This window comes from Triplophysa dalaica, chromosome 1 (assembly GCF_015846415.1).
Source record: "Triplophysa dalaica isolate WHDGS20190420 chromosome 1, ASM1584641v1, whole genome shotgun sequence".
Classification (NCBI taxonomy): domain Eukaryota; kingdom Metazoa; phylum Chordata; class Actinopteri; order Cypriniformes; family Nemacheilidae; genus Triplophysa; species Triplophysa dalaica.
In genome coordinates, this window is record NC_079542.1 from 19,074,474 (window position 1) to 19,185,816 (window position 111,343).

At 38.5% G+C, this 111,343-nt stretch overlaps 2 protein-coding genes across 2 annotated transcripts; both read right to left on the bottom strand.

Moving 5' to 3' along the window:
* Positions 1-46,218: 46,218 nt before the first annotated feature.
* paqr5b (progestin and adipoQ receptor family member Vb) lies at positions 46,219-54,484 on the bottom strand. The gene is given in 8 exon segments (XM_056749606.1): positions 46,219-46,940; positions 46,943-46,957; positions 47,242-47,386; positions 47,668-47,764; positions 48,055-48,181; positions 48,498-48,703; positions 51,354-51,481; positions 54,234-54,484. Coding segments are annotated over 8 exon segments (1,098 nt in total). The 5' UTR covers positions 54,372-54,484; the 3' UTR covers positions 46,219-46,698.
* Positions 54,485-58,818: 4,334 nt separating this feature from the next.
* Positions 58,819-99,076, bottom strand: glceb (glucuronic acid epimerase b). Its single transcript, XM_056754192.1, has 5 exons — positions 98,948-99,076; positions 79,841-79,955; positions 70,363-70,862; positions 65,400-65,639; positions 58,819-62,594 (listed from the first exon to the last, which is right to left on the bottom strand). Exons 3-5 carry the CDS (start codon positions 70,850-70,852, stop codon positions 61,570-61,572), a joined length of 1,755 nt encoding a protein of 584 aa, XP_056610170.1. The 5' UTR covers positions 70,853-70,862; positions 79,841-79,955; positions 98,948-99,076; the 3' UTR covers positions 58,819-61,569.
* Between the last annotated feature and the right edge of the window lie 12,267 nt (positions 99,077-111,343).

The following is a 111,343-nucleotide window of genomic DNA, read 5'->3' on the forward strand; positions in this document are numbered from 1 at the left end:
CAAACAAAAGAAACCATATTCTTCTATCTTCATTTGTTCGTTTTTTATCATTCCTTAGATGTGGGTAGGTTTCTTTAAAAATTCATCATTTTGGTTAAACAGCTGAGATAATAAACGTTTTTTGTCAAAGATTCCACCCAGATTCCACTCAGAACAATCATTAAAAACCACTAAAACATAAACGTTCTAGGTTCTGGGATTCTGTACTTTTTCCCAAAGGTGTGTAATAACGCCACCTGCTGTAAAACAGTACTAACACTGATTGCCGTGAAAACTCGTCTTTGGCTGTGGAACTGTTTTTTTTAATGACGAGATAACTCGTCAATGGCGTTGAAAGAGTTAAAGACAGTGTGTGAGAGTGTACATGTTTCTATACATTGTGGGGACCAACGATTCACACTGATTATTAAACAAATTAAATAAATCCTTATAAAAAGATCTAAAATTGCTCAACACTTTCTCTTATCCCAGCATATCGCCACTTTCTTTGCCCACGGCCCGCCCAAGAGGCAATATGACTGACATGCAAAGCAACGTTTGGTTTTGTGTCATGTCATGTTTGGAGGTGTGGCATAATGTCCCCACAGTAACAGACCAGTGTACATTTACATACGTGTCAAAAGTTAACAGAAACAACAATGATTATAAGTATATGCCGTGAATTAGCATACTTTTAAAAATTAAGCATTTAGTCGACCGTGATGAATTCTTATAGCAACCGATGTAAACTCGACAGCTTACTCCTTAGATCATACAGCCTCGTTTTGTTTCCATGCGGACCTGGAAAATCAGACGTTTAGCCAACGGTCTGTGGGCATGACGTCCAAGGCCGAGATTAGGTTTAAGGTGATGGTTAGTCGATATAATATGCAGTTTGTATCATATAAGTCATTGTGTCTCTGGCAAGTTCCTACAGTGTGCGCTTGTGTTTAGCACTTGCCCATCTGACATGTGATTGGAGTGCAGAAGCAGCAGTTTTCTGACACTGGGTGTTGGAGATTATGTTGGAGACGCCAGGCATTCTGGGTCGCATTGAAGGATAATGGAAGAAGAACGAAACAGAGGCTAGAGAGGGTGATTGGTGGAAAAGGTAATTGTTGGACAAATGGATGAACATATGTGATATTTGCTCAGTTGTGGTATTTGTTTATGTCTCTCAGATCTCCTATCTCTGTGTTTTTATCTCTCTCAGTCCCTGACAGTAGAGGACCAGAAGCAGCTGAGGCTGGTGACATCTTTCAGCATGGAGATAGTGTATCCTCTCTGTCTGCCTCTTCCCTATAACCTCTCTCTCTCTCTCTCTCTCTATCTTGGGATATACATTCCCTCTCTCTCTTACCCACAAAAAAGTTGGTTGTCGTGATAACTGTAAACCTATCCCACATACAGTACGTTACATTTTTAGGGTTTCGGAGTTTCCTTAGAATACCATTTTCTTTCTATGGGCTGTCATTTCAGGGTTTACCACGGCCCCGAAATGAAGGCAAAATCAGACCCACTAACACACACACACACACACACACAGAGAGACACAGATTGACTTGAACATCATAGCTATTAATAAACATGCCAACATCTCGACGTCATAGAAAAAACAACCAATTGTAGTGTAGTGCTATTGAAGATACAGTAATAACTTAGAAGTGACACTACATACTTGCTGAACTAACAATCAGGACACATATTCCTGGTTGCCATGAGTATTTTGAAGTGCTAACCAAATGAGGGTTCTAGGTGTAGAAATGACGGTTCAGGGTTAGGACATCACTCCGCAACCCAACCCTCTAATTTAGCCTAAGTGTATTTTGAGAGAGCTGACACCCAATACCCTGACTGGACGACGCTGGCCTCAGGAGACTCCGGTCAGGTGTCACGCTGAATTAAAGCAATGTCAACACAATCATTCTAACAGCCTTTTATTTCAGCAGCTCCAACACCACAGGCTCAACACACACACAGAAATTCTCTAATGTGTTTACGGGATAATGTGTTCTGTAATACTGTGGAGGGATGTGACACAAGAGAGCACTCGCACCAAATGCAGAAGCGGCGATGACCTCCACACTCTCTCTCACAGCGAAACACATGCAGTAGCCAACCCTCACATCCTCTAGAGTCCAGCGGCACAGGCAGGACACATCAATGGGTGGCTCTCTGCTAATCGTCTGGTTGTTAAAGTGACGCTATTCCTTGAAACAAAAGAGCTCTGGGAGCTGCGGTTGTGTTTTAATTAGTGCACAGCACAAGCAGTCAGGCAGGTGAAACTGAGAACCGCTCTCGTTTTCTCCTCTTCTCACTGTTTGTTCATTTAACTGCCGGCAGCGTTTTTTTCTTTATCTATCTTACCGTCTTTACTTTCCTCTCTCGCACCGTGTTCCCTGAAAGCACTTTGCAGCTTGTTAGTGTGCAGGAGGTTAGTGCGGTGCCCTCAGGACTACAGCAGCAAGGTGACATCTATCAATTTAATGCGTTGGCATGCTATAAATACACCTGTCAACCCTCCCTCCCTCCCTCCAATCCACCCTCCACTGCTCTCATTCTCCCTCTCGCACATACATAGAACAGACTGTGTGAGCAAAGGGAAAAACAGCTGAGTTTGGAAGGAGGGGGTGTGTGTGAGAGAGAGAGTTTTATATCTCCAGTTCATGCTGTCACATCCAGAAAGATCTTAATTACACCGCTACAGCTGTCTGGAAAGAAATACACACTGCCAGAATTTGCTGCCCCCCGCTATGACACAGTACTATTGGAGGAAAAAGCACAGACACACACACATATGCAAGAAAGTACAACATCAAACACTTCCTACAAAATGTGTGTGAATTTCTTCAATGCATGTGTTGGATCTTACAACATCTTTTTTTATAAAAAAATATGAGTTGCTTCAATACCATCTATTTGAATCACACATTAACCGCAATGTCACTCTGTGGTTAATGTCTCTGCACTGGCATGTCGTGCTCTTTAAAAGCTCTCTATAACCATACCGAGGCCTGTTAGCATGTAGTAAATGGTTATTGGAAACCTGCAGTGCCTGATCTCACTGCAAGGTGCGAGCAGCACATTTGACCCACCTCTCTTTAATGTTTCCTGGGAGAGAAGGACATTCTGACATGCTGAGACTGCCGAGCAGTGACGTCAGCTGACATTCAGATGACATGCAAAGGTATTAGCAGATGTGTCTTTGTCACAGTGGCTGGTATGGTAATAGCTTAGCAGCTGATTGGGTTGCAGGGCTAATGTTACGGCCACCCAAGCACCTGTCCATTTAATGAAAGGAGGAGAGAGGCTGAATGAGGTGCTTTTGGCTTCAATCTGAGGTTCTTATTGATTCATGTATTTCACTCATTGAAATCTCTGAGAGTGCCAGATTAGGTAAAGATGAGCTAAACTATTCTTATAAATATAAATTAATTACTTTGAGGATTTACAGGGCTTGAAATGGGGGAAATTCCACTTCAAAATGTAATGGATTTGCATTTTCAACCATGAAATTATGGCTTCCAAACACAATGCACATTCAATATAAATTGTTGCATCTATGACTTAAAATACCCCAAAATTCCCAAACAAGAGTCCCCACAGTGAGCCATTTCCAGCACTAATTATTTATATTAGATGCACCAATACAAAATTTCTACACCAATACCGTTAGCCGATCTATCTGCCAATGTCGATACCAATTCTGATACAAATTCTCTATAAAATATTTGATTTTGTTATTAATTCATATAATGACCATTAATATTGAACATCAAACTTGTGATGTTTCTTAATATTTACTGTACACAAAGCACAAATTCAATGTATTTTCCTGTCCTCTTTTGATTGAAAGGATGTATCTGCACTGATCATCGACTGTTTTTAAACAGCAGTTCTTAAACTAGCTTTAATCAACCAATACTGGTTACTGGCCGATATATCACTGCATTTCTAATTTATATACCTTTCTTATTTTTTATACAGTGGTGCGATTAGGTGCAAAGGCTGCGGTTTTAGAGTTGTCATTATTAAATATTTGGTAACACTTTATAATAACTGCACGCTATGAATGATTAGTTAAGCATCAGTACATAGTTAATTAATCATTTATGAAGCATTGGCCCCACATTAATAGACATTAGTAAGCAGTTTATAAATACAGCTATAAATGCTTTGTTCTTGATTTATAAGCATGTATATAATATGCTTAATAATCAAATTTTCATACTTTATTAAGGATGAATTCATCATTTCTAAACTAAGGATTACATTACTTACAAACCAGTTAGTTAGGAGTTGTCAGTGGTTCATGAGATCATTTAGAAAGTGTAAGTAAATGATCAATAAACTCTTTGAATGCACATTTATACATCTTATTATTCTGACATATAGTAACAGTTACTTAATTTGTTAATAAATGCTTTTTTAACACACATTCCTGCTGTAATTCATGATTAATTAAGGTACTTATAAAACATTTACTAGTTGTTAGAGAACTATTTTTTGTGAGCTCATCTAAAGTGAGGACTATGATGCCTTGTAAAGCGTTTACAAATGAGAGTTGCATATCACTTCACGGTTATATTTTTTCTGGAGGTGTGCAGGAATAAAAAAAAATTCAGAAGTTTATTTTTCATCTTATATCAATTCATTTAATGTTAATTTATATGTTCGGTTGTACAATTTTAATTTTGCAGAGGTTTATTTTTTATTTTATATTAAATCGTTTTATATTCATTAATATGTACAGTTGTACAGATTAATTTCTTTTGCATCTTGAAATAAATATTTCTATGTTCTGAATCCCTCTATGTTGTGTTTTTCCTATTTCTGTTTGGAAGATAACTGAGCCTTTAACTCTCATTTGTAGATGCTTTACAAGGCATACATAGTCCTCACTTTAGATGAGCTCACAAAAATAGTTAACTGACAACTAGTAAATGTTTTATAAGTACCTTAATTAATCATGAATTACAGCAGGAATGTGTGTTAAAAAAGCATTTATTAACAAATTAAGTAACTGTTACTATATGTCAGAATAATAAGATGTATAAATGTGCATTCAAAGAGTTTATTAAATATTTACTTACACTTTCTAAATGATCTCATGAACCACTGACAACTCCTAACTAACTGGTTTGTAAGTAATGTAATCCTTAGTTTAGAAATGATGAATTCATCCTTAATAAAGTATGAACATTTGATTATTAAGCATATTATATACATGCTTATAAATCAAGAACAAAGCATTTATAGCTGTATTTATAAACTGCTTACTAATGTCTATTAATGTGGGGCCAATGCTTCATAAATGATTAATTAACTATGTACTGATGCTTAACTAATGATTGATAGCGTGCAGTTATTATAAAGTGTTACCAAATATTTTTTGTTTTAAGACAGTCCTTCTCACTGAACATAAGCAGAATAATGTTTGGAGTCAAGCATGAACATGAAGCAAAAATGTTTACACAGGAACATAGTGTGCATCACATTATAACCATATACTGTATAGTATGTTCAGATAGGCTGATCTTACTATTAATGTGTTTTTTCTTTTAATACTGTATGGTCTCATGTCAATGGACAATTGTGTTTATGTGCACATAAGCGTTTGTCTGAACAGCTTGTTTAAAAATGTTCATTATTCCATGTGATATTATCAACTTGGGAGTGACCAAGTTCAAAGCAAACTCAAGCCAACCCTGATACCAAACAAGCAGCTTTCTACCACAGCTATCTTTTAATGATATGTGCGGTATTGTTTACCATTATCGAAGCTCAATTAGGATAATTACAAACCTGTTTTTCCTTAGGTAGTCAATCATAAAATGTCATTCAAGTGTAGTTGTTCTCAAGGCTTCAAAGCAAAATACCCAGCATGAATTATGTCTACAGATATGTAGTTTGTACGAAATTCCGCAGTGCGTAAGTAAAGCTTTATTCCTGTTTTTTTGAGAAAGAAAGGCAGAACATCTGTTAAGAACCACACACAAAACATGTTTTTTATATTTTGTGTGGGAATGTAGTTTTCAGCTGTACTGTAGCAGTCTATAAATATTTGAGTTTGTAATATTATTCTGTGATTTCTAACTGGAGTAGGATGTTCAACATTCATGTCCCTGAGGCTCACTCTGGCTGTGTCCGAAATAGCCCCTATACCAATACAGTGCACTATTTGAGGGGACTTCCGTTTTTAGTGGTGTCCGAATTCAAAGTGGACATTATTTAGTGCACTCATTAAATCCCACGATGCATCATAAAAACAAGTGTTCAACCAATGGACACTCGCGACTAGCTGCTAGCCAACTATCGTGATGCTCACGCTAAATGAATTTCTGCCTCTCGGCAGAAGATGGCGCCCGCAGCATTTCCAGTGCAACGAGTGTCCGAATTTAATCACTTGTTTTCACCTGCTCCTTAAAGTGGACTATATTAGTGAACTCATGTAGGGAATAATGGGTATAGTGGGCGATTTCGGACACAGCCTCTGTCTTTCATAGGTGATTACCAAAATGCGACTGGTAAGCAGACCCTCAATCAGACCCACGATGCACTGCTCTGGTGTAATTAGAGCACCGCCGGCAGATTAAGCACATTGATTCTTCTTAATCACCCACTAATGATCCAGAGATAATTAATATATTGACCTACTGTTGTGGAGAGGCAGTGGATTTGTATGTGCAAGCCTAATAACAATTATTATAATAAATACGATATTACGTGTCAGTTTTAATCTGCAGAAGAAAGCTATTTTATCTCTTGCAATTGGTTGGCCGTATGCATAACAATTCAGTTAAAATGAGAGAGAGAAAGAAAGTTGACATGAGAATGTTGAAATGTGGTAAGGCGCTGGGGTTTTGGGAATCGTGCCAGGAGCTGTCAGAGAAAAAACACACAGCAGGATGAAATAATCCCATGCCTTGACATCAGAAATGAGGAAAACTCTATAGTTATGTTTCCCAGTCTGTGTCCCAGTGTGTTTTGTGGTTCGGTTTTAGATAATGGAACCAAAGCTTGCTTGGTGTGGGCATTTTCGAAACCTCAGGGAGCCTGAAATACTCTAAACACTGTGGTTACAGTACAAGACACATCTCTGGGGCTGATGATTACGCTTCACTTGTTCACTTGTTTGGTATTGTAAAGCAAATGCTTCGTAAATAGCTGTGTCATAAATCGCTATTTAGCATGCCATGACGAGCAGTCCAAACAGAGAGACTGTGGACAGACTCTTATATTCAAATATGCTAAACATCTCAGCAGAAATTTATGAGAGAAACAACATGTTGCTACATACATTCTTAAAATTAAATTATTGTGAATACACTAATACTAATAAGAATAAAAACAACTGATATTATTATGTTATAACTTAATAAATCATTTTTATTTATATTTTTTTATGTACAATATAGCTCTTATATAGCAGTATGCTCAAACATAAATCCATGGGTTCAGGTGGAATGATAAATATAGTACACTCATGGCTTAAGTGATAAAAATGTCCTCAGCTCAGTTTCGCCTCATCTGAACACTCCAGTAGGATTTAATGGTGAGTTTCTGTATTTATGTCAAAAGACTTTCCCCTATCCCAGCGCAAAGACAACTGAAAAAAGCCATTCGTAGGTTGACTTGCCAAAGAGTGTAAACATTGTTGTGTTTTCAAAACATTGCTGTGTTTGTTTTTGCCAGTTCAACGTGTCAACAATGGCTCAACAAATGGCAAGTTTGGGGAGTGACTACATTTGTAGCCAAACAATGAAAGAATGGGGCCGACTTTATAATAAAAAGGTTGGTTCCTTAACTGACCGCCATTTTTTAATATGTGTCATGTTTTTATCTCTTCTCTTAATCTCTACAATTCTGTAAATACTTTATCTTGCTTAAATTCAAATCACTTTTTTGCGCTTTCTGTACTATAAATCTTTAACATGATAACTACTTTGGTTCATGTTTGTCATTATGTGACAGTAATACTACTCTGATCTTATTACCTATAGGTATCAATGGTACTGCCAAGTCCAGCCATTTGCAAATCTTGGCACACTTTAAAGCCAGCTGGGTCACCATATTTAGCACAACATCCACTGACATGACCACACTTGGTTGTAAAAGGTACAAATATCCTTTAAAAATAAATAATAAACCAAAATACCACAACACCAATTACTTTTTTCACGCACATAATTGTATTGTTGTGATGCAATCTTAAAATTTGTGAATGTAAGAGTACACAATTATTGAACATCGTTCTTAAACTAGAAGGAAGTGCAGTATGTTAGCATTTGGTTACGAAATGTGGAAGGTTACTGCTCGCTGAGTTTGTTAATAAGCTGAAGGTGTCTGGCTTGCTGCCACTCTGCTTGTGGTGGGACAGATTGGGCAACGCCACAGTGAGGTATGATTGCAAAGGAGACCAAGCGTCACTTAGCAGATGGGCCAACTGCGTGAACTGGGTGTGTGCGTGTTACGGTCTTAGGTACACACAGTCATATTTATACTTTTTCAAAAAACATTAGTCAATTTTTATATATTAAGCTCATTCTTTATAATGTGCTAAAATGTGCAGTTTAATGCTATTAATGAAAGCGCACCGCAGTAGGAATTACCCCGTGTAAATGCTGACATCTCTGTGGTCAACAGTGAATCAAGCAGCTCTAAGTTCGACAGATGCACCACTGGGCTTCAATGATGCTTTTGTGATTGCCACCTACTCAGCCAGTATGCCCTGTGCACAGTATGCAGTAGACAGAAGTAATCGTATATACCCCGACTACTAGCTAGTGCACTACAAATAGACACTTAGTGCTGAGAGCATGAAAAGACTGTGAGAAAACCTAGACAGCTGACGCTCTAGGATGTGAAAGTGAACTTCTGCGAATATACAGTAGCCGACCCCTCAACACCCACTCAAACATTTTTTGCCCTCTCGCCTTGGTCTGGTTATCCTGCTTCGATTTTTTGTTGTTGATCAAACTGTTCTGAATATGTGCTGTTAGAAAGAGAAAAAATATGAATATGAAATAAGAGATTAGGAGAATATATAATGAGTGGAAATGACAGGTAGAATAGAAAACTTGACAAGAAGACTTCGAGTGATTTTCTGCCTTCATTTTCATTTAATGCATCAAGGTGTGTACTTGTAGTGTGTGTGCACTTCATTGTGTGAGGCATGCGTTATGTGCGATCTAGGTATAATATGTATGTCAATTATACATGCCTGACACAACACAGAAACCACAAAAAGATTGTGGCGCAATGAACAGAATTACAAACAAATAATAAAACGTTTAAAACATTTGGCAGGGAGGTGTCAAACATAAGGGTGTAGTTGTACATAAAAAGGAAGGTGTGTTAAATATGAACAATCATTTCTGGGTTTATTCTTTTAATGCTATTGACTATCTGGAATGTGACAAACATTTCGCTTGTTCCAAGTAGCCTGTCCAGTAATGTGAGATTTGTAAGATCACAACAACAACAGACAGTGATTCAGCTTTTCATGTTATTGTCTTATTAAAACACCTTCAGACACTGGCTCACCTGAATTCCTCTCTGTAAGCACAAATAACCACATGGTAAGAACTCTGATTCATATAATCTAATCATCAATTACTTTTATTATATTCTTTGTCTTATATCTGGTCATAAACTAGCTGTCTTTCCTGGTTTCATAGACTCTACACTTGTAGGCGCACACACAGCCTAAACACAGATTTTGACCCCTGCCGTCTTTAATACTGCCTTTTGAATGGCAGGTAATGAAAAGTGTTGGCTGGCTAATCCGTGACGGAAGGCAGTTTCATGCTAGTTTAGCAGTGATGAGGGACTGTGTCTTTACTTGCTTCCCAGTGTTGTTGACAGCATGTCTCTTGCTTGATCTGATGAAGGAGAGAGGGAAGCGTCCCTGATTACACGCCGAGCCCAGTAACGTATGCCGGTAAAACTGATAAGCCATGTCAGTGGCCTGGTGTGTCATCAGCGAGCATTGTTACCATGGATGACAAGCAGACCGTGGAAATCATTTGTAGACAAGACAAGCCCCGGCACTGATAGAGAAATGTGAATCGGAGTTAGCTTTGTCTTTATTTTGTCCTTATCTTTCACCACCGACGTGTATTAAAAAACTTGTTTAAGTTGAATGTACTCCTTTACTCTTCATGGACTAAGTTATAATGTTTATGAAAGCAAAGCAGTGTCTTGTATTCAACACCAGTTGGAAGTAATAATTGTGGATGCTGTTTTTATATTTATTTAAAAGTGCCAAAATCAGTTAATAAAACTGATCAATCAGGATTGTGGAGTTGGAAGGGAGGATACAAAAACTGTATTTCAAAAGGTGGTGCGACCAAATAAAACTCAACAAAAATAACTGAAGGGTGTGCCCACACCCACAAGCACCACAGACATCGAGAAGAACATGCCCATTTTAAATAGAATATGCTCAATATGTTAAAATGACAGATTCTAAAACTATTACAAACAAGCTGACCCGATTTTCTTTTTTTTGGACCATTTTCTAGTAAAATGGTCAAAATATTATCTCATTTGTTATAATCAATAAATTAAGAAACATTTGTTTCTCTTTTCTTGTTGCACATATAGTTATTATTAATGAGTTTTTATACTCCTAGATTTAATAAAGTTGACCAAAAATCTATGGAAACATGGTCCACTGTGAAAATAGTAAATACTAACCATTGCAAATGATCAAAAAATGTATTGCATGCATTAACATAAAATTCAATAACACTACAAAAATATGAAAACAAACCACAAATAATACTGTAGTTACAATCTAGTTAATTGTATTTAATATTTTCATTTTTTAAATGTAAACAGTCGCTACAACCAGTGATTAAAACTTTTTATGTTTGTGCTTTTGGTAATGGACCTTTACATTAAGCTTTTTATTTGCATTTTAGGCTCATGTTGAGCACATATGTCCTTTCTGCGAATGTAATAGTTGTCAGTGTAATTGCTTTTGCTCAGATACATTTTTTTATTTGTTTATATCGCTGCATACATTCACCAACGTATGTGTGGGAATCACTAGATCAGTGGTGGGAATTCTGTGTTGTGACGACGGAACTTAATGGTAAAGTAAAAAAAATTGTGCGAAACAATCCAGCTTCCTGGCCTGACCCTGGCATATAACACATACAAAAAGTTTTACTGTAATTTATCATGAGATTAAGTAACTTGAACCAAAAAACTTTGACTCTAGTCTTTTGATATTTGATAATCACTTGATGACGCTTTTTAATGTTTCGTCATACATTCTTCATCGCTAAGCGGCGCACGACCAAGAATTTACTAATTGGTGTAGCTTACAACCCCCTCTGCTGGTGTAAATAATCACTACATGGGTGCTATGGTACTTCCGGAGGATATGTTTGTTGATCTGCTTTCTTCAGTGTATTCTCTGGTTGTTTTGGGCATGCTGTTAAAACAGAGACATTTCCGGGGACAGCTCCAGTGAAAGAGCACCAAAAACCGTGACTGTCCCTGGAAAATGGGGACGTCTGTTCACCTTAATCAAACTATGAATATTTTGTTACATCATTGATTGACTCTCTTGGAAAAACATGACAACTCTAATGCTGCATCCCAATTCGCCTAGTTACACTATGCACTAAAAGTGTTTTTGTAATAGAAAAGTATATATACATTTTAGTGAGTAGAACAACATACACATACTGGGACATACTAACAGAAAGCGGAAGTGGTTGTTGTTGCCTAGACAACATTGTAACAATGAGTTGTCACACAGATCAAAATACAGCTCTTCTTTCCATTATGGTATTTATTTCTTTTGTATGTAATGTTTACTGTATACTTACATTTGTTCTTGTTTATTGTTTTATACTGTTATATGAGGTCTATGTATTACGTCCGCATGGTTTTTACATCCAAAAACATCAAAATCAATAAGTAATAGGCTATTTTCTACCCAGGTTTTAAGGCCAGCTCTGCAAACGCTAGGTTTTAATGGGCGTCCTGCATTGAAGACACTTGGAAGTAAATGCCCACTGCTTTGATTGGATAGCAGTTTGCATAGTTTGAGCCTTCTGTGAATTTGGTTCAAGATGTAACGTTAGGTTACACATTAGCACCATTCACAGTTTTCAGGGCATCAGTATTATCTGGAGACCTCCTGTGATTTATAAATGACCTCCCCACATCAGTATTTCCATGTGACGCATTCACACGGGATGATTTTACTCAAATTTACTGACTGATTTCCCGGATGTAATCGCAGACAACCTCTGCAAGTATTACAAATGACTAGAGGTCCCCAGGTAATACTAATCTTGTGCGAATAGTGCTCAGGGCACATCAGGTGATCTCTAACAAAGCAATAGTTACGCATTGTACAAAAATGTTCTACTCACATAAGATTACTGCAACATTCCTATTGGATCCAATATTGAAGGCACAGCACTGCTTTTTAATTTTTAAACTCTCCACAAATCCAGTGTTGATCAAGAAGGAACCCTCAGAAAAATGAAACAAACAAATGCTCCATGTTTTTCCCACATGAGCTGGAACGTCTTTAAAAATAAACTTTAACCCTGCATTCTTAATATCGGAATCCGAAGGAAGGTTATGCAGCGACTGTATTCTTCCACAATCAGGGATGGGATAATATTTAGCTACTGTATATTGTTTATTGCTTGCTTGCTCGCTCTATCTGGTTTTGCGCCACTGGTTCTGTCATGTGCAAACCAGGGGGCGTGGCTAGAGAAGTAGTCGTTGATATTTTTCTGTGGAGGCGGTGTTCAACCTATCAATGTCATCATAGAAAGGTGCATTTGAGAACCTGGTGTTCGCTAGGCCTGGTGTCAATAACAGATGCAATCTCAGTAACAAGGGCATTTTCAGTTCTGACACTTAAATGATGATCGTGTGAAATACGATTCCCTATTATGTAACAAAAGCTCGGGTTAAAATTGTGATTTTAATTTATGTCTCATGACATGAGTCATGAGACATAAAGTCATGATATGCAGTGGAGCGTCACTAAACTCCTCCTATTCACGGTGATTTATGGGTAATATTAGCAGTTAGAGTGTGCATCGTTCTGCACTTCGAATTTCTATCAGACGCAGTAGACCATCCGGGAATGTTTGGAGTACTCTTTTCAACATACTATGATATGGTTATGATATGATATGCTTCAGGATGCCATAGAGGAACCTTTTTTGTCAATATGTTTCCATAAAGACCTTACCTTAACATCCAATAAACCTTTCTGTTTCACATAAGGTTATTTATGATTATCTGAAAAGTTCTTCAGATTATAAAAAAGTAAGAAAGAGATTGTTCTTTACAGAACCTTTCACTGAATGGTTCTTTGTGGAACCAAAAATGGTTCTTCTATGGCATCCCTGTAAATAATCTTTAAGGCACCTTTATTTTTAAGAGTGTAATATCACATGGTATTAAGTGAACCCATGAAATCAGAAACGTACTTCTTTGTTATGAATGGCTCTTATACTGCTGTGTTATAAAGTGAATTGAACATTTACAATGTTCTAAAATAATTCACAAACAATAATAGCACATGTGGGTCTTATTTAAACTATGTGGGTTTAGGCATTTTAATTTTAAAATCTCCTCCTGGGCTTTCTCAGTATATTTTAATCTTTTTGTTGAAGCTCATCACTGTTATTATTTCCTCTCTGGAAAGTTTGAGGTATCCTGTGTATCATACATGTTTTTCGGATTGCATTAAAGAACTAACCCATGTGTCTTGAAGGAATCTAGCTGTGCAGCCCTTCCAACAGAATCTGTTATTGTGATGGAGCCTAAACTCAAAAGACTGAGCACATAAGCAATTCAAACATAGCAAAGGTGTCTGGTGGTGAAAGACTGCAGGATAAGAGTGCTTACATCATTTTTTTCTTTGGGTTTCACTGCTCTGTACAGCTCTGATGTAAAATGACTGACAAACAGTGTTTTATCTCGCTTTTCATTCATTGACATAACATTATCCACGTAGACATAATCCAGTCTGCCTTAGAACTATTTCAGATTAAAAGACCACAGAAAAGGTATGCGATCACAGCAAAAGCTTGTGACAATAACACAAGACTGACAATACAGACAATACAGAGCAACATTTAAAGTTCAGGGCCAGAAAGTGATAGTTACTTGGCAGTTCAAACCCCAGAGGACTAAGCCATGAGCTGTCACCATGTGCCATTGAGAACTCCACTCAACCCATTTTACCGTAGGGGGTGATGGGTGTTCTAAGTGTGGTTATAAGTCACTTTAGATAAAAGCATCTGTTAAATGACCACTGCTATCTAAGTAAGGTTGGAATGTGCTTGGAATGAAATATTTATAAGTAAGGTATAGTTCGTGTTATAATTTATTCCTGTGTGTGTGAGAAAGTGAGAGAGATGAGTCTGCATATGTGTTCGCCCACTACTCCAATTACAGTAGTTTGGCAGCTTACTGTAAGCACTAGAAGCCGAGCTGTCAGGGTGAATTTGTTGCTGTCTCCTGTACAGGCTCTCCAATCAGCAAGTGTCAGCACTGCCTGCTCGGTTATTAATGAGAAACACACACACACAAACCAGTGTACTACAGGCAACCTCATACTCACATGCTCACTCAAGCACATTCACACTTTTACCACAGAGACATGCTGTACAAAACTTAAATGCATCTTTACTGGCACACAGCTGCAGCGCTGAAGGAAAGTTCATAAACTTTTGGTTCAGAAAGTTCTCAAATGTTAGCTCCCTTACAGAAGTAAATTATTTACATCTCTGTGTTTAAGATGTGGTGATGATAAATGACTGAACGATTATGATTCAAACATACCTAAAACATTCCATGAGATCAAGAAACATTTCTGTATTGCATATTGGCCAGAGGCATAAAAAAAATCTTCATAAAAGCTTTTCCCTTGAGTGAAAATGAAATGCTTTGATAAAAGCTGTAAAAGTTATTGTTCTACAATTGATGGTAGTGTTATTCATTTTACAATGCGCACCCTTTTTAATGGCGTTTTGTAATTGACAACCAAAAAAATTCTTATGCGCTTGCAAATTTTTGTCTCCATTTCTGCTGAAATTCATTATGCTTTCTCAGCGGTCGACCATTTCTGTCCTAACTCAAGTGCTTGCAACATCAATGCAGGTGCATTATCTTAGCATGGGTAAAAAACGCAGAGGAAAAGACAACAATCATGCTGTGGAATGTTGAGGTTGGTGCGGGCAGCCCACATACTCTTTGTCAATAGGCCTAAATGAGAACGACAGTCAACAGACATTTCTTCTCTTTTGCAACATCGGTACTTCTCAGATCAAAACAGATAAGATCTGCACAACACCACGACGTCTCATTATCACCAAATGTTGCAACATACAATGCTATACAATAACACTTCTCTTAATTCATACCACGAAAACAGCAAAGTCTGCAATCCTCCACCTATGTTTTTCAAGAAATCTGCACTTTCGAAAGGGATGAATTCTAGTTCAACGCAATTCTCAGAACATGACTCACTTCCTGCTGAGTGTGTCCTGTGATGCGGTGTTGTTTGTTTGTTGTGTCAGACATATGGCTGCCCCCATATCCCCTCTCCTGCCCAGATCGCTTGGTGATTGGCTCTCAGATAATGCTGTAGTGTTTTAGCAGCCGTGTCCAACCCACACAAGAGACGCTCTAATTTAGTCACAGTAATCAAAACACTATGAAGGGAAGGAAAGAGTTGGAGATAGTTATCTTTTCTTTCCAGATAAAGGCCAGAATGCTTGCAAAGTGTCACACCCGCATGTACACATTCTTGACAAGGTTCACTTCAAATCAACACTCCTGTCCGTCATAGAGATGCATTCTAGCAATGCTTTAATGCGTGCTTGTACGTGATGATTTCTGAGAAAAACATCCACACTTCTAGAGAGACATAATATTGACTTCTGTGGTTTTGATGTAAAAATAAGTGTAATAACTACTACTACACAGTGAAATTAAATAAAACATTTAAAACATACCAATTAATTATTCAAATATAACCAAATTATAAGTTTCTATAAAAGAGGATGTCCTTAGAGATACCTCAGATTTGCTCGTTTTTAGATAGAGATATGCACGAATCACACACATGCTGTGAACCACAACTTTCCATGCACACCGTGACTTAGTGTTATTTAGCTACTGAACAAATAAACAAGCATTAAATCCCACCATGTGGGTGCATTTCATTCCGCACTTGGCTTCCTCTCTGTCATCTTTGAGATTCGGTCCTCAAAACCTTGAGCACCTGCTCCTGCTGCCCTACTGCTGTTTGTTTTCGCAGCAGCTGCAGAGCTGCTAAATAGCTGAAAGAGCATTTGAACCTCTTGCCGGTTGAGGGGAAGTCGGTTGAAAACACAAAGGTCATTCTGGGGTCGAGAGAGAGGACAGGTGTGGGATGAGGCAGTAGTCACACATGAAAAAGATCTAATACCGACACAGAACACACTAGACAAACAAATTATCCAAAGAGAGCAACGGGAAGAGGAACAAACTGGAACAAACTGGAACAAAGAGAACCGATGACAATCTCGATTTAATACTTCATCAAAAATAAAACCTTCTTTACACACCATTTACACATCATGGGGTTCGTAAAAGGCAACACGCTGTTCTTTTATGTGTGCATTTTGCTATTTTTTCTGCCTCTAGCTAAGTTCATAGGAACAGATATGTAGGCCACCTTTCACGTTATGTCATTTAAGAGGTGTTGGAACGACATTTCGCAACTCAGTAATTCTACTGATACTGATTTGTGTGACACCCATCTAACTTGGCTGAAACAAGAAACTGTCACACTTATCCTGTGAAACCATCCACCACTTGAGGTTGTCAGCTCAGTCCTGTTGACAGATGCACACACATACGAGAGCTTCTAGCATATGAAGATGTTCTAACATCTTCTCACGAACACCCATGACCCCAATCGCATCATTGTCTCGGATTAACTGTAAAACTTGAGATAAACCTACAAAAGTATAAACACTCACATGTTGGAACGGAATGTTGTGTGTGAGTTGGGGGGACTACTTGGCTATATAAAAATATAAAAATAATTGCAAACAATTTGATAAATGTTATGCTATGTACATTACTAATTACATTATTGATCACTTATAATTATAGTTGGCATTAAAGGTCCATTGTATGAAATTTGGTGGCACCTAGTAGTCAGGTTGCAAATTGCAACCAACGTCTCACTCAACCCCCCCACCCGTCCTTTCTGAAGTGCAAGGGGACCTACGGTGTTTGTAGATAGAAATAGCTAATTCTAAGCTAATAAAAACATAACGCTTCAAAAGATAAGATATGGTTTGTCCTCATTTACATTCAAGTGTGTGTCTTTTCAACAGAAAAAGATGTGCCAATCACACACCCCCATTCAAAGAACCGACACCTCGCCTGTGAAACCACACAAACATTATTCATGTTTCATCACTGCTGTTGTCACTCACCTGACCTCACATCTTTTTGATCTTTTTCCTTTTGTGCAACATTACGTAAACGACATGATGAGAGTTGCGCTTTAATTTTTACAAAGCATGCTTACCTGCCTAAGGCACTTTTTTCGACACACACACCTCCATCACTCACACACAGTTATGAAGCCATAATAAGGTCAATATATATTCATAATAGCATTACCAGATGCACTAGATTGTTGTGGAATACATAGCTACTGTGGTTCCCGCAGGTTGTGAGGGAGCTTTGATTGACAGTTTGGCGTAGGGAGGGGTAGGGTCCAATAGGCCGGCAGTCTCATCACTAATGCATGGTCTGGCCAACAGTATGGTTTAACAAAACACACACTCTCTCTCTCTCACCTTATGTGTGGTGTTGGGCTGCCAGTGCACTACTTTGCACGCTACTTTCATTGCATGTCAGTGTTGCATAATTAATGGTCATGTATTTCTTTTGCTCTCTCGGTGGCCAATTTATATTTTGTGTTCTGTATGTCCTAAAAGCATTGAAGGGTGTTATCTGAAGTGCTGTTATACTGTATGTCATTTCACGGTAAAGCCATTGTTTCTGTCATTAGATTAGAGCCTATGTGGTGTAAATCGAGTCCAATAAGGTTATTCATGCAAATACACACAAACATTTTACCAAAACAAAAATGTACCAAGACTTCCTTTCTCCTATAATGCTTGTAGCAAGAAGTAACAAATTCCCCTTGCAATAAATCAAACTGTGCCCATGATAATATGGAACCGTTTCATGTTTTTATATTTTCCTTACGATAAACTATACCTATGATTATGTATGCATTGGAATGTATCCAGTATATAATTGTATTCCAATGATTACGCTTTCACAAAAATGAGCATGCAAGGCAGAACTGATGGAGTTATTCCCAATAGCCAGCGTGGTCAAACAACACATGTATTAAAATGAGTTAATACGGAAACATTTACGAAGCGGTTTCCTTTGGCAGTTTGTGTCAGTGGACATAGAGTTATTATGTATTAGGGGGAATGGGAATTATTTTACAAATTTCCTCCCTAAAATTCCGTACATGATTAATGAGGGGTAATTTCATGCTCAAAGCTTCAATTTCCACCTCAAATTATATCAATTCCCCAATGCTTCTTCATCAGCACGGATCACAGTCATAGCTTGTCCTGCTAAGCTGACAAGCCGGTTCCCTCACACCTGAATGTCATCATTACTTTTGGGGAAAATCTAAAGCCACAGATGTCGGAATCTGTCAGAGGGTTCCAAACATGAAAATTAAAAGAGCAGGCCAATGGCATCAAGAGGTTCAGAACGTCTTTAAATGGTCCGATGAAGAAATCTGCACTGGGCTGATGGTGCTGTCAACGGTATGTCAAAAATCTGGTCAGATCATCATTATTCAAGTAAAACCACTGACATTTTCATGACTTCCTCTCTTTGCTGGAGTAGGAAATGTGGATAGATGGTGTTTAAACGCAGAGTGATCCAGAATGAGGCTAACAAAGACAGAAGCTTCTCTTTCTGTGCTCCGTATTCTAAAACGTGTCACTCACATACACAAAACACCTTCCTGCTGTGGAGAGACTATGCTCCTAAAGTCAATGCCAGATGAATAGTAATTTACCCCTGAATAGAATTTTAGAATATACAGAAACCGATAAATTGAGGATTTTTTAAATATCTGGAATATTATACAGTGTGAATGGATTGAGAAATCTAGATTTAATATCAGTACAGACCAGATCTGAATGGTAATTTGATATAAAAAATGATTAGCTTTAGGCTGTTGGTTAACATTACCTAACATAACATTACACAGCAGTGAAGTTACATTAGTAATGTCAAATCATTATCTATTCAGTAAAGTCCAGATGAATCATTCACAATACATCAAAAACGTAAATAGGATCAGTTGGCTTTAAGCTGAAGATTTCATAACTCTTTCATTCTGTCTAGGAAGTTTAGTTCATTATAGGTTTTCTATTACATTTTCTATTACTTTGCAATCAAATACCCTTATGCCCAAACTGTCTGCCATTAAAGGAACAGTATAAATATGTATGAATGTCTTCGTTCTGAGGAACACAGAGAAAGATATTTGGAAGAATGCTTGTAACCAAACAATTCTTGGCCACCATTGCCTACCATAGTGAAAACAGTCTATATCTATATAATATAATATCTTTGTGCAGTTAAACATGAAAGAAGAAATTTTGAAGAATGAAAGCAAACAGTTCTGAAGCACTTTTGACTACCATTGTATTTTTCCTACTATGGTAGTCAATGGTGGCCAAGAGCTATATGGTTACAAACATTCGTCCAAATATCACCAGAAAAAAAAGACATTTATACAGATTTGGAACTCATTTTACTCGAGGTTGAGTAAATGAGGAAAGACTTTTTATTGTTGGGTGAATTGCTCATTTATGAGTATTTTGTGATGGTTGTTACTCTGTAATTTAATGTGTATATAAATCCTTTTGGTTGAAATAAGGCTCCAGAAAAGACGCTTCATAATACCTTACATAGACTGTTGTTTTTATTTATATGCTGTCAGTTCAGAGCAAGGTAGGAACCCATGGCCATAACTCTATCTCTCTGCTTGCTAAGCACAAACATCCTTCATATTATTTTTGAAATACATTGACTCCTTCCCTCTCTCTCTCTCTCTCTCTCTCTCTCTCTACGCTTTTCCCTAAAAGACTGAACACATTCACAACATCTGCATCTGAGGCTTAGATAAACATTGTCACTGAAGAGTTGGTTAAGCAAAGGGTTAAATACATTGTCTGTCTTCTCTTTGCTTTGCGCTGTAGACAAGAAGAGATTAAGATCTCCACAAACATTTCACAGCTGCTATCTTTTCTTGTTTTTCATTCTTTCCTTTGTTGAGTGAGGCAGTACTTTACCAAAGTCCAGTTTGGTCCAATTATTTTCTAGATGGGTGTTTTTTATGCATCTTGTTGTCTGTTTTATCAAAGAGGTGCTATGAAAAGGCAATTATTACTTGGAAATTTGAGTTAATTTGACAAGGACACAAAAGATAATGGTGGTGACACAATGGGACATTTTATTGACTAAGTGGCACATTAAAACAAGGACACTGTGAATTGAGTACTTTTTATATAAAACTACAATTAACAGTATATATATATATATATATATATATATATATTGTTATTTGTATATATTAAATGATCAAATAAACTAAACTCAATATAAAGCCAAAGACCCAAAGAGACCTTAAAACTGGAATCTCTAGTGAAGTTTGCCAGAACATAAGTCAGTACATGTTGACACAACATAGTTAATAGCAGGAATGTAAGACTAACAATAACCAGTGTACACACATAACAGTTATGGAAAAAAGGAACGTTCTTCCTTTGTTCTCTGTAAAACGTGGAATCACATCAAACCGAACATTTGAGCTACTATCTTTTTACTCGTCTTTGTTGTTGTTGCTGGGTTCACAGGGAGCGTACACTTAACACACAGTAACACACATAGCAACTCCTCTCAGTGTGTGCGCTGAGCCAATATTTACTCTGCTGTCAAACACTACCACTATTGAGTTTGGCCATTTAAAAAACTATTTGATGGGAATTAGAGCTACAGTGGAATAACAGCCCTGCCTAAGGCCAAGTCGAACAGGAAGTGATGTCACAACGGACAAGTGTTCATTCTGATTTTTTGCATTACACTTCACGTATTTTTAACGTTAACAGCTGCCGAAATGACCTGTTTGGTTGAAATTAGAATTGTTATCTAGCTTTATGATCTATTTCAGCAGTAATATTATAGTATGACCTCAAAAGGCTTGGGTTATCACTTTACCTTGTGAAAGGCCTCGATGGGGTGGGGGGGATGAATAACCTTGCAGATATCTTGCAAAGGATTTTTCAGACTTGAGAACAGTTAATGGCGTTTAATAGCTAACATGGGGAACTGTATAATTCTTTACTGAAGCTGCCATAAATTTGCGCAAACACTATAATCAATATCTTATCAGCTACCGGATGGCGATGGCGAGGATAGTGTGCGATAGGTGAAATGTTTCTAATAAAGTGATAACCGTTTCAGGATAAATATAAGACAATGTGTGTGTGGGAGAGAGACATAGTCATCTCTGATAGACAGTACTGCCATCTCCTGGAGGAAATACATTTTCAGGTATAGTGCCCCACTCACCTTCTTGTCATTTCAAACCTGTATGACTTTCTTTCTACCGCTTAACACAAAAGACGATATTTTGAAGAATTCTATGAACAACGGCAGTCCCCACTCACTTCTATTGTATGGACACAAAACCAATGCAAGTGAATGAGTACTGTCGTTGTTCAGTTACCAACAATCTGATGTGTCTCTGTCTGTGTCTCTCTTGAACAACTAATTTCTTCCTTTTAGTGTTTCCAGCAAGCTTCTGCCAATTAAATGCTTGACAGTGTTAGTGTTGGCAGCACATGGCATAGGCAGAACACATCACGTTGGCACAGTAAGAGGCCCCATTGATTGCTTTATGGATTCTTGGGAGAAGAAATGATGAAGAGGAGAACAGAGAGCTAAAGGTGACGTCTGCTCTCCATTTGAATCCACTAGGTGTTTTGGCAAACATGAAGATCTCTGTGCAAATAGAGTTATTGGAGGAGGCTTCTCTGCCTGGTGTTAGCACTGCAAAGCCAGTGCTGTGCAAACAACTTCAAAGAACGTGGCCACCTCCTCCCTGCCCTTTGATGTAGGTATTGATTGAGGTGAGGCAGGTAGTGGAATACATTAGAACGAGAGAGAAAGTGAGAAAGACTCAGAGGGGCACCAATCAGCCAGAGAGAGGGTCTTATCTTCTCTCCTGGAAACAGCAGCTGGCTCCACTGCTTGTGATCAAACACATCCTGTGCTCCCTCTGCCAAAAGCACTGCCCCTAAACACAAATGTAGGGCATGAATGTTGTCCTCACATCGTTACAGCAACTACCTGACTTTAACAAGATGCTGTTTAATGTGTTTTAAAACTCATAATAACATTTTAAAAGTCAAAACCTCTCTCCTACAAGACCGTTGGGGTGTCAAAACAAGCATCATCAACAGCAGTAGTAATGCATATCCCCCCCACATATAAAAGTAGATACGTCATGATGTATAGTACATTTTCCGCCTTCAAAGAACTTATAGGTCAGACATCAATCCATTTACCACTATGAATGTTACCACAGAAACAAAGAAGAAAACAGCTCAGTATCAAAGCATGATCTAGTAAGAGTATAGAGAATGTGAAGCTGACGTCACGCCGTATGTTGAAGTGGCACTGCCATCTTGGGAGGATCAAACTCCACTGGTATCATTGTTTCGATTTGTAGCGTTACTTGCTATGTTTTATATATATGAATTGCTTGTATACTTAGAAAAATCTAGAGTGAAAGAACCAGGAGCTTTTCCTGAACGACTCTGCATAATGCTATTGAAGTTTTTATCACAGCAAGACCGACCTTGCATAGTTAAATTTCCCAATCAAACAAGATAAACTAAACACTGCATTGAATGCACAAGCAGCGATCCTCCCAAGATGGCGCAACATTCAACACAGCGTGACTTAGCTTCACATTCTCTATCAGTTGTCATGTAGTAATTACAGTCATTTCAACAATTGCAAAATGAGTCATTGCTGTGCCTTGTCCATCTGATTCTATAGAAGATTCCTATGCACAAGGATGTAATTCTGTCCGAGGTCTCATCTGAGTCATACAGTATTTTTGAGTGCTGGCTGAATGAAGTGTAAAATACCTTTCAATAGCTGCAAATACTTAAGAAGAAAAGCCAGAGATTCTCAGAACTCCCTCTATGTTGGAAAGTATGGGTCTCTAACACCTCGTAGGGCTGGAAACCAGTTTGGAGACCCCTTAACCTACGCATCAATGAACGCTATTGAATCATACTTGTGTAAAGCTCCAAGAGATCAAATTCTGACATAGAGGCAGAGCCAGAACTGCAAACTTCATTTTCTTTGTTACTTCATAGACTCTACAAACAGTTCTGCCCTTGTAATTAAACTGTGGAACCAAAGTGTCTGTTTGAAGGCACACAAAGTACATTTATATTTACCTTTATGATGTAATTTAACCGAGATATGCCAATAGTAAATATTAGATGACTCGTGGTTAGACAGTGGTAGAGAGCATGTGTGAGACATACAGTAGGTGTGATTCCTAAACGTGGGTTCCTTAGTCAGAAACCTCACAGAAAATCTAGGATTTAAACCTGGAAATAAAAGGAGTTTTAGGATTTTGAAGCATTAAATGAATAAGAAAAAATACTGTACGTGCGAATACAAATAAGCCTATATATATTTAAATAAAAACTGAGTGAAAAAAAAAGATTCTGTCCAATTTCTAGGTCACTTATCAAACAATACATTTTTACATTGTTAAACAAAAGTTCAGATTTTATTACTTCCATTGAAGCCCATAAGATTCTCTTTGGAAGGTTCTCAAATCATGTTGGGATAAATCTAGTTCTTAAATCCATGCCTGCTCAAGTGCCTTACACCATTACACAGGGATAATGCAGAAACTCACATTTTCCTAAATATTTGCTGATAACTTAAAGGGCCCAGAATGTGCACTTTTAATGTGTATACCAGAAATTAATTCTCCAGTGTGTGTGCAGAAACACCCTTTAATTATACAAATCCATCTATTCTTCTTTTTGTAATCTCCTTTAAACCACAACAGTCACACAAAACAGGCTGTTGGTGATCCCCTATCAATGTGATGTCACATTGATTTACGCCCACCCTTGTGACCGACATAATTTTTGTAAAGCTTATTCATCATAACGAAAGAAAGTTACAGCAGTATCTTTCTCTGTGAGTTCAGTGTTTTCTCGTATGTCCTCAGTGCGACAATACTTAGAGATGATAGAAACAGAGTTCTCATTTTTAAGACAATGAGGCTACTCACAACATAATAACACCTGGTTGATGATCTTTACATACCTGTCTGTCATACACAAGTACTCTGAATGCATGTTTTTGCCTATATCCGTGTTTATGTCTGTTAGTAATATGCATGCACATGATTAATCATCAATGGCCAACATTTCATACAGCAAATGGTCAGCCTATACTGTTCTATCTATGTTTTTGTCTTTTCCATTTAATTTGTATTTATGAACAAGGCATTAAGGTGATTTTTATTGCATTTAGTGTATGGTTTTGGTTGGGCAAGGCTTAACAGAAGTAATTGCACTTTCCGCCATATTGTCTTGATGTCATCCAAAGCACATGTGTAAGAGCTCTACCTCATATTCTGTGTACGGGGAGGGGAAATTTTTCATTTAAAGAGACACACACAAAAATGGCGCGTTTTCCATTGCAGCCACAAATGGCCATGTTTAACATATTGTAATGAAAGATATGTGATGTATTTTGAGCTGAAACTTTACAGAGAAATTCTGGGGATACCACTGACTATTTTTAAATTGCAAAAAAAACCTGACTTAGCGGCCCTTTAACTTGATAATTTAATTTTAAAAAAAGACTTGTGCTTAGAGCAAAAGCTTCAAGTTATTACCAGTCATAGATGAGGTAAGTGTTCTTATTAAAGTTACTATAAAGTGCATTCAGTTAAATATTTATAATATAAGCCTGCTGGAACTGTCTCCTCCAGTTTTAATACATTTCATTCATGACATTCCAAATCTTTACGACTTTCTACAAAATGTACTGCTTAAGTATGTGCACATAAAATAACAAAAGTGAGTGCAAAAGATGAAAAGAATGCGAACTATGCATATTGTTTTATCTTTATGTCCTAGACTATCGACTATTTATTGACTATTTAATCTTTTTCACCAATAAACCATAAAAAATATTATATGACAAACCATAAACGTTGCTTGTACAAGCTGTGATGTAATAACCATTACATATGGAGCAAAGCTCACTTGAAGTGAACACTGTTAGTTGTGTCATGCTCTCAGTCGTGTCTTCTGGCGCACATTCTTATCTCGCTTACACACTCACCTCTGAGCTCAGTCAGCTTGTACAACAGCCATAAATCGGGTCATCTTAAACTGACTGAGGTTGCTTTGTGTGCAAAAGCTTTTTATCTACCTCTTGATCCACATTGAAGAAAATAGTATTTTCTCCTTTTCATAGATACATGAGTCACCTATTCAGTTATTAAAGCACAAACACACTCCAAACATAATCAGAAGAGGATTTCTAAGAACTCCTTAATCCACATTCTGCACAGACTCCACTGTAAGCATCCAGCACAGATGCTTGAGCCAAACAAACTCCCCAAATGCTTAAGATGTGCTTGAGTTACATTTTCTGGTTGACTATAACAGTTTTTATCCAAATGACAGGAGGGCTAGTAACACCGGATTTGGATGAATAAAACCTGAGATGGCTTTGGATGGAGTGCAGGCTGGGGCCAGCTCTCACTGTTGGAGCAGTTAGATTGCAAGTAGATGGGGGAGCATCAAAGAGGAGTCAGATGAAATACATTGCTTGGCCGGAGAAGGCCACTGCAGCCCCAACGCAGCCAGGATGTTTAGAAAAATTCAAGCTGGCTGGCTCAAGTAAGACATCAGAAAAAGACAACACATGTCAAACTTGTCCGTGTGTGTTCTGCGCTTTCTTTTATCATAGAGGATTTGAGTGTTCGTTCCGCTGGTCCAGTGTTATTCGTAGAGAAGAAAAGTGTATCTGGCAGGGAATCAGTTCTATGGAAGAGGCAGAAGATCCGAGGGAACCAAAGAAAGTCAGTGGTATGTGACAGATACACAGAAAAACTACAGCCAGTGAGAGTCCATAATCTCTGAACCATAACTGTGGTTAAATGTGCCTGGGAGAGAAAGAGAACAGAGAGAGAGAGGGAGAATACCCAGCACCACTTCCTCTGTAATGATTCCCCCCTAAGGATGCCAGTCAAAAGGCAAGTAAAACTACCCTTCATTTGAATTATTTTTGGCATCCCTGCCAACCTTGACGAGAGGAAATCACCAAAATCAAACAGCTTTTACAATTAACTGCAACGCAGTCCTGTACAACTTTTAATGTGAGGAAGCATGACGTCATAAGGCTGATGTGCAGGGAATTACTACAGACCCTAAACTATAGAAATGTTTATCCACTGAAATCATCTAAGGCCTGATGCCAGAAAAAACACAATCGTTTGTTTCACGGCTGTGTGGGTTTAAAGCAAGCTGAACACTCTTTGGCATGGAGCAGGGTGCACGGTGGGACAGCTTAGCAAACAAAGACAGATTAACACATTTTGAAGCTGTACATGCCCGGTGCTTTGTGTAAAAGATGGAGAGCAGCTCTAATCTTTTTGCTGTGAATTGTGCTCTGTCTGCTGCTGAAAACAGGTTAATACCATTTACAGCACCTAATATTGGCACAGGACAAGTAAGACCACTGATGTGGATAAAATTAGCCACCAAACATTTTTGTTCTCAGATTAGCAACATAACTACATCTGCATATGACTAAATATGCTCTCTGAATAGTTTGATGAGTGCTTGAGCACCTACTAATGAGAAATTTCATCAATGAATACAATATTTATCAGAACGTCATGTTGGGTGTTATTCTTTGCTATTTTGTTAATGGAAAGATGACAGAATGCTTGTAACATTTTTAGCTTATTAGACTGACATTTCACCAGGCAAATACATTTAGTGTTATTTAAATTAAAAAGTTCTCAGAGTGTTAAATTTGTTGAATGATTCTGTTAATGTTTTATATATAAGTTTGCTGGAAAATCGGCTGACTAATATGAAGTACATAATCACGTCTATTAACTTCCAGTAATTATAACTTATAAATTGATACACTGTAAATATACTCACAGTAGACTCTGTGAAAATATAGACGCTTCAGTAATAACTGTTGAGTAGATGTAATTCAATGTTATACAATTCATATACAATAAAAGATTTACAAAACATAAATGAATATTCATTTAAATTAGACATAATAAAAATTATATTACTAGACACTTGAAAGAATGATAGACAAACACAGACCGAAATGTAACTTCGGGCCAGGCACGTGCTTCTGTCTATACAGAGTAATGGCTTATCATTTCATACCTAAACATATATACAGTAGATCAAAAAGGTTCCTGCATAACAATGTTTTGGCAACATACAAAACGTTCTAAAAACGTTTGCATAAAACCTTTTTCTTACAATGTTACATCATAAGAAGGACATTGTGTCAAAGTTAGTCATACATGTACAACTTTGTCCTTTTGCAAACTAATTTAAGTAATTAAGTAATAAAATGTAATTTGTGAATCACATGACTTTCTTGAACCAAATGACATAATGCACTTAAATATTACAATTATTAAAATGAATATTTAAAATATAATTCATATATGTAATTGAAGTATTATTATCTAAACGGCGTCGATAGAAACCTAGGAGATGTCAATTACAACTTGTGTCAGGGTGTAATGTTGTCTCTCATATAAGATCATACAAGGCCAAAAAAATTAGCTTGCAGTAAAACAAGTGAGGTGTTACATTTACTCTGAATACAGATACAATGGTCTAATTGATAAAGATCACAGGTGTTGTCTTCACGCACACTAATCTGTTACTAACTCACTGTATGCAAATACACTTTCTTTAGGGGAGCTCTTGACATATTGAGATGTAGAGCTGTAGCCTCGCTGTGGGCATTGAGCATACGGGTAATGCACTTTCCTGCTGCATTATTTAGTGCGTGGCACCCTAATTGAGTTTTAATGTCAGCGACTGCTCTCATGTGAGTGTTTGAGTCCGCACTGAAAGTTAAGATCCCGATAGATGATAGCTGGCCGCTCCAAAGGTCAGACCTGACAGCGAGAGACCTGCTGTGAAACCCCCCAATGCACTCAAACCCCCACTGGCACACAAGTTCAGAAATACGCCCAAACTTTCACAGAGTTTGGCTTCTCACATAGGTCTGAAAAACATATTAAGAGATATTCAAAAATATTTTACTGAAAACAAATTATGGAAGGAAAATTGGTGATTTACCCAGCTGAAGTACTTATTTGTGATTTATGGTTTTCTACATAAACTTATCCAACATAATGTAAACGAACATTCTGTGAGAATATAATGTTTAATATTGCCTGAGTAAGGCCATGTCAAAGATAATGAGACTTGATATATAACTCTGTGATCAACATTACAAAAGTGCAACCAGAAGCTGGGAAGAGAACTAAACTTAGATTCTGAAAAAAAAAAAAAAATACCACAAACAGAAGAAGACTGGAAGATATATCACTTTCTATAAAGAAGGATACTGTGCACTATTTTTAGCGCCTACCAAGGCATCCCCAATAAACACCAAAGATGTAATTCAGAATGGCGTTTCTTGCCATTTGTTGGATCAGTTTGACTTAGCCTTAATGAAACTCTTTAGCGTCAGTTTTTCTCGAGCCAAATCCAATCCCCTCGTTTTGCACGTAACCATCCCATATTACTCACTCACCCACATCTGAGATAAAGCAAAGCAATAATTCATTTCTAAAAATCCAGACAGTAGCTAATTAACGTTGTGAATTCAAGCAGAAAGGTGATGTTTCGCCAGCCAGTTTAATTGTATTGTGCACACTGTAATTTAATGGCTCCAAATGAAACGTGCTTTAACTCCAATAATTGCCAGAATTTGTCTGCTACTCAAAGACATGTGCTCGTGTACTTAGTTCTGAGGAAACAAGTTGAGCTTTACCTGACTTCATTTAATCACTCAGCAAGCTTGAATAGCTTTTGCTCCCAAGACTAATTACGCTGCACAGAAGACAATTATCTTGTGTGTTGATTGCTTTCTAAATGTCTGCGTTTGTTACACCTAAGGGGGCAAGGTTTGGCTGGTTAGCTTCAGCAGTCAGTCTTTGGTGATAGACATCTTTAACAACACTATTATGCAGGCAAAGAGCATATTTCGTCCTTGACACTGTCTTCTGATGAAACGTTCCTATAAAATGCATACATATTAAATGCAAACGTTCCAGAAGCCTTTCTGCTCGCTTTTTGCTATTAGAAGTTCTAATATGGAGTGGTTTTCAAAAAGATTTTTTGCTCTAGGTTGCATACCTTTGGGGCAGATTGTCGTGCTACACAAGCAATGGTCATTGTGATGAATGAGAATGTTACCAAATGGCTCTCTTTAGGTATATTTCATTTACTGCTACATCACAAAAGTCTGCAGTAGAAAATCAATGCCTTATATACTAGTGTCAAGGAACCTTAACATCTACATTCATTCTGGGTAACTACCCCTTACTTTAAAATGTACAGAAACTTTAGATGAGACATTTATAACTGTTTGTAGTGTTCTTAAGTGAGGCCATGATGTACTGTAAATAAGCTCTATATTGATGGACTGCGTGTAGCCTACAGAAGTGTGGCCTTGTTCTAAACAGATTTGTGCTCAGTGATTTGCAAATGGAAACTTAATGAGGCAAGTAAATTTTACCCACGGAATGCACACGTATGCAGGCATGCATGCCACAAGCAACACATTTAACCGAATAGATCGAGGTCCAATAAGTAATAAATAAAAAATGGTACTCATTCAATAGCAGAGCATATAACAATATAAAAGGCATTCTGTCATCATTTGTTCACCGTCTTGTTATTTTAAATCTGTATGATTTTATATGCAGAACACAAAAGAAGATATTTTGAAAAAAGTTGGTAACCAAACAGCACTGCCCCCATTCACTTCTATTGTATGGACACAAAACCAATACTAGTGAATGGGTGCCAGCTAACAACATTTTTCAAAATATATTCTTTTGTGTTCCATAAATGATGACAGAATTTTTTTTTGTAAACTACCACTTTAAATTCATTATCATAACTTATTTGTTCACGGACAGCAGATAATTAGCCAACTGGAACATGCTGTTGCCTAAGTAGTATAGGGGATTAAACAAAGATGATAAAATGAGTGGTTTGGACAATACATGCAAGATTAGAAAGGAGAGAAATCACAAAAGATTTATAATTTTTCACTCCACCAACCTACAACAACATGATGTATCATGGCATTTCAATATACAAAGAATATTAATAAATGGAAGCACTTGACCTTAAACAAAGGACAATAATATTAGCGTTGTAGACATTGAATAGATCTTTCAAATTACGTTTATTGATATAATTGAAAATGTACACTATATCTCTCCCTGTCATAATGTTAAAGGTAGTATCTGCTCTTAAACAGTGTACTGAATGGTTATTGTTTGCTAAAACCTGTAGGATGTTTTAATTTACTAGATGGTGAGAATATTTGTTATAATAGATGTGCTGACAAGTGCTGGTATGGCCTTGTTTTTATTAAACAGTTAAATGAGAACCCATATATTTCCATTCATTTTATTAATTGTATGAAGTCTTCTCTTGATGAACTACAGTAAACAGGGTTTTGCAAATAAGAAGGAAAGCTATGAAGATTTATATATTTTTAAGATTTATGATGACTGCTGTTCCTATCGTGCTTTCTCTCTGCCTCAACTCCTTCCACGTGTTTTGAGGGTCTGTCAATGCGGTTGGTCCCTGAGTCATGTGATCTCTCTCTCTCAGGCATGGTGTGTGGTCTGCTTAACCGCCAGCTCAAAGTCAGTGATGTGAATAACTGGAATCTAAAAGGGGACTTTCCTCAAAGCCAATGAAATAACCTCTCGCATCTAACCTACAACAACAATCTACATGAACCACTACATGTTTTACGGCCCTACATTTAGAAAACACAATTGTTCTGTTTTTGCTCTCTCAAAGGTCCAATAATGTATTCTTCCTGTGATGTATTTTGTCCAGAGAGGAATGTGTTCCTGACACTACAGCAGGTCTGAGATCAGTTTGACCTTGCAGTTCTGCCAGGACACAGATGTTAGGATGCTGCGTTGGAACACCAAAACGACAACGTGTTAGCAGCCTGTTTAAATAAGAAACAGATGTAGAATATATTAACCTGGCAGTACAACAAGGTTGTTACAGTTTTGTGGTGGATCTGACTGTAAGCTGTAATATCCACCTGCTTAAAAAATCGCAGTGAGGTTTGTGTGTTTTTATAAACGCGGCAAGGGCCTTCCTCAAAGTGTCTTTTAAGGGAAAACAAGCTTACTCTGTTTCAGCGCTCAGGGGGTTTATTTTCCCAGCGGTATTAGAGGGTAAACCTGTGGTAAATTTTGCTTGGCGACAAGGAAAATAAGGTATAAATATTTTCAAGGAAGCTGGCTCAGGTTAAAAAAAATGTGTTAGCTCTTGCCCCCCACCTCTAGACACGGAGCACAGGACCTTTGCTGCTGAACCGACCAACGTGATTGTTTATTTTTCCCAAGCCTACCGCAAATTTCGACATTTCCCCTGGCTGAAAGATCCATGTGTTCCTATGCCAGAAAAGAGAGAGAGGAGGAAGAAAATAGGGGGAGGCAGAGAGGCTGGGCAGGAAAATATCAACAAGTCGTCATTTACATCAGAACGAAAACAAATATATTGTGGAGGAAAGAACTGCTAAGGAGTTTGGGACTTTTTGTACAAAAATAATCCATCTCATGTGGTTAAGGCAGCCTGCCAGTGAAATCTAATATGGCTTTTTATACAACGACAGTGCCTAGTTTAACATTATAAATATTCAATCATGCATGTACCTTATTAAATAATTTTACAGGAGTAACTAAAAGCCGACTTTGTTTATAACAAGATTTTGGAGAGAAAATAAGAGCTAAACTGCTGACCCGTTGGGGCCTGAAAATCTCATGCTGGATTAAGTGTTTATACTCTTGGCAATATGAAGTTCCAGTACTGGATCAGTGAGTTCGAACCCCAGCAAACCTCCAGCAGCACATTTGGTCCTGAACTATACAGGACGGATGTAAGTGCAGAAGACCTTATATTTGAATGCCACTTTTGACATGGCAGGCTGTTTACAAAGATATTACTTTTACGTTCAACACCGTTGCTCTCATTGGACTTTCACCGCCTCAAATAACGGCAGAAAGCTCGCCGCACCACAGGCTTCAATACTCGTCTCAGGAAAAGCTTTAAACTCCCATCAGTAGCTACTGTGATGGACACAGACCCTCTATTCATCAGTCAGCACCTTTGATAAGCTCTGAGATTGGTCACATACTGACTGCTCCTCACACTTCTGTGTGCTTTCCTAATAACTGCACTGTGTGAATGTATGCGGTTAGATGTGAAGGTTAAGTTTTGGAAATATTAGAAAAACACAGTTTCACAAGTCACCTGTTGATAGCTTATTTCTCATTTAACAAAACTGTACTGTAGCATCAGTCAAACACCAAAAAATGTAGTTCTTACTTTTGCGTTTAGTTGAAATAAAAAAATTATAAAAATAATTTGTTATGCAACGGGCTAACCTGTGTGACTTTCTTTTTACAGCAGAGCACAAAATAAGATATTTTTAAGAAACAGAAAAGCAACTGCACCAATTCACTTCTATTCTATGGACACAAAACCAATGCAAGTGAATGGGGGCCGTCACTGTTCATAATTTTGAACATTCTTAAAAATATATTTTTTGTTTTGAAGAAGAAAGAAAGTCATACAGGTCTGAAATGACAAGAGGGTGAGTCAATGATGACATCATTTTCATTTTTAGGTGAACTATCACTTCATTGTTATTTTCTAAAAAAATCTGTAAAAGTAGGGCGCGATGTCCTGTATGAATATGAATGAATTTTCTGTATTCATTTTACAATTGTTTTACCTGTATTTTAAATTTTGCACCGAACTAACTTACATTTTGGCATTAACGGGAAATGTCCGTAAAATAATGGAAAATGTAGGCCCTACTGGTAATTTTCAGGTAAATTCACAGGATTGTTTTTGAAGTATCATAATAGCATACAATATATAAAACACAGGACAACAAATTAAATATATATTATACATATATTAGCAGGTTTTATGGACAATAAATGTTTACTTCAATTCCTTAAAATTAACTGGTCATAAGGTTTATTTTGAGATTCTAGGGGCATGACCTTAATAAGATCGGCTTAGTCCAGCACAATAACATGCCCCACTAAGCAAAGATGAATTTAATAACTCTTTAATATTCTCCACAGAGAATGGAACCTCATCCAGTCCATTGTGTATTGGTCCTTTTGATGAATAGAATACTACAGTGACTAAGGATTAAAAGTGACGGAATCATGTCAGAGCTCAGTTTTGGAGACCATATGGTTTTTCCGTCCATAAAAAAGGTTATAAAATATGTCAATGTGAATAAATGTGAGCAGTCTTAGCATTATGATATATTGCTGCTGTCTATCTGAAACCTTGTATCTCCTTTTTTTTGTCATAAATAATTATTATTAATCACCATTTACATTTGTCACTGGGTTTCGCAAACATCCAACCAGTAAAAAGTATTAAAAAGTGCTTGTCAACTTTGACAAAATAGTATTTAATTATTCAAAAAGTAAAGTGCTTTTTCATTTCCTGAAAAACAGTGAATTTGGACATTCAAGGTTTTGGAATTACAGCAACGATATGTATTTCAAATGTATTTCAGAATAATGTTTTTCATCTTAATTAGATTTCTTGTTGAATCTCCCATAATACTTTGTTTCTCTGTGTGGTCTGTGTCTGGTTTGTATATTTCTCTCACACCGTATTTCTCTGTCCCTGTGTCACTTTGACGGTAGCATTGCTGGCTAATTGGTATACTTGGTGGATGGGCCTATTATGGTTAACCTCGAAAACCCCAAAGTTTTCATGCTTTTCCTTCTTTTTTTTACAAGCCACTTAAATCAAACCTTTTCAGAGGCAGTTAAAATAAGACTTGTGGTTTGCCTCACTAGATAAATGACTATGGAAAGTAAAAGAGGCCTGGATGATATTACCTCAAAGATATTCAATATCCAGCAATCAACACAGAGCACAGCACACAACGGCCCATGGTCAACACATGCCAGCTAATGAAACAGCCAGCACTGGCTCACTCAACAAGAAAATAAACAGACTCAACCAGAAGTTATAAATGGAGAATTATCTGCTTTTGGTGGTTTCCTGCCCACTAAACAGTCACAGCTGTCTGTGGATGGGTTTTAGAAAAGGCAGTCAGTGCTGCCATCTGTAGCGCAGAGATGAAAAAGAGAGAAAAATCATTATGATTTGTGGTAACACTGCAGAGATGATATTCTCAAATACACATTCACACTTACGCACACAAGAAAACACAGCTGAGTTGCATCATACTAAATCTGACACATACAGTATGTAATTTATGCACACTGTTCCTGATCACACATAAAGGCCTTCATAACCAATTATGGTTGGAATTCAAAGACTATTGATCCTTATATTTACACAGTATTTCCTGGTAATGCCTTCACTGACCAAACATATTATGAAGTTTTTAAAACAATAGGCATTTTTTTCTGTGAAGCTACTTTAGAAGATATGTATGGTTGGTAACATATATTTTTCAGTGTAGTTGTGGTGAAAAGTGATGTTCAGTTATGTCTTTGCTCTTTACTACTGTATATCTACAAATACCTGTTTTTTTTTAGATCTGATGTAACATAACTCTCCGTGTGTATAGATATTTTGCTCATCAAACTACATTACAATAACTTCCATGACTGTTGTTTACACACACCTGTTCTTTTTCCCATGCCATCCCACGTAACAGTTGTCCCGATGCAACCCGAGCGTGAATCATTGCACCAATCACTCATGGGACGTGTTCCATTTAACAGGTGAACGAAATCTCTGAATGAGGAGAAAGGAAGCAAGTCAGGCCAACAAAAGCTTCATACCCAGCTGTGTACTTAGAAAACATCATGCCGGCTGAACAAACACGTAATGTTTAATTAGGAGAAACAGAAAGGATTTGGGGTCTGAGGGATTATCAGTGCTGAGTCAGAGACTTTTATATGAGTAGTCAGCTAAGGGCAAAACTGGATCTATCAAAGCACACAATCGCAGATTGTCAAGACTACGGTAACATCAATGTTATACAGCTTCCAACATATATTTTATAGTGTACTGGAATGTACATGGACTAAATGACTCAGATTGCTACTGATCAGAATAAGGCAAATGGCAACAAGACAAATCAATAAATAATTCAATTCCAAACTATTGATAATAAAATGATTATATATATAATGAATGAAGCTGCGTTATTTCTTCTAAGTAGTACTGCTGTTTTCAAACATCTTTCACCATATTATTAGACATTTATCTGTTGTCTTAGAGCTCTAAAACCGCAAACTAATGAGAAATTAAACATCCAGCTAGCGGACACAGAAGCATAATAATCAGTCATATTTATCACAAGGCTTCAGTGGATGTTTAAGTACCCAACATTTGTGTGTGCCATGCTCTAACACAAACAGGCAGCACAGGAAGATAAGAGGCTATTTAGGCAGTAATTAGTGAGTGCAAGAGTGAAATGGGGCTGCTGACAGCGGCGGGCCGGTGTGATATTTGCTGGTGCTGTGTTTAAAGGCAGGCTGAGTAAACAGTACAGAGAAGGTCAATATTATTACAAGGAGGTCTTGGAACAGCAAGACTGTGGAGAAGAGGAAGGACTGACAGCTGTTTCCCTGTTCACGCCCTCCACAAACTGATCAAACATGACAGAATGTCTACAGGTTGTGAAGAAGGACTTAAAAGCAGAATTATGATTCCTTCAATGCCTAGGAAACAGGAGAAAATGGAATATGATCTTACAGAGAAAGGACAACATTTACATTTACAGGGGACTTATATAATGTTTAAAAATATGTTCAATGCATATCACATTAAAATGATTTAAAAGGCGTAAGAAATGCTAAACAATACTATAATAGAGCAATTTATTGTCGTGTGATGGGTAACTGGAACAGAACATCATGTTTTAAAGCAAAAGAACAAACATAGTCCAATGCTGCCCCCTGCTGGTAATATTATATATATTTCAATTAAATACTATGAAAACAGAGCTATAATCGAAGACAACAAGTGAATGCACTGTCAATTTCTCTCTAGCCGGTCCGGGACAGAAGAGATTAATTTGGCAGGATAATTGTTCGGCACAAAACCAGGCAGCAGGAACACTTTAAAGCACGTTTGATTAAAAGTGAGCAGTGTTTTCAATGTTACCTGACAGCTTCAACGAACTCCTCGCTGGCCACTGCCTACTGTGATCATGATGCGCTTGACGCAGTTGTCGGAGGCGGAATCCTAAATGGCACAGGCTACTTCCTTACTATATAGTAGACAAAGCAGTAGGCGAACGACTAGTATTACCAAATCTTTAGTATTCACAAAATTGTAGGCGAGAAATACACTGGTGGATGACTGTTTCTCGCGAGATTTGGACGTGCGTATACTAATGTTGCGTCCGAATACGCCTACTTACCTACTATGTAGTAGAAGAAAACAGTACTTGAACAGAGAAGTATGTCCGAATCGTCAGTATTCATAAAAGAGTAGGCGAGAAATTCCCGGATGGCTTAGGCCTACTGGTTACGCACACATTTTTGAAGTACTCAGCGACGGAGACATGAGATGCTTCTATGTATATCGCATGAGCCTCCGGGACAAAATAGCACGCACAGCCCGCAAAACAGTCTTTCATGTACAATTAAACATCAATTGACCATGTTTTATATTTTGCATAGTTTTAATTCATAGAATTGAAATACGAAGCATTAATATTGGGCTTCTTTAGCAGCATATTTACGTTTGTGTTGTATATGAATATTTACCCTTTATAATATTATATATAATCGCGAGAATATATTGCTTAAATGATTTTCATAGTAGGTAAGCTGCTTAATCTAAAAGCGGTGCGAGTTTGAGTCGCTTAACGTGCATTTAAAAAAGCAACATCTGTCAAACATGATCATAAATACACATTATTATCATGAAAATACCAGAGGAGATTTGAGGAACAGTGATAAAAACATGTCCTTGTTCATTTCCAAGAACTACGTATGTTCTTCTGCAGTGCTTAATTATTTGGAGTTTCTGCGCCACCTGGCTTTCGGATGCAGCAGCATTTTACCGTACTTCACTCACAAGCTGTGCATAAATCATGTGATATTATATATTTCGGTTAATCGTCTACAGCCCTAATTCACAGGATCATTTTATACAGGTAGTTTTAACGGAAACACTTTGGCGCAATTTAACTTTCTAATCACCTTTCAGAAACGAGTAATAACAAAACACAGATAAGCCCAAAATCAATGTATAATTACTCAAATTAAATAACCTATTTATCCATACGAGGAGACGTGTAAAATGCAGTTTTATAGAGAAGGAAAGAAAAGGACAGATGAGTAGAAAGTGAAAATTAAACGAGAGCATGGTCAGATAACATTTGGAAAACTTCCATGTTAAAACATACTTAGTACATAAAAACAACACAGAAGAGATTTACTCAGGTTGTTCTTAATACTACAAAAGAATGTATATTGGAGCAAAATATCTACGTTAGAGACATCAACCAATAGGCAGAATACAGACAAAATAATAATTGCAGCAGTTTACAGTCAAGCATGTTTCTGTTAGTAAAAGAACATTCCATTGACATAATCATTCTTCACAACTGGGCGGTGTGGATGGGCCTGTTAATGCCGAAATTTAACTGAGAAAACGTATCGCATAATCACAAAGCAGTTGTATTCCTTTTAATGGTTTACTTTTATCAAAAGCTTATAGCCCTACAAGGAAAAAATGAAAATGTGAAAACAAAAGCTCTGAATATGCTGTTCTTGAAGAAAATAGAAAGCTTCATGTGCTGCTTACGTAGGCACATGGATTCAAATGTGTTTTTCTTTAGTGAACATGCTGGCGCTTTAACAAACTAAATTTGTGTAAATTGTATGCCTATTATAACGTCAGTTGGACCGACTTAGGCCTACAATGGCGGATGACGCTAGGAGGTGATGGTGAGCCAAAGGAAGTCACACTGCTGGTTGGGAAACACACTCCTGTGAAATTAACACATTTCTTTAATGTGTTTATTTACTCTATTTTGCAGGGAAGATGAGAGATGTGGCATTGCAGCTTATGTTCACGAAATGTTTAACTTAGATGCGAATTTTATGTGTTTTGTTTAATGCGCTTATGTTTGGTTTGGACATATTTACCGCATTAACGCACATGTGGTTGGTTTGCGGCCTTGCTGGCAGTGGCCACGCGAGGTGTTGCGTCATGAAAGAATCTATGAGGTCGACAGAGAACATTATCATTTAAAATGGACACAATATTGTTTGGAAGAGAGTGAATGTGTTTGTGTTCTGTAATAATGTTGTTGTCTAATGACTATTTTGATTGCTTGTGGAGAGTTTATTAATGTCTAGTTTTTCTGAAATATCTTTAACAGTTCTAAAACACAGTTGATGTGTTCATTGAGTATTAGCCTGTTGTAATGCTAATGTCAGTGAGTTATAGTATCTATGGTGGAATGTATTGTTCTCATTGTTGCATCGTGCATATCAGAAGATTGTGTGAAGTGAGTGTAGTAAGGTTCAAATAAAGGGAAGGAGGCGGGAACCGGCAGACATTTAAAATAAAGTTTTAATATAAATAGTCCCACTGCCAGTTGGGAAACACACTCCTGTGAAATGAACAAATTTCTTGTTGTGTTTATTCATTTTGCAGGCTGTGACAAGGAAAGTAAATGACATTTTATGCCAACAGAAAGATCTCTTTTCTGTGTGTGTAACAAACTTGGCTTGCTTGCCAGTAGGGAGCTGCTGTGTGAATGCAAATTTCCAACAATAGACAAACCAGAGCTCATCAAGGATTTGTCTCCAACTGAAGAGCAACGAATCATCAGGTGAAGGAGTCCAAGGCAAGTCAAGGCGAGCACTTATTCGACTTGATGAGAGAACATTGGTGAAATGGAGGAAGCTTAAGAGCTACAAAGCTACGAAGAATTCCTCAGTGAACTTCAGCTGTTTGTGGAATCAATAGGGAAGCCTGTGGAGCGAGAGGATTCATCTTTAGTATCTGGTGTAGTAGACAAACTGACACAGGACTATGCGGAGCTGCAACAGAGACAAGCTGATGTTCTAAGGTCTCTGGAAGAAAAGATTGAGGTGCTTGAGGAAAGATTCTAAAGTAACAGACAAGAAACAAGCAGAAAAGATGCTGTGCTCGAGCGGTCTGACCCGATGCCTGAGGTGACCCTAATGAAAGAATTCAGAATCTTTGGACAGATCATGGAAGCAGACAGACAGTCGAGCACCCTTGTGAGAGCAGGCAGTTTGGTAGTGAAGCGGAGACCAGAGACAGAGAAAAGGAGAGTTTTTGGTCATGGACGAAAAGAAGCAGGGACGAGGCAAAGATGCTGACACTGACACTACAAAAGCCATTGAGGACCTCAAAACAAACATCATGGAAACGACAAAGATTTTCCGTGAAATGATGGAAGCAGCCAGGTCACATTCTCAACCCGCTGCAGACGTACAAAGAGCGGAGAGATCAAGGGGTTGCAGATCATGTCAGTAAGCACTGAGAGGTTGAGAGTGCAGGTACTCTTATCGGTGCGGGCAAGGGGGACATCTGTCTCGATGTTGCAGGAAAAGACACGGACATTGGGAAACGGAAAGGGCCTGCTGAATCGGGGCCCGCAGTAGTCCACCCTCAATCTGGGCCCCGCTTAAGTACAGAAATGCAACAGGATTCCAGACCCTCTCGAGTCAAGCATAGTTAGACGGAAAAACACAGTGGATCCAACATTCAACCGGTTAAGATAACCCCTGATGGTAATAAGCCAGTAAGTTATCGGTCCCCTATTGACCAGAAAAAAACTTCTTTAACCTTACTGGAAAAAGATGTCTGGTTCACCGCCAATAGAGGACGTCACAGTAGAGGCCTTGTGGGACACGAAAGCACAAAGGAGCATTATCAACGCTGATTGGAGGAAACAACACTTGCCACTTACTGTCATCCAATCTATTGAGGATCTTCTGAGGCCTGGAACACCAACAGGACTTGGCTGCAAACCACACAGAGATCCTGTTTGAAGGCTGGGTGGAGGTGGCATTCCGGCTGATCAGTGATGGAGACACAGAGGTAGCTATACAAGTACCCATGCTCTTGACTGGTGACTCTAATGTGGATGGAACCTCCCTATTGGCTTTAATGTTATTGAGGAGGTGGTCAAGAGATGGGAGAAACAAAGACACAAGCTGAGCACAACCCACATGGTAAGCCAAGCCTTCTCTGTATCCATCCCATTAGCAAATTCGATACCTCAACTGCTAAAGACAGCATTGTTCTTTTTGAATGTTGAAACTGTTCGAATCAGCAAACGAAGAGTACAGCTTGCAGCGGAACACATCACAACTATTCATGCATGGGTACACATTGGAACACGGTTTTCAGAGAAATCTTTGCTGTGCATCCCGTGTAAGCCATCATCACTACCCGAAGGCCTAGTGATCTAGGAAGGGCAAATTAGGGCAGGAATAACAGTCCATGTTTCAGTTACAATAACTTATACCACCAAATCTTGTTATGAACTGGCCCCACGTCTTCTCTTGGGTCATCTCCAACTAATCAAGACTGAATATCAAGCTACAGCTGAGCCATTAAAACGCACATACCACGTGGGAGTCAACAAACTTCCCTCGTCATAAGGACCAGTGTAGTGGGTTTCACATCAAGCCAGGCAGAGACATCCAGCCGATGGGATCCCCGAGTAAAGCATGAACACTTATCTGCGGAATATACAGGTAGTGCAAAAATTACTAAGAGAGGATTGCAATGCTTTTTCCTTTGAAGACAACGATGTTGGCTCAATATGCATTACTCAATATGCACATCACATTACATGACAAGACACTGTTTCAGAAGAAATACATCTGTGTCCAAGCCACTCCTACAAGAAGTTTAGGAGTACCTCCAGAACCTTCTCAATAGGGGGTGGATTAGCAAGTCGAGATTCTCTTACTCTTCGCCAGTGGTATGTGTGAGGGAAAAGGACGGGAGCCTGATACTGGGCTTTGACTACCGGGAGCTAAATCGTAAGTGTGTGCCCGATAGACACCTCGTTCCTATAATACAAGACGTGTTAGACTCCCTAAATAGGCAGTTCTTGGTTTTCAGTACTGAACCAAGGGAAGGCCTATCAACAAGGATTCCTTGATGAAGAAAGCCGACCCCTAACAGCCTTAATAACACCCTGGGGACTGTATCAGTGGAACAAAATTCCATTTGGCCTCAGCTCAGCCCCCGCAGAATTCCAAAGGAACATGGAAACTTTCCTTGAGTGTCCGCAAGATACTAGCTACCGTTGGATCCAGGATTATATGAAGGAACCTTACTCGACAGAGAGTTGTTATGAAGGAATCTTACTCGGCACAGAGAGTTGTTATGAAGTGATTGTGTATACCGGAAGTTGTAAACCCGGAAGTGATTAATAAAAGAGAATCTTACGTTTCCCAGCCACGTCGACCCCGCCTCCTTTCTTCCTTGCAAACAAACTTTGTTACACCTGGACAGAGACTCATAAGGACGCATTGAATATCCTTTTTGACCAGTTGACAGAGCCGCCAATCCTCACATACCCGGACTTGACCAAACCATTCAGCTCCATCGCAACGCATCACAGGATAGTTTAGGAGCAGTTCTGTTTCACAAGCGTAAACGGAAAGAACTCAGTGGTTGCATATGGCTAAAGAACACTCACACCACCTGAGAAAAACTATCACATGCATTCTGGAAAATTAGAATTTCTCATGTTTAAGTGGGCGATTTCTGAACGTTTCAGAAATTATCTGTTTCATGCTCCACATTTTGAACTGTACACAGATAGAAATCCCCTAACATATATCCTGACGACAGCCAAAAATTCAATGCAGTAGGCCATTGATGGTTTGCGAAGCTTGCTGATTTTAATTTTACTATCAAATATTGGCCAGGGAGGTGCAATGCCTCTCGAGAATGCCGCTGGACATCGATGAGTACATGAAACTGTGTACAGAAGAGGTAAATCAAGATGTTATACGTCCTACAGTGCAAGGTGTGATACTACCCCCCAAAGACGCTCCTCTGTGGACGGGTGAAATTGACTTTCAGGCCATACACCTGGTGGATAATGAAATCTCACTTCCTTCTAATCTGTGTCTTTCGCAAGAACAGATCAAGCATCTCAAAAGAAGTCGTCATTCATCGTGTACTGGAGTACAAAAAGAACAACTGCCGTCTGTTAGGTCACATACTCAGAAAATAACCCCCTGATGTCAGGCTTGTCAAACCAACTAGTCCTACCATCAATCAGTTTATAAAGAATTACATCAAGAGATAGGGCACCTGGGAGCAGAGAGGACGCTGAATTTAAGATGTGAGAGATTCTACTGGCCTAAGATGCAAAAAGAAACCGAGAACTTTGTGACACGTGTATGAATGCCTGAAAAGAAAGGAACCTCACAGGAATCCTAAAGCTTCACTTGTCACAATTCAGACCACTTAGCTATTTTTGCTGGTGTCCAGTGATTTTCTCAACCTCGAAACATGCAAAAATGGTTATGAATACAAACTTGTAGTCATGTATCATTTCACACGTTTGCCCAGGCCTATGCAGTGAAGAATAAGTCTGCAAAAACTGTGGTTCAACAAATCTTTGGATATTTTGCTCTCAAGTTTGGCCTTCCTTAGAAAATCCAACTGATGGATCACTTATAAAAGGTTTGTGGTGTACGTGGTTCTCATAAACACCTTATCATCCACTGTACAGCGGACAAATTGAAAGGTTCAACAGAAACCTTTTGTCCATGCTAAGGACATTAAGTGATGTTGAGAAGGCTTACTGGAAGAATTTGCTGTCAAAAGTGGTCCATGCATATAATTGCACCTGCTGTAAAACAACTGGATTTTCCCTGTATTACCTGTTATTTGGCCATTCACCTTGACTTCCCATCGATCTCATGTTCAATCTGTGGATGGTTTTGTGGGGAATTACTTGTTTGAATTCTGCTCTGCTGCCTTGCGTGATGGTATTATCACATTTCATCGTCGGGAATTCGCTTGTTGCACAAAAAGGTGCTCTATTTTTCCATGGAAAAAATATGAACACATAAGTGTCCCGAAACTTTTGACCACTAGTGTACATAATGTAAAGAACTTTCTGTAAAAATATGATCTTGATATCTTAAATATTGACCATGTCAAAAATTGAAATCATAGTGAAATTAATAGTTGAAATCAAACTTTGATGCTCATTACTTTAGCCTGTATTTCACAGACAGAGACACACATAATAATTATTGCTACAAATTATTTATACAAATGCTTCATACTGTACAACACTATAGCTGTGATCAGCTGTGCTTTATGTTATGTTGTGTCAGGGGTGCATTGCCGTTTAGGGGGCCACCTCTTTTTGACCACAGGATGATGCACGAAGATGGTGGGAATCTGGTTTCAACGTATTCCTGTCCTTGGTCCTGACAAACTGGTCTGCCTCAAATTTGCCTGCAAAGTTACTTCAGTTTACCTCTGCACACATCTCCTTTTGTCTACCCACATACTCTCCCTCCCTGTGTTTTACAACTCATTCACTTATTTTTAAATAAAAATATAACAAACTTCCTTATTGAATAGTTTTATTTTTAACATAACATAAACTTCCTAATTGAATAGTTTTATTTTTAACATAACATAAACTTCCTAATTGAATAGTTTTTTTTTGTGGTTAAAGTGTTTAGTTACATTAAGGTTGCTCTTCCTGATCTGAGCAAACCATTTATTTTCATCTCTATGTCAGAAGGAAAGCCATAGGTGCGTAATCCTTTTCTGAGCGATTGAAGCATCCCCATGCAACACAGCATACCTTGGTGAAAACTACAAGCACAACATGCAGGAAGGACACATACAAAATGTTTTACATGAAATTTTGTTTTATTTATTTGTGAATCTATTGCTGTAAACATAGGTGCATGGCAAAAGTGTAAATTTAAAATACATCTGTGTGCGTAAACAAGTTACATTGTCTACATTGTTAAATTGTAATTGTTCTAATTAATTATGTATTATATATTTAAAAACATTATAATATTATGTTTATTATATATCTATATGAAAATGTATGCACAAAACGTATAACACCTTACCCTAAACTTTGTTAACAGTGCCGGTAATCGTAGTTGACTGAACCAGTAAAAAACATTGTTTATGTGCCTACTTATAAATACAACGTGCATAAATCATTGTGTTATGTAAATATTGAAAATCAATGCATTTATTGGCTATTAATCACCAGAAATCGCAGTTCAGTCAGTCTCAATGTTTTTAAATTCCAAGAACTTCCTTTAAGAATATTTTGATGGGTCTCAAGATAGATTATACCTGTCTAGGTGGGTCCTGGAATGAAAAAGTTTGGAAATTGCTGGACTAAACAAAGATTACCTGCGTTTCGGGTTTATTATAACACCTTCAGCTCAACTAATACTTATTAATGCATGTTTTTAAAACAGCTAAAACTCTGTTTGTACAAATATAATAAACATGTTATTTTGTGTTGTTTAATAAAATAAAAATTAATTTAATTCAGACTCCGTTGGTAATTTTATAATATATTCTTATGTTTACCATTATATTTGTGTTAAGCAGCACCTACCATTTGCAATATGAATGAAGTTTATGGTTGCTACTTCTTAATTTAAACATTTGTTTATTGGACAATCCACTATTCTAATCCACTTCAATCGCACTTTGAAAAGGAAACACGCTGCGAACGTCACTAAGGGAAGCAGCAGATGTCCGACACTTTTCCACGTGTCCGACTTGACTGCTCCTTCTTCAACTCTCCTCTCTACTGCAACCGGCTAATCTCGCTGGTCGGTCTGCCCAGCACCACATGAGCTCGAACACACCTAGCCCCGACAAAACGTTGCAAAACATTTTTTAAACCGAAACAGTGGTGTTATTGATCATCCTGTTGTGATTGACGCAAGAGATGAACTATGGAAGCTGAGAAGGCCATTCTTGTGTTCTGTTCGAATAAGTTTCGGAGCCTGATGAAATCGTTATAAATACGTATTGAGTAATGCAAAATAAATATCTTCTAATATCTTCAATTGATGTGTATACCGAGCTGCAGCAGACACATTTAATCGTCTTTACTATTACGATTTAGCGTCAAGTGATTCGTGGAGCCTTCAGATAGTTCAAGGAAGTTATGTTTTCTATTTAAATGCTTTATTTCTTTAAATTTTTATTCATTAAATAGCTTTCGTCTTTAAATGGGTTAAACGTTTATCTCAGTTGGTCTGTTAAGTCGCAGCTCCATGCGTAACAAGTAACTTCCGGGAACTATTGAGAGCCGCCATGAATCTCCATTGCTGTGAAAAAACTTTTTCCATTGGAGTCAACGGAGTTGACGTGACTCTCTCTCTCAATGGCTCTGAGACCGATGAGCTTTATAAAAAATCTGCTCGTTTCAGAGAGGCAGGGCAAAGAGGATTATACAAACATGCACGGTATGTTGAAAATACAACGTTTTTAAACCTTAAATCATGTAAACACATTGCATTAAATCTAAAACAAACGATAATATAAATGTTAGCCTTGTCAAATGACCCCTTTAATATTTGTAAAGTGTTACCCGAAAATGTCGGACAATAGGCTGTAGAGGGCATTACATGGCAGATAAATCAATTATAAATCTTTAATAAAGTCATGTCTTAACAGTAAATTAAAGTCAGAAGAAAGTTGTAGAAATAAATATCTTTATTATAAAAATAATATATAGCTCAGTGGTAAGAGGACGTGGGTTCGATCTCAGGGTATTGCACATATAAGTGTATAGGATAATGCAATGTAAGTCGCTTTGGACAAAATGTACTTTTGTTGTTTTAACAGAGAGGAAAAGTTCACCATAAAAATGTACTCATTGCTTTAAAATTGTAGGCTTATATTGATTGACTCTGTATTTAAGAATACATCAAAAAATATATAGTACAATGATAGACACCTCCCTTCCCAACGACTTGATCTGAGACTAACAGTCAGTGCCAATACTTGATCTCACCTGAGTAGTAGGCTAATGCATTCATCCAGTCTTTGTTCACAATCTCAAGCTGTGTGGCTTCTGTAAACTTACAAACCCCACTTGGAGTAAATATAATAACGGTATATTGTGAATTATCCTCTAAAAATGTTCTAAACACATTTTAATAATTACTTTCGTAATCAGAATACCTGTGAAAGATTGCAATCAATTAAAGTTCTACCGGTTTTTCATTCATTCGGTGCATTTCTTTTCATTGGTGCAGCTGTCTTTATGGGGTGTGGATCTATGGAGCAGAGGTAGACTAAAATAATAGATGATCCCAAGACTGATGCAGACACAAACCAGAGCAGCTCCAACTGTGTTGCTTATGGTGATGTCTGGGGCACTGATCAGCAGTTGTGACCGTCGTAGCACCATGTCAGTTTCTATAGCCTTCATTTGGAAGTGAGTCCCAATGACTCCACACACGTGAACAGCTGGTGACTGTGTCCTGTAGGGGTCAGAAGAGAGCCATACACATGATGAAAGTGCTTAGCAATAGAGGCTGTTTGTGAAACCAAAGACTTAATGTGCTTTCTTAAAAAAATATTCCACTGAATTGTTGCTGTGTTTAGTAGTACTATTTAACATAAGGCCACAGTAATACAGTTTTTTCCCGTAAAGACTCATTTTAAATCCGACCAACCTGTATAATACTATATGTCTGTATTTTGAAAGAGTAAAAAACGCATTGAGCAAAATATCAAGTATTTATGTAGTGTCGGCATTACTCGCCTATATAGTCAAAGCGTCCAGGTGCCAGTCTCTCAGGTAGATGCGTTGCAAACAGGAAGCCAGTAAGAAATGCCAATAGTGTGTGTTGAACATGAAGAGAGTTTGCCTCATTATCAGTGCAGCCCTCGCCTACACACAGAACTAACTAGAGAGAAATAACAGATCAACAATTACATTATTAAACACATCAATTTTAAAGTAGTCTTCAGTTACACACATTATATACTGTAAGATAACAAAAAACAATTCCATAAACAAAGACCTAAAGCATAGCCTAAGAGGAATGTTCATTTTTCTTGCAACAACATTGATAAACAAATAAGAAATGATAAATAGGTGAAACTAAAATAAAAATGTATGTACTTTTTTATCTCAGTGATACTGTTTTACAGCCTATTCATGGAAAACATGCATACAGAAACTTACCCTATATAAGAGAGGTATGTTGTCAAACAGGTAGGGGTAGGTGAAAGCTAGAACACGAAATACTTTACTCCACTTCCAGCTCTCTCTCTCAGAGAATCTGGAAGACAGTGACATGCAAACACATTTTTGTGTTCACCAGTGATGACTTAAAATATATTAGCGATATGAGTTAGTTTCAGTGCATTTCCAGTGACCTGAGAGGTTTTATTTAATTTAGGTATCAGATGAGATGATCAATATATACAGTGGTTTCGTGAGAATGATCCAATCACAAATATTTTCCCCCAGAAGTATTTAAATCACATTTATGCATGCTGCATTTCTGTTATAAGTATGGTGGTGCATCACAAAAGCAAATGCGTGGTTTAGAATGAAATTTAATATTACCTTGAGTAGCAGGCCAAGCTGGTTGACAGTATGGAGTTAAATACAGCAATGGGGATGTAACATCTGTGAAAGGTGCTATTGACCCAAGCATCAGGTATAACATATGCAGAATAGCTGATCGCTGAACCTATAAACATGCAATCAGTCACATGAATGCAAATGTGATGTGGATGACAGAAGTGTGGTGCATTAAAGATGTATTAAAGTGTGCGAGTGCATGAAACAGGAACAAAACTTTTAAATAACAACTTAAAATGGATTTACTGTATTACATGAAATATTTTTTAACACTGTGTATGGTTGTGTCATGTCACCTTTTCGACAGTTGTATAATAATTTAACTGTGTCTGTTTCATGCATATTAATATGGGACTTTGATCCTTAAACTTTGAACTTATGTAATATTTACCATTAAAACTGGTGTGTGTTTGTGTATCTCTTACCGAGACTGTAGAGAGATAGAGCCCCATAGTCAAAAAAGAAGAAGATATGTCGGGCACGAGTAGACATGGTACTGAAGGTATGTGCACAGCTGGATGCCAATGGGTACACACAACAGGAGAATAGATAGACCAGAAGAGGCCATGTGTACTCATCATACCACACATTCTCCGTCAACAAAACAGTCATCAGCTTCCATAGAAAATACCTGATGGAGAGGGAAATGTGATGATCACAAATAACAATATTTATACAGCAACAGACAATAAATGTAGTAAAATAATAATTCCATGAAATTTTCTTTTGGTGGTTAAACATTATAAACAAGACATAACACAGAAAAAAAATGTTTAGCATGTGTGCCCTGTGGTCCACTGAGAAAGTATTTTTAAAGCATTTATTCACTTAGTTTAATGTTAATGTATTGAAATTATTCTTTGTTAATTCGTTTTCGTTATAAAAAATGTATGTATACTTATACAATTTTAAATTGTAATAGCATATGTAGAAATTAACGTTAAACAGAATGAATAAATGTACTGAATGTAATGTCTTGTTATCTCACAACTACCTATTGTTAAGAAGCTTACTGTAAAGTATTACCTAAATGATTAACCTGCCCTTACCCACTTAGAGTTTGTTACTACGGTGAATCAAACAAAAGCACATAGAAACGAAGCAGATAAACACAAACAAGGCTTATGGTTTAATCCCTACTGGTGAGGCTTGTTTCTATACAGACATACTGCACAGTGCAATGAAGGGTTGAGCACTAATACACAGTATAAGGGTTTAAAGGAGATACTTTCTAAAGACCTTTAACGTTAGAGCATCACAACTTTTCAAATTTAACAATTTCAACTCTGCTCTAAAAATATATATTTTCAGTCATGCGACACATTCACATGTTTTCTTTACTCTTTTTTTGCTTTTAAGAGTACTAGTGAGTTAAATATATCCAAACATTAATGTAGTGTCAAGTTACTCATTCCTACTTCTGTCCTTCCATTTACTGTGTATTTAAGCACTGTATACGATCAGAGGATGTGTTAGCTGTGAGATATGGTGTATTTAAAATAGGTGTGCTCATATTATAATGAGTCATGAAACTGCGTTGTTTCACTTGAGCTGCACAAGGAAATATGACTGCAGATCACTGGGGACTTTTGTAAGTTATGCTCTGCAAGTACTGTATGTGTCATTCAGTGCTTGACAACAAGCATTCACACTTGTTAACATGTCAAGCACTGAATGACACCTCTCTTGGTTGAAACATGTCTGAGAAGGATGTTCTCTGGAATAAAGAATACTATGACAAAGCACACAATGCTAATGGTTTGCGATAAACTCTCAGAATTTTTAAATCACATCAGACAGGACTTAACAGCTAAGCGATAATAGTTATATTTTTTTTTAACAAAAACCAGTACTGCAACATCTTTACATCATTAAAAAGGAGCTCATTAAAAGTGATAGCAAGCTTAAGTCTCCCAGGCGTATCCCAGGTAGATTCAACGCACACGAGTAGTGTAAGAATCCACTATGGGGCTTCTTTGCCCATTTAAAAGTCTCTGCAAATGGTACACACTTTCTCTAACTATCTTTGGCATGGAACATAGTATCGTGTGATTTAGTGATCTTCATCCTATTTCTTGTGGAGTATTTGCATTGTCATGCATCGCTCAGTTATAGAAGAAAAAGATTTAACGTAAATGTCAGTGCAAAAGGAGGATATTGCTGTTGTCCTTTTGAAACCTTGTATTTCGATACTTTGTGATTAAATTTTTTGGCCATAAATCATTATTATTTGTCATCCTTTATGTTAAAGAATAGGTAGCATTAGATCATCAAAATTACATTTCATGCAATGTGTTATGTTTCCGTGTTTGAAAGTAAGCAGTCTGCCAAGTTGTAAGTTCTAAGGTGAATAAATAACAAAGTTATTGGCTTGTAAAAAAGGGAGTCGACTCTGAATCACGCAAACGAGACGTGTCTCTAACCGCCGCGTATCTACGTCACTAGACATAGTCCCCGTTTACGATTTGCTGGGACTGCCGTGAAAACTTCACTCTCTCCTCCCCCAAAACACTGTCGCTCGTTCATGATGCCGTCTAAAATCTGTGTTCTACGTTTTCAAACCAAGTGCGTCTTATTTAAACAACCAAAGGAAGAACGTCTGAGGAAAAAATGGTTTCAATTCATTTTCAAACGACACCAAAGGATTATAACCCCAGGGTTTTATTGTGCACGCGTCATTTCACCGAAGATCGCTTCAATAATCTTGGCACGTTCACTTAAGTTTATGTTAAAAGACTATCCTTGAAAGGGGGAAATACCAACCTTATTTGGACCTGATGGCTCCACCGAATCACAACCTGTAAGTGTGACTATTTATTTTTGTCTGAACTTCAAGAAATATTGGTGTACCTTATGTCTGTGTTTAGCTAATGCATTAAACGCCAACATTAACATGTACAGTTAATTCTGAGTTATTACAGTTTGTTTATCTAGCTATGAACCCGGCTAATTTAAGTGTTCAATCTATTATCGTCTATCTATTATCTACTATCGCCATCGGATGTTTCTTCGTCAGACTCGGGCTCAAACTGGTAAGGTGAAATCCCCACCATCTCTATCTATACACTGTATATAATATATAACCTGTAAACCGTTATCCAGCAATTATGGTAGGCGTTCCATTTGCGACACATAGTATGTAGTCAATGCATAAATTTTCCTGAAAAACTGTTTTGGACAAACAAGGTTTCAGAAGGACATCAAAGGTTTGCAAAAAAAGAGAGAGAAAGCAAGCAAATATGAGAGACACAGTTTTTGTACAAACAACCATTTTACCGTACCATGTTGGTAGAAAATGTGTCCAGACATTGAGGGTTTCGTTGGTGAGCTGAAAGAGACTGAGCACACAATCTGTGGCCGAACTGCGAGGGTGTCGATAACCAGATATAATACTGTCCTCATGGAATGCCTGCAATGAGATAAGAATTCTTAAGGAGATGCAAACAGTTGTAGAAGCATCTCCACATTTAACCACGGACCATACAAGAGCAAATATCTTCACACCACGAAAACTTTGTTCTTAAAATGACAATATATATTTGGGTAGGCACCTTGGAACTGTTGCACATCAGATTGCAAGATAATTTAAGGGTAAACAAAGAAAATAACAATCAAGTGATATAACGTGCCTGACAATTTACAATATAAATCAACTTCAAGTATGCACCCTTAATGACTAACATCATGTAACATCAGTTTATCTCATCCATTTGTTATCTGTTATCTAGTTATCTATTGTCCCCCAGGTCAACTTGTTCATTTGTTGGAGGAGTTGGATGCACTTCTGTCATCCATCTCTGAGGATGGTACTCCTCTGGTGGTACTTGGAGACTTCAACATCCACACTGGAAAACCACAGCTGCGTACGTCAACAACCTCAGTGCGTCGTTTGACCTCACGCAAGTTCCCACTTCAGCAACTCATAAGTCTGGTAATCAACTAGATCTTATCTACACACGATACTGCTCCACTCATCACTCCCAGGTCACTGCACACGTCGGATCATGTCCTCATCACTCTTGATCAACCCAACTTCTCCAGACACTAAACATGCTTCCCCACGGGTCACATTCTGGCAAGACCTACATATGCTCCCTCCCTCCCGGTTATCCTCTCTGCGGTCTCCGCCACGCTACCTCCCTCTGAACAGCTCTCTCTGTTGAATACAAACAGCGCCACCGACACTCTTTGCTCCACACTAAGATCCTCCTTATACAGCTTATCCCATCTTAATTCTAGACCAACCCGTGCATCCCCTTCTTCCCCCAGGTTATCTGATGTTCTCCGTGAGCATCGCGCCAGGCTCAGGTCTGCTGAGAGAAAGTGGCGCAAATCTAAAGCTACTCTCTTAGCTACTCTCTTTAAAACGTTCTCTGCTCTACTTTGCCCGCCTCCCCCCTCACTCTCATCGGACTTAACAGCTGAGGCAACTGCAAGGGATTCACTAATTACTGTTTACTCACAGGCAACTTTTTGTTAAAAATGTATGGGTACAGAAATATAACAACCAGTGTTCTCTTCAAGCTGGGCACGTGCACGACCTCGCGGACTCCATGAAACTCCCGTACTGATGGTGCACGTCAAACAAGTTGGCCCCAAAATAACACCGACTCGTTGCATGGTGGTCTCCTTATGAAGTGAAGTGAGGTGACCTATTTGTCAGGAATGGTGACCCATACCCGAAATGTGAACTCTGCATTTTACCCATCCAGAGAGTAGTGAACACACGTACACCCGGAGCAGAGGGCAGCTATCACTGCAGCCCCCGGGGAGCAAGTATGGGTAAGGACCTTATTCAAGGGCACCTCAGTCGTTAACCGCCAGCCCTGAGGATCAAACCGCCAACCTTCTGGTCACGAGTCCGACTCTCTTTCCATTAGGCCAAGACCCTTATATGATGCAAAGCAGAAAAAACTTGTGAATTTGCTGATCCGCAAGAAAGACCGAGCTCAGAATTATAAAATAGCAGTGTGTTGTGCAACACACAAAGAAGCGGGGAAAAGAAGAAGAATTACACTTAATATAACGGCATGTTTTTAAAACCGAATGCATAAGATCTGCACGGATTTCTTTCGCATCCAGAGACAACATCTACCTTCACTAGAATAGTCTTTGTGTTATTATGTCAGTCATCTCATTGAAGCCTTATTAAAAACTGGTTCAGGACTGGTTCAAGTAAATGTTTAACTGTTCATCTCACAGTAAAATGAAAATGTACGATGCTGCAAATATCTTAAAATAATAAAACAACATGCTTTAGCAATAAAAATAATACACAGAAAAGTATGTATGCGCAACAATAACATGCATAATAGTGCTAATGTAATGTCTTCACATAATATTGTTGTTGACAATAAGGGTAGTTTCAATTTAAGTAGCTCTGTTTACACATTCAGTATAAGAGGTTCCCTGTTCCATGCATCTCTCATCTAGGGGTCCTTGCCGTGAAAAACGTTAAGGACCCCTGCTCTACAACATTAGGAAAATTAGACCTTTCCGGTCAGAGCCTGTCCAGACAGGACTATTGCAGTGCACTACTGGCTGGACTCCCAGCTTGCACAACCAAACCTCTCGGCAAGAGTGGTCTTCGATGAACCGAAGAGAGCACACGTCACTCCTCTCTTCATTAACTAACATCGGCTCACTATAGTCGCTCGCATCAAATTCAAAGCTCTGCTCTTGGCCTACAAGACCAACACTTGTTTGGCACCCTATCTTCACTCCCTATTTCAGAGTAATGTACCTCCCAGATCCCTACGCTCTACAAACGAACGACATCTTATTGTGCCATCCCAAAAAGGGATAAAATCACTCTCACGTACCATCTCTGGATCTGTTCCACATTTGTGGAATGATCTGCCTGCTGCTACAACATCAGCATATTCTTTAGCCATCTTCAAGAATCGACTGAAAAAATATCTATTCCAGGAACACCTGACCAATTAGTATCTACTCTTTCTATCCTTAATGTATAAAAAATCCTTAGCTTTGTATACTGTAGCAGGCTATATGAGACCAGTTTTTACTGCACTTATGCTATTTGTGGTCCTTTGTTCCAATTACTTCTATTGTTTACCTCATTTGTAAGTCGCTTTGGATAAAAGCGTCTGCTAAATGACTAAATGCATTCGCTATGATTGTTTTACGTTGAATTAACTTACCTTGGGCACCTGGTGGACAGTGAAGACGCGTGGTAGTTTCATTATGCTGAACATGTTCCCCATATGAACGGCCCTGACTGCACGAGTCAGAGATGAATACATACAAGCACAGCCAGGTACAGATGCACATATAAACATTCCACTCCACCTGTTATGTGACCAGCATGGTTAACACCACCCATTTACTTACACCTACAGAAATAAATCTCTACTATAAACACACCCACACATTCAGCACACACCTGACATACCAGCTACTGCTGAAAGCATGCACACATACTGGTTTGGCATAACGTTGTTTAAGACAACAGACAGTTTCACTTGAAAAAGGGTCTTTAAGTTGTGTGAGTGGTACAAACAGAGCAATATTTTTTAAAGAGAAACAGATTAAATAATAAAATATGACGGATAATAACATTGAAAGTTAAAGACATACGGAGAAAATGTTATTTCCTCATACCAGTTGTGGATCGCAGCATGTTAAACGAGTTTCTCTATTAATCTTGAACTCCAGTTAAGGGTTACACATTCCTCCAGAAAAAAGATCAATGTTTTGTATTATTACATTGCAAACCAGACAAAGTCTGAGTTTCCTGTGCTCTTCAAACATGGTCAGACAGGTCAGGGTGGAGTTTGTAAGTTAGTTTCAGTCAGTGCAGCTTAAGTTGTGCAATGAATAAAGGGTGTGAATGAAGGCAGTTGGAATGGATCCACTGTACGTATCTGTCTCTCTCTCTCTCTCCCTCTGATTTAAGTGAGTCTAAATGGTAGGACATGAACAGTAGAACATACTGTAGTTATGTAACAATCCTCTGATCTATGCCTTTACAATACAAAAATGCGTAATTTCTACTCGAATGCCCTTTAGTAAAAGTGGAATTATGTTGATGGAACAAGCTGTATATGGGAGTTTTAAACAAAGTGTTTTTCCTGCTTGTTTAATGAAGCATAAATAGTTAATGTACTGTACATGCACCTGTGGAACAATCGTAGAGGCTCTTACTTTTGCACTAACTAACTTAGGACACTAAAGACACTTTTACTGACTCAGAAAAACACCAGAACTGAAGATGTCTAGGAATCCTGCTCACATTTTCAGCATTGTCGACTCATCCAAACTGGCGATCAGGGCAAATGAAGAATTTATTTTCAAAAACAGATAAACACAATTTTTTGAAATGTTCAAAAATCAAGTTTTTATTGTGTTTTATTGTTCGTAAGCTGTATTATTACTTAATCAAAACAACACAACTGCAATTTGATGGATAGAATGTACAGTAATACATGATTTAAGTTTAAAAACTGAGTTTTCTGTTTTTGCAAATTAACTCTTCAAATATCTCTATCATCTCTATATCAAATCTGTAAAACTAACATTTATGTATCAAGTCATTAAATATTTCTTTATAGAAAATATCTTCATACAAATATTTACACATTTTAAATTGGCTGGAAATAAAATCATAATAACTTTTATTCTATTTTAATGAAGGAAATACAAAAGCCTTTAATCCTTATTAATTACAAGACAGAAATTAACAAATGTTTTTAACTTTGTTGTTTCTTAAACGATTTGAAAAGAACACAAAATTACATAATGTTGTAATTTTATAGGCCTAGTCTAGAGCTGTTGACGAAAGGTTTGGGTGAAGCCTGAGTGATTTATACAAAATGCCAAGTGCCACCACATGATGGCAGCATTGTCTAATCTACAATAATCGTCCCTCTCAGTTTAATGTTGAATAATAATTATTTCACAATTCATGCCAGACAGTCCTAAACTATGTCAGGAGTAAACTTTCATATGTGGTTTGTTATTTATACTTCTCCCAAACTTTCTGAACTCAGTGAACTTTTATTTTCCTTTAAAATGGAGATGGTGGTCTAGTGGGTTAAACCACTGAACTGGTAATCAAAAAAGGTTGCTGGTTCGATCCCAGCAGCCACCACCAGTGTGTCCTTGAGCAAGACACTTTACTCCACGTTGCTCCAGGGGGATTGTCCCTGTAGTAAGTGAACTGTAAGTCGCTTTGGATAAAAAGCGTCTGCCAAATGACTAAATGTAAATGTAAATGTAAAATGCTTGTAAAACCAAAAGACGCTCAATCACTGATCACATTTTATATTAAGAAATTATTCCTGATAAAATAACATTACTTAAAACGTAGGAATAGATTTTTTTTGGAAAACAAATTACTATGATTTGCTCTTCTTCTGGTGAATTAATCTTTTGTCTGTCTCTGAATTAATTCAACAATGAAGAACACTGACTAGGAGGAGCAGAATAGTGTTAAATGACATGAGGCGAGATATGTTATTGTTCATGTTGCCCTGTAATCTAAAATGAACCTAAATCTGAAATTTCCCTCTTAAGAATTGGGTGTCTTATGAATTATGAGTTAGAAGTCTTTCCTAGATGAGCTTGCATGCTCACTGCAGCACCTCTCATCCTCAGCAGGACTACTCTATTGAGTGCAAACAGACTTGCAGCTTCATTAACTGTTTATCTGTGTGTAGTCTGGGGCAGACATGAGAGAATGTATGTGGGAGTAAGATGCTGTGTGTGTGTCCTCACTGGATGTATAATTAAATAGCAGCAGCACTGATATGGAACACAGATGCAGGCAAACTGAATTGAACAGTGTTGCACAGGGCACAGCCTTTTGCCCCATTGACTGGCACCCGATATGCCAATGTCAACAGCCTCCACCTCTCTCTCTGTAGCACTCTTATCTCTGCTTGACTGATATCTTTGTTGCTCAGGTCAGAAAAATAATACCAGAGGTAAAATACCTCATACATACCTGGTTGTGCCAGATGAGGAAAAGGCTGAACTCTGCATAGCTGAGGTATTAGATCATAAATGGGAAATGACATCGGTGTGTAGAAATCCGTCACAGACACAAAAGGCACAGCACTAACTGTGTCCTTCTACAATGACAAACAAAGAAGACAACTGTTGCATACATCAGGGATGCAAACATGAGGTGAATGTAATGAAGCACTCAGATTTAACCCAAACTGACAGCTTGGTGTTAGTTGAAAATAAAAACAGCAAAAATACATTCTTAACACAGAGGCAAAACAATAAAGGGAAAGTTCACCCAAAAAACAAAATTCTGTCATGAAACACTCACTCTCTTTGGTTATCTCAAGACCTGTATAAATTTCTTTGTTTGGTTGAACACAGAGAAAGATATTTGGATGAATAATTGTAACCAGACAGTTTTTGGACCCCATTGAAGTCATTACAATGGTAGTCAAAAAAGCCCCAGAACTGTTTTAATGTCCTACATTCTTCCAAATATCTTTTGTGTTCAACAGAACAAAAAATATAAAGTATTTTCTAATACTATGGTAATCAAAGGGGTCCAAGAACTGTTAGGTAATACACATTCTTCCAAATTCATCAGAACAAAGAAACAACTCAAAGGTGAGTAAATGATGACAGAACATTTATTTTTGCATGGATTATCCCTTTAAAGATTATTTTCTGTGAAACAAAATTGCCCCACCAAAAATTTGGTAGGGGCAATCGTGGCCTAATGGTTAGAGAGTCGGACTCGTGAGCCGGTTCGATCCTCAGGGTCCGGCAGGTAACGATTGAGGTGCCCTTGAGCAAGTGCCATTACCCCTACTTGCTCAACGGGCGCTGCAGTGATAGCTGCCCACTTCTCTGGGTGTACGTGTGTTCACCACTTGCTGTGCATGTGTTCACTACTCACTGGATGGGTTAAAAGCAGAGGTCACATTTCTGGTATGGGTCACCATACCTGACAAATAGGTCACATTCACTTTAAATTAGATCTAAAACAAAATAAACCTAATTCAAAGAAAACAACAAATTTTAATGTTTCCTACCACACTGGCAAATAATCATACACATAATTTTTATGATTACGAATAATAAAGACTAAATATATAGTGTAATTTGCTTCAATGTGTTTGGATATTTGTCAAGTTTTTTTTAAAGTGTGCAATTTAAGACAAACGCCCTCTGAAAAACATGTTTACAGACAGACCGCAAAATAAATGTCACCTGGCTGTGCTTGGCTAAAAAATGGGGTAATATGATCAGTCAGTCATTAAAATAAGATCTGTGGGTTGCATTCAGCCTCAGTTTACCAGCTACGCGAGCTCAGCTAATGCCACCTAAAATAGCAAACAGACTATAGAGATAGACTGACACATGACAAAAGATCAAGAATAAAGCGTATAATACCAGAACAGACCCGGTGCTGTAGCTATTAATTAAACTAGTGTCTATATGCGTGACCGCGATGGAAAGAACAATACAGGGATTATAGTGAAAGAGGATGTCAGGTATACATTTTTTAAAGGGTGAAGCAGTAGTCCACCAGCCTCAGGCAGTGTAGAGCACTCTGGTCATTTCTACTCAGCTAGTGAGAGAGAGTGAGAGAGTGACCACATGGGAACAAACACAGAACAGCAGGACATCTTAAATTAATCAAACATGGGCTATGCCATAAAAAATATAGTTAAAAATACACCACATTAACTGTGAATAAACAGATGAGTGCTGTTTTATTTATGAAAAAACACGGTACACAAATGTATGTAGAAAAACAAATGCCTTTATTTATACAACTTTAAAAAAGCAATTTAAATCACAAAGACTTTAATAAACATTTGTCCTGCATAAAACGATCGCATGTGCACTTTGTGCTTCCTTTGCGAAGTCTGTACAACCTCTGGGTGTGCAGCGATCCAGTTCAACCATTTATTGCATACGCATGAAACACGCCTTGCATGTCAATTCATAAACCATGAATGTAAAATACAGTAAACAAAAAAAAAGAAGATCACAGAAAAATATCAACCACAACAGTTTCATCATTCAAAACTGCTTTCAGAGGAAGGATTTGCACATTGTCCAGAACACGAAATATGTTTCCATTAAAAAGATGAGAATAAATGAACTAAAACTTACTACCGTTGTGCTTATATGTTGTTAACTCCAAGGAATTCATTCGAATGCAAACGACAAGGTTTGTTGAAACCCATGTCAAAAGGAGGCTGGTTCGAAACAAGGATTCAAAGAACAGATACGCTGTTCCAGCTCTCTCTTTTCCCCTTTAATACATGTTGCACTGAGCGTTAGTTCGACATCAAGAGTTGCACACATTCCCATTGACAGCGGTGATTAATAATATTCTCTGTTTCATTCGCTACACACTCCATATTATAGGAATCTAGACTGAACAAAAAAATAAAACCCTATCAAAAAGGCATTTCTTCAGAGGAAGGCATATATACTGTAGCACTCCTACAACAATCCTCAAACCCGACTTTCCAAACTTAAAAGAAAAAAGAACGACATGCTTTATGGTCTTTCATTTTTAATAATAAACAAACAAAAGTTTCAGATAAAAACAAATGTGAAGACTTTGGTATAAATAAAAAGTGGGCTCACTCATGGTAACACCATTGTCCCTTATAATGCATTTTTATCCACCCATTAATTGACAAGTATGAGATGTGCATAGTATTATTTGTGAGATCAGTGTCTGTAAGACTAGCAACCTGATTTTCATGGGAAAACAAAAGATTTTTCAAGGGAACATGGGTTAACACAGACGTATGCCTCAAGAGAATGAAACGAGCATCTATATGCTGTCTCTGCCAAACAAACATCAACAAACCAGAAGCTTTGATGTCAGACATTTATAAATGTCATATTTTTCTTTACGGTCTGCTTGCCATTTATTTTCTGAACAGAATCTAAAGCCAAATGCCCACGTTGGAATGGGAACATCTGTTTGAGAGGATTCTGAGCAGCAGGTTGCCAGATAATGGGATAATATCTCCAAACCAGTTTTTGGGGTCAGGTGAGATTAGGATAAACAGACTTTAGACAGGTGGAGGTTTAACTCCTGAGGTCCAGAGGCTGGATCCTCTGAAACATCAAAACAGCATTACTAAAACATGAGAAAAATGAGAAAAATGTTTTGTCCTCCAGACTTGGACACTTGGCTGCAGTAGTTGGGAAGCCGTTTCAATGAATTCGTTGATGTTGATAGATATTTGTTGAAAACCAGATAGATGGTATTGGTATTAAATAAGGAAATAATTTAGGGGTCATCATAGTTTTATTTTTTAAATCCACGAAAAACTTTTCATTTTTGGAAGATTTAGTTATTTAACAGAAAGTATTCTATATTCCCCTTATTTTGCACTACATAATGCCAATTTGGTGTTTGACTTTAACAAAGCTAAACGTTGCTTTAGAATAGAAACAGTCATAAAAATATACATGAATGGGGGGGGAAGAAATGTAATGGATTTAGCTACAAAAGCACTGGAATCAGCAAAAAAGTTCCTTCATAAACTGTTCATTAAGGTAATAAAGAATACTGAATCGATGTCATAAGTGAAATGCTAATTCCTCACAAGTAGTTCTATAAAGGCATCCTCACCACACACACATGCATGCCACACAATTAAAGTGCACGACCATGAGGTTTGAACATCATACCCAACAATAAAAGAAAAAGTTTCTGCTCAACACCATGCTTTATCAGTCTAGTAGGGTGTCAGAATGTTCATCCTTATAACAAAAAAATCAATTGCTGCAAACACCAATCAAATGCCCTACAGTATAGACTGGGCCACATTAGTGACGGTCCACATATGTGAAACATTGTAGAGACTGGACACTGGACGGTGAATCAGAGTGTGGGTTGAACATGAGGTGTCGTGTGTTCCTCCAAATGTCAACTTGACGGAGGAAACCTACCTGATTTCTGAAACCTAACGATGCTACACTTGTGGACATCTTCAACATTTTCCCTGTAGCTTATATGCATTCCTCTGATCATTAACTAACAACATCTTATCAAATATCTATTGCGGCTAATGTTGATTTCTCTACAATCACTCAACGGTGTATTTCGTCTATCTGGAGATTAATTAGGTTCCAAGCTTTACTTTGCAAGAAGTTTCTGAAAGCTGAATTTGTGCTCGCCTCTTCACAACTGAGGCGTGCCCAAATGTGGCAAATCTCAGCAGACACATTTCTCAAAGAAACCTGCAGATCTTGAGCTTTAAATATTAAACACCAAAGCCCTCCATCCTCATCCAGACATATGCTGCAAGCAGCTGCGTTTGTTTCTAATTAAAACCTCAGCATACACACAAGAAGCACAGCAATTACCGTCTCAAACAGAACATCTGAGGGCTTCCAGACTGTTCGGTCATTTTCCCCTTTGCAGACTGTGGCTAGCAGTCTTACACTTAGCCTCCTCTGGCCCTTGCGGTGGCAGACAGGAAGAGGATTTGAAAGCCTGAAGAGATTGAAAGGGCTCTGTGCTCAGCTTTAGTTGTGCTTGGCCCTCCCTCCTTTCAGGTAGCTTTTCCAGCGCTTGATGAAGTCCCTAAAGATGGGCGAGTTGTCAACAGAACCCAGCAGCTGGAGCTGGTTGATGTGCGTTGTATGGTAGTCCCAGCGAGCCAGGTTGGGCGCGGTGCCCAGCATAAAGTGGCGCAGATCATAGATTGTGCCCGACCCCGTATCGTACAGGGGCAGCATAACCTTGAGGGACTCCATCCCCTTGCTGTACAGCTGGCCGGCATCCCTTCCAAGTTTCTCCCCCGCTGTTTGTGCCAGGTCGTACAGGCCTATGAGGGAATAGATGAACCCATTCAGGACAAAAGAGCTGGGAATTGTGGGATACTCCTCATACCAGTCATATTTACTCATAAAAACAGCTTTCACTCCGTGCTGCTCCGAGGGCAGTTTGAAAGGTCCGGTGGCACGCAACGCAGACTTCAGGTAAGTGTCGTCTTTTGTCATCAGATAGGCGCGCACCAGGGTAGAAATAGCCTGCCCTTGTGCCATAGCAGAATACCAACCAGGCTCCAGAGCATGGAAACCCTCCCCGAGTTTACGCGTTACGATGATGGGCCAACCGCCACGCTCGTCCTGATTGCGCACCAGCCAATCACTGGAGGCAAAAAACGCAGCCATATGTGCACTGGTGGAGATTGTGATATTATCTACTGAGCCGTGGCCGTGTAACACTATCTTTACAACACGGCGAGGCATGGTCTTGGTGGCTTTCACCGCTTTAGTGTTGGACAGCCCAATGCCTTTGCGGAGGTCTGTGAGAAGGTCACGGGTGACCGTGGTCCAAGCAGTCCGAGGGCCGATTCCATAGGTGATGTCACGATCCTTGAAGGAAATGAGCTGAGTTGTAGTGACATAGTGGATAACAAATGGAGGCCCTTTTTCTGTGGTCTCCAAGACAACAGAGATGCTACCATTAGATGTGAACTTCAGGTCGAAAGAGATTATGAAATCTTTTGTGTTGCCAAGAGAAAGTGAGATTCCCTCAGAGTTTTCTGGAAAGTGAAAGAACAGAAAATGTTATGACAGGTGCAAGATAAGCTCCTCCTCTACTTTCTTTACAGTTACATACGCACATAGAAGCACAAACACGGTCACAAATACACAAACACTAATGATAAATGCCTGTTAGCAGTGATGATAGGGGTTGTTTGAAAGAAACAATTTTTGGTGTGTCACTTTCTCTCTGGGTTAATTAAACTGTCAAGTTTAGGCAGCCTGGCTCAGAGCACGATAACGTGAAAATAATGCATTAGACGATGTGCTAAACTAATTCAGAACTTGCAGTGAGCAGATCCAGTTTTCCAACTCTCAACCAAAACAATTTCTCTATTTTTAACGAAACGCACATTCAACAATTCATCCCACAGTCATCTCTCATTGTTAACATCAAATCTCCCATACCACCAAGCTCTGGGTTGGCTTTTGACGAGAGCAAAAAATGAGCTATGAAAAACCTAAAGTATATGAGTGAGCAAGAAAAAACCCAGAGAGAAAAAGTAATATCAACAGAATTATATAGAGAAAATAGGACAGAGAAGGTATAGGGGACAAAAGCAAATAAAAATAAAGTAAAGACAGGGACTCACATTTTGGCTCAAACCCCCATCACTATTTAATGTACTCATAAATCCATTACTTAAGGCGATGCAGAGACTATAGTGGATTTGTGCTGTCCTGCACCAATTACCCCTGCATCAATAGCGATACGGAGGACGGAGAGCGCGTCCTGCTGGAGCCTTGGACCCAGCGTGCCCTAGCGGACGCCGCTGTAATCAATGCTCTGGGTGATGACACAAATTACTGCCTGCCAGCATAAAAGCCTAGCTAATTGTAATGGCTAGTGATTATCTCAATGCTTAGCAGCAGCAGGGTGTGTCTGAAACCTTAAAAATCCTGCCTTATTATGCAAGATTGTGAGGTACGAAGATACCAAGGCATATGCTATAAATCCAACATTCACATTACAGTTGAGCTCAAAATGATTCATACCCTAGGTAAATATGATCGAAGAAGGCATTGCAAATAAATTTGTATCATTAAGCTTTTGGATCTTTCATTTTTTCATTACAGAATAAGAATTTTAAAGGAGCTATTCTTTTGCTGTTTTTGAAGATTTGGTTATGTTTTTTGGGTGGATTTTCATGTTTCTTGTTTCAAAAAACGCTTTATATTTCACATATTTCAAGTCTATTGTTCAACGCTGTCCCTCTTCTAACAAAATGACTGGATTTGTTCCGGTTTATATAAAGCCTCCTTCCTAAACGCTCTGATTGGTAAAGCTGACCAGGTCTGTCGTGATTGGTTCCCTGCTTAGAGCAGATGTCCAACCCACACCATATCAGCGAGATTCCACTTCTCAGGCTGTTGTGATTGGTTGGTCCCCCTCTCAGTGTACATGTTTTTATAAGCTTTGGCTTTTATCAATAAACCGTAACAATGGCGTCAACTTTAGTTCATCAGTTAAACACATGCGGATCGATCAAAGTGTAACAGAGGTCTGCTAGTGCATGTGCAGACCCCACTCTTTTATAGAGATCGCAATTTATTCCTACTTTGGCTAGGGAAATGACACTGGACCAATTGGGTCAGACCTATTATATTAATTAACACTAATAACAGAAGCATTAGTTTTGCCTTTTAATATTGGACCTAAATTGGATAATAAAACGAGCAGATTGACTAGGAGACATTTGCAAGCAGGACTTCAAAGGACGTTTCATAGAAGTGTTTTAGAGGTATGCGCAGAAACACAAAATATCAGTGTATCCAAGATCCAAACTTGGCCCATTACATGACTCCTAGCAGGGAAAGTCAGGTTTTGTTTTTTTATTTGCTTTTGTAATGCCATTTTTCTGAACAAGATATCCAGGATCTCCAGCAGAGAATTAGTCCCAAAACATTAACCATACAGCAATGTATACTGTATAATTTACACATGGGGTACTTTTTATCCCTGCGTACACCATGCAAGAGTTTGCTGCTAAAAAGCTAATTTTTTTAGTTTGGTCAGACCATAGAACATTTGAAAAGTAAAGAACATTACTGGAATTTCAAACAAGATGGGTATTTTGGTCAGATGAGCCAATTTTTTTAGCTTTTTTTCCAGCAGCAAACACTCAAGATTGGTTTGGATAAAAAGTACCCGATGAATACTTTGGTGCTCAACTGTACATCCCATCTACTGTGATGCCTCCAACTGCTTGATTTTTGCAAAAAGCACAGATATACCTGCAATTCAGTGCTGTGTAAATTATTCTCACCTTGTTTATACAGAAAATAATGACCACATTTGTCTTAACAAATTCCACTAGTTTTGTTTCAAGCTTCCATTAAGACTTGAAGATCATCAGCCGTGACGTAATAGTGACTTAGAAGTTGGACTGAAACTAGTATACTTTTGAGTTACCCATCATACAAAAAATTGGATACACCATTGCCCACTGAAAAGTGTTTGAAGTTAGTGGCTACTTGTCATGGGGAGCAGAGCACTTAGAGAAGCAGAGCAGGATGGTGTTAGAAATGATCATTATTTGAGGAGATACAAAATGTAAGGATGTTACATTCCATTGTTCATGGAATGTGAAGTACTGCAGAAAAAGCACAGAAAATAACAGGATGAGATGAAAGTGATGACAGCGTGTGGATAGGAGAGAAAATTCGAGCGAAATAAAATATGAAAAAATACAGTATGTGAAGAATACATAAAAGTGAGAAGTAAAAGTAAAATCAAAGAATGCGAAAGAAAACGAATGACAGAAAGCCACAGAAGGCACGAAGCTCAATGTCTGTCAGTGTACCTGCAGTAATGAACTGTCGCACTGATGTGGCTCTGGTCTTGTCGTAGACTCTGGTGAGAGAGCAGCCCTTAGGGATGCTCCACGTGCTATACCTGCTGTCTCTCTCCTCCGCTGTGTCATACACCTCCACATGTGGCGGCCTCTCCGTCAGGTTCTTGCTGTAATGGCTCAGGCCAAACTGAGCTATCTGAATGGCATAGAAATACCCTTGAGGGCCCCACTGGGTAGATAAAGGTACTCCTGCAGAAATTGGGGGGAGAAAGGAGTAATATGAAATGAGGAGAGATCAATTTATTTTTAATTTATTGGTAAAGTGTTCACATTTTTTATGTTAAAGAGCCACTGGCAAACTGGTACAAAGGCCCATTTTTATTATCGGGCATTTAATATTGTCCCACTTAAAGGCAAAAAACTAAAAGTACACAAAAAATCTGTCATTATTTGTTTGAACTATTGTCGTTCAAAACCTACATATACACATGACTCTTTTTTCTGAAGAACACAAGGAAAGAAATTTTGAGAAATGTCTCTCTGGTTTTGTGTCCATACAATGGAATCAATGGGTGCCAATATTTTTTAGTTACTAACATTCCTCAAAATATTTTTTTGTCTTCTGTAGAAATTCATACAGGTTTAGAATGACATGAGGGTCGGTAAACAACAGAATTTGTATTTTTGAGTAACTACCACTTCAAAAAATACTTTAAAACCCAAGACATTAACAACTTGTGTTAGAAAGAAACATGATGTGTACACATTAAAAGTAACGCATGAATAACAAAACAAAACAATGTGGGTTGTGTTGTGGCAGGGGATTGCACATACCCAAGTATGAATGTATAGGTTAATGCAATGTAAGTCGGTTTAGATAAAAGTGTCTGCCGAATGCGTAAATGTAAGGACCAAAATAGAGAAATACAACCACTATGCTGTTCTAGATACAAACCAACCCCAGTCCAAACCATTCCTAACAAAAGACCATAGCTAAATGATGGCTTATCCACAGTTGTTGAAATCCACCAAAAGCCGCGTACCAAGATAAGTCACTAACAAGCTACATTTACCTTCTATCACCCAGGCTCTAACAGAGACCTACAAAAGGAGAGTAAAAGCCTTAGTTTGATCCCCTTGAGCAAATATTCTTTACTTAGCACCAGTTAACTTGGTGTCTAAAGTCTGAGGGTGTGCTCATGGCAAAGAAAAAAATGCTACAAGTTTAAGGTCAGTAAGCTTTTCATTTACCCATTCTCTTTGTCTCACTCTGTTAACCACAACTCATCTATTCTACAGCCTGCCATGACAAAAACCAAGCCACAGGCAAAACACAGCGACCACGCTGCTGGTTTATAGCTGGCTTTAAAGAATCTATCCACAAACATAAACAACAAATTCAGGGTTAAACACAGACATAACAAGGCAATAGAAATGACAAACGCACCAATAAGACTGCCTCCCTATTTTCACAGTTCACACACGCACATACACACAAGGCTCTAAGTGGGACCTGTATCAGAAGGCAGATGGGCGTTGTGGAGACGCTCTCTGTCCTAGATTCTATTCAAAGCACTGTGATCTTTGCTGGAGGAGACACCATCCCTCAAAGCAAAGGAGGAGGGAATAGTAGCTCTCATTCCCAGCCACCCTCCGTTCTCATCTCCCTTTCGTTCTCCTTCAGCTGCGGCGTGGAGAATGATGAATCTGTCCGCTGCGTCTGATAACAGGCTCTCTGCTCCAACACACTGCCGCAGGCTCATGTGGGTTATTACCTCTGAGGTTAACATGCTGTTTTTCTCTGTCTGATGGACACGATGAAAATGAGGGGAAGAGAACCTCGAATTAATCTTTGTTTTGTGTGTTTGTGTGAGTTTGTGTGAGTACAACACAGGTGTGAGCCACAGAGACGAACAAATTACTAACTGTTGTTTGCATTTACATAACCTTTAAAAAACGCAATAAGTTGCCAGGCGTTCGATTATATTATGATTATCATCAGCACAGCTGAATGCACGCAGGTCGGATGACCATCACACCAAGCTGTAAGATTCCTGGACACGACACGAGCCTGGTCTTACATATTGCACGTGTGCTTTGAATCAGCACTGTCTTCTGATTCCATGGATACCAGTAGGGAATCAGAGGCAATGCTTCAAACCTCATACGAGTCCCTACAGGCTCCTTCAGCCAACGCGGTCATTAATGCAACAGAGCTTCTTTGTAGCTCACAGAACAGGGAGCAGCTCTACATCAACATGAGTACTGAGTAACAGAGCAAGCTAGAATGGAAACAAAAGAAGGGAGAATAGTACAAACATGCTTTTGTTCTGCCACCAAAAATTAGAATTTTATCGTAATTCATAGACGATCCCCTTTCTCTACCTACCACAAAGGATTATGGTATAAATGTGCTTCTTTTGAGGTGGCATGAAAAACTGGGCTCCTGAATGCCCACGCTGAAATGTGCTAATAGAACGAGATCTAAAAACCACTCGTGTCTTAAAGCTTCTGCCAGAAATAAGTAGAAAGCAGTTTAATCCCAAATGCCAATCAGTACCTCCGCGGTGAAGGAAATCTGTGCCACAATTCTGGATTTATTTCTATTGACTCTCATGTGTATTGGATTTTGTGTATGCTTGCTATTTGTTATCTTAATTCACACATAAATAATCAGATTTGTTTAATGTCCTTCGAATGGATTTGATCTTTTATATATATTATTTCATGTTTGGTATTTGTATCTTGTGAGGCACTCCACTGAGTTAAGATGGTAAAGATCTTGCAGTCAGTAAATGATGATGATGTGGTGTGGTGGTTTGAAAAGCATTCTTTTTTGGACTGAAGTATCGATCAGACCAACCTCATTCCAATACATCCTACGACCGGATTACTTCATTACCAAGTCTCATAAAGAACAGAATATAAAATGGCAAAAGGGACTGGGTGACGCTTTCATCGCTTTGGAGAGTACTGTAAAGCTTTGCGTTTTTTTATAGCTTCCATATGCTTATGGTTATCTGTCTGGTCACGGTTAACACAGAGGATAAGGGTTCAATCTCAAATGGAGGTGATCCAAGAACTGGAGTGTTGCTGGGATTAGAGTTCACTTCACTATCCCCACAATGCTTCTAGAAGGGCACTTAACCCCATCTGCTGAAGGACTGTCCTTGAAAAACGATAGAGATAAATAGAGAGAGAAAGGAAGATGGACAGACCGATAAAGAGATAGAGAATTCAAGAAACGGTTGAAAGAAATCTGTCATGCTATAGACACCGTGATGGATCACTGACACTGATAAAGACTTGGTTTCTGGACAGCTGAAGAACACAATTGAGAACAAAATGATGATCTTGTGCCCCTTCATGGAGGGAATGCTTCTTTGAAATGCTTGTCCTTGGAAATGAAATATGGAAATGTTTTAAATTTCTCTTCAGTTGACTTTGTACACATTGACATTCAATGGAAGACGCATGGGAATATGAGCATAAAATTATTCTCTGGTAGGATTAAGGTCATCAAATAAACTTTTGTGATGCAGTTGAATCAATCCCACTTTCATTTGCTTAATGTAAAGTCCATTTAGGAGACATTACTCACTAAGAGCCGAATGTTGATCACTTGAGCCTGGCTTCCAAAAAAGTCCTCTCGGACTGCACTAAATGACAATTAATGGACATTAACAAGTTGTGTTAGAGATGAGGCAGGTCAGTTTGCCTCTCACTCTCACTGACGTGGCACAATTTAGTGCTGCTTCATTGTGATGCATTTAATAGATTTCTGATAATGAGAAAGGAAGAAAATTGCGACACATTTTAAAGGGTCTGTAGTAATGGGTAAGCTAATCAAACAATTTGCATCCTTGCCGCTAGATTTCACTGACTGGACCTTTAAATAAACATTATACCAGAAAAGTTTGAAAGAAGAATTAGGGAATCTTCAGTGTAAAGTAGGGTTGATACATGATTTTCAAGAGAAAATTAATAATTTTCGGTCTCAGAAAATGTTATATTTAGATACGAAATATCGGTCAATATATCGGTTATCGGATTCCAATGTTCAAGAGTTATAGGTTTTCGGCCATAATTTACATATCGGTGCATCCCTAATAAATTTAGTTTATGAATTGTTATATTTTTCTTAAATATATGCATGTATGTGTATGTTTTTATGAATACAAAATTAATATGCACAGTACACAGACATATTTACATATTTTGTAAACACCGACTTTTATTTCGGATGCGATTAATCGCGTTTAATCATTTGACAACCCTAATTTTAACCATGTTTCACTGATTATGCACATCCATGTTCTGAGCTGTTGAACATCCCTTTCGAAGTCACGTATGTGGTGAGCTCAATATGAAAATGCAAGGGTGAGCCAACTTTCATCTCAACACGCAGTGCCACAATGACAGAGTTATGCATGTTGTGAATTCTGATGTTGTGTTCCCACCAAACGCGAATGAAGCACTAAGTTTAAGTGATTTACATGTTAAGTCAATGAAAAGACGCGATAGGACATCCTGTGGTGTGATTTGCACGAATGAGGTGGCGTGAATTGATCGTTTGACCAAAAATCTAAACTCTTGCGAAAATTCGCGCCGCGTTAACAAATCAGGAGCTTGCTCTAGTAGTGACATTGTTATGACGTAGCGAGCGAAGGCAGAAATCCGAAACAAAATGGAGGACAAAATCATTGTTTCTGTATGTGGATACTATGTGGATGATTTCTGCGCGCAGGTGGCGATTGGTGGGAACGCTCTATGAAGCTCTCAGACCCACAAAATCCAATCACAAGAGAGGTCAATGGAGGTTTATGCTAATGTGTCCCAGCTGACTATTTGTAACTGGACACCAGAGACAGATATCAGGTGTATACAGCGACAGAAAAAAAGAACACCACAACTACCAAGCAGTCATGATCGGAAGAGATCAATCAGAAGTAAAAGAGAAAAACCATCTCACCTTCCACACCACTGATGCACTTGACTCTTTCCCGCACCTCCACGTTATACCCTTCGAAGGACATAAAGACTCCACTGGGGTGGTAAGGCTCTCTCTGGGCGTATACTTTGGAGTAACTGTGCGAAAACTCGAATCGATCGTAGCCATCGTACTGTAGCACCTTCCCGTACACCTCAAAGTACTTCTCCATCCAGCTGAAGGGCAGGTACACCTCTGTGCCTTCTCGCCGGCCTTTAATGGTGACATCATCATTGATCAGGCAGTCAATCTCTTCATAGCGTACTCCGCCCACCACAGGTGGAGGTTCAGGGGGCTGCTGTGGATGGCTGTCTATTTTAGGGCTGGGAGGTGGCTGGGGGTGCCGAGGTAGGAAGCGAAGAGCCTTCTCGCTCGTGCATTTGTTCCACAGAAGAACCGTGAGCAGGGAGAGGAGAGCGCAGATCACTATCAGGGTTTTGTAGTGAACCCGGGCTGCTAGACAACGCATCATCGCTGCTTACCTATAACACACAAAACAAAGATACTTTAACATTCTATAACCATGGCAATGTTTTTCTTAATGAAATAGAAGCCACAATAAAGCACAATGACTCTCTCAACAACCATCAATGGCATTAGATTTAAACTGTGGCAGGTAATCTGTACTTTAGTTTGACTAAATGTTGTGCATATTAACACAGAATTAATCAGAGTTAAAAAGGTCTAGTCAATATTTTCCCCATACGTGAAAAAATCAAACTAAGTGTCAGAGAAATTCAATACCTGTCTGGGGAAATGTGTACACTGTGCGCAGTGCTGCTATGAATTTTGAGAGCTTTATACTAAACAAAGATGATCAATCCACAAACGCAATCAAAGCAAACAATGTCAAAACCATTTATTTCTTATTCTGCCATTTCTGAGTGTATTCAGACTTTCATCTTCATACATATTTTGTCATATTAAAGGGGTTATGAAAATATGGATCATGATTTATGTTGAACAGATCATGCGTCAGAAGCAGTAATCTATATTGTGCCAAATTTGCCAGCAGTGGCAGCAGTGACTAGCGGTCTACATAGCGTCTAATGCTCTTTTATGAGGGATAAACAGCGTAGAAAAAAATATTTCAATATTCTCTCTTTAAATAGCACTCGCTTGTGTGCTTCTGTACAACAGAGAGAAATCCCATTAGCTTTGTAAACTCGGCTCATAATGCAAATCAGCAGGCTCTCACTCATATCACATCATCTCTCTTTGGCACTTCATCTTACTTGCAAAAAATTAAATCAATAAACAGAAAGGCGCAGCTCTCCACTACAGCCAATTACTGCTGGGTTTGGCATGGAAAACACGCCAATGCCATCATTAGCAGTCCACACCACTTTGAAGCTGAAGCTAAGGCTAAGGTCAGCGGAGAGTGAAAACATATCAATTTTACAATGGACTCCATCCATCAACCCAAACTATGAGAGCCACAGACTTCATATATCACAACCTTACTAAAAAAAAACGCAGCAAAGACGTGACAAACGGCAGCAGTGCATCCACGCTTTAGGCCTCACCTGCATTATATATTAGGTTGAAGCCTTATTTCGCATAGTTCAACCTTGCAGATCAGAAAAGCACGCTGCTATGAAAGTTTAGGGTAACACAGTTGTCCTACTCCCTTCCTTCGGTTTAATGCCTAGCTCTGCTCTCCGTTTTTTTAATCTCTCTCCCTTTCATTTTGACTCGACTCTCCTTTGCCGACTCACTCTCTGCACCCTCCGTTCAGAGCCTGCAGAGCAGGCCGGCTTCTGAAAGATAAGCAGTTCATCTCATTTGCTGAGGCTATAAATAATGTGATCTTTTCGGCTTTAGCCGGGAGAGACAGAGTTCACATATTGTTACTCAGATTCAGGGGCGTGCTCGGAAAGCGTCATGTGAATTTGAAGGTGGGTCACCTGACTCAAGCCTCTTTGATGGAGCATCTGGATCGAGCAGGCCTCTGTGGCACAGAGTGCATCTGTTTACAGGGATAATTTGTATTCAAATCCACTAATATGCAGGAGATATGGCTGAGCTCGGTATAATCCAGAGATCCAACCAAAAACAGGAGGAACAAGGATGTAATCCCTTCACTGAACAAGTGGCACAGTGGACTTAAAGGAAGAGTACACCATGTCCTAGAGAGCATCATGCCATGTTAGATTTAAGGAAATGAGATTCTGTAGAGAGGGTTTAGGGCGGGTAATACGAGTCAGCGATGAATGCGGTTTTACAATGTGCCGTCCCCATAGCTACAGTAGCCGTATACACGTGAGAGCAGCTCCTTGGAGGAAAGCTGACTTATCATTAAATACGGTGCTCTCGAATACAGAATTTCAAAGCAAGCACATCTATCTCAAAAAATATATAACCATCAGAATACACACTAGATCGGAGTCATCGAGACGACCTGCTGACCACGCCCTGTCTGCATCCTCATCACGTTGATTCATGAGCTACCCTTTCATCTAATGGAGGCCGCTATTGATTTCTCCACATATTCTTCTCTTTACCTGGTTCAAGACCTTGATATCCACAGGAGTACACGCTGCTCTGCTACATGCGCATTTCACCAGGGATGAGTGGAACAAAAATCATCCGTCATGGTATGAGTAATACACAAAGTCAAAACTCTAAGATGATATATGAATATCACATCTGTTAATAAGTTCTTCTTCACAGAGTCTGTGTTTTAGTATAACTATGTAATAGTAATCAATTTCGATTTGCAAATGAATGCAATACAAAATTTCTACCTGTTGACACATTTCATCATACCAGCCTGTCCTAGGTGGCACCCATCCCAGCCTACGGTCTCCTGCTGGCACCTTGGGCTTGGGGAACAGTGGAATGTATTGTTAATACATGAAAGGCTGTCAGTGAAGGGGGTACAGGGCTGGCACAGGAGAGCCGGATGAAATGAATACCAAGCTTTCAGCTCATTTGTCACCACAACCCACACAGATCTGCTCCCGAGACCGCACGCCTGTCCTCCCTACTCAGGCCTGCCACAGGCTCTTCAACGCAACACCAGACAATGCCATAAAGAGCTGGAGCCCCCAGATGAATAAGTGGCGAGGGGATTTTTGTGGACAGTAGCACAAGTCACGGTTTTCACGATCAATAGGGATAATGAGAATGAAAGCACTAATTATTGGCTTTGGGTTTATGAAAATGTAAAACTGCAAATAAACTGTCAAATTTAACCCCAGGGTACTTGATAATGTGTATGTTTAATCCACTGTGAAACTTCTGTCAAAAATAAAAGGGTTGGTGACAAGGGATTAGCAGTGCAAGAAAATCTGGGGGCTGTTTGAGGAAAGTCAATAATGACTAAACCGTATCCATCTGCATTTGAAGTGACGTGCGCTTTAATAAAAAAAAACGCCAAAAAAAACCCACAGACTTCAAACGTGTCACATTGTGCATGTCAAGCCAAACAAATGAACGGAATTAATCTTTTATTTAGACACAAAAGGGTTTTGCATAAGAATAACAAGAAATCACCCCCTAGCTGAAATTGTAGATGCCATTTGCCCATGCATGCAAGCAACCAGCTGCACCAAATCATTGGATAAAAGGAAAAAAGACAATACAATAACTTTGTGTAAGAAATACATCAAGATCTATCAATGTTTCTGCTGAAGTTATATTGTGATTAAAGATTATAAAGCAAACTAACATGTAATAACAATATTTCTACGGCATTTATTAAAGGGGTCATATGGCACGAATACAAGTTTTTCTGTGTCTTTGGTGTGTTATAAGTTGCCAATGCATGTATTAGACACGTCAAATTGCTAAAATTAAAGTGTCAGAACAAAAGATGCATTCTATCTAAAAGCGAATGCGAACCCTGACCTGCCTGAAACGCCTCGTGTAACCACACCCCCACAAATCTACCTCAGTTCGTGGAAGCATTTTACTAAGTCCGCCCAAATGTAGACTCAACTAAGGTGTGCGTACTTGTAAATCTCAACGTATCCTCACCGCCACAGCCATGTCGCGGAGACGCTGTGTGAAAGACAAACAACGACTCTTTGTTTGCCATGCCAAAAGATGAAACGACTAAAAACAAACTGTTTTTACAACAGAAAAAGTACAATCCGAATGTTCAAGTTTGTGCAGCGCATTTCACCGATGTGGGAGAGAGATTAAGACCAGCTATGCGCTAAAGCGTTGGTTTTAAAAGTGGGGCCATTCCAACCATTCCAACTTCGCTGGCGCTTCAGATTAGCAGCCTGTAAGTATATTTTCATTGTAAAAGACTTTATTACGGACTAACGCGAGTTGAGTTTGACGTGTGATCTTCAAATGAAGACACGTGCACAACGTGAAAAAAAGACAACATAAATCCTAATAATGTTCCAACTAGAAGCAGCAAATGTCGTGCTTATAATGGGATTTATTGTCTTTGTTGAGTTGCGACGAGAGGTGATGTAACACTGGTTGATCAAGTGTAAAAGCGCTCGCGTTATTTAGTATGTTACCATTCCCTGCTGTAATGCAAGCTTTTTTCTATCTCACACAAACTCTGTATGATGTATATGGTTCTTTGTTTATAGTCTTTATTACGTCGTATATAAAAAGTAAAACAGTAAGCTATAGTTTTAACAATTTAACATAATAATTTTTCATTAAACCTTACCAATCCTTTACATCCTGCTCAAGTTGCGCTGGAAAAGTTACATTTACATTTAGGCATTTGGCAGACGCTTTTATCCAAAGCGACTTACATTGCTTTTATCCTAAACATCTTACATAGGTATTTGCAATCCCCTGGGATCGAACCCACAACCTTGCGTTGTTAACGCAATGCTCTAACCACTGAGCTACAGGAAAGCTTGGAAAGTTGATGTATCTGCTTGATCATCTTCATTTTTACGTATCAGAGTCAGCTCAAATTGATAGAAGGAAGTCACGGTGACATTTTATCAGCTGTCTATCTGTAAAATTGCTTGGGAACATGATGTTCGTAATATGGTAAGAGGAGTTACATATCCCTTACACTCTTGCAGTATTCGACCAATCTCTACGCACTGGTTAACTTGCCAATCATAGCACACCTCAGTATTCAGAGCGATGAGCTTTGAAAAAAACAGCGGGTTTCAGAGAGGCGTGGCAAAGAGGAGATACAAAACTTTCAAGATGTGTGGAAAATACAGCGATTTTTAACCTTAAATTGTGTATAGACATTACATTACATAAAAAAAACCATAATATTCGTTTTAGCCGTGTCATTTGACCCCTTTAAACTTATTTCATGTTAATTTTACTAATACATTTTTTAAATCAAACGGTGTAACTTTTAACATTGGTTAATGTAAAGAACATGAACGAACATGAATAATTGTGTAACATTAACAAGGCTTGATACATGATGAAAACTAAATTGCTCAGTGTTAGTTCATGTTAGTTAATGCATTTGCTAATCTTAACAAATGTTCTTCCGAGGCTGCCTAGCAAGAACGGTCACCACGAGAACACAAGTCAATTATTTTCGTTATTGGAATTGGGAAACGGCCATAGTCTGACCTGCCAGTAGCAGAAGAAATAGCACAGACCTACTGTCCTCTGGGCAGAACCGAGACGCAGACCATGTGTTGGAGCTCAGCTCTAACTAAACTCCTGACAGTTGCACTCCTCTGACACAAGTGATCAGGTGCGGCATGAATCATGGGCAATCGACAGCTTCAAATAGAGCTCACTGACTTTTCACTCACACAAGACCTGGCAGATAAAGGAGGAGTGGAAATGAATGAAAATAATAAACGGATAATATGAAAACACACTGATGGCCTCTTCTTTTTGAAAACACTACATTATTAAGCTCATTAGAGAGAAAGAAATTGCAGACTGGGCTACTGTGCCTACTAGAACCCATCAGAGGGATTCCCCCCATGGAACAGATGCAGTCCATAATAAGGACCGTTGACAGGCTAATAGAACTGCATTGGATGTAATTTAGTCCAATTCTCATTAGAAAGGGAGCGCAAGAGAACTCCCATATCAACAAAACGGCAGTTATGGAAAACGTGTGCAAAAACATCACTAGAGGTCAGATTATAAAATTACTGTTTAATTTGTCGCTGTGATATTACAAGCAAGAGGCTCAAGTGCAGCACAACTTTATTTCGGGTTTAATGTGGTAGTGCTACAGATCTGATTTACAACAGGACAGGTGGCTTCAGCAAGGCGATCAAAGAGCAGGTGTTGAAAGATCTCATCCAGGCGGAAAAACACTATTGAATCCACACATCTGTAATTAAACAACACTACCATAAAGTTAATAGCAGAAAAGAGGCCAGAAAAAAACATCTACACAGAAATAACAGTATCTGTAGTACAGCAGCACAAAAAGACACTAATGGATTTCACATTTTTAAAATGTATTTGTTGGACTTGTGCAGAGCAGTGAACACACAGAGACCTACACACAGGTTCAGTGGTAACATCTGACCGGTTTTCCACCTCACTGGTGTTGTGACATGTCTCATTCGGTTTGGTTCTTTGCACATTATGTGAAGGGCAGCCAATACCATGGGGAGCCATGCTGAGAGATAATATATCATATAAATTTACAAATATGCATTTTGCAGTCAATTGGATTGGATGCATGAGAAGTAAACAGTTTTTTAACCAATCTATGAATTTCCTGGAAATCTAACCCACAGGGGGGGGCACGGTGGCTTAGTGGTTAGCACGTTCGCCTCACACCTCCAGGGTTGGGGGTTTGATTCCCGCTTCCGACTTGTGTGTGTGGAGTTTGCATGTTCTCCCCATGCCTCGGGGGGTTTCCTCCGGGTACTCCGGTTTCCTCCCCTGGTCCAAAGACATGCATGGTAGGTTAATTGGCATCTCTGGAAAAATTGTCCGTAGGGTGTGAGTGCGTGAGTGAATGAGTGAGTGTGTGTGCCCTGCGATGGGTTGGCACTCCATCCAGGGTGTATCCTGCCTTGATGCCCGATGACTCCTGAGATAGGCGCAGGCTCCCCGTGACCCGAGGTAGTTCGGATAAGCGGTAGAAAATGGATGGATGGATGGATGGATCTAACCCACAACCCTAGCTTTGCTTGATGACAGCAGACCAAATACAAACTTTTCATCTTATTAAAGCCTGGTTATTACAGACATAACGATGAAAGCATGAGTAAAATTAACACTACTTATTATTAAGGCTGTGAAGCGATTACATTTTTTTATATAATTAATTACATGATGTTGCAAATAATTAATCGCCGCTTAATAACAAATCGCATTTGGGGCCAAAATATGATCTAAAACTATAATAAGACAATACAGAAAGTAGCTTTAGGTGTTCAGAAGCTAAAATGGCCATAATTTTGGTTGTTTTTTCAGAAGCTGAATTATTATAATTAAAGACCAAAAACAGTTTGATTACTAACATTCTTAAGAAATATCTTCATTTTCTCCAAAGAAATACTAATTCAAGTTTGAATCGACATAAGGGTAAGTAAATATAAATAAGCAGCATTTTCTGGGTTCAAACTATCACCAATTTATTAGTTTTGTTATTATTGAACTTTTTTATTACAATACAGTTCAAATTCTTTGAAGAATTGAAAACTGCCAGTAGGTGGCTGTAAATGCCATTAATTCATCAGATTCACTGGTGACTCTTGAATGAGCAACTGAGTAATTGATTCACCCAATTAATTCGCTCAAGAAACGTATTCATTCATAAACGAAACCACACTGTGTGTTCCTCTAACACCTCTACTAACACCTCTCCTGAGCCTTTATATTGTTATATAAATTTGTTGAAAAATTAGGAAAACAGACAATGTTGTCTATGAAATATATCTTAAAATGATTTTCATATTTAATTAACTGTTGAATAAAATCAACATGACATGTCCACTCATAGTTTTCTGGACAAAAATAGCACTACTATTGCTTTAAATGCTTTAACGCGTTTATTTCCCGTAATACTTTATAATTAACATCTTAAATGCACAGCCCTACTTATTATAAGGCATTGAAAAAAATTTCAACCGACCAAACCAAATTTACTGGCAATGCCCTATTTAAATAAGTGCTAGGCAATAAAAATCTCTTCCTGCAGTGGGTCAGGAGAAATTCCTTTGAAGCTAATTCCCCTCATCCAATTCATCAGCAGTCAGGGGATTATAGCTGTTATATTACCAAAAATTTTACGATCTAATGGCCAACAAGGGATTAAACACTTCTTATCAAATGAAGGAGGAAGCAAACTATTTGACAGAGGCATTACGACCCAAACGGTTCACAAACATCCCTATGGAAAATATACTATAGTCACCTACTGTATAAAGGCGCCCTGACTGACAGTGATTTGCAGTGACAAAGCAACCGGATGACATTCATTTGAAGAAATGCTGGTAATTTCCAGAAACATAAGTGACGTCGACCGTTGCTGAACTTTATGCAAATGAGCAGCAATGATGCAGCAATTACCAAGAGCCTGGCAAGACAGGCAAAACAAAAGTAGGCCAAACTAAAAAATATGTACCCAATGAAACTGTCTAGAAACACAACACACAACTGAATCCATAGCATTTTAAAAGCATAATATGTGTGTATTGACTTCTATGAGAGTTTTAATTATTTCAATACAGTCTCACACCTGCATCAAAAGAATCTTGTGATGATGCTGAATTAATTTTTTAAGTAGTTCAAATCTGTTCTCCGAACCCGCCAGACGATAAAAAAAAATGAAATTCTGTATGTGTATTCTTAGTTACAACATTCTGGCTTTTAAGTTAGTGGAAACGGATGCACCAGCGGCCAACAACATAGAGACTCAGGAATCTGTGATTTAATCACTGAATGGGACTTCATGGATTGAGAAAAGATAAAGCTCAGATCAGGCTAAAGTAGATGAAGCATGTAAAAAAGGACAGAGAGCTCTCTCTGAATGACGGCAGATTCATTATAGTCTCCTGCATGGACGACTTGACAAGATTTGAGGCATAAGCTTAATTTAGACCCCAACATCCAGCCTAAATACTTCACTTATTACACTCATTGACAAATACAAAGTAAGAAAAGTCCTTTTCTCCATCAACTTGTGGCTAAGTCTACCTCTATGCAGAATTGCTTGTTCCGTAGCTTAGAGCTGCGGTAGTAAATTAAACTTGTTGGTGATGAATGTATCCAAAACGTGGACAACACTGTAGAGATTTAGGGCCAGGCTGACTAAACATGGCAAAATAGCACAAGAGCGCAATTTTCAAAAAAAAACGCTGTTGGTAGTGGAAATGTCTGCGGGTGATTTAATAACAAGGCGCACATTAAAAAACACAAGTGCAATATCTCAAATCCCACAATGACTAACGCAATCTACTATAAGTAAATCTAGACCACAGAAGAAAGAGACATCCAGATTTTGAACCAGATGAGAGTGAATAAATGATGGAGAACCATCCCTTTAAAGTTTGTATCAAACAGGACTGATTCTTGTTCTTACCCAGCTCCATTCACTGGAGAATGTATGACTGTGCCGTCATTACGCTCTATGCCATAGTTTAGGTCCCCTGCACAGTTTCATTAAATGCTTTCCTTTTCAGAGTAGTCCGTCATACCTGAAACAGAAGCAGAAAAGAGGAATTAGTCAAGGTGAACTGTGGGAACAGGGGAGAGATTTAGCAAAAATGTGAACAATATATTTTCTTACAACTCTTCTTTCCAAGCATGCTTTCCAAACCTATTTTCTGCAACTTGATGACCAAGTTATCACTGAGCCCTTATCTCTACTAGGATGGTGGCAGGATTTTAGATAGCATCTATTAACAACATCAAAGCCTGTTTTGCTCATTGCAGTTTGGTTGATGCCATACCTTTGCCTCACTTTGATAAAACATCTGATTATTAACAGCAAAGGCTAGATTCCAAAAGACATAGGCCATACAAACTACAGATTAAATGGTTAGTTTCCCAAAAAATCTAATTCCGTCATTTTTGGTGTTCCTTACACATGAATGGAAATTTGATATTTTGTGTCAGTACAATGGAAGTTAATAAGAAAAAATGATATTTAGCACGAAATTTTCTTCAAAATGTTCATTTTTGGATGACTATCCGTGCTATCAGATGTCAGTTAATTATCTTATTGGCAGTGTGATTTGGTTGAGGCTGTTTTGCTGTAGGACATGAAGATGAGCTCAAACCTATTCTAATTGAGCAGTTATCAATGAATAAAATATGTTGCACAAGAATGAAATTGCCTTGGCGCAACTGGGCCTGGGCGTCGAGTACAGTTTCACGTCAAGGCATGTTGACTTACAGGCTTTAAATAGACCATAAATGATGGAGGAGAAACAAATACATATTAGTAATTGCACTCATGATGAATTTACAGGCTTGTCGACAACCCAGTCATTAATGTAGTGACGATCCATCAGCCGCAGTGTGAGGAGAGTGACTGCGGCTTCTTGCCCCACAATTAATCTCCACCATAACGGTCTTCTCGCACCCGAGGAGAGGCTTGTTAAATTAAAAACTGCACTAAATCACACTGCGAAGAGGGTATCGATCTTTTTTTATAAAATGGATATTGACGAAGCGCTTAAATCAGATATAAGCAAGTTTATAAAATTCCGTGGGATACAAGCCTCATTGACAAGGACCCCATTCGTCACAATGTGACAATATTATGAGGAATGAAAAGAATAGTACAGCGGTGGAATTATTAGACAAGTGTGGATAATTGATGATTCAGAAAAGCGGGCCTTCAAAAAAAGCCAACACAAATTCAACCTGCTTGCAAGGTAAACCAGCTGAAAGCAATCACTAAACAGACGTTTAATTTTTTTTATAGATGTACTAAACATTACGACAATGGAGAAAGGTAATGCTGGTGCTTGACATCTTGTTTAACAACTGAGAGACAGTTATTTTATTGAAAGGTCTAAAAAAACCTCAGACATAGACTATTCAAAATATCTTCTTTTGTGTTCTGCAGAAGAAAGAAAGACATTTTTTATTCACCGTAAATGATTACAGAATTTTCATTTTTGGGTAGACTATCACTTTAAGCCACCGTTTCATCTACACACAAACACTTACTTATCAAACAGTCCATGCCTGTGCGCAAACACAAACACTGTTATAAGCCTAAAGTGCTTTGAAATACCCTTGGTCACTGTACATGTGTTTTTTTTATTTTTGCGGGAGAAACATCAATACATATGGCGAGTAGCACCAGCACACCGTACCGGATACCACCGTGTTGTTTTGGCTATGCTCGTGCGACTGATAACGTAATGCAAGTTCCATCTTGCAGTTTGCACAGAAACGATAATAGTGCAGTTTTCAAAAACTTGCACTTTGAAAAACCATTTCAAAAGTTTGTGTTTTCAGCCCCCAGAGGGCCATTGTCGTGTAAACGTACAACCAAAACGCATACATTTTTTTCTGTTTTCAGTTTAAAAAGGCATTGTGTAAATGGTCTCTAAGAAACAAGAGATAAATAGACGAGAGAGAGAGAGACAGTGAAAGAGAGACTTTCTTTATGTGGCAGTTCCCTAATGTCAAGTTCTTTCATTGGATTGTCCTCGTAGACTGAAGTTTTACTAAATACAGCCACTATCACACTTCTACATGCACACACTCACACACACAAGCTTACAAAGTGAGACAAGTAAAAACCTAATGGAATTAGCTTGAAACAAATCTCAAATGAAGGTCGAGTGGAAGAGGGCTTAGAAGAGACAAAGAAAAACCGAGTGGATTTTAAGGACGACTTTAAAAGAAAAGAGATACTGAAACAGGGAAAAGTTGCTTTCTAACAGTACAAATCAGTGAGGCAATTGATTTTTCCTTGTGTAGAGGAAACTCATTCCACTTCCTGCTGCATTATCTCTCAACATACCATTACAGACTCCATCAGAAGCTCTCATACTCTAATCAGACCAGACAAAACAAAAGATTCACTGGACAGAGAAAGACATTCTACTTGAGAAAGAAAAATGCCAACACAGGATGTCCTCCACAAAACTTACTGCGATTGTGATTTTTTTTGCAAGTTCACATTGTGCATGTTTTTGGAGTCCATTGAAAGAGAGTATTGAGCCAGTGCACAAACACATTTAGAGTAAATCATCTCACACTTCACCTCCCCTTCAGTAATGGAGGTTTTTCAGCTTCAGATGAGAGCATGATAAAGGGAGAGAAGCTGAACGACTTTGAGAGGGGCACTTGATAAAGTATGGTCAGTTGTCAGACCTGCACTTGAAAGAATAACATTCTTTGCTTAAAGCAGGCTGCAGATGGACAAGTACGTTTGAATATCTGACTGGGCAGAGTCCGAAAGCATTGAGAACAAATACAGTTGAAAACAGAGAAAAGAACCCTCTGTTATTTTCTGCACCCCTGTGTCTACGACAAAATATTGAAAATACAGACTGAGCGGGACAAAAGCTACAAAATCAACATCAAGTGTATAAAAAAGGATAAAGACCTATTTGTTTGACCCCTGTGGACACGCATACAGGGCCCCAGCACTTTTTTGTGGCCCTTAAATGGCCTGTGTGATCTGGAAGACCCTCCTCCAGTCGGGGCCTCTTGTGGTGGAAATGCGACCCTCTCAGTCACAGTGGATTATGGGAACAAAGACAAGCAGAGAGTTTGAGTGTCGCAGCAGGGAGGATGTGTGGGGCCTGTCACAGCCTCCAGGGATATAGCGCACTCCAGTAAAATTCTGTCTCTCGAACGAGCTTTGCATACATTCTCTCACAATCTCTGCGCAGTCTCCATGGGATTCTCAGTCTGTCTTCACGGTTTTACAGTGCTGGCTCTCGTCATCTCCATCCTCGATCTGGATCGAAGGCCTGTGACACCTCAGCAGCTGCTTCATGACTGCTTCCCTGCAGAGTGTTTCCACCTAAATATATCTCATTTTCAGCAGCTCTCTCTCTTCCTCGCACCTTCACTCTTTCATTCATCCACCACTTTCTCAAACAGCAGTTGCGAGAAACACTCATCTCCTCAATGTTGGGGCTAGCAATGGTAAATCAGGCATCTACGAGGAATCCATGGATGCATTTATTTTCCCGTCTCATCTTATACAAATGTCACACTGCCGGGTTAAACAAAGGTTCAAAGCAATTCACACGAACAGCAAACCAATTCACATATTAAAAGAGATCTTTTCTGAAATCGCACTCTGAACTGAACACCCAAGGCTTTCTCCTGAAAGCTTCCGTTATGTACACAAGTCCATTCAAATAGCAACACTGAAGGGATCTCTCTTGGCTTGCTCCCAGACATAATCACTGTTGCTACAGCAAAGCCGAGCTGCAGGACGCTAAAAGCCCATCTGCACCAAGAGCATTACAAACATTTGACAAATGTGACACTAGGGCTCGGCGGTATGACCAAAAATTTTTATAATGGTGTTTTCCAGATTTATACCGGTTTCCCAGTATATGGCGGTATTTTTTAAACCAGATTTTCTACTGATTGAGAGAGGAAATAGTGCTTTTGATTGCAGTTATGATAGGGGATATTATAGAATGGCATTTTATGTCAAAGTTTAGAATTCTTTAACAAGTGAATATCACGCAAAGGTAACTTGTATACATAATATTTAAGCAAATAAAAAGAATCCAAGGCTTGAAATTAACTTTTTTCCTTTAACTTCAAGAGTTAGAAGCATCCACCCAAAAATGTATAGTTGAAAACAAAATAGTAACAATTGTACCATTAAAGCATGCATGTGATGTCTGTTGTGTTTTATATAGTCACAATGGATTCGTGATTTCCTGAAATAATATTTTTTTATCATAAAACAAAGGCTTAAATTAGATATGTGAGAGAAAAGCGATCGGATCGTGCTGTCAATCCTCAATGACCCTTATTTCTCATCATAGCATATAGAGAATCAGTTCCAACTAGAAACACATTATATCATATGTTTATATTAAGCAGATATGAGAGGAACACGATCGTTTTTTGAAAATGTTTGTTTGTGAGTTTATTTCATATAACGTAATGCATTCAACATTCAAACGCCTACGATTAGCTCAAGTTTATATAGAAAAATTATGATAAAGTAGTGCTGAGGCATAGAAAGACACATTCTGTGTGAATGTGAAAAGGGACCCCAATGAAACAGTGTTGCGCTGCGCCACGTTTCACATGTTGTGACATACACCGGTAATGCGGTATATAAAAAATTTATATCATTACAAAAATACAAACCGGTATTCGGTATGAACCAGAATGTCGCCCAGCCCTAATACAAACTCTAAAAAACATAAAAAATAACTCAACAATATGGCTCATTAAGATTGCATTTTTTTTGCCAAACAAAGCTAGTTTTTTAAAAATGTTAAAATAGTCCGAATTGGTACAAACTGGCCTTGGACAGATGGGTTTCTTCAGAGACAAACCAGCATAAAATCAATCTGCAAATAAAAAAATAACAGCAAAGTCCTTTTCAATTCGAGGCTGGAGGCCTCTCCTGATGCACAGACAGTGCCGATACATTAAAGAGCCACAGTAAGGATAACATTTTTGAAGGATGAAGCAGTGTTCAAACAGAATCAATGCATCATATTGAAAACACACCAGAAGATGTTCGGTCAGGCGTCTGTGGGTTTGTGTCTGACTGCTGGGCCACGTGTTTGATTATTTACCGCTGGCGAGTTCAGATTAGCAAATTTTTCACTGAGCAGGCCCACATTTAACCCACCAAACATAGGCAGAATGCTACTCAAGGGAGCCTTCTGCAAATTACAGACACAAACCTGAAAACACATAAAGGCACAGGTGCATCTAATAACTTCTGACCCCTGTGTCAGTTCTGAAAGGAGGTGGGCGCCTTTCAGCTGTCAACGAAAAGGTAAGGCCCGCATTCTCTGCACCTTGTTTCCTTATGAAGGAAACTCGCATGGAATATTTATCAGATGATGCATGAAATCAAAAGCCTTTGAGTGAAGAGTGCTTCAAAAGCCTAGCCGATATCACAGCATCTTTGTGAGCGTGATATGAGGGTTAAGACAAAATGGATTGCAGTAGGAAATAGCTTCAGGAAGAGAAGGGGATAAAAAGAGAAAGGAGGATTATTCATCTATATCTGAACTTTGCATAAGCGCGAGACATTATTTGCTAATCAAAGGCCTCGCTTTCATATCAGGATTTATAATTCATACACTGTGAGAAGAGACAGTCACAGTGGGAGGAAATTAAAAGGAGATAGAAAGATGGAGTGAGAGCAAGAGAGCGAGAGAGAGACTCATAATCTTCCAGAAAAGATTTTAAGATCGGAAGAATTTGGGGGAAAATATTAGACTCATTGACATGTGACATGGGGTCCGATGAAAATAACATTCTCCAAACAGGAGAGAATAAAAAAAACATCAAGTTGATCCATCGCAAAACCCAACCTCTTCGTTCCTGTTGGCCAACAAGCTTTCTCAGCCATGCGCTCTCAGTGTAAATTTATGCACTCCCAGGGGAAATAGTGAAGAATTTCTGGAAAAATGACACGCTGATTTCAGACAGAAAGGTCTGCATATATGCATTCGAGGGATACATTCAGGATTTGAGAGAACTGTAACAATAATTATACCTTTTACATCCAAACCAGCAGACGATACAGTTACGTTAATTCTGAACTTGCATGAGTAGGCTACTACGGTCACACAAATGTATGTATACCTAACCTAAATGTGGTGTAATAAGTGTTAATATTTACTCCGAAGTTTGCAGTAATGAGTATTTTAGAGAGAGAGTAACTTCAGGCAGTCGGCTTCTTTGTGAAAAAGACATACTTTTGAATATTAGTTCAGTACAGAAAAGAAAAACAGTCCATCAGTGTCTAAATCTTTATTTGTGTTAAATACAACAAAACACAGTACTGCTGTTGCTTTAAGACTTGCTGAAAACGTCTCTCCTTTAAAATGTCACTGCAAATGCTGGTCTCTGAAGGCGCGCTCATCACATCACAGGGACGCATAGCATATCTTGCCAGCTTGCTCATACATGTAATATGTAAGTAGTAACATATCAATAAGTATTATATTCCGCCTTACAACACCCTTTCCTTAGCATTCCTGTCTGTAACTGGTACATTAATTGGTTTACTATTAGAATAATTGAAAAGCAATTTTTTCATATTAAATCACCAAAGCTCCACTACGCCAGGTTAGTCAGACTGGTTTGTTTGCCGGACAAAATTGCGGTCAGCCATGGGGGTACATAATATCGGCATTGTGATTGGTCAGGTCGCCTGTCAATTAAGACCCTTCATGCAGAACTACACCAGCAAACAGCAACAACAACTTCATGCTGGGCAAAATTTGGCAAATATAAACCAATTGTCAAATATAGAAACTAGAAGGCATTTTAATTCTTAAAACTTTTTTGTAGTATTCTGATTCTGTATTATCTTTATGTATTTGCATTATTTAAAGGACCAGTCAGTGAAATCTAGCGGCGAGGTTGCAAATTTGATTTTGAAAAATGAAGTCATTAAAGATACAATTCCCTGCGATCCCATTTTTCAACTTTTAGTTAGTGTGTAATGTTGCTGTTACTGTATTAATGTTAATGTATTAATGTACTAATATTAATGTTGCTGTATAAATATGGTGCAAAATGATAAAGCTCAAAGTTCAGTGCCTAGTGAGATTGTCTTTGACAGAATTTGCTTTTCAAGGACTACATAGAACAGCTGGAATCGGACCTGTACTTCCGGGGTACATGATGTCACTACTACGAGTGCTTTTAATAACCTCCGCCCAAAGGAATACGCCAAAAAAGGGGCAAGGCCTTCCTTAGAGAAGAGGAAGAGCCGCTGGAGTAGTGTTTGGTTATTAGATATTGTAAACATTTGACTGAGCTACTCGTTAACTACTTTCACAGTTGGTAAGAACACATTCAGTGTTTCCCCTACCATTATATAAGGGGGGCGCCCCGCCACCCTTGGACGTCAAGTAAATTTGATTTGATTTTCTTTATAGCGCCAGATTACAATTTGTTATTTTATTAAACAAACTAAATAACCCTTAAGTAATATGTTATTTATCTTATTTCCACGATGGCATGTCTTTTCTGTCTGTGTTTGCGCGTTTACAATTATCCCAATGAGTGCGCACACGCGCTCACTCACACACAAACAAACATTAGCGGACAGAGAGCGCGCGGCGGGAAATATGTCGCTTCAATCAGATGAAAACCAAATGAAAATATTTGCGTTTTTTAAGCGCTCACAGGGAACTGAAGATGGCAAAACTCACTCCACTGCGAGTAGCAGCCGGAGTAGCTCTCCTGCTCCAAGTCTAAGTGTTGCGCATCCTGCCCCTGACAAGCATCAAAAGTCCATTCATCACCGGATGGCGGTTAAAATGTATATTAATGAATTACATGCCGCTTACTATTTACATATGTGTGTTTAAAATGTTTTTAGTCAGGACATTGTAAATCTGCTGATTAAATAAGACAAGAGATATTTAATACGCTATGCAGATGGCTCCGTGTTGTATGGGAATGTCACGTGATGACGTTCAGAACAGCGTCCGCGTCTGACAGGATTATTCTCCAATAAATGCATCATAGAAATTAAACCGTCTCAAAAAAAGCCCATTTAAAATTAGTTTATCATATAAAGGTATTAACTAACATTAACGAACAAAGAATGAGCAATATATTTGTTAGTATTTATAAATCTTTTTTTAGTTCTTTACTTTTTTAAGCTCTGGCCCATTAATATTAACAAATACTTCTATACATTTAACAAAGGTTATTTGCCAAAGTAAATTTTAAAAAGATTTAAATACATTTATTTATATTTATATATAACATTTTTTAAATTTTACAAAGCATTACCCTCCCAGACAATCAATGTATGTGACTAGATAGATAGATAGATAGATAGATAGATAGATAGATAGATAGATAGATAGATAGATAGATAGATAGATAGATAGATAGATAGATAGCACATAAAGAATGAAAAGGAAATGATTTCTCGTCAATTTTCCCCAACCAACCCCCCCCCAAAGCTGTAAACCTAGGGGAAACACTGACATTCTAAGATAACCAACGGTCAAATAACAACTTACACGACTCAATTCAGCTATGAAAGCTGTTCTGGGAAAAACACTGATATTGTGAGCTTGCGCATAGCCTACCTCTGAAAACACTTCTTTGAAACATCCTTTGAAGTCCTGCATGAAAATGTCTCCTGGTCAATCCAGGAGTCAAGTTGTTTTATATCCAACTCGAGTCAAATATTAAAAGGCAAGTCTAACTCTTCTGTTATTAGTGTAAATTAATATAACCGCTCTGACGCCATTCGGTCTGATGTCATTTCCCTCGCCATAGTAGGAAAATAAATTGTGATCTCAAACAAAGATTGACGTCTGCACATACACAAGCAGACCTCCGTTAACTGTTTTTAACTGATAAAGTGAAGGTTACGCCATTGTTACGGATGCTAAAAGTTTATGAATACACGTGCACTACGAGGGGCACCGACCAATCGCAATAGCCCGAGAAGCGGAAGCTCGCTGAAATGGTATGGGTGGGACATTTTCACACACTCCAAGCGGGGAACCAAACACGACAGACCTGGTCAGCTTTACCCATCCGAGCGCATCGGAAGAAGGGACTTTATATAGACCGTATAATCCAGTCGTTTTGATAGAAGAGGGACAGCATTGACTTGAAATATGTGAAATATAAAGTGTTTTTTTAAATTAGAAACAAGAACATCCATTGTAAAATCCCCAAAAAGAATAATCAAAGCCTCGTAAAAACGGCAAAAGAATGGCTCCTTTAGTGCATAAACATATTTCAGAGCTTAAGTCATAATGTGCAAATCAATAGAATACTAATAGCTTCAATATTCTCAGTCTATCAAAGTCTGGAGTGATGTGATGATGGACATAACAATGTGCAGAACACATCATACTAAGTTGCAGGCCACAACACATCAGTCGAGAACCACTGGACCAGGGAGCAGTCGAAGTGGTTTGATTCTTTGTGCATTTATAGCAGATCTTCAATGTACATCTGAAATCCAGTCTTTCCATCAATCTCTCCAGAGATCTCTCCAATGCAGTAAATGCATGCTGCCAAGCCTACGGCAGATACCACACAAATCAAATAGCAAAACTCCACCAGGCACAGAAGAACTGTCTAAAGCACATAGGCTACTTCTTGTCGGTGAAAAAGCTCCTTTAAACAGAGGTTGCAAACGGCAGCTGGAAATGTTCTAGCACATATGTAGCGCTGGTCTGTTCTTAAATCCTGTTTTTATACACATGGCAGCGCACACAGGGCTGGTGGGAAGGAGGTGTAAGACAATCCACTATTTAAAATGCACTTCATGATGGAATACAAAGGCAGATGAAAGTAGGTGGAAAGAGGAACCCTGGGGCTATATTTATTATAACGGCTATATTTAAAATAACTGCCCTTAAAAATGAGACACATCAAAAGTTCACACACACCCACACATTCATTGACAAAAGTCTAAATAATATTTCACAGTGGTTTCAATAAAATCCACTAGTCTATGGACAAAAAATAAATTTCAGAGAGATGATGGAGGCATATAAATAATCACTCTTATTTTCTAATAGGACCCCAAGTGGAAAAATATAAAAAAAAGAAACCAAAGAAACACTTGATGATGACAATGACAGCTCTTTAGAGTTTTATAACAGGTATGTATTAACAGCCAGAGATTTACGTTCTGAATAGATGTGTTTATCATTCAGGTTCAAAACGACTCAAACCGGCTGAACATTTCAAGGTTTTTACTGCATTAAAAACAGTAAGTTTGTCTCATGTTCTGCACTTTTACATTATACACTCTAATTGCACTTCCTATGAGAAACGAGCAGTGGCTGGCTTGTTTACATTTACATAAGTGGCAAGAAGTACATGCTCTGCTTGCAGGCGAGATTAAAGCATGACAGAGAATAACATTTAAGCAGTAACTTTGATCATCATGATTGTTGCAAAGACATTTTTGACGTTTCAGGGTTCCTGTTAAGAGCTTTCTCAAACAACCATTATGACAAGTCACAACCACTCAGTGACATTAATTAGAGAGGACAAACCATCACACAAAACAGGGGTTAAACAGTGCTGACACATCGGAGAGCGCCTCTATATAAAGCATTTGGTATGCATTCAGACGGCAGCATATGGCAAGTTCTCACAGGCCAAACATGAGTGACTGTGACAGAAAGCACCAGCACATATGCAAACAGATCTACATATGAGGGTGTATTTGTACAGTGTATCCTCTAAGACTCTAAAACTCTAGTACAGACAATTATTATCATGGGTATTACTGAGATTTGAAAGCCACTTTGTTACAGTGATTTTCATAATTATGAAATAATGTATTTCATGATAATCAAAAAAAGCAATTCTTCACCAAGCACATGTAGTTTATAACCAAGCACATGTAGTATGTAGGCACACACTGTAATAACTTTAAACTCAGAATTTAAAGTCAGCACTATCAATTTAATAATTATTAGGGCAGTAGACAAATATACTGTATATGTGTCCTATGGTGTGAAAGCAAAAACAATTGAAAACAAACAGTTAAGAATATATTTTATATTAATTATTCTTATATTTATAATATAAGATACTATAAAGAGATTTAGTTTTTTTCTACATTTTTGCTGTCTCACCGTGGGACACATTCACAGTAATTGCTAATATGAGACGCAAATACCATTTTTTATTTATCAAATAATCCTTTTAAGCTGATTTGTCTTCCATCTCTGCTACAGTGCTTGTATGACACAAAATTTGATCTGAATCAATAAAGTCGTTATACTTCTCTCTGCCAAACTAGTCAACTAAACCTTCTCAGAAAAAGACCCATCCCCCATTCCCAAGTCCCTTCCCTGGCACCACAGTAGTCAACAGGGTGAAAATCCTCTTACGGGCTTGAGAACAACTCCCTTTCCCAGTGAGAGAGCTTCTCGTTGGGCTTCCAACCCCCACCCATCAAACAGGCTGAAATATTCAACACAGGCCTGAGGGGAGACAGAGCTAACTAGATGCAGTCTATGTGTGTGTGGTTGTGTGCCTGCTGGACAGCATGATGAGGAGCAAAGTGTAGATATTCAGTGAGTGTGTGCCTGAAATACCACACTGACGCCGGTCATTCTGAGGTGAAAGTAAGCTAAAACCACTAACAACCTGGAGCAAACAGGTAACCTAATCGTGCAATCATTTGCTTTTAGACAACTCATTCTTTGATGTTAACTGCTGTTACTGAGAGGAAAACCAATTTTCTGTTTTCTGTGTTCTTCACATATCAGTCACTGGTTTAAAAGTAACTCAGACAAGTCTCTGCATAATTATATTATTATATATAATTAGAGATGTACCGATTGCAATTTTCTTTGCTGATTTTGATTTCCGATTTATTATAAGTGAAACCTAACGATTCCGATTTTATATCCACACACTATATTTCACAGTATATAAAAAACAGTAACTTTTCTTCAATTCACATTTTTTAATATTCTTTTTATTATCATTACATAAATTATTGAACATTACAATTTCCCTGTAGTAGAGTAGGCGTGGCGAGACCGTGGTTCGAGTCCGTTAAGTAATTGTGAATGAGTGCCAGCTGTGCGCACACCGGGCTCGAATCACGTAGGAGATTGGGAGCATATAAAAGGAACGAGCGACCAGACCGTCGAAGAGAGAGGACCGGGCCCGAACTTGTGTTATGGTTGTATTTATGTTTATGTTTTGTTCGCCGGCGGTCGTCCGTGAGGGGCTGCCGGCTGTTATATTATTTATATTACGAAGGGCGTCCGCCAGTGGCAGCTGTTAAGGATGAGAAGCCAGGATGTTTAAAATTTTAAAATAAGTCAGAATGCATGAAACACCGTTGCATCCCCACTTTTAGGACAGGCATTACATTGATCCCCTTTAAAGAGTAAATACTTTGTGATTTTTAAAGTCCTATTTTGGTTTCTGGAGTGTCCAACAACAAGTTTAAGATCATGCACGGTGTTAAAACACTTTCCTTTTCTAATAAAAGGCAGTTTTTATTACCTTATTTATATTATGATTCAGGTGTGTCATATTAGAAGCAACTGACAATAGTCTATCCCAAACGTGGGAGCGAGGGGAGGGTCGGCCAAGGAAATATTTTTTTTATATTTGTCATTCAAGACAGACGCATGCACGGAGAGACAAGCGTGACTACAAAACTGCGCAACTTGTGTCGCACGGAGAGATGCATGCACGGAGAGATACGTCTGACTTAAAATCGACATACCTCGTGCTGCAAAGAGAGACACATCTAAAATGGTAATTTTAAAAAGGAAAGAAGACGCGCTTGATTTACACTGCGCAGCTCGCAAGTGACATCACAGACCAACTAATAGATAAAGAAATTCGTTGACAACGAATTTCATTATCGATTAGATCGATTAGTTGTTGCAGCCATAGAAAATACACCATCATATTCCCACAGCATTATAATATATACAGGTAGAATGATTTTTCAGTGCAAAAAAATGTTGTAATATTGATGTGCGCATGCTTGTTAAGAAGTCAATGCAACACTGGTTTGTGCGCGTGGCGCGCATGTGTGTGTGAGTGCATGCGTGCCAACGTGCATGTTTGTTTGGCTCTTGGTGGGTCCGGAACGAATTCCCCCCGGTCCGTATCGGCAGATTGATTGTCTGCGCAATGAAGTCAAACACACACGATATTATCGGATATTGCGATGATTTTAAAGTTGATTATCAACATAGTTTTTTTAAACCTCACCTAGCCCTAGCACACATACACTGCTAAAGAAGCAATAGTAAATTTAGTATCTGGAGAAAACAGCTCGCTATTCTGCCATTGTTGTTTCGGTTGTCTTGTCCTTTCCCGTAAGGTCACATTTTACAAAAATGTACGTTTTTTTAGTTAGCATAAGACAGGACATTAAACCACAGCTTCCCAACAGAATTCACCTAAGTCACCTGCATACTAAAACCCTTTCTTCTTATTCATCGGCCGTATGAGAGGGATCCGTTTTAGCATAGCTTCAAATGTTAGCTAAATGAGCTTTTCAAGAACTCTTCTTTGAGTGGTTTCAAAGAAGAAGCCCTGATAAATAGTGGCTCTCTTGACCTCAAAGTACTCCATCAGCCCAAAGGAGCCAAAACCACACAAAGGACGCTTGAAGAAAGGCTTTAATGCATGCAGAGAGATTTGCAAATAAGTGAAGACGAGTAGGCATAACACTTTAAAGGGATTTTTAGACCCCTGTCTGTAAAAACACTAAAAATGTGGCAGTGTTAAATAACCAAAATTAAAAAAAGATAGAAAAGGATGACTGAATTCACTTAAAATCCACAAACCAGTCCATAATCTGCAAAATGTGGTGAGTTTTGGTTAAAGAAAGCATAATAAAGTTGTACCAAATATTTTATAAACAAGCAAGCCAGGCGATGAAGCATGTACAGAACATAAAAATTGCTCAAATTAAACAATCCTGATGATCGATACAGATTCAAATATAAGCAATATAGATTCTGTAATGCCCTGCTCATCACCAAGGGACAATAACATTTACTTAGGGTCAATAATGTAATGCATATTAATACATTGTTTTATATTGATTCTATAGTGAGCTAACAGACTAGGGGCTAACCATTCACATTTCATCTGAAGTGGAGGATATCTTGCCTCCGTCTCGCTCCTAATTTCAAAAACTCTGTAAACCATTAATAATAATTTCCTGTGGCACACTCTTTCTTGCTGTAGTCAGTAAATTGAATGCCTTTTATCATGCTAGCTTTATAAGTAACATCCAGAGAATGGTCCCATCTTTTCCCTCATTAAAGGAACTTTACCTTACCACTGAGGTTTGACGCATTGATCTTTCAGAATTTGCTATAACTGCTATAAACAACAATGACAAAGAAACAGTTTCTAAGCAATACTGTGCTCTCCAGACGGTCAAAACAGGCATCAGCAAATCTAGCAGTCAAGGTTCCATTACAGATTTGCTAAAGGGTTTTGTGTTAGCTGAATTGACAAGCTTCTCGCTTATCATGAGACTGAGACACTGAACCTATTATGTGACAAGCCTTTGATGGATTTTAAGAAATCTTAAGAGTATCACCAGCGTAATATTCGCTGAAAATCACATAGAAGCGGAAGAGTTGCCTCATGTCTTTAACACAAGTCTCATTTTACTCTATTCACACCTGCAAACTTGTGAGGTGTGAGAAGGTTCCACCTCTGTTGGGCACGGGTGCATCATACCCTGGCAGAAAATAGAGAAAACATCTTTCTAAATTAGAAAATACTCATCAGAATATATAATATCCATTATATAGAAGTACAAAACTACAAAAGACCTTCAAGAGACAGCACAGCAGGCGGGAGCTCAGCATCAGAGTTAAAACAAAAAGAAGTCTGACAATATCAAATTCACAAAATCCAGACAAGTTTACGTCCCTGTGCCACTTGTGCCATTTGTTCATATTTACTATGATTCAGAATATCAAAGAAACTCAAAAACCAACTTAACAGTCAATGATGCATTGACTAGACATGCCGTTTTGGAAAAGTCAGGGGTTTGGAAAAAGTCCAAGGCCTTGCATCTGATCTCAGTTGGGTAGCAGAGCAGAGCAGGTGGGATGTGACATGTCCAACCGCCATGTCAATAGCCTGACAGCTTATTGGACAGCAGGAAATATAGCAGGCCAGAGAGAGCCTAGCTCTCTCCATTGGAAACAAGTATGTGTAGTCTGTGATCACTTCCATAACTCTTAAAACCTCACAAAGCTGGCAAGCATCAATAAAGTCTGGCCGATAGCTGCTTTGCCAAAAAGAATGCCCCCTAAACACACCCACCCTTTGTTCCTTCCGTAGCAAAGACAATAAGAAAAAATAACACTGGCTGTATTGTTATGATACTGTTTTTTCTTGGACTGTTGCGCTAAGACAGTCAGGCATTATGAAAACATGAATGGGTGTGCTAGGAACTGGACTTTGCACACAGCAAGGGGTTCAACTGCCAGGATAAAACAATTCCCTCTAAATGTCGCTCATGAACCAGGGCATGGATTGACACTTCCTAAAAATGTAGTTCAACTCATGTCAATAGCCTAACATTTTGATGCTTTCAATTTGAGTATCAAGTTAACACTGAAAAACATTTTTTTTTAAATAAGGAGAGAACTCAGGGACTTTTTCCAAAAGTATAAAGCTCAAGTGGCAATTTTGCCAGGAATCTAACAACTAATTTGTGATATACAGTTGACAGCATTTCAAAGAGAAGCAAACATCAGACCTGAAAGCCAAGAACAAGGCACCACTGCACTAAAATGGCTTCATTATAGTTCTCTGACATACAGAGCTAAAAGACTTTTAGGAGCAGACCTTAGAAAAGGTTAGTGTGAATTCCCAAATAGCCAGAATTTTAAAAAAATGACAGGCTTTAACAGGATTATTTAACAAAAAAGCTAGGCCTTTTTAAAAATATAAATATATTTATAATACATACACTGAATATATAGCATAAACAAAAAAATTGAAAGAAATGTGTGGGCATCCTCAATGAAAAGAAATTCCTCAAAAAAACTTCAATTTTAAAGGCAGCAACACAGTTAGCATATTGATTACAAGAAAGCAATAAACCTTTTCTGTCTCCAGGTTTTATTGATCCCGGATGCCCAAAATCCATTAGAGCCCTTTACATGCATAGCGTTTTCTGTTTCTGTTCGGTACAGCAAGCTTACGTTCGAGTTTGTTTTAAACCTCAACGTGTAGGGAGGAGAGAAGCAGCAGTAGATTAGTGATGTTGGCAAAGGGCCTGCAGCACTGTTTCTTGTCATCAAGCGCATTCAAGTGATCCAAATTACCAGAGTGGCCCATGTGCCCAGGGGCTCTAGGAAGCGTCCAGCCAAGGGCCAAGTCTCACATTTGACTGTTATTAGTCCCCTCAGGAGGCCCTGGCTATGTGCTTACACCAATATTACGAAGAATCAAGAAACTGGCTCAGTCAGCTCGAGCTCGGCGCACACTTAAACAGCCCTACTCAATTCGCAGACTACTGCTTTTATTAAACTAATTAATAGTGGGGTTAATACTGGCATTACATGTTGAAATCTAGGAGTCTTACTGCATTCTGTGCAGACACTTATGTAGACACATAATGACTGTACCAGTGATTTATTGTTTTGAACAGCTTTCCTGTAGCTCAGTGGTTTAAAATTAGCAAAACAATATAGCCTGACCCTGCGTTCGCTCTGCCTCTCTCCTTATCTCTTTTATCCCTTGCTTCCCTCCATTGAAAGTACATCGCTAGGTAGGCTGTCCTCCCCACTTTCTGTCTGCATTTTCTTGCATAATGTTACCTGTCAACACTCCCGTTTTCGCCGGGAGTGTCCCGTTTTTCAAACCCATATGATGCTATTCATCCATTTTGTTATTTCTTCCGTGACTCCAGTAGCCCTTTTCAGTTTCACCAGTAAATGCTATTGCGAATGGACCGACAGAGAGTGCGAACAGCCCCGGGAACCCAGAAACCCTGTGGTTCACTTAGATTTTAAATGTTGAAGTAAGGTCTTCTTGCTCTGTAGCGCTTGAAATTTCTTCAAACTTTTCTTCAAAAGTCTCAGCCAAAATTCCACATGCTCCTCTGAGTGCAACTAGTGTAGCAAACTAGAAAACATGGTAAGCCTCCTATTCCGATTCAAAGGCTGAACCAAAGCACTTGTGCATCCATTGTCAACAAAACACAGACATGAGTTTCACTCACCGCATGCGGTTCATGTCTGGCATCTTTTAGAGCTGGGACGGCTCCATATATCAGTTTCAAATGATCTCCAAATCCAGCATTATATCCACCGTTTATATAACATCCATCACCCAAATGCAGAGAACAAACAAACACCTGAACCTCGCGAAAGTATGCTCTCTCTCTCTCCTGCTTTCAAAGGGAAAGTGACGTCTGTGCATGCTCCTTCTCCTGCTCTCCTGTGGCCACATGCTTTTCCGGGAGAATTGTCCAATAAGGGACTAAGAAAAGTTGTTACAAAACAGTTTTATTTGTTCGAAAAAACTTTCCGAAAACCTGTACGATCGCTGGGGGAGTGTATCGAGCACAGAAATTCTACGTAATATGTCCAACTCGTTTTTTGACAAGTTGACCATGTTAAGCAGGATAAGACAGCACGTTTAACATTGTAAAGAAGTCAGAATGCATGACACACATCATTGCTGGGCCGCTTTAAGGGAAGACATAAAATGATTAAGAGTGTTTTAATGCATTTAGCATATGACAGGGAAACGACATTTCAAAAAAGCAATTCAACGCAGATGTTTGCTGTTTCTAAGCATATTAGCAAATGAAGAGATGTACATCCCATTCTCAACAATATAACACTAAAAAAAAACTCAAACATCTCACCAGTCAACCAATGTAAACACATGGCTAGTTTAAAATTTCAAAAGCATTTCCCTAAACATTTAAAAGCAAGTAGCAGTACTGAGTAGCAATTTCTTTTCTTTCTGAAGACAACAAAGCTCAAATTACCTAACTTCCAAAATCCTGCACACGAAATGTAACTTTACTGATCCGGATTCCTCCGTAGGTAGCGAAGCTATCAAATTAACAATTTGTAGTGCGAAAAGTCTGTGCAGCTAAAATATGATTACAATGCTCTGTCATTTGAACATCTGATCCCAGAAACTATACCCGCCTCATGTAGCCATTTCAGATAGCACTTAGCTTAAATAAAGTTCATACCACAGCCAATTTGTAACTGGTCCGGATACTTGCCTTGCACAAATAAAATGGTCAGTCCCACAGGCAAAATCAAAATTGTGTCACTGTAGTGGTGCATATCTAGATGGGTGCAAAAAGAACAATTCATGATGTTTTCAAGCATTAAAGTCCATCACTATCACCACTGTTTCTTGTTTTCAGAATGCCTGCACCACAGAAGACTTTCTTAAGTTGTCTACCACTACCATTCTGAAGGTATATGTATTTTTCAACTATTCAACATGTAAACCAAGCAACATGTCAAGGTCTTCTGCCCTCCGGCTGTGAATAAACCCGGACGTGCAGTCATGTAAACAAAAGCATATATTCAAAGACAAGCACGTAGTGATGGAGAAAACACTGCAGAGATTCATTAACAATGAGACGAGCACTGTTGTCCTGACTGATAGTGAAGCGCAGGAGACGGAGAAATTGACAGACATACGCATACAGCACATGTCATTTGTGTTAAGCTCCCAATGTTCATTTTTTTAAGAGTTTCACATGCAGTTTTCCATAATAGACTGGCAAGGGTACCGTTACGGGAGCTTCGTTAAACCACGAGAGCCGCAAGGACATGCCGGCAAAGACGTCAACAACACAGTGACGATGCTTTGTGACATAGAGTTGACTGTGTATTGATATTTAGTAATTAGAGTTATACGAGCAAAAACGACTAGCGGCTAGCAGTCCTGCTGCCCAACTCAAAGGCAATACACTGCCGACATGTTAGCATTGCATGTAAATGAATAAAAAGCCTTAGACCCGCAAAGGCGCCGATAAATAATATTAACTCACCTTTCAAAGGCACTGTTCGTCGGACCTTTAAAAAGTTCAAAGGTAACGTAAACACCAGACGCAAATTGCACTGCTGAGAGAGACGTGGGTCTTGTGACAGTCAGTCAGCCACTCTCAGCCTGTTACAGCGCTGCGGCGAGAGAACATATGGCTGAAATAGCGCGATATCACAACACTGCTGACGTCGCTGAGCTAACCAATCAACGTTGACAGATGTTGGCCAATGAAAAGGCAGAACGCAATACTTCTTCGATTTGATTGGTCAGTTCGCGATGATTGGCGTCAGGGAGAGCGCTGTATGAAGTACAAGTTACAAGATTGGTTATTTGTGTGGAAATGAACGCGAGTATGTCATATACAGAAAGTTTTAGACAAACTGATTGTAAAGCTTTTATTAATTTAACATTTTTAGAGTACAAGATAGGGATGCAGCAAAACAGCACTAACAATATAAAACATTTTTTGCTGTTGTGTCTGGCCTAGTCTCAACTAAGCTTTGAAACACAATAAGGCCTTCATTATGTTAAAGAGGTGAGACACATGTAAGATACAACACACACAGATCTACTTACATGCTGACTTAAATTGATAGAAGGAGATTACTGAACTTACAAACGTGGGACTGAAAAAATAACACTTGCCAACACAGAAAATAAAGTTAATTTCTCGTGTTTATAATAAATATATTTCGTTTGTGTAAAAGTTATGTGCCTCTAAGTGCACTTTTGTAACTTTGAAATCTTGATTTTGTTTCAAAAAATGTGGGTCCAAATTATTTTCTCTCGTAATTGACATTATGCCACAACGGCTGTCAATAGAGCTTGCATTGAACTCAGAATATCCCCTTAAGCTTTAGGCATCCACAGTAACAATCTCTAAGTGAATGTTGCTTTCATTTATGAGTTTCGACATATCACATCCACTTTTACCACAAAGCATTCGATGTGAAATTCATGAGGGTCATTGGCCTGGAGGTTAGGATTGTTTCCAGATGAATAGTGAAACAGTATGATGAACGTGTATCATCCTTTTCATGCTCTTTTGCTATAGAAAATTACTCATTTGGTTAATCTGTGCACCATATGCACATGTTTTTTTAAGAGAGACATCTGTGTAAATAATTATAGGTCTCCTGTGTGAAACTATTCAAAGGAGTAGTTTAAGATTTTAAACAAAGTCTATGTATAAGCTTTACTGATTTTCTAGTCAATGTCCTTTTTACATTTAATAATTCAGCCATATCAGCTAATATCACAAGTATTCTAAGTAGAATGCACTAATTAGAACATGTCTCGCTATTTATATTTCTGAGTTTGACATGTTTCTATCAAGAATGTGCAGAAGATTTTCTTATATCAGTTATTAAAGTGTTTCTCAGCCATTAGAGTGGAGACTTTGTTCTAGATATTGGTTCTTGAGTCATCACAGCCAGAATCCTTCGAGACTGAAGTTTTTTTTTTTTGCTTTCCCATCATCTGCCGAAGAATTATGAGTGAGTGGAAAAAACTGTTTGGAAATGCTCAACAAAAATGAGTGATGTTATTTCAGTATATAAGTAGGTGTTTTCCTGTGTACTGAAAAGAGATGCATTGTTCTTGATTTATTTGTAGCATTGTAGAGTAATTCAACCAAGACTAAAAGACTAAATAAGAGATTAGAATGTGTTCAAAACTCTGGATATTTAAAGTCCACTAAAAATTGAATAATTGTATCTGAGAGTGAAGACTACCTATTGATGCTCGGATGTACTTTTGTGTGGTTTAAACAGAATCAGCTTGGAAAAAGAGATGGTGTGAAATGCAATGATTGAAGGTGGTAAATCTATTAAGGGAACAGTTCACCCAAAATGAAAATGAAAGGGGTTAATTTAAAGTATATTTGGTTGGTTTTGATTCAATAGTAGAATATGACCCACTTTGTCACACTGAACTGCTTTTGAAAGTGCAATATGACATGTCATGGCAGCCAGCATGATTTTACTAACATCGCTTTAACATCATAGGGTTTTTCAGTAGGCTTATGGTGTGCATGGAACATTTTGCTGATACTCTTGAGTGCTTTATAATATCTTGCCATTGTACATAATTCACCCAACCGGAACTATTCCGTTTGTATATTAATCTGGAACATGTACTGTTTCAGTTTCCTCCCCTGGTCCAAAGACATGCATGGTAGGTTGATTGGCATCTCTGGAAAAATTGTCCGTAGGGTGTGAGTGCGTGAGTGAATGAGTGAGTGTGTGTGCCCTGCGATAGGTTGGCACTCCATCAAGGGTGTATCCTGCCTTGATGCCCGATGACTCCTGAGATAGGCGCAGGCTCCCCGTGACCCGAGGTATTTCGGATAAGCGGTAGAAAATGGAATGGAATGGAATGTACTGTTTCAGAGAATTATAGATTTATTTTAGACTCTTAACATGAATCATTTCTTTAATGTTTCATTAATGTTTCTGCCGCTCTCACTTTCTCCTTGTCAGCATTTAGACATTAGACTTCAATATCCTATTTACCGATATTACAAAAAGCCTCAATGCTGTAATTTAAACTCAGTAAAAGTTTCAGTCTTATACTGTTTCTTCCTCACAAAGTTGTTCATTTTGCACACCATGACTACCATGAAAAAAATATACCTGAATATTTTTGCCATGCTATAAAAGTAAACCTGATTTTGTCAAAGCAGAGGCTTCAGGTCAGTTTAAGTTAGTCCGGTACAGTTAGAGAGCTGACAGCTGATTGATTTCAGGGTTGAGGTGTGTGCTTGCTGCAATCCTTTGTTGTCTTTTATTGTCGTTGACCCAAAAACATATTAAAGATTTTTGTGGACTGCTTACTGTGATTGTTATTGTACTTCATATCATCTAGCTAGAGAGAATCAGCGAAAATATACACCTATCCTCATCTTTCTCTTTTATTCTCTGCGCCTCATTGCTTTTCATTGTCAGTCCTTCTGAGATCTGGAGGCCAAAGTGACACCAGTCGACAACATGACAATCTGAATGGATATAATGATGACAGAATGGAAAATAATGTCACTTTATTTTTATGAATTGTTGGGGATTTTGTTGGGGATTTTTCAAAATACTCAAGTCAGAGGTGTGTACCAGTTCTGAATCGTACATGTTTCATTACATCCAGCATGCTTATCTGTCATTGGGAAGTTAAAAACATGGGCATTCATGCACACAAATACACTCTCTGCCCAAAAACCAAAAAGCATCTATACCAAAAACATAATTATGGCTCATTGACATAGCAGGCTGTCATCCAGTTTTTAAAGGAAAGTAAGCATGTAAAGCAGCCGTGGGTCGTTGGATAAGACATGTTTGCTGAGCTCAAAAAGACTTAAATAAGACTGACATCATGACATCTGTGACAATCACATGTTCTCTTTGTCATCATATTCATCTGGGATATTTTGGTTCATCCCCTTGATTGAACATTTTTGATGCATCCAAGAACTTGGCAGATCTTTTTTTTTTGCTCTTTACATTTTATCTTGAATTTTAGTCTCTTTCTTTCTGGGTTTGACACTGTTTACACCTGGTTGTTTGAACGCTGAGAATCATCATCACCGTTTACACTTGGCACTATTGTGCATTTCAAATGTGTTTTCTGTGACCACTTGTGAGCAGATTTTCAAAGGTATTGCTCTGATTCTTGCTTAGAAAATGATACAAACCATGTGGGTACATGCATTTATGACAACTTCCACATGTTGTTTGAGGCAGATTGCTTTGGACCTCATACCTATACTTGGTGCTGTCCATTTGCGAATGGGTTCCCCGAAATGGATGTTAATATAATGTGCAAATAGGATCCGTGTTTGGTTGATTATTTCTGCTGCTTTTTAAACAGATTTCTTTTCTGGGTTACAAAGGCTGCAAGAAAAACCAAAAGAGAGAGGTTTGGGGGTTAGGGAGTGAGACAGTGGCTGTAGCAACGGGATCACTGCTGCTCTTCAAACCCCAATCTTTCACTCATCTTTCCCCATATGCACATCTCATTAAATCTTCTCCTCAATGTCTATATGTCTGACAGCCTGGCTGTCTGTCTATTCTACTTTCTCATTCTCATCTTGCGGTTCCCTCCAAACCCTTTTCACAAATCCATCTATTATATTGCTCAGCCTGTCAGCTCTGTATCTTTCTTCTTTCTAAGTACCAAAGACTGTCTTCTTTTTCATTCCTAGCGCAGGGTGCAATGAATGACAAACATTCTCTGCTCATATTCTACATCCAAATGCACTCTGGTTTGGCTCTAAACTTTCACAGACCCTGAGTGCAATAAACATTTGTGCATGTCCCTTATTTTTAGAAATATCCATCTGGATACTATTAAAGTATCAAAATATTTATTATTAGTCAACTGTCTCCTGATTTTTTTTGTTTGTAACATTTTAAAATGAGGTTGTTTTTGTAGACAATTAGTTAATGCATTACCTTACATGAACTAACAATGACTAATACTTCTACAGCATTTATAAATCTCAGCTCATGTTCATTTCAGCATTTCATTATTATAATAAATTGTTGTTAATTCACCATGAATTAATATAAATAAATAATAAATTAGTAGCCAAATGCAAACAAAACACAGACGTGTGACTTAGTTTCACTTACCATGTGCGGTTTATGTCTGCAGGCCCACAGCGCAGCCAATCTTGACGAAGCACAGCCAATCTTTATGATAAGCGGGTCTGCCAATCGGTCGTCGTGGGTGGGCAATTTCTTCCACCTTGTTGTGGGTATGCTTTTCAAGGACAATTGCCAAATAAGTGATTCGTTTTTTTTTACGAAACCTATACGAAACTTGGGGGAGTGTATTGAGCACAGAAATTCTACGTAATATGTCCAACTCGTTTTTTGACAAGTTGACCATGTCAAGCATGAGAAGACGGCACGTTTTACATTGTAAAGAAGTCAGAATGCATGAAACACCGTTGCACATCCCCTTTAAGGTATTTACTAATTGTACCAAATGCAATGTTTCACCATTTCTTTAATTTGGAAATATGGCAAAACATGATGAACTCCATAATAATTTTCAACAAAACATTAAACATGAGCGCTCAAATTTCACCCAAAAGCAAAAGATGTGGATCATCTATCACTGCTTCTGTGGTTCTTTTTTTATGTATAAATATGCAGAAGTGAAATTCTTGCTCAATGCCTGCTAAAAAATACCATTTTAAATCGACAAGTTTCATTTAATACTGGCTTGTTAATGCCTGCTTCAACAGTCATGCTGTTAACAAAAACCGGTATGGTAATACTGGTTAAGATAAAAAGTCAGTTCCAGACACTAGCATCGCATGAGAGGAAAAATGAGTGCAAAATCTTTTTCTGGAGACCATCTATGGCAGTCTTTTCAGCAGGGAAGTCCTCAAGGACACCATGACTGTCACTTTAAGTTAATCAGTTAGCCTTATCATGCATCGTGAATCACACTTTCATGATAGTGAAGAAGTTCTATAGAGAACAAGGGAGCACTCTGAAAAAAGCCAGGTTGTTAACTTGGGAGATAAAAAGGTTTGAGCACTGCAGGGAGAAACTTTAGTACACTTGCAAAGGACAGTGTGCTGATTTATCATGAAATAGGATGGTTTATACTCTTGGCAGGTGAAATCAACTTTTAAATTGTTTTCTATAGTTATGTCTTAGGATATCATATCAACAAAGCTATACTTGCTTCAGTTAAATTTAAAAAATAAAGCTTTTATGAAACGAGTCAATCATTTGTCAAACGAATAATCTAATATGCTAAAATCACATACTGTCTGGGAGACCACCATTTACAGAATCCAGTTATATGTGGTCCATGTCCTCCTGGCACCAGCATGGCCTACTGTAGACAGTAAATATGTAATTATGAATCCACTTCTGGAATACAATGTGATTAGCTAAAGGCTGGGAGAGACAGTCATAGCCATACTAGGCTAAAATGGATAGAAATAAAGTTATTAGGGAAGACAATTTAAAAGATAGAGAGAGAGGGAGAGAGAGAGAGAGAGACAGAGAGAGAGAGAGAGAGAGAGAGAGATTTGCAGCTTGATTTTATGTCTACTGATTTAATTATGCTTATCACTATTGGAAAACTGTAATTACACATTAGGATCACATAAAAAGACTGACACAAACAAAAAAGAAATCAAGGGACCTGATCTGGGTGGAGTCGCACTGGGCTCTGTTTAAAGATATTATTCACAATAAGACAACAGCTATTGGTGTTAATAGAATCTACATGGAGAGACAGTATTTCTTGTGTATCCGCGTTCACAGACTTCAGGCAAAAGAGATCTGGGTGAAAGAGCTGCTGTAGATGAATCTTGACATGGAAAACTGCCATTGAACTGCCACCGCTCTCTCCTCCAGTCTGGATGGCACCAGCTGAAGGACCACACTTGTTAATTGATCGATAGTGGGTCAAAATTGTGTGCTTGGTCAAGTGAGTCTGAGGCCTCCTAACAATTCATGCACATGTTTTAAGAGCCAAGAATCTAAACAAAAGTGAGAGCAGAAACATAATAGTTTTATTACATACTGCACTGTTGGTGCCAGAAAGACGGATTCCAAAGTACTGTCTTCAAGCAGGGTATATTACATTGGTGGATGGGGGGTGTATGCTATCATATAGAAAAAAAACATAAGTATAACCTTATTTTCAGAGTAAGAAGTGGGAGCTTTGGTGTAGGAGTGAGATTAGGGAAGAGAGAAACCCCCTTTACACAGAGAAAGAGAGAGAGTGCAAGAAAGATTGTGGGGGAGGAAGACAGGACAGTTCAAGACAAACATCTCATGATCCTGGTGGTAAGAATGCAGGGATCTTCATTAATGTTTGAGAAGTCAGGCTGAGAGCCGATCTGTGTTAGTTGTTTGGAACATGGCCCCACGGTCACTATTTTTTACCCTCTGCTATTTGCTTTTCTTACAATCTTTTCTCATTTTTTTATTCCTCCTTCTATTTGCTTCTTTCATTACAGGTCCACTACGTAATAAAACAAATGCATTTTTGGATACTGTATGTATGTCATAATAAAAATTTCAAAAACATAACAATAAATATTAGGGATGTACGATAAATTATCGGCCATATCGTTATCAGCTGATAATTTTTTATGTTATTGTATCGGACGATAATACATTTAAGGCCTATATATTTAAGCCGATAAATCATAAATAATTTCCTCTGGATAAACTTCTTCATCTGCATGCTGCTCACAGTTATAATACTGTACAGTACTCTTTCTGTCGTGATCATTTACTTACTGCTCTTAGCAAAACATTGTTGAGGTATGTGCAGTATGTAGATACAGTATTTTTGCTTGTGTTCCTATAATTCACACATTCATATTGTTAATTGAAACAGACTGCTATCGGAATAACCTGTTAGACATGTGGCTATAAGGAGAAGTTCACTTTCAAAATAAATGTCATTCAAGATGTTTATGTTGTTTTTTCTTTAGTCGAAAATAAATTAAAGTGGCAGTCCGTAAGTTTTTTGAGTAAAAATTAACTAAAACCAATTATTAAGCAAGTAAATGAAATAACGGTGTATAAATTCCCTTGCTGGATGCACTATGGAAAGCGTGTAATAATGGTTTGTAATTTTCCCTGTCGGGTCGTCTTTTTCCGGAAATCCTTATTTGGTGTCTTTCGTCTATGCATCATTTCGTCACATTCGTTAACAGAACGAAGAGGACCTGTCTCTATATAACGGACTTCAAATGGTTGAAGGTCAAAATTACAGTTTCAGTGCAGCTTCCAAGAGCTTTAAACGATATAGACTATGAAAAAGAGTCTTATCTAGCGAAACGATCAGTCGTTGACATTTTCTTAAAAACTAAAAATGTATATGCTTTATTAAAAGCACAAATGCTTGCTCTGTTCTGCGATGTACGTTCATGATTTCACATAATACGTTATTACGTTAAAAACTTGCACGTTCAACTTATAAACAATGAATTTGTACTTCAGCCTACGTCAACCATGACGGTTTCAACGTAATTATATATTACATGAAGTCATGAACGCGCATCGCAGAACAGAGCAGGGCAAGCATTTGTGTTTATAAAGCATATACATTTTCATTTTATTTCTTATTCATCGTCTGCATCGTTTAAAGCCCTTTGAAGCTGCGCTGAAACTGTAGTTTTGGCCTTCAACCATTTTGAGTCCATTGAAGTCCACTATATGGAGAAAAATCCTGGAATCAGAAACCTTAATTTCTTTTCGACTTAAGAAAAAAAAAACATAAACATCCTGGTTGACATGGGGTTGAATAAATTATGAGGAAATTTTTATTTTGAAAGCTAACTACTCCTTTAAGAAAGAATTTCATATGAAATTTTCTACTTAATTTTCTTATGAAATAAAAAATATACCAGAAAGTTTGAAGGTCAAGGAATAATTAACTAGTGTAAAGTAGGCTTGGTACATGATTTTCAGGGAAAAAGGAGAATTTACAGTTTCCTTATTTTCTGCAGTGAATAGTTTCATACTAAAGCAGTTTTTTCACTTTTTGCCTTGTGTTCAGTCTAGGGTTATGTTGTTTTAATAGCTAGATACCGTATATCGGCCAATATATCGGTCATCGGCTTCCAATGTTCTGACAATCATGGTATCATGCTGTATCCTATATATATATATATATATATATATATATATATATATTTTAGGGCTTGTCAACGCATCTGATTTTTTTTTTCAGATTAACGCATTAAAATATTTACCGCACTTAACACAGCATCCATTTATTTGTTCATTCTTTCTCTAGCGTTACATTTTATAATCTTATTCATGTAAAGGCCTTTAAACCATTTAAGCACGATTTGAAAAAGTTTCTTTGACGTGCATATAGGGTTTTGAACGACGCGTAATCAATCTGGATGTCAGCCATATTGGAGGCATTGAACGTAAAATCTGCTATTGAACCTAATGTTCAACATTTTGTTGGCGAAAAAATTATTCTAAATAAATAAATCTCTTTACTGCAAGTCGATCACACAGGAGAAACTCTATGACCATATACTGTAACATCACGTCCAGTATAATTAATTACACAGTTAAGAGACACACTGTTTATACTGCGAAAATAAGCTCTATAATGCAAGTCGATCACACAACGATATAATCACTTTGCCACAGGCGCCCTGTCCTACCCAGCAGCAGGTGCCCAGTCCTGCCCCCTCCTCCCCAGCAGCCAGCAACCCAGCCGGTTAGTCAGCCGGCATCCACCATTGCGTTCAGTCCAGCACACTGTCCAGTCCAGTCGGCAGCCAAGCCACCCCGGACACCATGCTATCGAGCGCCTCCCCCTAAGACTGTCCCACACTGTCCTAATCCTTTTGGACTCCCCCCATGGACTTTATGGTTCCCCCTCCCTTGTTTGTTATTTTTATTTTCCAACCCCAACCTGTGTGTCATTCTTGCTTGTATGCCCCTAGTTATGTTTACTATGTTCTATTGGATGTTGTCTGTTACCCAGTCGGTCCTGTCACATTAGTCTACCCCTTGGTGAACACCTGGGAGTGTTCATAAAGGGGGGGCTTCTGTCATGACTCTGCCTCTTCATGTCTTGTATTTCTTGTTTTTGTGGCAGAGTCATGGCAAAGCCCTAGATTTTGTTTGGAGAGAGACATATTATTGTTATTATGACAGAATATGAACTCTCTCCAGTCTCGTCTTTTGCCCCGCCCCTCTCGTTCCTCGTTTAGCTTTCCAATTTAGGTCCAATATAAAAAGGCAAAACTAACGCTTCTGTTATTAGTGTTAATTAATATAACCGGTCTGTTACCATTCGGTCAGGTGTCATCTTCCTCTAATCTAACAAAGATTGACGTTTGCACTTGAAACAGAAGACCCCCGCTATACTTCGATCGATCCACGTTCGTTTAACTGATGAAGTGAAGTTGCTGCATTGTTACTATCTGTTGTTAAAAGCCAAAGCTTATGAATACACGTGCACTGAGAGGGGGACCAACCAATCACAACAGCCTGAGAAGCGGAAGCTCGCTGAAATGCTATGGGTGGGACGTTCTAAGCGGGGAACCAATCACGACAGACCTGGTCAGCTTTACCAATCAGAGCATTTCAGAAGGAAGGACATTATACAGACTGGAAGAAATCCAGTTGTTTTCTTAATAGAGTGACAGCGGTGAACAATAGACTTGAAATATGTGAAATATAAAGCGTTTTTGAAACTAGAAGCATGAACATCCATTGTTAAACACCCAAAAAACATAATCAAAGCTTCAACATCTATTTATTTAAAGGCCATAACATCAAACATCATAATGAATCTAAAATCAGAATTGTTGGCCTGATAAGGCATGGAATTGTTCTGTAGAATACTCTGAGTACTTTTGTAGACGATGATATGGCTCTATGGCTATTAAATGACAACTTCCACCCTTAGATCTGGTCCTAAAAATCAATTATCATTAATAATGAATGCAGGGGTTTATTTCACTGACAAACATGTTTCCCAGAGCCACCCTTTTTTGCCATTACTCTTGATGTTGTAAGAGGGCCTTTGTTTACATAAATCGCATAAGAGTGACACTTTCAGAGATAGATTAGCAGTGACAATCCTTGTGCTGCTCTCAGTTGCCACACTCTGAAAATGCTGGGTTGATTTATTTTATTTTCCAACCCCAGTCTAGGGTCAGTGTGCGTAACATAAAAATAAATAAAAACCATTCCAATAAAATCAAAAATAGATTTGAATTATTATTATAGCAAACTACCAACAGCAACACCTATATGTACAAACGAGGAAAGCTAAAATCAATGGTGTGGGTTTACGCCAAAAGAACAAACATAAATAACTTAAATCACTGCAACACACGTACAAAAAAAAATGGGTCTTAAATTATGCATTTTACAAATGTCTTATTGTGAACTGGACTGAATCTTATGCTTGTGTGATTTTAATCCTAATGTAATCTGAAGTGCTTTCTTTCAAGTCTTCAAAAAGTTGTTCCCCTTCAGTCGGTTTCTCGGCGTTGTGTTGAGAGACAGACTGGGGTTGAGAACCTATCATCTCTGAGATAAATTTTAAATCCCAATGGGTTGGGCGAATGGTACATGCACGCCAGTCTCCGCCCCGTAAATACAGGTATAAAAGGAAGATCATCCTTCGTTCTTAGGAACATGTTCAGCACATGTTGCAGCTATTATCTCTTCGAGACCTTCTACTGCTGGAAACTTACAGAGCAGAGCAGCAGACTTCTCCCCTCCATTCCCCAAGAAACGGTCCCACCATCTTGTTCCTCAACCGCGCATCAGAAACGATGTGTGATGATGATGAGATGTTCTGTGTTCTTAGGTATGACAGACTCATCCTCTATTCTGACAGGCACGACACCTGTACTGCACATTGAGGTTCCAGCATGCAGTGGCACGGTTTGTCGATTAGGTGATGCTGTCACAGTCGGCTACGTTCTCCCGAATGTTGCCGCAACTTCCTGAGCGTGACTGCTTCTTCGGTGAGGTCGACTGCTTCAGCGAGCCAAGGGGCTTCTACCCCGTTTGGAACCGACCTAAATCTGAGCTCATCACAATCGATCTCCTGGAGGGTAAGTCTCTTGGTAGAAATAACCTAGTCACCAGGTTCCTCAGGAGCGCGACCTCTGCTACACTCCGTACCCTCTTGGGACCTAAACGTGGTGATGTGTATGATGCAAGCATTTCATACTGGCCGCGTTTCTGAAGTCGAGGCTATCTATCATCCGCAAATATGACTTATGAGTGTGAGCAACGAGAGATGGTGAGAAGCGGCGCATCCTGCATCTCCCATGACTTTAAGATGCTAATGGCCCCTAAACAATACACACCTTCCCCAAGCATTTCTTAATTTCTTACGAAAAGTTGATGGGACATGTCCCACCTGCAAATTACGTCTATGAATTCCTTAAAACCGATCTGAAACAAAACTGCTCTGAATAATTGGTCCGTTGTCAGAAACAGATGAGTGATCTAACAAAGATTTGCACATACATACTTTCACACACTTAAGGCCTCCGTTACACTGCTACTACTGTATTATTGCTTCTACTGTATTATCCGTCTACTGTTTATTGCTAAGAGCTAAAGCTCTTGAATAAGGTAATGTATGGTGCTGCAATGAAAATATACTTGTTCAAGTTTGTGCAGCAGTTACTAGCCAGTAATACCCCTAACAGTCTGGACACTTTTGAGCCACATGTTAATGATGGGTTTTGGACCCCTTCCAGAGTTTAACTGCAGTGTAGGTTCACCTGTATTCCTATGTTGCCCCCGTGTGGTCATATATTTAACTGCAATCGTGACCCAGAGAAATACATGATGCAAAGTATCATCAAAAATTACTATGCCGGCCAATTATATTTGAATCTACAAAAATAATTAAATACAACAGT

What these genes read in the sequence shown, in the direction of transcription:
- glceb (XM_056754192.1), bottom strand. Translation starts at nt 70,852, where the DNA reads ATGATGCGTTGTCTAGCAGCCCGGGTTCACTACAAAACCCTGATAGTG. An exon ending in GTGCATCAGTGGTGTGGAAG is followed by an intron (nt 65,640 to 70,362) that starts GTGAGATGGTTT and finishes CAATTTCTGCAG; the next exon opens with GAGTACCTTTATCTACCCAG. An exon ending in GCGACAGTTCATTACTGCAG is followed by an intron (nt 62,595 to 65,399) that starts GTACACTGACAG and finishes TTCACTTTCCAG; the next exon opens with AAAACTCTGAGGGAATCTCA.